This window comes from Eleutherodactylus coqui, chromosome 4 (assembly GCF_035609145.1).
Source record: "Eleutherodactylus coqui strain aEleCoq1 chromosome 4, aEleCoq1.hap1, whole genome shotgun sequence".
Classification (NCBI taxonomy): Eukaryota; Metazoa; Chordata; class Amphibia; order Anura; family Eleutherodactylidae; genus Eleutherodactylus; species Eleutherodactylus coqui.
Window position 1 is genome coordinate 240,709,525 of NC_089840.1, and position 121,896 is coordinate 240,831,420.

General features: G+C 44.9%; 2 protein-coding genes across 2 annotated transcripts; both read right to left on the reverse strand.

Annotated features, from left to right (window-relative positions):
- Positions 1-1,443: 1,443 nt before the first annotated feature.
- LOC136626659 (olfactory receptor 6C1-like) lies at positions 1,444-2,427 on the reverse strand. The gene has a single exon (XM_066601677.1). The coding sequence runs from the start codon at positions 2,425-2,427 to the stop codon at positions 1,444-1,446; it is 984 nt and encodes a 327-aa protein (XP_066457774.1).
- Positions 2,428-41,620: 39,193 nt separating this feature from the next.
- Positions 41,621-119,285, reverse strand: LOC136626151 (deleted in malignant brain tumors 1 protein-like). Its single transcript, XM_066600956.1, has 16 exons — positions 119,275-119,285; positions 105,443-105,566; positions 105,083-105,288; positions 98,877-99,003; positions 98,517-98,722; positions 91,763-91,889; positions 91,404-91,609; positions 78,854-78,868; positions 71,349-71,666; positions 59,426-59,743; positions 54,046-54,063; positions 51,871-52,012; positions 49,393-49,607; positions 46,733-46,908; positions 45,406-45,794; positions 41,621-42,070 (listed from the first exon to the last, which is right to left on the reverse strand). The coding sequence occupies exons 3-16, from the start codon at positions 105,207-105,209 to the stop codon at positions 41,815-41,817; spliced, it is 2,640 nt and encodes an 879-aa protein (XP_066457053.1). The 5' UTR covers positions 105,210-105,288; positions 105,443-105,566; positions 119,275-119,285; the 3' UTR covers positions 41,621-41,814.
- Positions 119,286-121,896: the final 2,611 nt, after the last annotated feature.

A 121,896-nucleotide genomic window follows, 5' to 3' on the forward strand; every position in this document is an offset into this window, starting at 1 on the left:
CAGACATTTAAGGGAGTGATGTAACCCCTACAATCAGGTGATCAAGACTCCTTACGGAGTGGAAACGTGTCCTGTGTAAACATCTGACTGCTTTTATGTAGCACTTCATTTAATAAAGGATTGTGGACACTATCTCCGTAAGGACAGCAGTTGCTTCATGATACTTACTTGGACAGAGCGGTGGAGCGGTCCGAACGGGATCCCAAGCAGGTGCATGATTTTTCGAATCTTTTAAATGCATATCGTAGAAACAACAAGTCATCTCGTAAAAAGCGAGCCTTTACACAACTCCCTCAATGAAACAGTTAAAAAAGGTCGTATTTTTTTTAAAGATACTGTATTTTTTAAAAATTAGTGCAACAAAAAAACAGTAAGTAGATTTGGTATCGCCATACTTTATTGACCCACTGAATAAAGTTGATATGCCATTTTGGCTGCAAACAAACTCCACAGACCCATAAAATGCCCAAGAAAAAAAACACCTAAGAAAAACAGGCGGTCTGTGGCACATCTCTTATTCCTTTGAAAAAATGCAACATTTTTCCTAAAATGCTGTGTTTAACCACCCTTTTTGAGGGTAAATGTGATTTTGGGATGGAACATTTGTTGATTATGTTAAAGAGGTTTTTCAGTTACAAACTATTGCTGGCCTTTCCCCATGACAGGTCATCAATAACAGATCGGCCGGGGTTTGTTGCCCAGTGCCTCTGCCAATCAGCTGTTCACCAAGTCAGCATGCTTGTGCACTGAGCTGATTTCTTTAGGAAACAGACATTTCTGTTCTTGCTGCAGTGGCCAGGCTTGGTTCTCATTCATTTAAATGGTAACCTAGCTAGCAATACCAAGCCTGGCTACTGCTATAAGAATGGAGCTGCCTGTTTCCTGCAGAAATCAGCTCAGTGCACAAGCGCGCTGACCGAGCAAACAGCTGATCCCAAGTCAGGGACCAGTGCCGTTCTAATGTTGATGATCTGTCCTGATGATAGGCTGCCAATAGTTTACAACTGGACACCTCCTTTAATATTCTCCTTGGATACACAGGAAATCTTTATACAATATCATATTTTAAGTCTTAGAGACAGTTATGGCCTCCCAGAAGGAACCATTTCATTATTAGTAGTGTTGAGCGGATAGAACCAATGTTTTATTTCTGTTTTGAATTGAACTTTGCTAAAAGTTCGATTTAGCACAAACCGCAACCAAGCTTTTAGCAAAGTTCTACCCAAAACAGAGTTCTGCTGGTTCTGGTTCGAATTGCTGTCTTGCAGGGCTTTTATGGCTCTTAGACAGTGTTATACACTAGTTTAAGGGGTTTTGGTGAACTTCTGGTTCAGTTTGAACTAATTCGGAATGAACAGATCATTTTGTAAAAGTTCGTCAAACCAGCTGAACCAAACTTTTCAAAAGTTCACTCATCACTAATAATTAGCTTAAATTATATTTTTATGTCTCGATTTGATTACTAGACTTGGGACAGAAAACAGGTCTTACAGGATCATTCATCATAATGACCTTTCTAACACATCTATGAAAAGCTTCTTTGACTTCATTATTTCTCAAGCTGTACAGCAAAGGATTTAGAATTGGGATCACAACTGTATTTAAAATAGAGACCATTTTTGTGCTATGAGGGTTATTTTTACTTGGCTTTTTCAAGTAGACCAAAATCAAACTCAAGTAGAGCATCGTAATAACAATGAGGTGGGATGAACATGTTGAAAAAGCCTTATATTTCCCCCTTGAAGATGGTATTTTTGAGATGACCCTGATTATAAAAATATAGGATATACATGTAAAAAATAAAGCTAGAATAAGCATACTTCCACCTTCCATTAGCATTACAGACTCCAAGAAAGAAGTATCACCACAGGCCAACTGCAACAAGGGTACGAGGTCACAGAACAGATGGTCAATAACATGAGATTTACAAAATGGAAATTGTGACATCATGTAAATAATAGGATATGGACCTAGAAGACTTATTAACCATGTCAAAGCCACGAGAAGAATACAATTTTTTCTATTTAAGACATAATTATAGCGAAAAGGATTACAGATTGCCACATAGCGATCATAGGACATCACTGTTATTATGAGAAATTCTGCTGATTGTAGAGTAATAAAGACAAATGCTTGTATCATACATTGCAGGAAGGATATTCTTCTTATGTTCACAAAAGTAGATAGCAATTTGGGAACAATTAGTGAGGTGAAGAAGATGTCTATAAAGGACAAGATACATAGGAAGAAATACATTGGTTTTTGTAAATGGGAATCCAAGTAAATGATGAGAATCAGGGTTATATTCTCCAAAACACTGAGGATGTAAGAAAGTAGAAAGATGAGAAATAGTAGAAATTGTAGGTTTGGATATTCAGAAAGACCCAAAAGGTTGAATCCATCATCTTCTGTTGTGTTAAACAACATTTTTATTATTGGAAAATACACACAATCAGATGGAGAATATACGTTGGATGTTACAGTGACTATCTTAAAAATGAAGTGTGGAACCAAGGTAGACAAGACTTGATAAAAGTGTACTATAATAAAATATGGGAAGTGACATAAATTGCATAATTATTAAGAAATTTATTTTAAAAAGTATCAATTAGTTAAGTTTAAGATTTACAATTTACTAAACCAGCATTCTCACTGAAAACAGGCAACATCATATTGAAATCACACTAAATATTCCTCAAAAAGCCTAATAACAATACATTTGATGTCTATTGGTATTTGAGAATAAAAAATGTATATAAACCTACAGCTTTACATTTCCTGTTGACTGCAATGTAGAAAAAAATGGATATGCCAAACATATGTTTTTATGTGGGACAGAAAATCATGGTATGCTGCACTTTTCTATCCTACAAAAAACATAATAAACATGTAGGACAAATGTAGTCAAAAGTATACACTTTTGAACTGCATTTGACCAATTATAGTCCTAGGGTATGTCAAACAATACTTTTTAACTAGAGATGAGCGAGTATACTCGCTAAAGGCAATTGCTCGAGCGAGCATTGCCTTTAGCGAGTATCTCCCCGCTCGAGACGGAAGGTTCGGTTGCCGACAGCGGGCACAAAGCTGTGGGGGAGAGCGGGGCAGAACGGAGGGGAGATCTCTCTCTCCCTCTCTCCCCCCCGCTCCCTCCTGCTGCCTGCCGCTACTCACCGCTCCCCCGCGCCGGCACCCGAACCTTCCGTCTCGAGCGGGGAGATACTTGCTAAAGGCAATGCTCGCTCGAGCAATTGCCTTTAGCGAGTATACTCGCTCATCTCTATTTTTAACCCACTGAAGTCAAAGGGCGCAAGTTTACATCCTGGCAGGGTGGTATTTGATGCAATATAATGTGAGCCTGCACCATCCTGTAGAGGGAGCCAGCTGTGACTTGTAGCCAGCCTGTCAGTCCCAACAGTGGGGATCATTTAGAACATCCCACTCCTAACCCCTTACATACTGTGATCAATATATATTGCGGCATCTAAAGAGTTCACAGAGGGAGCACATTATCTCTGTGACGTCACTCTGCAATGCAATCATGGAGGATTTGTGGGTTGCCATGGCAACCAGACACCATATTCTGGTGCCTGGTCCTGCCATGGCCTGTGATCGCTATTGTGTAAAATAATGCATTGCAGTACAGAAGTACTGCAATGCATTATCATAGCAATCAAAAATTAAATAACAATAGTGTAAAAAAAAGGCACAAAAAAATAACAAAATGCTTCCTTTTTTTTACGTATTTTTCCCTGCCTACATTAAAAAAAACTAAATTCTTTTTAAAAAACCTTACATATTTAGTATCATTGTATCAATAACAACTTGTATAATAAATTGAACATACTATTTATCCTGCTCAGCAAAAAAACTAGAAAAAAACATAAAAAAACAGGCCATAACTGTCCCACAAAAAGAAAAAAAGTGGAAAAAAAAAATAAAAGCCACCAAGTAGCAAGCAACATTAGTGATCAGTCTACACTTTTAAACTTCTGATGCCATTTTTACATATTTAACTATTAACATTCTTTTTAATCAATTATAGTTCTAGAAAAAAAACACAGGTGTTTTCTTAGAATGATTTCAGTATACATGAAAATAACATTCAGCTGATTAGCTAGCTAACAAGACCAGGGGTGCACAACCTTTTTCTGGTCTGAGGGCTGCATTGCCATATTGAACCACTTCATAGGGCAGCAAGGATATTTCCATCTGCTATGTATGCACATCTGGTATGTATCTGGACATTTATAATATATCCTAAGTATATGCCATAATAAATCAAGTAAATTCTATTTCCAGGACTCCCACCTAATGGGAGAATGGGGGTCACCTCCCCCTCAATCAGCACTTCAGAAAGGAGAAGACTATGGTTGTGGCTGTCTCCATTGTAGATGATGGGTGTCCTATAAACTACAATGGAGAGAGCCGCATGCATATACAATGTCTCTAACTGAAATACCAAATGCCAAACGGATCAAGAGACTTAATTCTCCTAATATATAGGGAACTCAGACATGGCTACACAGAGCTTCCTTAGTACTTGACCGTTCCTGTTACCCTGCTATATGCCACTCCTCGTCACCCTGACATGGAAACTGCACGTGAGCATAGATATTTCTGTGTCCAGATGATTGAGGCCATACAGAATGGCATTGCGGGCCGCATGTGGTGCACCCCTGGTCTAGACATTATGACACTTACCGTTACACATCTTACAGAATGCTTTTCATTCTTCTAAATAGATAATCACAGAGCGTTCTCCATAGTAGGAGTATATATAGGATGTAATGTAAGCTGGAGCTATGATTTCATTCATATTCTTATCCTCCAGGGGATGAAAAGTTCTCAGGTGCTGTTTCTATAATGAACCATTAAGTTTTTACAAGAGTTGTTAAGAAGTTACTTTCCTATTGCGTTTAGTTTAGGAAACAAAAACTGCAGAAACATTGTTCATGTTAATAACTTGACAATCAATGTTAAAAGGGTCACTCCACCAAAACACAAACATCTTTCCATGCATGTACCCCTCACCTGACTACCTGTCACACTCTGACGGTCTCTTCTGTGTATTGCAGCCACTTCCATACAGTGCAGCTTCTGTCTGATGCTTAACAGGCACCGTTCCTGGTGGTAAAAATGTTGCTCTTGCCTTCACATCTATCCCATGATGTATCAGCACAGCATGAGTTAGAAGCTATACCACTTCTACCTGCTGGATGGACAGTAATTACGATTAACTTCTATATTCACCTAAATAAGCTACAGGACTTGTTTTTTTGCAGGATGAGTTATATTTTTCAATGGTACTATTTAATGTACCATATAATGTACATAAAAACGTAAAAATATTCTAAGGCCTCCCTCACACAGGGCGTTTGCAGAAAAGCAGCGTTTTGCAACGCTGCGTTTGCTGCAGATTCCGCCCCGTTTCAGCAGCGCTGGCATACTTTATGCAAGCGTTTTGGCAGCGTTTTCAGCTCGGCTCAAAACGCAGCCAAGAATGCTGAAAAGAAAAAAAAAGTAATACTCACCTAGCCGCTGCAGTCCGGGTCGCGGCTGCTGCTCTCTGCCGCTGATCCGAGCTTCCTCGGCACTCCCAAGTCTATTGCCGGAGGCCAGGTTTGAGAACCCCGGCTCCGGCAATAGAGTGCTGTGATTGGTTGTCGGCGCTTGCTCGATGCCCAATCACAGCCCTTCATTGACTGTCTCAGCCAATCAGCGCCGGCAAGCTCTGATTGGCTGAGACAGTCAATGAAGGGATGTGATTGGGCATCGAGCAAGCGCCGACAACCAATCACAGCAGTCTATTGCCGGAGCCGGGGTTCTCAAACCTGGCCTCCGGCAATAGACTTGGGAGTGCCGAGGAAGCCCGGATCAGTGGCAGAGTCCAGCGGCCGCGACCCGGACTGCAGCGGCTAGGTAAGTATTAACTTTCTTTTTTTCTGTCTACCTAGCTGGGACTGATTTTCGGGGTGAGGGCTTCTATTGCAAGCCCTCACCCCGAAAATCGGCGAGCAGTTAACGCTGCCAAAAACGCGGCACCAAGTGTTGCCGCGTTTTCAGCAGTGCTAAAACCGCTGCCCATTCATTTCAATGGGCAACGCAGGGCTGAAAACGGCCAAAAATAGAACATGCATCGCTGTCAAAGCGCAGCGTTGGGAGGCGCTGCGTTTTCAGCCCTGTGTGAGCAGCCCCATTGAAATGAATGGGAGTGTTGTACAGCGTTTAGCGCTGGGCTGAAAAGGCAGCGCTAAACGCTGTATAAAACGCCCTGTGTGAGGGAGGCCTAAGTGGAGAGAAATGGAAAAAAATATAAATTCCATCATCGGTGTGTCTTGTATCTACAGTGCACAAACTGCAATAAAAATGGCATGATAACTTTAATTGATGTGTCAGTACAATTACTACAATACCAAACTAATATAGTTTTATTTTGCTGTACTACTTTTATTTTTTTTCAAATATATTGAATTTTTTTCAAATTATTTTCTGCCACCATCTTCTGCGCGCAATAACTTTTTATTTTTTTGTCGACATAGTTGTGCGAGTGTTCATTTTTTGCGGGATGTCCTGTAGTTTGCGTTGGTACTGTTTTGGAATACATACAACTTTTTGATCGCTTTTTATGGCATTTTTTCTTGGAGACAGGGCGACCAAAATTGAAAGCATATCTGGCATTCTTTCTTTTTTTCAGGCGATGTTTATTGTGCGGGATAAATAATGCATTACTTTGATAGATATGACTTTTACGCATGCAGCGATACAAAACATGTATTTTTTTATTATTTAAATTCCTTTACTATAAATATGGCAAAAGGTTTTTTTTAAACTTTTTATTCCTTTTTAAAAAATAATTAGTAAAACTTTATTGATCTTATTTTCACTTTTTTTTTTAGTCCAATGACATCACTGAATGGCTGTGGATGGCTCATCGAGCACCGGCTGTGATTTGCTGGAGCTCGATCCAATCTCAGAGCTCGCTGTACTGGAGACAGGGTATTCAAAGCTCTGTCACCAAGGAAGAAGCTGAGATGTCAGATCGGAAGACAGTACAGTTTGCTGCAGCGCCACCGGAGACCATTGCAAGGCATTGGGATGCTGCGGACCAGGAGAGTATTTTTTTTTTTTAATGCAGGTTAGCTAGGTCTTATTTTGAAGGGGCTTATATTTCAAGCCTCCCCCGAAAACTGGGGTAGGTGTTATTATCGGGGTAGGTCCTATTTTCGGGGAAATGCGGTACATAGCCCGCAGCTACAGGCCATCAAAAGATGCATTGGTGGTCGTTAAGGGATTAAGTTCGTGCAACATTAAAAAATGTAGGTTCTATTTATTTGTTCTGTTTTCATATTATGCCAAAGCTTGATCTGTCCCACAAAAGAGTAAAAAAAAATGAAATTAGAAAAAATGTATAATTAATGTATAATCTCTACTGAAGTAGGTATATGATGATGATATTTCACATATAGCTCCTGTTTGACTGAATCAGAGGGCCACAAACTTTTATACATTGTGAGCCACAATTAACTTTGAGCCATGGTATGGAGTGGTAGGTGATGGAAGAGGCTCCCAAAAGAATGACTGGCGTTAGCTGCTTCGATGATTGCTACCTGAAAAGCTCTACTCATTTTGCTAAACTCCATGGCTTTTGAGGATACTGTTGACATTATCATGGATGTGGATTTGACCCCCTGCAGTGCTAAGCAGGGAGGTCTGTATGGCAAGGCCCCACTATCCAAGGCAACCAAAGGTAAAGGCTCCAGGTGTAAATGCTTGTGCAGTAACTTCTGTACGGTTGAATATTGCCACTGGAACAACAAGGTTCCTACCTGTAGAATGTGCACCATGACTTTGGTGACCAAAGTATGGCCACTGACTGGCTACCATGTGGCCCAGAAGACCAGAGGCCACAAATGATGTGTGGATAGACAAGCATATCAATAGCACATGAGAGGAGAGGGAGACTTCTACCCTGGAGTTACAGTGAGAGACTGGGATGAGAAGGGTGAGACTTAGCGGTTGGAGAAAGAGCAGCACAGCAGACCATAGCATTGGTGGGAAACAGTGCAATCTGCCCCAGGGATACAAAAGTACTATAGCATACACTCTGCAGAGTGCTGTTTGCAACTGGAGGCAGAGAGCAAGGTCCAAGGTCTGACCCTGAGAGTGCATGCCTGATGGACAAAAAGCCACGTATACCATGATAGGCTGCAGATCTAACCAGAATAAAGGCTTGTGAGTTAAGGTCATTACCATCACTGCTGTATTAGGGAGGGTCCCCATGGGTCTTACAAACTGTAAGTGACTTTATCTTTGTGGGTGTTAGGCAATGTCATGTGTAAGCATCTGCCTGCTTACTGCTGCATCATTTCATAACACTCTGTCTGCTATCGAGGAGCACCATTTAGAAGTTAAAAAAGATAACATAGTAGATGTGGAGAAAATGCAAATGTGGAATTTGACCACTGCTATTACACTACACGAACATATGTTACTCTGTGCTCTTCATTTTGTTCTATGGAAGTGTAGTGTGATGACTAGTTGATCAGGTTGATTGCTCTAGGAATGGTAGGCTTAAAGGTGCATAACGTGTGATGGTGAGGTGCACTGGAGTTGGTATCTACTGCTTGTGGATGATGTTGGTGCAGTGCCTGCAGACGAGAAATAAGACATGCCGCGGTCAAACCGCGGCCGTCTGCATAGGAGTGCGTATTGTAATGCACTCCTATGCAGGCTTTCAGTAGCGGAAATCCCGCGGGATTTCCTCCCGTGTGCAGGCAGCCTAAGTTCTAACTTTAAACTTTATTTATTTTCATCATAAAGCCCAAGATTTTTTATAACCATGTTCTCTTCCTAGAACTGTTTATTGGAAATTGGAAAGGAGTTTGCTAGTGAAATGTGGGTAATGGGATCCCTGGTTGGGTGGCATTGATTGAAATCTGTGGTAATGACACACGTGCTTCATTTACCTGACATAAGGAAGATTTCAACACATTCTGCTTGAGATAATGCCGTCATTCCCATTGCCTGTAATGAAGGAAAATCACTGTGTTAAAATGAAAATAAATGAAGTTATGTTAAACACAGTATTGGTGAAATTCTCTGCCAATTTGATATACCACAAAGGTGAACAAGACCTCTATAGAGGTCTGTTAACCCCTTCCCTGCCGTGATCTATGTAGATTGTGGCATGAGAAGGGTTCACAGAGGGAGCACGCTCCCTCTGTGATGTAATCAGACTCTCGCAATATAATCTCGGAGAGCCCGACGGGATACCATGGCAACAGGATGCAAGATACCGGTGTCCTGTATTGCCAGTGCCTGTGATCACTGTAACAAGCGATAAGACATTGAAAGAACAGAAGTCCTGCAATGCCTTATCATAGCGATCATAAATGCTATGGTGTAAGTCCTCCACAGGGACAGAAAAAGTGTAAAAAGAAGATAAAAAAATAGTAATAAAAAAACCTTTTTTGTGCTTTTCCCCATATTAGTATAAAATCCCACATATTTGGTATTGTCGTATCCGTAACGATGCGTACAATAAGTTGAACATGCTTTATATCCTTCACAGCAAAAAGCATAAAGAAAAGAACCTAATAACTGAGGCAAAATGCTAATTTTTAATATTTTGCCTCCCAAAAGACGCAATAAAATGTGATTTAAAAAAGCCATATGTACCCCAAAATGGTACTAATAAGAACTACAGCTCATCTCACAAATAATAAGCCTCTATAGAGCTCTGTCCATGAAAAAATAAAAAAGTTAGAGGAGTTTGAATGCAGGGATTTAGGGAAAAAAAATGATTTCCAAAAAAGGGTTTTTATTGCGGAAAAGTGGAAAAACCTTAAAAAAAAAAGAATTTTTGTATCATTGTAATCATATTGACCCGAAGAAAAAATGTATCATGTCATTCATGCTGCATGATTAAGGCTGCCTGCAGACGAGCGGGTCGGATCCGGCAGCGAGAATTCTCGCCGCGGGACCCGACCCGAGAGCCTGCAGGGACGAGCGCGTACTCACCCACGCCTGGCGGCCCCGGCTCTTTCATGTGCCGGCTGCCGCGCAGCCGGCGCATGCGCAGACTGGAGCCGGCGGCCGGGTGAGTGCGAGCCCCGCACAAAAATAGGACAGGCCGCGGTTTGTTTGCCGCGCGAGATCTCGCGCGGCCAAACCGTGGCCGTCTGCATAGGAGTGCGTATTGTAATGCACTCCGCCGTGGGATTTCCGCCCGTGTGCAGGCGGCCTAACGCTGTAAAAAAAAAAAATTACGGCAGAATTGATGCATTTTCTTCCCCTGCTATAATGAAAAAAATTGATAAAAGTTTTACAACATAGTCTATGTACCCAAAAATGGCACCAATAAAAACTACAGTTCCCCATGCAAAAAAAAACAAGCCCTCATGCGGCTGCATCGACGGAAACATAAAAAAGTTATGGCTTTTGAAAAATGGAGATGAAAATCCACCAAAGGGGTTAAAGTCCATAGCAGTAAAAATCGGGGTGACTAATTTTCCACCAGAAGGACTTCAATACATCTAAAGCCCCCCAAATTGCATTTGAATACACAAATGCAGCTAAGGAGCACTGAGCTCCCCTCCAAAAAATGGTCAAAATGGTGTACAGTGGTATAGGGGTCAAACGTAGCACAGGGGTATCACTGAAAGCAAGAGAAGGCCACATAGTTTCTTCTAAATGAAAAATTGTGCCAAGGGGGAAGTGGAGGTCTGAAGTGAAAGGATGCACGGTGGATCAACTCCCGGGGATGTCCACAGTTTATCCCCCTTTCTGTGATCTGGAGACCCCCCATCTACCTCCAGTGACTGCCCGCTGCACTTGGCCAGGAGAGATATATGCAGGGTGTCTGCTGGTGCCCTGAGGCAGCCCCAAAATGCCACAGCCTATTCACCACCTGAAACCTCAGGCTTTCCTGAGTCGCCACTCCTAACACAGCTTTACTTCCGATCCCTGAGCACCCTGTCAGGATTAGGGGAATGCCGTGGATTTATTTTGGGGTCCATGGCGTAATCAATAGGAATGTTTGCACCCTTCCTGATTTATATTCAGAGATTGTGCGCACAATGGAAGAGATCACACGGAGACAAGACTGTCAGTGTAGAAAGTCTTCCTGACTCTGTTTATTAGTAGGCGTAAAGCATCTTTTATAGCATTAGGGGTTAATTGCCCTTTATGGGCAGCAGGAAGCAATACCTGGTTAGAAATCAAAGCACGGGATTGGGTGGTCCAAATATGGTCTTTTTGCATCCAGTCCTGCGTGAGTTGCTGTCGTCATGGACATCCGACATCACATGTTTTGAGATAAAGAGCCAGCGCTATCTTTCTGAGTTCGATGGAAGGGGTAAAGGCGGGAATGAGTCATGTGTCGTCAAATGACACCTGAGGGTTATGTGACGGTAAAAAGTGTGCCCTGAGGTTATGAGCATGTGTTTCTATCAAGCTGCATATTCTGATAACAGTCAGCAGTATGAGATGTGCCAGCACATTCCATTCTGTTCGACTGGCTCAGACATAAGGAGATATATATATATATATATATATATATATATATATATATATATATATATATATATATCCTCCACAGGACTATATATATCCTCCACAGGACTAGTGGCACATTTATTTTACGTCGGGGAGTCGGAGCGACCTATCAGGGACTCCAACACCAACTGGGGATACTCCGGAGTTCCAGCAGAGGGACCCAACGCTGCGGCCGTCACCATCTTGGTCATCTCTGGCAGCGGGGAAAGACTCACATTAGGGCTTCCTTGTTATAGGATCCAGCCTGGCGTACGGATGATTAAAGGCCTCCTAAGTTAACCCCCTCTGGCCTGGGTCTAGAAAATGCCACCTTATCCCTGGAAAAGCAGAGACTCCTCACACTCACAACCTGCAGTCCAAGGCTTCTTTACTATGATCACACAACTCACTTCTGCAGCAGCATATTTACAAGTGGGAGTCAGCACAACTATTAAAGTAGGATATTTGCCAGATAAAAGGACCTGAAATTAATGCTTAGTATCTAGAGATGAGCGAGCGCACTCGTCCGAGCTTGATGCTCGTTCGAGCATTAGGGTGTTCGAGATGCTCGTTACTCGAGACGAGCACCACGCGGCACTCGACTCCATTACATTTCCTTCCCTGAGAAATTTGCGCCCTTTTCTGGCCAATAGAAACACAGGGAAGGCATTACCACTTCCTCCTGTGACGTTCCAGCCCAATCCCACCCCCCTGCAGTGAGTGGCTGGCGAGATCAAGTGACCCCCGAGTATTTAAATCAGCCCCGCCCGCGGCTCGCCACAGACACACGCTGAGAGAGATCAGGGACAGTGCTGCTGCTGCTGCTATAGGGACAGTGTTAGCGTCTTCAAGAACCACAACGGTCCTTCTTAGGGCCACAGCTCACCTAGTGCATTACTGTTGTGGCTGCTGTGAGCAGTTTTGCACTTTTTTTTTAAATGTATATCGGGCGTGCAGGCTATAGCGTTCTCAGGCTGCAGTCTGTACTTGAGAATAGGGGCAGTATTGGTCAGGCAGGGACAGTGGTAGTGTAGAATCCTGTCTACAAGAACCCCAACGGTTCTTCTTAGGGCAACCTGTGACCGTGTGCATTTAACTCCATGGTTGCTGGGAGTTGTAGTACCTCTGTATTGCACAGCAGAGCCTGCGTGCAGCCTTCATTTAAACATTTTTCTGTCCGCACTTTGCGTTGCGTCAGTTCAGTCTGCCTCTAAGTGTACGCCAAGAAACCACACATTTTCTACTATGCTCTGTGTTATACGTGTGCTGTCTCACAAGTGCACGGTGTGCGCGACGCCCATAGTTTGAAAGTGCAATACACACTGCATAGCCTCAGCCTGCATTGCATAGAAAAATAGGGAGATTTAAAAAAAATTCCTTTTTACGGCTAGCGGTGACCCAGTGCATTTGCCTGCGTGGCCTGTGGGACTTCACGTCCATCCAAACTCAATAGTTCACAGCTAGGCCTAAGTGCAGCCTTCATTTAAATATTTTTCTGTCCGCACTTTGCTTTGCCTCAGTTCATAATTCACAAACATTTTTACACCGCTCTGTCTCTGATCGATTCTTAATCCAGCATGCTGAGGGGTAGGGGTAGGGGCAGAGGACGTGGACGCGGTCGCGGTCGAGGACGCGGAGTCCCAAATGAGGGTGTGGGCATAGGACGAGTTCCTGGTCCAGGTGAATCGCAGCCGGCTGCTGCGGGAGTAGGAGAGAGGACAGTTTCTGCGGTCCCCAGCTTCATATCGCAATTTTTGGGTCCACGTCGTAGACCTTTATTAAAAAATGAGCAGTGTGAGCAGGTCCTGTCGTGGATTGCAGAAAGTGCATCCAGCAATCTATCGACCACCCAGTCTTCTACGCCGTCCACTGCTGCAACTCTGAATCCTCTGGCTGCTGCTCCTCCTTCCTCCCAGCCTCCTCACTCCATGAAAATGACACATTCTGAAGAGCAGGCAGACTCCCAGGAACTGTTCTCGGGCCCCTGCCCAGATTGGGCAACAATGATTCCTCTCCCACCTGAGGAGTTTATCGTAACCGATGTCCAATCTTTGGAAAGTTCCCGGGGTCCGGGGGATGAGGCTGGGGACTTGCGGCAACTGTCTCAAGAGCTTTCAGTGGGTGAGAAGGACGATGACGATGAGACACAGTTGTCTATCAGTGAGGTAGTTGTAAGGGCAGTAAGTCCGAGGGAGGAGCGCACAGAGGATTCGGAGGAAGAGCCGCTGGACGATGAGGTGACTGACCCCACCTGGTGTGATAAGCCAACTGCGGACAGGTCTTCAGAGGGGGAGGCAATTGCAGCCGCAGGACAGGTTGGAAGAAGCAGTGCGGTGGCCAGGGGTAGAGGCAGGGCAAGAGCGAATAATCCACCAGCTGTTTCCCAAAGCACCCCCTCGTGCCATGCCACCGTGCAGAGGCCAAGGTGCTCTAAGGTGTGGCAGTTTTTCACTGAGACGGTGGACGACCGACGAACAGTGGTGTGCAACCTTTGTCGCGCCAAGATCAGCCGGGGAGCCACCACCAGCATGCGCAGGCATATGATGGCCAAGCACCCCACAAGGTGGGACGAAGGCCGTTCACCGCCTCCAGCTTGCGCCACTGCCTCTCCCCCTGGGCCCCAACCTGCCACTGAGATCCAACCAACCTCTCACGACACAGGCATGACCATCTCCTGGCCTAGACCCACACCCTAACCTCCGCTGTCCTCGGCCCCATCCAGCAATGTCTCTCAGCACAGCGTCCAGCTGTCGCTAAGACAATCGTTGGAGCGAAAGCGCAAATACCCCGCCACGCACCCGCACGCTCAAGCTTTAAATGTCCACACAGCCAAATTGATCAGCCTGGAGATGCTCCCCCACAGGCTGGTGGAAACTGAGGTGTTCAAAAACATGATGGCGGCGGCAGCCCCGTGCTACTCTGTCCCCAGTCGCCACTATTTTTCACGATGTGCCGTCCCAGCCCTGCACGACCACGTCTCACGCAACATCGTACGCGTCCTCACCAACTCGGTTACTGGCAAGGTCCACTTAACAACGGACACGTGGACAAGCACAGGCAGGCAGGGCCACTAAATCTCCCTGACGGCACATTGGGTGAATTTAGTGGAGGCTGGGACCGAGTCAGAGCCTGGGACCGCTCATGTACTACCCACCCCCAGAACTGTGGGCCCCAGATCGGTGCTGGTATCTGCGGCGGTGTATGCCACCTCCACTAAACCTTCCTTCTCCCCCAATGCAACCTCTACCTCGCAATCAAGACGTGTCAGCAGCAGCACGTCGCCAGCAGTCGGCGTCGCGCGGCGCTGCAGCACAGCGGTGGGCAAGTGTCAGCAGGCTGTGCTGAAACTACTCAGCTTAGGAGAGAAGAGGCACACGGCCCACGAACTGTTGCACGGTCTGACAGAGCAGACCGACCGCTGGCTTTCGCCACTGAGCCTCCAACCGGGCATGATCATGTGTGACAACGGCCGTAACCTGGTGGTGGCTCTGCAGCTCGGCAGCCTCACGCATGTGTCATGCCTGGCCCACGTCTTTAATTTGGTGGTTCAGCGGTTTCTGAAAGGCTACCCACACTTGTCAGACCTCCTCGGCAAGGTGCGCCCGGTCAGCGCACATTTCCGCAAGTCCAAAACGGACGCTGCCACCCTGCGCACCCTGCAACATCGGTTTAATCTGCCAGTGCACCGACTGCTTTGCGACATGCCCACACGGTGGAACTCTACGCTTCACATGTTGTCCCAGCTGTATGAGCAGCTATAGTGGAATACCAACTCCAACATGGGCGGCGAAGTTGGAGTCAGCCTCCTCAATTGTTTACAGTGGAGTTGGCCTGGATGGCAGATATCTGCCAGGTCCTTGGAAACTTTGAGGAGTCCACCCTGATGGTGAGCGGTGATGCTGAAATCATTAGCGTCACCATTCCCCTGCTATGCCTGTTGAGAAGTTCCCTGCAAAGCATAAAGGCTGATGCTTTGCGGGCGGAAACGGAGGCGGGGGAAGATAGTATGTCACTGGATATTCAGAGCACCCTCATGTCTATATCTCAGTGCGTGGAGGGGGAGGAGAAGGAGGAGGAGGAGGAAGAGACAGCTGGGCCGACTGCAGAGGGTACCCATGCTGCTTGCCTCTCATCCATTGATCGTGTATGGCCTAAGGAGAAGGAGGATACTCAAAGTGATCTTCCTAGTGAGGACAGCCATATGTTGCATACAGGTACCCTGGCACACATGGCTGACTTTATGTTAGCATGCCTTTCTCGTGACCCTCGCGTTAGACGGATTCTGGCCACTACGGGTTACTGGGTGTACACACTGCTTGACCCACGGTATAAGGAGAACCTTTCCACTCTCATTCCCAAAGAGGAAAGGGGTTTGAGAGTGATGCAATACCACAGGACCCTGGCGGACAAACTGATGGTAAAATTCCCATCTAACAGCGCTAGTGGCAGAAGGCACAGTTCCGAGGGCCACGTAGAAGGGGAGGCGCGGAGATCAGGCAGCATGTTAAGCGCAGGCAGGGGAACACTGTCCAAGGCCTTTGCCAGCTTTCTGGCTCCCCAGGAAGGCTGTCTCACACCTCACCAGTCCAGGCTGAGTCAGAGGGAGCACTGTAAGAAGATGGTGAGGGAGTACGCAGCCGATCGTACCACCGTCCTCCATGACGCCTCTGCTCCATACAACTACTGGGTGTCAAAGCTGGACACGTGGCCCGAGCTCGCGCTGTATGCCCTGGAGGTGTTGGCTTGCCCTGCGGCTAGCGTCTTTTCAGAGAGGGTGTTTAGTGCAGCTGGGGTAATCATAACGGACAAGCGTACCCGCCTGTCAACTGACAGCACCGACAGACTTACACTCATAAAGATGAACAAAGCCTGGATTTCCCCAGACTTCTCTTCTCCACCAGCGGACAGCAGCGCTACCTAAAGACCTTTGTCAATCTGTGTATGATATTCGTCCTTCTTCTCCGGCTCCTCCTCCTAAAACCTTACGTAATCACCGCGAACTGGCAATTTTTCTGTGGGCCAAAAGGCTCATATAACTTTTCTAAATAATATTTATCTGTTTCAATTCTCATTAAAGCATTGAAACGCCCACCTGAACCAATTGTTTTTTAGACTGGGCTGCCTCCAGGCCTAGTTAAAAATTAAGCCACAGTACACTAAGCGATTAATGGGTTTCACCTGCCCTCTGGGTTGGGCATGGGCAATTTTTCTGGGGTACATTTGTACTGTCGGTACACCAATTTTTCAGGCCCTCGCCTACAATGTAATCCAAGTAATTTTTATGCGCTTTGCCTGCACTCATGGTACACCACTGTGTCTGGGGTTGGCCTACACTTTTGCTACAGAAATGTAACTCTGTTCTACCTACCTATACTTCTGCCACAGTAATGCTACAGGGGTCTGACTATACTTCAGCAACAGAAATGTTACTTCGGTCTGCCGATACATCTGCTCCTGAAATGTTACCTTGGTTGGTGTATACTGTTACTACTGTAATTTTACTAATACTGGGCTCTGCCTATAATGCTTCAACGGAAATGTTACTGGGGCAGGTCTATACTGCTATAACAGAAATGTAACTAATAGTGGGCTCTGCCCATACTGCTTCTACGTTAATGTTACTGGGGTCTGTCTATACTGCTACTACTGAAATGTTACAAATACTTTGGTCTCCCTACACTGCTGCCAGGGAAATGTTTATCTGCTGCTTTGCCCATACTGCTTTTACGGTACCGTTACTGGGGTCTGACTATACTGCTACTACTGAAATGTTACAAATACTTTGCTCTCCCTACACTGCTGCCAGGGAAATGTTTATCTGCTGCTTTGCCCATACTGCTTCAACGTTACTGTTACTGGGGTCTGTCTGCACTGCTGGAACTGAAAAGTGACTGGGGCATGTCGCAACTGATGCTACTGAAATGTTACTGGGGTCTGTCAATACTGCTGGAACTGAAATGTTATTGGGGTCTGTCTAGACTTATACTACTGAATTGTTACTGGGGTCTGTCTAGACTTATACTACTGAATTGTTACTGGGGTCTGTCTATACAGATACTACTGAAATGTTACTGGGGTCTGTGTATACTGCTGCAAATGAAATGTTAGTGGGGTCTGTCGTCACTGCTGCCAATGAAATGTTACAGGAGTTTTGTGCATACTCTTACCGCTGAAATATTACTAATTCTCGGCTCTGTCTATTCTGCTGCTTCTGCAATGTTACAGGGTAGTGGAAACTGAGGCTTCCCAAAGACATGATGGTGGCGAAGCCGCGCTACTAGTTTCCCCAGGCGTGACAACTTTTCAGCGACGCGGTCACTGGGAAGGTGCATATAACCACGGACACGGGGACAGGACACGTACTGCCTCAAAAACGTCCCCGTCCTCCTCTCCAACAATGAAAACATTCTTGGCAAATGCTTTCGCAGTGGTCCGTCTGGCGGCAGTCCAAGAATTTAACCTTAAACGACACAATACAAAAGCCCCCCACCACGGCCCACTTAATCCTGGCTACATTCCGAAAACCAACGGAATAAAACCGCGCTAATAGGTCCACAGTCTCGACCACTATCCCACCAATGCGGTTACTGGTAAGGCGCATATAACCACGGACACGGGGACAGGACACGTACTGCCTCAAAAACATTCCCGTCCTCCTCCTCCAACAATGAAAACATTCTTGGCCGAAGCCCACCTGTATTTAATCTGACGTTAGCTCTGCTGTCCAGGGCACTGCAATGGGATCTATTTATGTACCGCCGGTGGGTTCCAGGGAGCTACCCATGCTGTCGGTCCACACGGACTTCACATTATTGAGTTGTACCTGTCTGTGTCTATGTATTAAAAACCCCGATCAGACTGGATCATGCAGTGTGGGCCGAAGCCCACCTGCATTTATTTTGACGTTACCTCAGCTATGCTGGGCAATGCAATGGGATTTATTTATGCACCGCCAGTAGCTTCCTGGGACCCACCCATGCTGTCGGTCCACACGGAGTTGTAACTGCATGTGTCTACTTATAAAGAACCCCAGTCTGACTGGGGCATGCAGTGTGGGCCAAAGCCCACCTGCATTTAATCTGACGTTACCTCAGCTGTGCTGGGCAATGCAATGGGATTTATTTATGTACCGCCGGTGGCTTCCTGGGACCCACCCATGCTGTGGGACCTCACAGAGTTGTAACTGCATGTGTCTACTTATAAAGAACCCCAGTCTGACTGGGGCATGCAGTGTGTGCCGAAGCCCACCTGTATTTAATCTGACGTTAGCTCTGCTGTCCAGGGCAATGCATTGGGATTTATTTATGTACCGCCGGTGGGTTCCTGGGACCCACCCATGCTGTGGGACCACACAGAGTTGTAACTGCATGTGTCTACTTATAAAGAACCCCAATCTGTCTGGGGCATGCAGTGTGGGCCGAAGCCCTCCTGTATTTAATCTAACGTTAGCTCTGCTGTCCAGGGCAATGCAATGGGGTTTATTTATGTACAGCCGGTGGGTTCCTGGGACCCACCCATGCTGTCGGTCCACACGGAGTTGTAACTGCATGTGTCTACTTATAAAGAACCCCAGTCTGACTGGGACATGCAGTGTGGGCCAAAGCCCACCTGCATTTAATCTGTCGTTACCTCAGCTGTGCTGGGCAACGCAATGGGATTTATTTATGTACCGCCGGTGGGTTCCAGGGAGCCACCCATGCTGTCGGTCCACAGGGACTTCACATAGGGGATTTGTACCTGCCTGTGTCTATGTATTAAAAACCACGGTCAGGCTGGGGCATGCAGTGTGGGCCGAAGCCCACCTGCATTTAATCGGACGTTAGCTCTGCTGTGCTGGGCAATGCAAAGGGATTTATTTATGTACCGCCGGTGGGTTCCAGGGAGCCACCCATGCTGTCGGTCCACACGGAGTTGTAACTGCATGTGTCTACTTATAAAGAACCCCAGTCTGACTGGGGCATACAGTGTGGGCCAAAGCCCACCTGTATTTAATCTGACGTTAGCTCTGCTGTCCAGGGCAATGCAATGGGATTTATTTATGTACCGCCGGTGGGATCCAGGGAGCCACCCATGCTGTGGGACAACACGGACTTCACATTAGAGAGTTGTACCTGCCTGTGTATACTTATAAAAAAAAACAGTCTGACTGGGGCATGCAGTGTGGGCCGAAGCCCACCTGTATTTAAGCTGACGTTAGCTCTACTATCCTGGGCACTGCATTGGGACAAACTACAGGAACAATACAGCGCTAATGAGACGTGCACAGCTACGCTAGCATTGGAGTCCGCTGTAGACCCGCGATTGCTGAGGGTTTGTGCAGAGCCCTATGTCCTGGGTGCAGTGAAAGTTCGCTTCCTGCCTAGGATTGCTGAATCTATGGGCCGAGGCCTATGCCGTGGGCGCGGTGCAAGTCTGCCATGTTTGGCCGCTCAGATCAATTTTTTGTTCATTTCTTGGGTTTCATAGGACCCACCTATGCTGTTGGTGCAAACTTAGTTCCCATTGCAGTGTTTGACCTGTCTGGCACAAAGACATTGACTGACTTGGGTAGGGGGCAGAGCGCAGACGGCTTTCCCCTTGCAGTGTCGATTGAGCTATGCGACACCTTGACAGAATAAATAGTGTGTGGCACATGGATTCCCCATTGCTATGCCCACGTTTCCAGCTCCTGACAGAGGTGGCACAGGATTGGATTTCTCATTGCTTCTGTACAGCATTGTGGGCTATCGCCCTGCCCCTTTTAAAGAGGATCGCTGCCTGTCCCTGCCAACCATCTGCAGTGTGTGCCTCCGGTTCCTCCTCATGGCAGACGCACTTATAAATAGACATGAGGGTGGTGTGGCTATGGGGCCAGCGTGTGGCATGAGGGCAGCTGAAGGCTGCGCAGGGACACTTTGGTGTGCGCTGTGGACACTGGGTCGTGCGGAGGGGTTGGGCAGCATGTAACCCAGGAGAAGAGGCAGGGGTGTGTCCCACAGGCAGTGATTGTGCTTGTTTGGAGGTAGTGTGGTGCTTAGCTAAGGTGTGACTTACTAATGAGCTTTTGTCTGAAGTAAAAATTGTTAGGGGTGGGGGGGCACTCTCGCCACTATTGTGGCTCAATAGTGGGACCTGGGAACCTGAAATGCAGCCCAGCATGTTGCCCCTCGCCTGCCCTATCCGTTTCTGTGTCGTTTCCATCACTTTCTTGGGTTTTGCAGATTTTCACCAATGAAAACCTTAGAGAGCATTGTCAATATACAAAAATGCTCGAGTTGCCCATTGACTTCAATGGGGTTCGTTACTCGAAACGAACGCTCGAGTTCGACTCGAGCAACGAGCACCCGAGCATTTTGGTGCTCGCTCATCTCTATTAGTATCGCTTTCCCTGATTTATCCAGTGGCAGCATATTAATAACATCTAACTAATGGATTCTAGTTCCATCTAGTGACTGAAAGTGAAAATTACAGCAATTCACTACACACTGATTTTACATGGAGCTTCTCTGCTGGTTAATCTTAACTTGCCATAAAAAGGAATTCCTGCGCTTACAAACAAGTCAAATTGTAAACTAATAACACTAAAGTGACTGCATTCCAGCTCACCTTATATTACAGTTTGCTCCTCCATGATTTTACTGCACTCCGAAAAATTACCCAAAAATAATAATTTACTAATGTGAACAAATAAGCCCTACCTTTCTACCAGCGTAGTGATATTGGAAAGCAGACACAAAGGAAAAAATGCCAAAATTGCCAACCCTGAGACAAACAAAAATGCTGAAACAGATCCCTGGAAAACGAAAAATCCTTTAAAAAAAAAAAACACGCCAGAAAATTCAAAACCTGTGGGAACAAGGAACATGGTAGATGACAAATCTTTATCTCTACTAGCTCTGCCCCGAGATTCAGATTCAGATAGCGATCTTGAAGAAGGTGTGCAAGCACAGGAGCTTTCGGAATTGAGAGATTCTATTAACCCCTTAACGCCACAGAGTGTAAGTGTACATCCTGGCTGTGGGATTACCTAATGCAACACGATATACAGTTACGCCCTGACGATAGCGCGAGATCCCACACTATCTGGCAGCGGGAGCTGGCTGTCACTGATAGCCGTCCTCCCACTGCAACAGCGGGTGCATTGGGACAGTGCCCCCTGCTGTTAACCCCTTACACGCCATAATCTATGTAGATGGCGGCGTGTAAAGGGTTCACAGATGGAGCGCGCTCCCTCTGTGACGTAATCAAACTCTCGCAATGTAATCATGGAGAGCACGACAGGTTGCCATGGCAGCAGCACGCCGTATACAGGCGTCCTGCATTGACAGTGCCTATAATCACTATAACAGATGATAAAGCATTGCAGGGCAGTAGTCCTGCAATGCTTTATCATAACGATCATAGGTTCTATTGTACAAGTCCCCACAGGGACACAAATAGTGTAAAAAAAGATCAAAGCAGTGTCAAAATACAAAAATATAAGAAAAAAGTTATAAAGAAACTTTTTTGTGTTTTTTCCCCTATCAGTAGAAAAAAAATTAAAAATTAAAATCCCAAATATTTGGCATCGTCATATCCGTAAGGACCCGGACAACAAATTGAACACACTTTCAACCTGCATGGCAAAAAGCGTACTAAATAAACCTCAAAAACTGAGGCAAAATGCTTATTTTTTCATTTTGCCTCCCAAAAAAGCAATTAAGCTGATGAAAAAAGTTGTATGTATCCCAAAATGATATCCATAAAAACGACAACTTTTTACACAAAAAACAAGCTCTTACAGAGCTCCGTCCATGGAAAAATAAAAGTTATGGGACTTTGAATGCAGCAATTTAGAAAAACAAATAATTTCCAAAAAAAGAGGTTTTATTGCGAAAAAGTGGAAAAACATTAAAAATTTTGGTATCATTGTAATCATACCGACCCACAGAAAAAAATTTTGTTTCATTAATGCTGCATGATTAAGGGTGGCTTCACACGAGCGTGTATGCACACACAAAACACACTTCTATTAGAAACAATACATTCCCTATGGTATGTGCACATGTCCGTGTTTTACAGGTGCATGGCTGTAAAGATAAGACATGCGTGCACTATAGGGAATGCACACGTACATGGGCGTGCACTAGAGATGAGCGAGCACCAAAATGCTCGGGTGCTCGTTACTCGAGACGAACTTTTCGCGATGCTCGAGGGTTCGTTTCGAATAACGAACCCCATTGAAGTCAATGGGCGACCTGAGCATTTTTGTATATCGCCGATGCTCGCTAAGGTTTTCATTTGTGAAAATCTGGGCAATTCAAGAAAGTGATGGGAACGACACAGCAACGGATAGGGCAGGCGAGGGGCTACATGTTGGGCTGCATCTCAAGTTCACAGGTCCCACTATTAAGCCACAATAGCGGCAAGAGTGCCCCCCCCCAACAACTTTTACATCTGAAAAGCCCTCATTAGCAATGCATACCTTAGCTAAGCACCACACTACCTCCAACAAAGCACAATCACTGCCTGCATGACACTCCGCTGCCACTTCTCCTGTGTTACATGCTGCCCAAACCCCCCCCCACGACCCAGTGTCCACAGCGCACACCAAACTGTCCCTGCCCAGCCTTCAGCTGCCCTCATGCCACGCCACCCTCATGTCTATTTATAAGTGCGTCTGCCAGAGGAAAAGCAGGCACACACTGCAGAGGGTTGGCACGGCTAGGCAGCGACCCTCTTTAAAAGGGGCGGGGCGATAGTCCACAATGCTGTACAGAAGCAATGAGAAATGCAATCCTGTGCCACCTCCATCTGGAGCTGCACACGTGGGCATAGCAATGGGGAACCTATGTGCCACGCACTATTTATTCTGTCAAGGTGTCTGCATGCACCAGTCAGACCGTGGTTTTTTATAAATAGTCACAGGCAGGTACAACTCCGCAATGGGAATTCTGTGTGCACCCACAGCATGGGTGGGTCCCTGGAACCCACCGGCTGTACATTAATATATCCCATTGCATTGCCCATCACAGCTGAGGTAATAATGTCATGTTTAATGCAGGTGGTCTTCGGCCCACACTGCATGCCCCAGTCAGACCGGAGTTCTTTAGAAGTGGACAGATGCATTTACAACTCCCTGTGGACCCACAGCATGGGTGGTTGCCAGGAAGCCACCGGCGGTACATTAATATATCCCATTGCATTGCCCATCACAGATGAGGTAATAATGTCATGTTTAATGCAGGTGGTCTTCGGCCCACACTGCATGCCCCAGTCAGACCGGGGTTCTTTAGAAGTGGACACATGCAGTTACAACTCCCTGTGGACCCACAGCATGGGTGGGTGCCAGGAAGCCACTGGCGGTACATTAATATATCCCATTGCATTGCCCATCACAGCTGAGGTAAGAATGTCATGTTTAATGCAGGTGGGCTTCGGCCCACACTGCATGCCCCAGTCAGAACAAGGTTCTTTAGAAGTGGACAGATGCATTTACAACTCCCTGTGGACCCACAGCATGGGTGGGTGCCAGGAAGCCACCGGCGGTACATTAATATATCCCATTGCATTGCCCATCACAGCTGAGGTAATAATGTCATGTTTAATGCAGGTGGGCTTCGGCCCACACTGCATGCCCCAGTCAGAACGGGGTTCTTTAGAAGTGGACAGATGCATTTACAACTCCCTGTGGACCCACAGCATGGGTGGCTCCCTGGAACCCACCGGCGGTACATAAATATATCCCATTGCATTGCCCATCACAGCTGAGGTAAGAATGTCATGTTTAATGCAGGTGGGCTTCGGCCCACACTGCATGCCCCAGTCAGACCGGGGTTCTTTAGAAGTGGACAGATGCATTTACAACTCCCTGTGGACCCACAGCATTGGTGGCTCCCTGGAACCCACCGGCGGTACATAAATATATCCCATTGCATTGCCCAACACAGCTGATGTAACGTCAGCTGTAATGCAGGTGGGCTAAAAATCAATTGGATTACACTGTAGGCGAGGGCCCACAAAAATTGGTGTACCAACAGTACTAATGTACCTGAGAAAAATTGCCCATGCCCAACCGAGAGGGCAGGTGAAACCCATTAATCGCTTTGGTTAATGTGGCTTAATTGGTAACTAGGCCTGGAGGCAGCCCAGTAAAAAATAAAAATTGGTTGAGGTGAAAGTTTCAACGCTTTAATGAGCATTGAAACGTATAAAAATTGTTTAGAAAAATTATATGACTGAGCCTTGTGGGCCTAAGAAAGATTGCCCGTTCAGCGTGATTATGTGAGGTTTCAGGAGGAGGAGCAGGAGGAGGAGGAGGAATATTATACACAGATTGATGAATCAAAAAGGTCCCCGCTTTTGATGGGGATAGAGAACGATGCTTCCATCCGCGGGTGCAGCCTACGTATTGCTTAGGTTTCGCTGCTGTCCGCTGGTGGAGAAGAGAAGTCTGGGGAAATCCAGGCTTTGTTCATCTTGATGAGTGTTAGCCTTTCGGCACTGTCGGTTGACAGGCGGGTACGCTTATCTGTGATGATTCCCCCAGCCGCACTAAACACCCTCTCTGACCAGACGCTAGCCGCAGGACAAGCAAGCACCTCCAGGGCATACAGCGCGAGTTCGGGCCACGTGTCCAGCTTCGACACCCAGTAGTTGTAGGGGGCAGAGGCATCACGGAGGACGGTCGTGCGATCGGCTACGTACTCCCTGACCATCCTTTTACAGTGCTCCCGCCGACTCAGCCGTGACTGGGGAGCGGTGACACAGTCTTGCTGGAGAGCCATAAAGCTGTCAAGGGCCTTAAAGAGTGTTGCCCTGCCTGTGCTGTACATGCTGCCTGATCTCCGCGCCTCCCCTGCTACCTGGCCCTCGGAACTGTGCCTTCGGGCCACTAGCGCTGTCGTATGGGAATTTCACCATCAGTTTGTCCGCCAGGGTCCTGTGGTATAGCAACACTCTCGAACCCCTTTCCTCTTCGGGTATGAGAGTGGAAAGGTTCTCCTTATACCGTGGGTCGAGCAGTGTGTACACCCAGTAATCCGTAGTGCCCAGAATGCGTGTAACGCGAGGGTCACGAGAAAGGCATCCTAACATGAAGTCAGCCATGTGTGCCAGGGTACCTGTACGCAACACATGGCTGTCCTCACTAGGAAGATCACTTTCAGGATCCTCCTCCTCCTCCTCAGGCCATACACGCTGAAAGGATGACAGGCAAGCAGCATGTGTACCCTCAGCAGTGGGCCAAGCTGTCTCTTCCCCCTCCTCCTCATCTTCCTCCTCCTCCTCCTCCTCAACGCGCTGAGATATAGACAGGAGGGTGCTCTGACTATCCAGCGACATACTGTCTTCCCCCGGCTCTGTTTCCGAGCGCAAAGCGTCTGCCTTTATGCTTTGCAGGGAACTTCTCAAGAGGCATAGCAGAGGAATGGTGACGCTAATGATTGCAGCATCGCCGCTCACCACCTGGGTAGACTCCTCAAACTTTCCAAGGACCTGGCAGATGTCTGCCAACCAGGCCCACTCTTCTGAAAAGAATTGAGGAGGCTGACTCCCACTGCGCCGCCCTTGTTGGAGTTGGTATTCCACTATAGCTCTACGCTGCTCATAGAGCCTGGCCAACATGTGGAGCGTAGAGTTCCACCGTGTGGGCACGTCGCACAGCAGTCGGTGCACTGGCAGATTAAACCGATGTTGCAGGGTGCGCAGGGTGGCAGCGTCCGTGTGGGACTTGCGGAACTGTGCGCAGAGCTGGCGCACCTTTCCGAGCAGGTATGACAAGTGGGGGTAGCTTTTCAGAAAGCGCTGAACCACCAAATTAAAGACATGGGCCAGGCATGGCACGTGCGTGAGGCTGCCGAGCTGCAGAGCCGCCACCAGGTTACGGCCGTTGTCACACATGACCATGCCCGGTTGGAGGCTCAGCGGCGCAAGCCAGCGGTCGGTCTGCTCTGTCAGACCCTGCAGCAGTTCGTGGGCCGTGTGCCTCTTATCTCCTAAGCTGAGTAGTTTCAGCACGGCCTGCTGACGCTTGCCCACCGCTGTGCTGCCACGCCGCGCGACACCGACTGCTGGCGACGTGCTGCTGCTGACACATCTTGATTGCGAGACAGAGGTTGCGTTGGAGGAGGAGGAGGGTGTTTTAGTGGAGGAAGCATATACCGCCGCAGATACCAGCACCGAGCTGGGGCCCGCAATTCTGGGGGTGGGTAGGACGTGAGCAGTCCCAGGCTCTGACTCTGTCCCAGCCTCCACTAAATTCACCCAATGTGCCGTCAGGGAGATATAGTGGTCCTGCCCGCCTGTGCTTGTCCACGTGTCCGTTGTTAAGTGGACCTTGGCAGTAACCGCGTTGGTGAGGGCGCGTACAATGTTGCGGGAGACGTGGTCGTGCAGGGCTGGGACGGCACATCGGGAAAAATAGTGGCGACTGGGAACTGAGTAGCGCGGGGCCGCCGCCATCATACTTTTGAAGGACTCCGTTTCCACAACCCTATACGGCAGCATCTCCAGGCTGATAAATTTGGCTACGTGCACGTTTAACGCTTGAGCGTGCGGGTGCGTGGCGGCGTACTTGCGCTTGCGCTCAAACACTTGCGCTAGCGACGGCTGGACGCTGCGCTGAGAGACATTGCTGGATGGGTCCGAGGACAGCGGAGATGAGGATGTGGGTGCAGGCCAGGAGACGGTAGTGCCTGTGTCCTCAGAGCGGGGTTGGATCTCAGTGGCAGGTTGGGGCACAGGGGGAGAGGCAGCGGTGCAAACCGGAGGCGGTGAACGGCCTTCGTCCCACTTTGTGGGGTGCTTGGCCATCATATGTCTGCGCATGCTGGTGGTGGTGGTTTCCCGGCTGATCTTGGCGCGACAAAGGTTGCACACCACAGTTCATCGGTCGTCTGCACTCTCAGTGAAAAACTGTCAGACCTTTGAGCACCTCGGCCTCTGCAGGGTGGCATGGCGCGAGGGGGCGCTTTGGGAAACAGTTGGTGGATTATTCGGTCTGGCCCTGCCTCTACCCCTGGACACCGCACTGCCTCTTGCAACCTGCCCTGCTGCTGCCTCCCCCTCTGAAGACCTGTCCTCAGTAGGCATAGCAAACCAGGTGGGGTCAGTCACCTCATTGTCCTGCTGCTCTTCCTCTGAATCCTCTGTGCGCTCCTCCCTCGGACTTACTGCCCTTACTACTACCTCACTGATAGACAACTGTGTCTCATCGTCATCGGCCTCCTCACCCACTGAAAGGTCTTGAGACAGTTGCCGGAAGTCCCCAGCCTCTTCCCCCGGACCCCGGGAACTTTCCAATGGTTGGGCATCAGTCACGATAAACTCCTCTGGTGGGAGAGGAACCACTGCTGCCCAATCTGAGCAGGGGCCCGACAACAGTTCCTGGGAGTCTGCCTGCTCCTCAGAATGTCTCATTTTCATGGAGTGAGGAGGCTGGGAGGAAGGAGGAGCAGCAGCCAGAGGATTCTGAGTTGCAGCAGTGGACGGCGCAGAACTGTGGGTGGACGATAGGTTGCTGGAAGCACTTTCTGCCATCCACGACAGGACCTGCTCACACTGCTCATTTTCTAATAAAGGTCTACCGCGTGGACCCATTAAATGTGCTCTGAATGTGGGGACGCCAGAAACGTGCCTCTCTCCTAATCCCGCAGCAGTCGGCTGCGATACACCTGGATCAGGAGCTCGGCCTGTGCCCACACCCGGACTAGGGCCTCCTCGGCCGCGCCCACGTCCTCTAGGCCTACCCCTACCCCTCTGCATGCTGTATTACCAGTAATGCAGAAACAGCACGCTGTAATTAAATGTGCCGCTTATTGGCCTGTCGTTGGAGGCTGACTTCGCTTACGGAACGCCAGGAAATAATTTGGCGCACGCCTGCTGTAACACTTAGCTGCCTGCGTATTTATTTGTAGAACTACTACACCCAGCACACACGGACCCAGAACACTGAGCACAGTGACAGGCAGACCAAATAGATTTTTTGCCCAATATTTTTTTGAAAAGGCCAACTGCGTATATTCAGTCAATAATATATGTCTTCTGGCCCTGCCTACACAATTCTGTCCCTGGAGTGTGTGACAGAACTAAAGAGTGTCGCACTGTTATTAACTGCAACAGAGCGGTGATTTCTGAGCCAGGAAATAATTTGGCGCACGCCTGCTATAACACTTAGCTGCCTGCGTATTTATTTGTAGAACTACTACACCCAGCACACACGGACCCAGAACACTGAGCACAGTGACAGGCAGGCCAAATAGATTTTTTGCCCAATATTTTTTTGAAAAGGACCACTGCGTATATTCAGTCAATAATATATGTCTTCTGGCCTTGCCTACACAATTCTGTCCCTGGAGTGTGTGACAGAACTGCAGAGTGCTGCACTGTTATTAACTGCAACAGAGCGGTGATTTCAGAGCCAGGAAATAATTTGGCGCACGCCTGCTGTAACACTTAGCTGCCTGCGTATTTATTTGTAGAACTACTACACCCAGCACACACGGACCCAGAACACTGAGCACAGTGACAGGCAGGCCAAATAGATTTTTTGCCCAATATTTTTTTGAAAAGGACCACTGCGTATATTCAGTCAATAATATATGTCTTCTGGCCCTGCCTACACAATTCTGTCCCTGGAGTGTGTGACAGAACTGCAGAGTGCTGCACTGTTATTAACTGCAACAGAGCGGTGATTTCAGAGCCAGGAAATAATTTGGCGCACGCCTGCTGTAACACTTAGCTGCCTGCGTATTTATTTGTAGAACTACTACACCCAGCACACACGGACCCAGAACACTGAGCACAGTGACAGGCAGGCCAAATAGATTTTTTGCCCAATATTTTTTTGAAAAGGACCACTGCGTATATTCAGTCAATAATATATGTCTTCTGGCCCTGCCTACACAATTCTGTCCCTGGAGTGTGTGACAGAACTGCAGAGTGCTGCACTGTTATTAACTGCCACAGAGCGGTGATTTCAGAGCCAGGAAATAATTTGGCGCACGCCTGCTGTAACACTTAGCTGCCTGCGTATTTATTTGTAGAACTACTACACCCAGCACACACGGACCCAGAACACTGAGCACAGTGACAGGCAGGCCAAATAGATTTTTTGCCCAATATTTTTTTGAAAAGGACCACTGCGTATATTCAGTCAATAATATATGTATTCTGGCCCTGCCTACACAATTCTGTCCCTGGAGTATTATTGCAGGGCGCAATGCTCTGCACGGCTGATATACCAAAAAAAAATAAAAATGTGCAACACTGCAAAAAGCAGCCTCCACAGTACTGCACACGGTTAGATGTGGCCCTAAGAAGGACCGTTGGGGTTCTTGAAGCCTACAATCACTCCAAACACTCTCCCTGCCTAACCACCACTTCTGTCCCTGTAGTATTACTGCAGGGCGCAATGCTCTGCACGGCCGATATAGCAAAAAAAAAAAAAAGTGCAACACTGCAAAAAGCAGCCTCCACAGTACTGCACACGGTTAGATGTGGCCCTAAGAAGGACCGTTGGGATTCTTGAAGCCTACACTAACTCCTAACACTCTCCCTATAGCAGCTCCGGCACCAACAGCACTGTCCCTCAGCTATGTCACAACGCATCTGAGGCGAGCCGCGGGAGGGGCCGATTTTTATACTCGGGTGACACCTGATCTCGCCAGCCACTCACTGCAGGGGGGTGGTATAGGGCTTGAACGTCGCAGGGGGAAGTTGTAATGCCTTCCCTGTCTTTCAATTGGCCAGAAAAGCGCGCTAACGTCTCAGAGATGAAAGTGAAAGTAACCCGAACATCGCGTGGTGCTCGTTACGAGTAACGAGCATCTCGAACACGCTAATACTCGAACGAGTATCAAGCTCGGACGAGTACGTTCGCTCATCTCTAGTTACAATAAAAATATATACCGGCGTATAAGGTGACGGGGCGTATAAGACGACTCCCCAACTGTCACCTTATACGCCGGCAAAACAGTGGAGCAAAGAATAAAAATCATTACTTACTTCTTCTGACGTTCTGCGGCGCTCCTGCAGGCTGTTGCTCCCTCCTGGTTCCCGGCAGAGCATTGATTTCTCTACGAAGGGCTTTAAATCCCCGCCTCCAGAAACACACGTGCCTTCAGCCAATCACAGCCAATGACAATGATGTCATTGAATGGCTGTGATTGGCTGTGTTTCTGGAGGCGGGGATTTCAAGCCCTGCGTCCAGAAAGCAATACTCTGCCGTGGACCAGGAGGGAGCAACAGCCTGCAGGAGCGCCGCAGAACGTCAGAAGAAGTAAGTAATGATTTTTATTTTTTGCTCCACTGTATTGCCGGCGTATAAGGTGACAGTTGGGGGGTCGTCTTATACGCCCCGTCGCCTTATACGCCGGTATATATTTTTATTGTAACACATTTTTGGATGAATTGCAGGGAACGGCTTATATATTTAACCCCTTCCCGACAATTCATCCTGCGATCGCTGGCAGCCCATTGCTTTCAGTGGAACCTGCTGTATTGCTGGCTCCATTGAATTCAATGGGCAAACATCGTTCTTCTCTGCCACAGCTGTTACAGCTATGGCAGAGGAGAACGATCTTTACGCTGACAGTGCGGGGGGGGGGGCCCACTCTTGCCGCTATTGTGGCTTAATAGTGGGACCTGGGAACTTGAGATGCAGCCCAACATGTAGCCCCTCACCTGCCCTATCCGTTGCTGTGTCGTTCCCATCACTTTGTTGAATTGCCCAGATTTTCACAAACGAAAACCTTAGCGAGCATCGGCGATATACAAAAATGCTCGGGTCGCCCATTGACTTCAATGGGGTTCGTTACTCGAAACGAACCCTCGAGCATTGCGAAAATTTCGTCCCGAGTAACGAGCACCCGAGCATTTTGGTGCTCGTTCATCTCTATTTAAGGGCGCCCACCCACTGGCGTTTTTTTTCACTGCGAAATTCGCAGGTTTTTTTTTTCTGCAGGGGGTCTATGGGACTTGTAATGTAAAAATCGCGATCGCGCAAAATCGCGATTTACCGCGATATCACGATTTTGCGCGATCGCGATTTTAGATTTGCATGTCCCATAGCCCAAAGACCCCTGCAGAAAAAAAAAAACGCTGCGAATTTCGCAGTAAAAAAACGCTAGTGGGTGGGCACCCTAATACATAAGTTGAAGAGTTGTTTTTTGTTTTGCTGTGAGAAAGCTTTTTTTGTTACAAGTTTCAATAAACTTAATCTGGTCAATGAGAGATGCAACTTCTTTCTTTTTCCTTTCTCTTCCTTGCACCCATTTCAATGAGTATGCCTCTTATTACAGCCTTATGGGCCTTCCACAGTATAGAGGGCTTACATGACTCCAGAGTGTTCACTCTGAAGTAATGCTGCAGACCCTTATGAATATATTCAATGTATTCATCTTTGTTTTTCAGTAAATTATTGTTTACTACCCAGTTGGATGCAGACCTCCTCTTGGGGGAGCTAGACAATCTCAAGAAAATAGGGGTGTGGTCTGAGTAAAGAATAGGGTCCTTAAATATTTTGCTAACTGTATACTACAGAGTTGCTGCCTGTGACTATCAGTCCTACCCTGCGTGTTTTTGCTGCAAGCAGCGATGGTCTTAAAAAGCTATGCCACATCTCTGTTACACTTCCCCTGTCACCCCCGGAGATCAAAGAGGATGGCCACCCAGTAATGATCTTATGTTTTGATGTGGGCTATGCAACAATCCTTTTGTAAGCAGTGCAGCATTAAAACACTCATACACCTCAAAGTCCCTATGGGTGATGAATCACATTCCCCAGGATCAGCCCTAAGAGTGTCCTCCAGCTGGTCCTGTCATCCACATAGAATAGCTGGGGTTAATTGATGGATGGTAAGAGCATTGTATAGCCCCCTTCCTCCTTTATACTTCTCTGATAGGTGAGAAATGTGTTGGAGAAGATACCTCCCAATCTTGCCCAAAGACACCCTCTCCGTGGTGATTAGTAATTGCGGACTGGCCAGACAATTGGGAGATTGAAATGTCTTCCTCCTCCTCCTGTGACAACAACACATCATTGTCCCTGAGGCCCTGTTGTATCTGTTCAAGTGGGCAGAAAACAGACATGGTCATAGTGATCAGTGCAACATCACAATTGACCATTTCGGTCAATTCCTCAAAACAGGCCAAAATGGCACACATCTTTGAACTGCAGCCACTCCACAGTCGTCAAGTGACCAACCTCCATACAGTGTCTACTAATGGTATACACCATTTGGTACTCTATGATCACCCTCTACTGCTGGTTTAGACTTTGCAACATATGTCATGTGGAATTCCACTGTGTAGGCACATCACAGATGAGACGGTTGAGTTGTAGCCTGAACTGTTGAACTATAGCCTGAACTGCACCTCTGCCAGACAAGAGGTGAGTGGGTTTAAACGCCAAAAGTGTGAGCCCAGTTTCTTGGCCTTTTTGAGCAAAGGATGTAAACCTGGGAAACAGTTTAGAGCCAGGTAAGGTACATATGTGAGATTGCTGAGGAGAAAGGCTGCAAGCAGGTTGGCCTCATTGTCATACATGACCTTAGCTAGCTTCAGATTTTGTGGGATCAGCTACCTGTCAGCCTTGGTCTGCCTAGCCATCAACAGCTCTCCAGCCATGTGGCTGTTCACCCCTAGATATATTAGTTCTAGGACAGCATTTTGATGTTTACCACTTTCACCTCTATATAGAGGTTGGATTTTGTCTTGTACGGATATATGTGCTAATGTGGAGGGTGTTGAAAGGTGGTATGAAGAGGTGCAAAAAGAGAAGGAGGAGAAGGGTGGGTGAGAGGCGGGCAGACAAGGCTGAATGTCCCATAATTTTTGAAGGTACCATGAAAAGTGGACCACCACCATTCATTGCTGGCATTCTCCTTCCTACAAAGAAAGCCAACGCCTATGCCGCTTATTTGCCGAGACTGCGCATGCGCGCTGTCTTGCAACAACAGTATATGAACACTCGCTGTGAGACAGCGCGCATGCATGAACTGCCAGTTTGTGTGATAAATGCTGCCAGATAAACTAAGTCTGAGATGAGCTTTTGTAGGATAGACTACATGAGGCTTTGTGCTAAAAGACCAACTCCCCCAACTAGTTTCATCAGAACTCTGGCGTCATCAGGGGTAGAGGAGCTTTCTCCACACGTCTGCTGCTTGTCTCAAATCCCTCTGAATCAGGATGAATATAGGAAGCTACAAAAGTATTTATTCTGTTTGCAAGTTTACATCAGACCTATATCTTTAATGAATAATGACATGAAATGACTTGTGTATATCTTTTGCTAATAAGTTGTGATGCCTTGAATGTTTTCATCTTTCTTTATATATCTTTTTCTGTGTTTTTGGCTTTGGGACGTAAAAAGCAACTCCAGGGAAACTTTTTGTCATTGCCCCAGGGTGCAATGGCCATACAGTGCATATTGGGACAGAAAATATATTTTCAGATGGCTACATTGATGAGATGTTAGCTCCAGTTTGGTTCCCCACTGCTTTATGTGACTTGCATTGTCAGGGTTTGTAGTCTGAACAGAATAGAGCTTTTCTATTCATTCTTATGAAAGACTCAATGTGAGTCAAATGAATATAATATTTTCTGGTCTGCTGGAGGGTCATGTGGCAAGATGGTGGAGTAGATCAGAGGCAATATCATATGAACATAGACATTGGTAAATATATTATATGCCTTAGTATGCTCTGTATGGCAATGGCAGCCTATATATATATATATATATATATATATATATATATATATATATATATATATATATATATATATATATATATATATATTTATATTTAAATATCTTAAAAAAAATACTTTCTGCCACTTGTGGTATGGCTTAATGGGCAGAAATACAATGGCCTCCTTAGTGGTCTTCACAATACTCCTGTGTGCAATGACACCTGAATGGCACCTCATTGTTGTGGGGCTGTTTGCATCTTGGAATCCAGTGTGAAATAATGGCTTTTTATATTGAATTGTTCCTAACAAACCTCCTTTGAGTTTGTTTCCATGTTGATTTTTGTGCACACCTATATCCATGTTTACCAATGCTTAACAAAATTATATATTTGTTGATGATCTGAAGAATAGATTGGACGTTTGTGAATATTTTTAGCAAAATTAGCTGTTTTTGTTTTAATTATCCAAATAGCTTATATTAATAAAAACCTCAAACATACAATTACGCAATTATGTAAAACACCTGGGAGAAAATCATGGGTTGTAAAAATGTCTAGTATTCCACATGGACTTGTTGCCATCCATGTTGAATTGAGTAGTGTCGGTAAATTAGTTTATTCTAAAAAAGTTTTTTACCTTATTTTAAATAATGAATACACTGTACTTGTTTTTTAGCACGTCTGGTTTCCATATTTGAGATTTTTTTCTGTGTCCTGATCTAAATATCAGTTGTAGCTTAAAGACAACCTGGTACCTCTCCTGACATGTCTGTTTTAGTAATTACTTGCATTCCCTATAAATGGCTGCAAATCCAAGTGGAAGAATTTCTCAAGAAACATAGTATATTAGGCTGAAAGAAGACAATGGTGGGATACCACAAGGCTCTGTCCTCGCCTAGTGTGGTTCAACATTTTTATAAATGATCTGGAGGGAATTGATGGGGAAACACATCAAATTTGCTTGTGACACAAAGCTAGGAGGGATAGCTAACACTGGAGAAGAGAGAGAGAGAGGATTCAAAAAGATCTAGAAAAGTTTTTATAGTGGTCGGGGGACTAACAGAGTAGACTTTACCAATAAAAAAATGTGAAGTTCTACATCTGGGTAAAATAAAAAGAAAAAAGCACATACAGAATGGGAGGAATTAGAGTAAGCAGCACATATGAAAAAGACTTGAGTATACTAATAGATCACTGAAGACTGAACATGAATCAGCAGCAAAAAGGCAAATACAATTCTGAGATGTATTAAGAGAAGCATAGAGTAGAGTCCCCCTCTATTCTTCCTTAGTCAGACCTCATCTATGTCCAGTTCTGGGCACCCGAATTTAAAAAAGACATAGACAAACAGGAGCAAATTCAGAGAAGAGCTACCAAGATGGTGAATGGTCTGCAAATTATGTCCTATGAGGAACGATTAAAGTATCTGGGAATGTTTAGCTTGAAAAGGGTAGGCTGAGAGGAGACTTAATACCTGCGTACAAATATCTGAAAGGCTGTCACAGTGCAGAGGGATCAGCTTTATCCTCATTTGCACAAGGAAAGATTAAAAGCAATGGGATGAAACTGAAAGGGAGGAGACACAGATTAGATATTAGAAAAAACTTTTTGACAGTGAGGGTGATCAATGAGTGGAGCAGGTTGTCATGGGAGGTGGTGAAATTTCCTTCAATGGAAGTCTTCAAACACAGGCTGGATAGACATCTATCTGATATTATTTAGTACATCTTGCAGTAGGAAGGGACTTGGAGCCGATGAGCCTGAAGGTTCCTTCCAACTCTACCATTCTATCATTCTATGAGTATTAGGGCCCATTTACACAGTTAGATGAATTGTCCAGATTCCCACATCCAGCAGTAATCTGAACGATTCTCATTCAATCTAAATGTATGCAGCAACTGAACGATGAGTGAGCATTGATTTGTTTCTCGTTGATCATTCAGTTTCTGCATGCAGAAAACTGAATGATGGATGGGCTTGCATAAACAATTAGTCATTTAACTATGATTGACTGCCTGTTTACTGCAAATGGAAGCAGCTGGGCAGGAACATTTCCCAGCTTGTTCCGTCTCCATTCACTCAGCGTTGCGCATACTTGTGTAAAAGCACAGGAATGATCATCACTGTGATAACCTGTCAGGCATATACGACCATCAGGTCATTACATATAAAAGAGCCCTTACACTGTGTGGGGGCACACCCATTTGTTAAAGGAGAGTGGTAAGAACAAGCTGTGAATTTACTTAGAAATATCCCAAATGGTTTCCCATACATATACTGTCTCAGACCTAGGCCACGTAGCTTCAAGTAGATACCAGGAACTAATATAACTAGGCCAAAACTATAAAGGGAATGGAAGGCATTTCCTGGTGGGGTTGCTGCCCCATCGGAGGTAGTGGGGGCACTGTTATCACTGGGGGCCACTATTACCACTGAGACCACTGTGGCCCACTATCAGCCCTGGGGGCCACTATTACTACTAGGACCGTTGGGGGCCACTATTATCACTGAGACCACTGGTGGCCACTATTACCACTGGGATCATTATTGCTACTAAGATGACTGGGGACACTATTATGACAAATATGCATTCGCTGGGTAGCAAAACTGAGGGCGCATTGCAAGCGAGCAAGAAATTACAGAGGATGATGGGGAGAAAATAAATCTATTAAATAGTTTTTTCTCGGTGTATTCGCAGAGCAAAATGAAATGTCAGATGAGATGCAGAGTGATAATGTAAACTCTCCACTAAATGTCACTAGTCAAGCCCAGGAAGAAGTGCAGAGTCATCTTAAAAAGATTAAAATAGACATATCGCCAGGTCCCATTGGTGTACACCCCCTGGGTCTTAAGGAAATTAAGTAATGTGATACACAGACCTTCGTTTCTTATATTTAAGGACTCCATAGTGATGAGGTCTGTTTCATTGGATTAATGCATAGCCAATGTGATGCCGATATTCAAAAATGGGGCAAAAAGTGAACCTGAAAATTACAGGCTGGTAATTCTTACTTCTATTGTGGGTAAAATGTTTGAAGGGTTTCTAAGAGATACTATCCTAGAGTACCTCAAGGAAAATAGCTGTATAACTCTGTAATAGCATGGGTTTGTGAGAAATCGCAAACCAACCTGATTAGCTTCTACAAGGAGATAAGTTCTAAACTGGACCAGGGAGATGAGATTTACTGGCTCCTGTGTATCTGGACAAAGGATTTGATACTGTGCCGCATAAAAAGTTGGTATATACAAAGAGAATGCTTGGTCTGGGTGAGAATGTGTAACTATTTCAGTGATAGAAAGCAGAGGGTGGTTATAACTTGTACATACTCTCATTGGGTCACTGTTACTAGTTGGGTACCACAGGAAGTGGTTTTGGGCCTTTTTTTGTTTTTTAATATATTTATTAATAACCTGGTAGAAGGATTGGATAGTAAAATATTAATATTTGCAGATGACAGAAAACTATGTAAAGAAATGAACACAAGAGAGTACGCAAGGAGATTGCAAGAGGATCTGGATAAGTTGGGGACTTGGGTGGAAAAATGGCAACTGAGGTTTAACACTGATAAATGTAAGCTTATGCATATGGGTTGAGGAAATATATGTCCCCATTACACACTAAATGGGAAACCCTTAGGAAACATTGACATGGAAAAGGACTTGGGGATTTCATTTAACTGTAAACTTAACTGGAGCAACCAAGGCAAATGGGATCATAGGGTGCATCAAAAAGGTGTAGGGGCACACTGTTCTTCCTCTTTACAAGTCACTTGTTATACGATACATGGAATATTGTGTACAATTTTGGGCACTGGTACTCAAGAGCTTGAGCTGGTACAAAGGCAAATGGGATCATAGGGTGCATCAAAAAGGTGTAGGGGCACACTGTTCTTCCTCTTTACAAGTCACTTGTTATACGATACATGGAATATTGTGTACGGTTTTGGGCACTGGTACTCAAGAACTTGAGCGGACTACAATGCTCAGAGAGGTTACTAAAATTGGGATTATTTTGTTTAGAAAAAAGATGGCTGGGAGGCAACCTAACAACTATGTATAAATATATTAGGGGACAATACAAACATCTATTCATCTACTTATACCCAGGACTGTGACAGTAACAAGGGGGCATCCTATACGTCTAGAGAAAAGAGGATTTCTACACTGACATAGAAGGGGGTTCTAGAGCAGTGATACTATGGAATGCTCTGCCTGTGGACATGGTGATGGCAAATTCAATAAAACAGTACACGAGGGGCCTGGATGTCTTTCTTGTGCAATATAATATTATGTGTTATAATCATTAATAACTTCAAAAGGGTTGTTGATCCAGGGATTATTCTGATTGCCTGATTGGAGCAAGAAAGGATTTTTTTTTCCTTAAATGAAGAAAATTGGCTTCTACCTCTTTGGGTTTTTTTGCCTTCATCTGGATCAACACTGGGGGGTAATAGACTAAACAAGGTGGACATATATATATATATTTTTTTTGGCCTCACATACTATGTTACTATGAGTGTTGGATGAGAGGCAACAAGTAAGGATGTTGCAGTAGTTTAGGTGGGAGTTGATGGAGACATGCAGTAGCAATTTAATTGATTTGAAATTAAGGAAAGAGTGAATTTGAAAAATATTTTTTAGTTGGAAGCAGCAGGAGGAGGTAAGGGTTTGGATTTGTTTGCAGGATAGGGCAAAATCAAAGGTTTCTCCAAGATAGTGGACTTGTGAAACTGAGAAAAGTGTGGACTCATTGACAGCGATTGTTAAATCTCGTGAGGGGATTGAGTGAGATAGGGAAGATAATAAACTCAGTTTTCCCCATGTTACATATTAGAAAGAGGGACGAGAAGGAGGATATAGATGGCATATTTATTTATCTATTTTTATCTATCCCTTTAATATTTAAAAAGAGGGGCCCAGGCATAGTTTTTGCTCGTTTGTTATCAGTGTCTTCCTTGGTACAAGTCCTATTGGTGTTATTGTCATTCTACTGTGCGACCTGTTAAATTTACACTATCTTTCTAATTGAAGAAGGATGATATATGAGAAGAAGGATTTATACTGCTGGGATTTTCTGAGTATTCAGATTCCCAAGTTGCACTCTTTTTTGGCTTTGCTTATTTCCTCTGTTTTGCATAATATAATTCTCATTGTTCTTGTTGGTCATAATTTCCAACTTCATACTCCTATTTCTTGATTTGTAACTTGTCCTTAGACATTTGCTTGGCCACCCTCATTGGCATAAAACCGAACTGAGCTTTTAGTAAATTTCTACCGGAAGCAGAGTTCTACTGGTTTGGCTTGCTCAAAACTAGTTCTGAACACTGGTATATAACACTGTCAAGAATTCATAAAAGCTCTGTTTAATACTCTCAAAGTGTTAGCTGGGGCTTTTATGGCTCATAGACAGTGTTTTACACCATTTTAGGAGTTTGGGTGAACCTTCAGTTCAGTTTAAACTTATTTGGACCAAACTAAACTTTTTGCAAAAGCTGTGAATTGGCTAAACCAAATTTTTCAGATGTTTGCTCATCACTCCTGTTGACCTTCCTGAATATGAGATCAATAAACCTCCATGAATGCATGGGCAGCTATATCTTTTCATTGCATTCCAAAGCTTGGAGTATCTTCCATTGACAGTCATATTCTATAATCAAAATATGGCAATCTATAATTCACTCTCTACTCCACTATAATATTATTTTAAATAAAAAGATCTTTATAATTCTGTCACTTGGCTGATCAGTTTAGTAAATCCAGCCCCATCACGTAATTGATAACCAAGTTGCCTTTCTGCAAGTCGCATACGATTAATTATTTATTTAGCGATTTTGTCCTATTATTGAAACTATTTTGTTGACGTATCACCAGAATAGGAATTGTTACACTTATTGAGTCTGTAGGTCTAGCATTGCCAGCCTTCTTATTTACATTTTATTCTTATAGATCAATTATTTCTATGATTATCAAGATCTAATCAGCTGAAGGAAAACCGAAGGTATTTGTCACCTGCTCCTCCATGTCAATGTTGTACTTATGCTCTATCTGACTTTAACCTAATTTTTCGTTCTTCTATCTAGTAATACTGTGAATAACTCTAAAAAACAGTCTTTCTTAAAGGGTTATTTCCATCTCGCCTTTTCATAGCCAAGATGGTAAACTGCTACTATAGTTATCAGACACATGCCCGGAGTCCAAAGAAACCGCTAAGCACTGCAGACCGGCCATGTTTCTGTAGCTCTCATTCAAGTGAATAGGAGCTGCAGAAACAGCATAGTGCAGTGTGCCGCTTCCCTAACTCCCCAAATTACCGAAACAGCGCAGTACGCTGTGCTACACTGTTTCACTTCAATGAAGGCAATGAAAACAATGCTGAGCGAAGCACTTGGCTGCTTCCCATAAGTGGTTGAAAACAGTCATGTTTTCCCATCTGAGGCCATGAAAAGCTGAGATGGAAATATTCTTCACTTCCCAATGCTGAATCCTCTTTTATACTGTCTCTAGAACATAGACGTGAAAAAAAGGACATCATCAACAAAGTACTGAACATCCAAAGGAAGATCAAATCTTTCTAAACCAAGAGAAAGTTTCTGTTTTATTGTTGTTTTCATCCTTGTTTTACGAGATCCATACTTTAACATCTTTTCATCAATATAGTTGTACGAGGGCCTGATTTTGCAGGAACAGTTGCATTTGTTAATCATCATTTACTGTATTGAGAAAATGCAAAACATTTTATTAAAGGGAATCACCCACAGCGACACAGCAGTGAAGTAAGAGCTGATTATAAAACTTATTTGGTCATGGTTCCTGAGTAGGGATGAGCGAGTATACTCGCTAAGGCACTACTCGCTCGAGTAATGTGCCTTAGCCGAGTATCTCCCTGCTCGTCCCGAAAGATTCGGGGGCCGCCGCAGCTGACAGGTGAGTTGCGGCAGGGAGCAGGGGAGAGTGGGCGGGAGAGAGAGAGATCTCCCCTCCGTTCCTCCCTGCTCTCCCCCGCAGCTCCCCGCCCCGCGGCGGCACCCGAATCTTCAGGGACGAGCAGGGAGATACTCGGCTAAGGCACATTCCTCGAGCGAGTAGTGCCTTAGCGAGTATACTCGCTCATCCCTATTCCTGAGGAGAGTATAACTTAAAAAAAAAGAGTTTTAAAATTTCCCACACCTCATGCCAATAATTGCCGACTGTATTTAATCATTTTACAATGTTATACCATTGCCTGCAGTTAAAAAATTATAACTTCGACAACCCCTTTAACAAGTCCTCCATTTTTGCATATAGAGAAGGTACTGTATTTAGGAGATGTAACAGGAGGTTTCTTGTAATTGTCTGCAATGGATGTTTCTATGGATGGACATGATGAAATGATATAGTTTATAGAACTTTTAAGGTGAATTACACTGCTAAAATAAAGCATATATACGCATAAATCATTGCGAAAGTGTAGTTTTATTTGGTTGTGCAGATCTTTTAATCATACAGACTTATTGTTTTTATATTTATTACTATTGATTTACAATATGATTAGATCCCATTTAAAGGTGCATCCAATTTATGGCAAATTATTCTGAAATATTAACATCCAGAGAATTTTCTGTACTAATTTGATTAGATTCCATACATTTTATTCGGGCTTCAGCTTTAGAGGCCCAGCCACCACATGAACCTCCTCCTCATGATAAGGATCAGCTGCTCTCTTGTGTCTTCGCACACAGCCTTGACTGCAGCGGGAGTTGGCACTGCCCTCCTTGCACACCGCAAGCTTGCACTGAATGTACACATTGGAATGCCTCTTTAGAAAGGAGAAGGCATTGAATCCAAAGCGGACCACATTGTTTGATGGGGACTGGTAGGTTCTATAATGAGGATCTTTGACACACCTGGAATAACAAGAAACAATGTTAATATTCATTATTATGAAAATATTATTAATATAAAACAAGGAATATACATTTTCTTTAGGCTACAAGCAGTGATACGTATCAAATCTGCAGTATGGATCATCCACATGAAAAGCAAATGTACGTTATAGGAGAGTTTGTGTCCCTTAGGGCTTATTCTGATGACTGTATACACAAAAATACTCACCATAATGCAACAAATTTGTGCATAGATGAGCTTGGATGAGGTTGATTTGTGTGCATGTTTGCGCATAGTACTGTACTTTTTGCACATGCAGGGCAAGTTTAATGAGGTCTAAATGTGCTCCTTTCCCTGCTATTTGGACTGTGTTTCATGCTTCCCCTTGCATATTTGCACACCTGCATAGACTTATATAGGCCTTTACTGCACAAAATGCATAAAGATAGACTACTTTTTCCCACGCACGCTAAATATATGTGTAAAACCCACTCGTAAGGTTGAACCTACTGAAATCAATGGGTTCTATTCTCTGTGCGAGAATAGAATTTGTGCCGGTATGCACAAATACCGGCACAAACACGGTAGTGTCAAGAAGTTCTTAAAGGCCATGGACTCTTTGTAGCTTTATTGCTGCAGTGTAAGGCCTTAGTCACACGGGCGTTTTTTCCCACGATTTGCGGATCGCATGACGGATGCGCATCCGCAAATCGCGTGACCAGGGCCGAAAAATCGCTCCTAGCCGCGTTTCAATAGAAACGGGCCGGAGCAGTGCAGAGCTGTCCAGCGCATTGAATTCAATGGAGCCGGCAATACAGCCGGCTCCATTGAAAGCAATGCGCTGCGGGCGATCTCACGATGAATTTTCGGGAAGGGCTTAAATATATAAGCCCTTCCCTTCAATTCATCCAGAAATGTGTAAAAATAAAAAAAATATATATACTCACCCGGTCCCGGCAGACGGAGTTCAGCCACGGCCGGCGGCAGTTCTCTGAACTGCTCTCTGTAGTATTCAGCAGCCGGGGATTTAAAATCCCCGCCTGCTGAATGAACTGCCTCTGATTGGTCACAGCCTGACCAATCAGAGGCAGCTCTCATCTCACTCACACCCATTCATGAATTCATGAATGGGTGTGAGTGAGAGCTGCCTCTGATTGGTCCCTGCGCTGAGCCAATCAGGGGGCAGGTCTGACTCACACCTCCTTCACACCCAATGCAGGCCGGCCGCGCTGAATTCCGGCTGCCGGGACAAGGTGAGTATATATATTTTTTTTATTTTAACACATTTCTGGATGAATTGCAGGGAAGGGCTTATATATTTAAGCCCTTCCCAACAATTCATCCCGCGCACGCCGGCAGCCCATTGCTTTCAATGGAGCCGGCTGTATTGCCGGCTCCATTGAATTCAATGGGCAAACATCGTTCTTCTCTGCCACAGCTGTTACAGCTGTGGAAGAGAAGAATGATTTGTCTTCTATATGTTCTCAATGAGCGCATACAGAGAAGAGAACAGGAATCGCAGATCGCAGATCGGTGCAATCTGCGATTTCTGTTCTATAATTTATCGGACGAGCGCATAAAAAGCGCTCATGTGTCTGATACCATTGCAAAGCAATGGTTTTATAAAATCGCCGGACGCATGCGCATGCGCAAATCGCACGAAAAAACACCCGTCTGACTGAACCCTAAAAGGTATTTCTCTATTTAGTTTTAACTAAACTTTTACCCATTTTGCTTCTGCAGATCGCATGTATTATAAGGGTTCAGTCACACAGGCGTTTTTCTGCATGTAAAAAAGATTGCACTAGATAGAACCAATGCTTTTCAATGGCAGCGGTCACGTGTGCGAATTTTACATGCGGAAAAACGCATGCGGCAAAAATAATAGATTCGCAAGGCGCAGGTAATTGCAGCAGCCAGTGTTTTTTGTATGTTTTTTTTTTGTATTTGTCCACAGGTGAAACCCCTGGATGTGACAGCACACAGGGGTTTCACATCAAAGGAATCCCCTGTTGCAGGTGTCACAGCCACAGCAGGGGATAGCTGGCAGCGCACTTTTTGAGCGGAAAAATGCTGCTAGATGTGTTTTTTGCTGCGTGCCGCCCACTTCAGTCACGCAAATTTTTTAACGCATTAGTTATTCGCACAAAAGTCCGCGCGTCAAAACGCCTGTGTGACTGAGCCCTTATACAATGCAAACTGACTGATGCATTTCAGCATTAAAGGAAACCTGTCATATCTCCACACCTCCATAAACGTAGTTATGGTACCATAGGGGGACATTATGGGGAGCTGGGTGATCTATTCATACTCATCCGCTCCATGGATCCAGTGGTGTCCTCTTCTGAAGTTCTGACGGTGCACGAAAATCTGTCTCTGTTCAGAGTCCCAGGCGCACTCTCTCATAGACTTGTATAGGACAGCACACGCATGGGATTCTGAAAAGATTCAGATTTCATCAGTTCGTTCACCGTCTTCAGAAGGGGCCACCGCTGGACCGAGGGAGCGGGTGAGTTTTCAAAAAAAGCATCATCCAGTACCCTGTCACATCCCCAAACCACCCCATAACATAGTTTATGGCATTGTGGGGACATGACAGTTTCCCTTTAAGCAGCTTGTAGTGTATTGTAATGCATGCAGAAACAATATCACTCTTGTACATGGGCTGTGTTTTGTATTGCAGTTCATTCCCATTCAAGTGAATTGGGCTTACCTGTTATACCAGACAAAACCCATGAAAATAAGGGGGCTGGTTCTGCATACAAAATAAGCCTTTTATTACAGATGTAGCAAAGTTAAACCCAATGCTGATAACTTGCTGCAACAAGTTACCTTATCTTAAAACAACAAAAGCCATTGAAAAGACAAGATAAAGTTTTGTCAAGTTTTAAGTTTCTGTTAAGTTTTAATGTCAAGTTAAACTTTGCTACATCTGTACCCTATTGATATCTCATGCAAATTACCTGGTGAACTGTGTAATTACATATATTTAAGGGTCTTTTCCTATTAAAGACATTTATCACTTATCCACAGGATAGGTGATAAATGTCTTAAACACTTGGGGTCCAATTGCTGGGATCCCCAGCGATCCCGAGACCAGATATTTATGCTCTATTATGTGGGATATTTGCTTAGCTTGCCATACTAATAGTAAATTTATAAGAACGGTATTCTATGCTATTTGTGGTGTGATACTTAAATGTAGTAGCATGCCACCTGTAGAGGTGGTGCTTCTACATTTATACTCTATTGCACAGTTATTTAGCGGGATCTCACAGTATTATCACCATGAAGCCCAGACGTAAAAGAAAATACTAACAATATGCATAGTTACAAAAAAGTAACACTACATTACCCATCGCGTATGATCTCAAAAGTATTTCTTGTGAAGTCAGACTCATCGGGGGATGCCACACAAGTATCTATGAATAGGACCAGGGAAGGGTCGGATGTATTTAATTTGGCTTGCAGGTATAAATGCTGATTGAGCTCCACGTAGTATGGATAGTCATACACTGGATTTACAAATCTCGATGAGTAGTAGAAAGTCAGGTCAGCAGAATAGAGGCCATACTGGATTATTGTGTTCTTTATGAAATCATCTGCAGAGTACATGCCTTCCACTACAGTGTCTCGGTAGAGCCGACATTTAAGACTCAGGCTTAATTTTCTTCGGTAAATCACAACTGTGTTGTCTGAATGGGTGAATAAAGTGTTTGTGTAGCTTATTGTGTCATTTTCAACCTGTAAGAGAAAAAGCAAAATGTGAAAACAGTGATTCCATAGAGGAAAGGGAATTCTGTAGTGCTGCCCTCTTATGATTGTACATAGGTAGCCAGACAAAACAGAACATTAGAAATATCTGGGTCTCATACAGAAAATGGTTAGGGACACTGAATACCTCAATATGTCCACCATCCTTTATCTTGTATTACATTACACTCATTTGGTTATACCAGAGAAAGGCTCTTGAACTCAAGCCCAGTAACTCAATGAAATGGAATAGAATGGACTTTATGCATTCTCTAAGACCAATTGAAATGGGTCATGGCTAAGGTGACCGAGTTGCAGATTATGCGATGGCGCAGCACTTGAAAGATGGTCGAAACACTTAATTAACTTGACTTGTGGTTTTTGCTTCACTCCGTAGTAGGGTGTGTGTTACTTAAATGTTACAGATTTAACAGGAATTTATACACCCTCTCCTTCCATTTGGTGCGTTGTTACCTTCTTCTATGCAGTGGGCGCCGTATGGAACTTTGTCCTGGCCTAGCCTCCACTGCTTCTGCTGCCTTACAGTTAGGAGCTGTGCCACAACAGCCCTCCAAGATGGCTGCTGCCTTTTATATTCCCCCTTCTCTTACTCTGACAAGCTGTTTCTATCAGTGCTCTTAACATTCAGAGCTCACTGCAGAGCCGCCGTAGTAAGAAGGGAGCAGGGCACTGCTCACCCCTCTTACATAATACATCTCATTTAGCAGGTCCATGAAAAAACTGAATGCTATTTGAGACCAACTAATTAAGGGTACTACATTAGTAACCCAGTTTTTGCATCACTGTCCAATAGGGTAGGTCGCTGACAGTACACAGGTGATATGTGGCCAGGTATTTGCCAAGACACTTGACAGCAGTACCCCTGTTACTACCATGAAAGCAGTCCTAAGTTAGATAGACTTTCCTACCTGTTTTACTGTCAGACATCCCTCATAAGGTATGCGAAACTCCAACCAGTCTGATACAAATTGAGGACGACACTGAGGATCATTCAACATTAAGTTATCTGGAGAATATTCCAGCGATTCAAGATAGCGCATCGAGACTCGAGCTTTCATATAATCTGAATGGCAGGACAGGCTGACTGTAAAGAGAAATTTACACAACCGTATTTAATGTAGAGCTGATATTCTGACATATTACTCTGAATTAGTTCAAGAATTCTTTCCATCTTCTATATTAATGGCAGATCTGCAGGATCTAATAAATATGCATCTTAGGGTACAAGCACATGGGCTTTTTTTTTCCGTCCAATTTTGAGACTGAAAAATGAGTCAGAAGATCATCTGAAAACAGCACTCAGACGAATAGTCAGAGTAAAAAAGATTGCAGCATGTTCTATTCTTCACTGATTTTTGGACAAAAATAGCACATCAATGTGCCCATAGCAAGCAATCACAGTGCAGCTCTCATTTCTTATATTGCTGAGGTAAGGTGAAAGCTGCGCTATGATTGGTTGCTATAAGCAACAAATTTTCTTTTAGACAGCTTTCATAAGAGCGTGGTACTGGGCTAATTTTCCATGACCCACTATGAACAACGATCCTCATTGTTGGAATGGAATGATGTTTGCTAGAAAATATTTTAATAAGATGCGCTAATAAATTAAAAGCCTGCCCACACCGACGGATAGAGGGAATTCAGGAGTCCACACAACTACAGATGGAGGGGATTCAGACTGAAGACCACAAACAGGACAATAACGATGTGTGTTCCTACCAATAGACGAAGAGGAAATATACGCAACAAGGCTCAGGTGTCCGCCTATCAATGGACATATAGGAAACATACAATAAGAACCAGGCATCTGACAACATTGAAACGGGTGGTAACACAGAGAGACTCAAACAAGAGCAAACTCAGACTTAGGCCGCCTGCAGACGGCCGGGTCGGATCCCGCTTTGAGAATTCTCGCATCAGGATGCGGACCCGTGCCCCTGCAGAGGCCCCCGGCTCACCCGCTCCTGGCGTCTTCCATCTCTGCTATGCGCTGGCTGCCGAACAGCCGGCGCATGTGCAGAGCGGAGCCGGCCCGGCACTGACATTTCTGTGCGGGCCTCTGTGAGACCCGCACAGAAATAGAACATGCTGCGATTTGTTTTCCGCGTGTGTTTTCACGCTGACAAATCGCGGCTGTGTGCATAGGATGGCATTTTGCAATGCAAGCCTATGCAGGAGGGCACAGGCGGAAATTCTGCGGGAAAACACGCTGCAGAATTTCCGCCTGTGTGCAGGGGGTCATAAACAGAGAGATGGACAATCAGACTGTATGACAAATTGACAGGGCTCAGCACAGCATAAATGCAACGACAATATGACAGACAGAACAAGATTAGGATAAACAGAGCTCTAGACCAAATGGACAGAACTGGAATCAGACAGAGCTCTGAAAGGCATGCATACAGCAGACATAAGCAAAATGACCAGCCCCCTTGACAGGCAGCAGCCGGACTATATGACATCACATAATCACTGATTGGCCAGCCAGTTGAACCGCCTCCCTGACAACCAATCAGAACATGCATTACAGGAAATGATGCAGCAGGAAAAAGAAGAGGGGAACCCCAAGGTATTCCCAATAGCTGACAAAAAGAACCTCTGCATTGACGGGACATGAATTATTGGTTGTGGCTGAATTCCTGACTATAATTATGTCCTGTAGAAATCAGCTCAGTGCCTGATCACGTTAGCCGGGGAACAGCTGATCAAAAGGGCCCCAGGTAGGGTTGCCACCCAGCTGGTAATCCACCGGCCTGGCTGTTCTTTTTTCTGCCAGGCCAGTGCCGGTATTTTTTTTTACCAGCCCTATTACAGGCCGGTATTTTCAGAGCCTGCACTGCTAAATAGTGCCGTTAACTCTCCTCCAGCAGGGGAAACACAGACCTGCAGAGCTGACAGCTTCCAGGGCCTCCAATGATGTCATGTCATGTGATACCCTGTGTGGGAGGAGTCCGGGATGAGCACAGGGGCTAAGTAAATGTAGGACTCTGCAGCGGTGTGTGCGTGTTATGTGTTATGTGTGGAAGTCAGAATGGATGTAGTGGAGCTGTGTGTGATATGTGTGGGGGTCAGGATGGATGTAGTGGAGCTGTGTGTGATGTGTGTGGGGGTCAGGAAAGATGTCCGTCCGGCACTGCAGTGACAGTGTCGGGACCCAATGAGGAGAGCAGAGGAGCAGTACATGCGGTACGAGGTATGCACTATTTACTGCATGTAACCTTGTATGTTTAGGTTGTATACGTTATACCAGCTGTACATATAACTATATGCAGGACATTTCCAGGTTACATCAGCATCACTATATACAGGGGAGGTACATCTCCGGTATATAGTGATATGGACCATGCTGGGGTGTCCTGGGAATCTCATATATATAATTATATATGTGTAGATTGTATGCGATGTGAGCGTCTGCAGACAAACATAACTTTACTGAGTTGCTGGTTTTTATGCAAATAAATTAATTTCCGCATTACACATAAATATGTTTTAGAATACACCATAACTACAAGTAAAGAAAACTTGACCAAAAAATAGAAATAAATTAACATCAATAAATATATATTACCATTTTTATTGCTGGAAAAGGTAGAATAATACGTTGCAGAGAAATCCATGACTGCTACTCTATCAGTCCGTGAGTACACAATACTGATGCTGTTTGAGGAGGAGATGAAATTTCTTGAACTTGTTCTGCACAGATCTCCAAATACAGCCGATTCAAGAGGAGTTCCATCATGAACTGTCAAAGATGCTGAACGACAGGACTCAGAATTCTCCATTCTGGTCATATAATAATAATAATTAGAAATATAATAATATTTTTATTATTAATAATAATCCTTGAGCCCACTGTGGTTCCGTTTAGTCTTAAACCTATTATCCAGCAGATTGAACAATACAAATTACGGATACAATATCAAGTACAACAAAACATCACAACATACATTATCACTAGGGATGAGCGAGCATACTCGGAAAAGCACTACTCGCTCGAGTAATGTGCTTTATCCGAGTATCGCAGTGCTCGTCCCTGAAGATTCGGGTGCCGGCACGGAGCGGGGAGCTGCAGGGGAGAGCGGGGAGGAACGGAGGGGAGATCTTTCTCTCCCTCTCTCCCGCCCGCTCTCCCCTGCTCCCCGCTGCGACTCACCTGTCAGCTGCAGCGGCACCCGAATCTTCAGGGACGAGCACAGCGATACTCGGATAAAGCACATTACTCGAGCGAGTAGTGCTTTTCCGAGTATGCTCGCTCATCCCTAATTATCACACCTCATGTACATGAACAACAAAAATCTATACAGTTCCACACAAGCACAACTAAATCACCTTTTAAATATCAGACACACATTTTCCAATGACATACATATGGAGAAAGGAATCATGACTCTACATCCAATGCATATCTTAAAAGTATAAAAGGTCCAAGGCCACCATATGTAGTGCAAGCATTAGCATCCGATTTGATGCATCCTTTATTTCTCCCAAACACAGAAACAACAATGTTTCGACCTTATGAATAAGGTCTTTATTAAGCTTATTTATAAGGTCGAAACGTTGTTGTTTCTGGGTTAGAGAGAATAAAGGATGCATCAAATCGGATACTAATGTTTGCATTATCAGACACTCATATCCCATACTGCAAATACACTCCACAGACAGTGCTAGAAAACAACACACAAAAATTGGACTATGACAGAGCATTAATTAGAGATAAAGCAATCGACCACAACAGACCGGACATCACACTCATTGACAGACGTAACAAAACCACATCCAACATAGACAACTCCATCCCAAACACTGACAACATTCAACATACATAGAGAAAATCAATAACTATACTGAACTCGCACAGGAGGTGGGGCGCCTTTGGGGAATGGATAAGGTACTTGTTGTGCCTGTCATCCTTTTTATCACCGGGGTTCGACCCCATACACTACACAAAAGTCTAGAAACTTTACATCTAAACAAAAACATATACATGTTGCTGTAAAAAACAGCTGTACTAAATACATGTCACATTGTCAGGGAGTTTGTAGACCTGGACAAAATGTGATTGTTCTCAGTTACAGAAACCAAGTAATCTTGTAGATATAATATCTTTTAATGGCTAACAAAAATACATGGTGCTATAGCAAGCTTTCAAACCTATGCAGGGTTCTTCCTCAGGCTTTAATAGAATAGATCAGAAGAGGCATATACACACACACGGACACACCTAGGTATAACAAGGCGCAGGTATTTTTTTTAAGTCTTTCACATCCCTTATCAGTGGACTAATTAAGTATTTATTCTTCTGCTCAATCTACAAGATTACTTGGTTTCTCTTACTAAGATCAATCACATTTTGCTCTACTGGCTAACACCGTACCAAACTATTTTCATTAGACCTGGACACACAAACACACATTTCAGCATTTCTTTGGTCGCTATGCCTTGACTATTGTCCAGCTTAGTATTTGGTACCGGTATTAACCAAGTTAAACATTAACAGACTATAATAATAATAAGTACTCTGAGTTTTTATATTTCGGTAAAATTCATCACAGTATCACTGATACTGCCAAGTAGAATCCAGTTATGTAGCTAGTTTTCTGCACTTTTCTTTGAGCCTCCAAATCACATGACCAGCACTCTGACAACACTCTGTGTCTTGCAGTTAATGAGGCAGATTTAAGTCAATTACCATAAAGAAAAACTGTGTCTCTTGCCCATTGCAACCAATCACAGCAGTTTTTTTTTCATTGTAGAGCAGAATGTGAAATCAGCTGTGATGTGATTGGCTGCTATGGACAAGAATGGCAGTTTTTCTTTATGGCAGTTGACATAAATCTGCAGGACAAAGAGTGTTGTCAGAGTGCTGGTCATATGACCTTGAAGCTGGAAGGAAAGTGCAGAAAACAACCTGGAGGGGACAAGCTATAGAACTGGATTCTTCACAGTAGAAAACTAATATTGCGATGAATTTCACAATTAAAAAAAAAAGAGTGCTTCTTTAATAAAAAGTACATCAACTTGTCAGGATTTTGTGTGTTCTACTTACCCTAATGTTTCAAAGTTGAGATGAATTTGATAATTGTTGGCAACAATAATGTACCAAATGCAAGAATCGGAGTCTGGAGAAGTATTTGAATCCATAGAAATGTTCCCATGTAAATTTGTCAAAATGCCCCCACATCTGACTGCTGAGAGGAAATATAAGAGGTTGTTCTTAACAAAATACATCATTTTTGTTTTTATGACTTTCACGATATTGCAAAAATGTTTTTTCTGTGGGTCAATATAATTACAGCGATACTAAATTTATAGTCTTTTTTAACCCTTTCCAATCCACTGTCTGACGTCTAAAGACATTATGATTTAAGGCTGTACAGCTCTGATGTTGAAAGACGTCCGTCGGGGTTCTCTTACTGTATATCGCCAGCCTCTCTGCTGTCAGAGCCTATCCAACGTGTCACCTCATGCAGTACTGGCTTTAGCCAGCATATAGCGCTGTTGTATAACAGCAGAAAAAGAGAAAGCCCCCTAGGAAAACCAGGATACAAATTGGATTGGAAAGGGTTAATGCAGCACTGCTAAATAAAATAAATTACCTTTCAAAAAATATGCTTTCTGCCTTATCTTTTGACCTCCCTAACTTTTTTGTTTTTCTGTTCATGGGGTTGTGTGAAGGCTCATCTTTTGCAAAGTGACCTACAGTTTTTATTGATACAATCTTGGAATACATAAAAGCTTTTCGTTGTTTTTTTATTCAACTTTTTCCTTGAGACGGAAGAAACCCCAAAAAGCGCAATTCTGGCACTGAGTACATGTTTTTCTGATAGCATTCACCATGTGGGATTGATAGTGTGATACGCAGCCATGCAGTCATTTTTTTAACTTTCTTATTTTATAATGTGAGGACTGGGATATTTTCTAATATGTAATTAAAATAAAAACGACTTTAATTTTCATGATTTTACATTTTTCTATCTTTGAACTTACATATATAAGTATAAGGAATGCTGTAATATTGCATTATACTTTATTCTGACCAACAATCTATCAACAAATGCCGAAGGTGATCATTCATGGCAGCCCTAGGTGTCTTTAGAAAGCCCAGCTTGCCATGGCACCCAAATGACTTCACACCATCTCATTGCGGGTGGGCCATTTTAGACCCTCGAGCACCAATCAGGACATCTATAAGCTGCTGTCAGAATTGACATTGCCAATTAAAGGGTTAAGAGCTAGCTTCATACACAAATGCCCGATGTATGCTGTATATGTACACGTCAGTAATGGGTTACGTGTCTTTTTCAAGACTAGTATACTGACGGGATCCGAACTAAAGCTGTAATGTGGATATGCTAATGTCATTTTTGTTCATCGGCATTACTGTGACTAGAGAGTAAGGATCTGCAGCATTGCTATTGAAGGATGAGTTGAGGAATAGCGGTTGCTGTTATCATGCTCTAATTTGTGGATCTACCCTTTCGACAGGCCATCTACATCAGATGAGTGGGGGTCCAACTCCTGGCACCCCTAACAATTAGTTATTTGAAGAGATGACTGTAACGTTCAGGCAAGCACTACAACCTCTTCTTTGGGCCTGTGATGTCCTGTTAATCACACCCATGCCCTTTCTGAACCTCTTTCCCATTCAAATGAATGGGATTGAGCAGCAATACCAGTCTAAGCAATCATTTGTGATGGTGTGGTTTAATGTATGCCACTTTCATAAAGCATTTCAAAACATGTTTTATAATGAATTATTAGGTAGCTTTTTCAAAATGGGTAAAATAGTAAAAATGTATTATTTTGTGCTACATGTGAAATTTCAAGTTTTATAGAATATTTGTATTTTGTGGATTTACATTTCACGAATTTATAGCTCAGGAGTCCCAATACATAGATTGTCTGGCATCCTAGACTCCCATTAAACAAGTAATGCAGTCATGTATAGCATTTAAATGTTTATCTGCAATTACAAAGTAAAGCAGAACATTGGGCTACACTGCTATCAACATCTGGTCCCCTTTTCAACCCTCCCCTTGTCCCTCCTAGGTGTCCTCTCATTATTACAGTATTAGAGATACCTAATTGACATATATAGTTCCATACATGAATGCATATTGTTCATTATGTTTATGTGTTAATTTACCCTTTAACAGGCCTACCTCTAAGAGCAGGTCTATGGTGCCTATAGGAAAGTAGGTTTGAAAGCATATTTACTTACTGTTGGTGTTCGGATGACCTGTAATGTCAGAAATAGAAAGATAGTTATTATATTAAGTTAGATATTGTACAGATATTTGTTTTCTAGATATTAAAGGGTTGGTACAGGATCTTTGAGACGTTTACTATTAATAAGCTATCCTTAGGACAGGTCATCAATAGCTGATCAGCGAAGATCTACCACTTAAGATCACTGCCTACCGCCGACCAGCTGATCACTGGGTCTGCTGTAAGCGCTGTCCAGGTGGCATTAGTCCAGATTGGTACTGCAAGCATAGCTCCCATTGAATACTTGTTGCACCAAACCAGGCCGCCGCTATGTTGACAGCGCTATCTGCTTCCAGCGCTGTTCGCACTGGCAATTGAGCTGGGGATCAGCTGATGGGCAGGGATCCTGTGTGACTGTCCCCGAGGACAGATCATCATTAGTAAAAGTCTCAAACATGCAAGACTACTCCTTTAGGGCTCAGTTTTTTCGCGCGATTTGCGTATGCGTATGCGATCCGCGTATATATAGACCCAATGCTTTGCCATGGGTGCGGTCACATGTCCGTTTTTTTATGTGGATGGGTGATAAATTATATGACACAACCATTCGCAGAACGCGCCTATCTGCGTTCTGCGTTTAATTGTGCACACAAAAGGCATGTACTGCAACTAGCTGCGATTTTTCGCTGGCGAGCACGCCGCACTGTACTCCCGTCATCTGCGCGAGTGCATAGTCTTCTAGGAAGTGATTACTTGAATGAAATGAAAGACTGACAAGGTGGTCGTAATACGGGGGCAACAAGCTATCTTATCAAATCTTTGCAATGTGTATTTTATAAATGAACAAAATGTTCGCGCACAATAGAAGATAAATAGCGTGTCACAACCCGGCCAAACGGGTTTTTTTTTGGGGGGTGGGGGGGTGGTGGGAGGGGGGTATTTCAGAAGTTGGCCTCATTAGCAGCTATTTATTACACCTTGTAATGGGCTGCAGCATCATTACATGCACGACGAAAAAGTTCCAAAAAAGTTCCGGCCGATCCAAGATTCATGCGCATTTTGATGCGCACGGCGATTTTACTCAGGTCAGACGGCCATTTTGCTGCAACGATAAACGCGGCTAGGTGCAGATTTTTCAGTGAATCGTCGGCCCCGGTCACGCGATTTGCGGATGTGCATCCGTTATGCGATCTGCAAATCGCGCGAAAAAACGCCCGTGTGACTGAGCCCTCAAACATTATGGTTTAGTATCAAACTAGAATTAGTAAAGAACAATACATAAAAGAAATGAAAAATGTTTTAGTCATGGATTATTTTGCATAATATTAAATTAGAATTAAAAATGAAGTAAATAGAATCCATTTTCCGGACTTCATCTATTTTTTTCAGTTAAATAATCAAGTATTAAAAGAACAGACTGAAATCAACAGAAAATCCTAACATTTTTCCTCAATAAAGAATTCTTTCTTAAAATGAGGATTATCTCTCATATGTTATCCTGCCTTCATAATACGTATGAGAACAAGGGAGATGCTTCAGTTTTCATGGTCTTTACGTTCCTCCATGACCTGACCATGTTTCTGTTTGAGTTCCTGGACTTGAGCTTCATGCACTTCAGCATTCTCAACTGGGTCACCTCTAACTCCTGGGCTCTCATTTGGATTCTGAGATTGTGCATCTTTTCGTGGGCCTTTAAAAGATATCTCTCATATTTCTTACTCATATGTCTTGCTTACACTGAGCGGTTTGCTCCTCTAGTAACAACCTGCCAATTGGCTTATAAGAACGCCATGTTGAGCCATAACGATTGACGATTGTCAGCTTTAAATTTTTCTCTTCTTCGACTAGCCGTAAAAAGTGTATCTCATCCCAACCAAGAGACACAACCACGGCCTGTTGATGAAATTGACAGCATTCATCTTCATTGAATAGCTGTACTATCTGTTCACTATGATGGGAACAATCTAGCTAGTTCCATTGAGCCAAACTTAAATACTCTGTCTCAAGTTGTATACGATATTAAACTTGAGAAGTATCGGGAATTCCTGATTTCCGGATACTGTGTAACTATACACTTTTTTCAAGGGTGGCTCATTGGCTGTTCTTTCCCCAGAAGTTGCTAGGGGTTAGACATTTTAACATTTTTTGTTTGTGTGTCTGTAAGCTAGGACTTTGACTAAACAGAATCCTTTTTATGTAAGACTGTAATTAAAAGTTACGTTTTAGAGATACCTGAGAACCCTCACTGTGACGAAATAAAGAATTATCCAGGTGTTCCCCCTGCTACTGCGAAACATCTAGTAACAACCTGTGATTAGCTTTAGCTAATCTTCTGAGGTGCCCATTCTCCTTTAATATGACTTCAGCTTCCGTCTTTAACTGTGCAACTTCATTGATGGCAGTTTCCTTTTTCAATTGCCCCTCATATATTTCACTGGCAGCTTGGCATGCTTCTTCTGCAATCATTTTGCCCTTTAACCCCTTCCCGTCCCATGACGTAGGGGTACGTCATGGGAGTGGGGTACTTCCCGCAAAATGACGTACCCTTACATCATAGGGATAGCACGAGATCATAGCAGATCTCGCGCTATCCCACAGCGGGAGCCGTCTAGTAGCTGGTCTCCGGCTGCGACAGCGGAGGGCATCGGAGATGTGCCCACCCGCTGTTAACCCCTTCCCTGCCGCGATCTAAGCGCGCTCCCTCTGTGACTTCAGCCAGCTCTTGCGATAACATTGCGAGAGCCCGGCTGGTTGCTATGGCAACAGGATGACAGATACCAGCGTCCTGTATTGCCATTGCCTAAGATCGCTTTAATAAGCGATAAGGCATGGTAGGAAAGAAGTCCTGCCATGCCTCATTGTAGCGATCTTCAGTCCTGCAGTGTAAGTCCCTCAGAGGGACACAGATTATGTAAAAAGAAGAGAAAGTACAAAGAAGTACAAAAAATAAAAATGTAAAAAAAAGTTTTAAAAAAATCTTTTTTTATGCTTTATCTAATATTAGCATAAAAAAAAATTAAAATCCCAGATATTTGTTATCGACGCTTCCGTAACAATGCATACAATAAATTGAACATGCTTTTTATCCTGCATGGCAAAAAGCGTTAAAAAAACCCCACTAAAAAACTGAGGCAAAATGCAAATTTTTAGCAATTTGCCTCCCAAAAAAACGCAATAAGGGCGCCCACCCACTGGCTTTTTTTTCCTGCGTTTGCGTTTTGCGTTTTTCCTGCACAGGCATAGAGATAACATGTACTCATGTCCACTGGCGTTTTTTTTTGCGTTGCGTTGCGTTTTTTAACATAGGAACTGTCAGTTGCATATGTGTCCTTATTTTTCTCCTAATGCACCCATGAAAGTCAATGGAAATTAATGGAAAAGCCGCGAAAACGCCGCGAAAACGCGGCAAAAAACGCGGGAAAAACGCCGCGAAAACGCTGCGTTCTTCACGCACGAAAATGCAAACGCCAGTGGGTGGGCGCCCTAAAAGTGATAAAAAAACGTATGTACCCCAAAATGGTACCAATAAAAACTACAGCTCATCTCGCAAAAAATAAGCCCTCACAGAGCTCCGTCCATGGCACTGCAGCTTTTCTAGACTTTGGACAGAGTTCACACTCGTAGACAGCAAGACTCCATCTGCAATCCTCTCAGAGATTTTTCTTGTCTCCTAAACACTTGGCAAACAAGTGCACACTTATCTGCAACTTTGCACCTCCATCAACAATCTCTCCAGTTGTGCCCTCAAAGCCATGTGGGCAACTTCCCACTGTGCCTGGAATTTATCATTATCCTCTTTCATTTGAGAATTCATCTGCACCATTTGCCAGAGGTGCTCCTCCATAGCTAACTCCCACAGCAGCAAAGTCGGTTCCACAATCTTTTACAAATGTTTGGGGCACAACAAGCCCTTTAAATTTCTGCAATCTGCAGCAACACACACATTTCACCTTTTTTAACTTTATCTTCAGCCACACTGGCTTTTTACTGTAATGTATCTTGTATCAGTGGATGAGCAACACTTCTCGACTCACCAAACCTCTAGCTGCTCAGGACAACAATGCTGGATAGCGTGCCATTTTCCATGCCCATATCCTCTGCCATATGTGACAATCAGGGAATTAGTCACCTCTCTGGATAGCAACTTTTCCAGCACCTAGTTGGGTGGCCGCACTACAAAGGTGACAAGTCTTCACACTGTTGTGTTGTCACAGTGCACACTTGCATTACCAATCGAAATCTTAGCCATCTGGCTATTAACTCACATAGTATTTTCTCCTATCTAACACAGGGACCTAGTGCCACTACATGTCACAGCAATGTCCAGCAGCATACCCAACTACGGCCTCACTCTAGGGACGTCCTCCCCTGTCAGAGTCATGACCATACCACAGCCTTGTCTATCACAGACTGAAGCCTTTCAGCCTCCTCCCAGCTTCTCTCCCAAGGAGTACCTCCAGCAGCCCCTTGTCTCAGTGTATATGTAGTTTTTTTCTCCTGCAAACACTCCCATACCGCTGTCCCTGCTGATTAGCACACAGAATGCCTGTTTTACAGCCCTCTGCAGGCCATTCTGTGTACTGCCTTTCCACACTGCGTTCTAATGTATTATGCCTGACAGTGAGTCACAGGTAGCCTACAGATTTGTGTGTCATAGGTAACCTACAGATTTCTGTGTACTGCCTTGCCATACTGTGTTCTAATGCATTATGCCTGACAGTGTGTCACAGGTAACCTACAGATTTGCCAGTTCTAATGCATCTCACATTTGCACTGTGCAGAAATTAACTCGAGTGGCTATCCTATTTTCTTTGTGCAGCCATCAATGAAACTGAATGACAATTGTTGTGCTACACAAATGGCGTAGTAGTGCTAGAAAGTCTACACAGGAAACATAGCATGTCAACCAGCAGGGTTGATGCTGCTACATCTGTATATGGTAAGGTCGATTGGGCTCACAGGAATGGCAGACTTAGGGACCATTTTTAGACTATTGGCAACCCATCTGCACCCATGGTATCATTGCAAGGGTTCCCATGGTCTTGCAGAGGGATCCTCCTCCCTCTGTAACTCCATTTAGCATCTTAGTGGTTCAACAAGTGGCAAGTTGTCTGAAATCTATTTTTTTTCAGCAGATGGTATTGGATTGCTCTACCCTGGTAGTGTGTGTGTGTGCTAGTGTTACAGTATGTGTTTATGCTGTATACTCTATCTGTAGTCTAGCATTTATGCAAAAACATGAAGTTACATGAAATTGAAGATAATAGAACTGAATTGCAGTAAATGGTAAATAAAATAATATTTTGCAGTTAATATAAACCGTATTACATAGATAGCCATAATTTAATAGACAATACCATTTGAAAAATGAGATTTCATCCACCAGACTGTACCTGAGCAGACGACTCCAGCATCTTCATAGTGTCCACAGTTATGATTTGTAAAATTTAAGTGTTGACAGCCCCACAAGAATTCTTCAGTGCCACTACAACGCACATCATCCAATACAATCATTCCTTGTCCGTGGCCAAAAGCAGCACTGCCGTTAGCTGCAAGAGCATTACCGCAATCCATCTGACGGCACACAACTTGTGCATCCGCCATATCCCAATAGTCATCACACACAGTTCCCCATTCTCCATTGTAGAGCATTTCTACACGACCTTCACATTGATGTTTACCATTAACCAGCCTCAAAGCCATGATCGGAGCTAGAGAAAAAAACAGAATAGGGAAAACGATGAAAAAAAGAAACAATGTACACGGTCTTTGTGGACAGAAAGGTGAGACTAATCTCTAGGCATTAACCCCTCAGTGATCAGCCTATTTGGCACCTTAATGACCTGGCAATTTTTTTTCCCATTTTTACATTGTTATGTTTCAAGAGCCATAACATTTTATTTCTTTTTTCATTGACTTAGCCATGTGAGGCCTTGTTTTTTGTAGGATGATTTTTATCTAATAATGGTACAACAGCCTCCAGCTGCAATAGGAACCCATTGGTTCCCCATGGTCACATTGTGGGTTGTCAATAGATGACAGAGGGAGCTCTCTCCTCCCGTCAGTTGCTTACATTCAGGACATCAGTGCAAGAACCCGATTCTCAGTAGACATGGAAAATTAGCACAAGGACCCTTTGTAGCCGCTGTCAAAACATGTATGGCTGGTCACTAAATGGTTAGGCTGGGTTCACGGATTTGCCGTGAAAATTCCGTCTGGAATTTCGCCGCGGCAAATCCGCATGTGGCCGCTAATCCCGGGATTAGCCAGCCATGTGGATGAGATTTCACAGAAATCTCGTCCACACGGGACGGCTAATCCGCTGCTGCGGCGCGGATTTGCCGACCGCAGGGTGTTCTTTTTTTTCTCTCAACTATGGGAGCGCTGGCTGCAGCGGAAGAGCGATCGGCCGGGCCGCTTCAAAACCACTGTGGGTTTTGAAGCAGCGGTTCTCCCGGCGGAAATCTTGCGGTTTTTCGCTGCGGCCAAACCGCGAGATTTCCGTCGAGAATCCGCCCCGTGTGAACCCAGCCTCACAGTCCAAAATGAAGATAAAGAGGTTCATACTTAACGATGAGAACAAAATTGAGGTTTTGGGCCATAAAAACAACATTATACTTATTGATAAATCAAAGTCCACCCATCACAAAAACACTTGGTCTCCTATATGGAACTGCCACAGATATTATGTGGAAGTGTTGCCACTGACAACCAATCTCATAAGTTTTTCAGACTTGCTTTGACATTAAAGTTAACTAGCAACCTTCAGGTCATGAGTGGGAGCTTAGGACTGCATTTCTGCTGCCTTAACACTCTGTGCCACATGTTGTAAACCTTCTCCCATGAGGCTTTTGTGTCAGTATCGTTACAACATTTTCTGATCAATACACTTTTCAGACAGGTTTTCATTAAACGCTAATGCACATTGTGCAGCCTACACTGCACCATCCTGCAAAGCAAACATAATATGCACAGCACATGCCCTTACATTGGCATTATCATATTCTCTTTCTGTGTTATTTTCAGCATCCATTTTTCCATCAAACAATTTTGTTTATCAGTCTTCTTAAGGGCCAATGCCCATGGACAGATAATCACTGCAGGATTCGCTGTCAGACATCTGCTATAGTCATCCATAGACTGCGATTTTCCGCTCACAGGGGAGAATCACAGCATGTTCTATTCATCACAAAAATCACACCGTGATACTCCGTGCTCCGGAAATATTGCGGTAATCTGCGTCACAGCCCAGCGCAAATACGGAAAGGTGGGTATGGGGTTTATTGGGGGGCGCCGGGTCTAATTCCACTGCAATATTTCGCATTCGAAATCCAACTTGGCCGTGGGCATGAGCCCTAAGTCCATACTGCACCCTTGCACAAGTCCCTGGAATGATGTTCCCTTTCCTCAGACTTGACATGCAGCACAACAGCTTTTCCAGACTGAGAACACAGTTCATACCCGTGGACAGAGAAACCCCATCTGCATTCCATTTAGGGACTTTTCCTTGTCTCCTAAACACTTTGCAAACAAATGCACACTAATCTACAGCTTCGCACATCCAACAACAATCTCTCGGCTTGCTGGCGACAGCCACTTGCCATTGACATCAGTCACCAACAGCACCCGTGACAGTCCATTGTAACCCACTTGACAGAACTCTCTTCCACTTTTCCTCCCAAGGAACAGCATCTTGGACCTTTATCACAGTCCCTTGGCAGAGACACCTCCTGTTGTGCCCTCAAAGCCACACAATTAGCTTCTTACCGTGCCTGGAATTTATCATTATCCTCTTTCATTTGAGCATTTATCTGCACCATCTGCCTGAGGTGCTCCTCCATAGCTCACTCCCACAGCAACAAAGTTGGTCCCACAGTCTTTTAAAATTTTAGGGGGGCCAATCGGCCCTTTAAATTTCTGCAGCAACGAACACATTTCATCTTTTGTAACTTTATCTTCGGCCACACTGGCTTGTTACTGCAACATATCTTGTATCAGTGGATGACCAACACTTCTCGACTCACTGAGCCTCTGGCTGCTCAGGACAAAAACAATGGGTATTGCGCGATTTTCCATGCCCATATCCGCTGCCATTTGTGACAATTAGGGTATTAGTCACCTCTCTGAATAGCCACCTTTCTAGCACATATTTGGGTGACCACACGTCAATGACCCATGACCAGACCAGAGGAGGTGGTAAAATTCAGGAAGTCTATTTTATTTTGTCAGCAAATAATAAATTAAAAGGTGACAAGTAGAGATGAGCGAACGCGTTCGTCCGAGCTTGATATTCGTGCGAATATTAGGGTGTTCGGGATGTTCGTTATTCGTAACGAACACCATGCGGTGTTCTGGTTACTTTCACTTCCTTCCCTGAGACGTTTGCGCGCTTTTCTGGCCAATTGAAAGACAGGGAAGGCATTACAACTTCCCCTTGCGTCGTTTAAGCCCTATACCACCCCCCTGCTGTGAGTGTCTGGCGAGATCAGGTGTTCGCCTAATATAAAAGTCGGCCCCTCCCGCGGTTCGCCTCAGATGCCGTGTGAGTTAGATGAGGGACAGTGCTGTTTGTACCGGAGCTGCTGTAGGGAAAGAATTGGTAGTTAGTGTAGGCTTCAAGACCCCCAAAGGTCCTTATTAGGGCCACTGATAGCTGTGTGTTGGCTGCTGTTAGCAGTGGCAATTTTTTTTTTTCTCAAAATCGCCTCTGCAGAGCGTTGCACCCGGCATTAGGGACAGAAGTGTTGCATAGGCAGGGAGAGTGTTAGGAGTGAGTGTAGCCTTCAAGAACCTCAACGGTCCTTTCTAGGGCCATATTTAACCGTGTGCAGTACAGTGCTGGCTGCTGTTAGCTGTGCTGCATATTTTTTTTCTTCTCAAAATCGCCTCTGCAGAGCATTGCACCCTCCATTGATACTGCAGGGAAAGAATTGTATAGGCAGGGCCACAACACAGTTATTATTCATTGAATATACGCAGTGCGGCCTTTTGCTTGTAAAACAACTGAAAAAAATAGTATTTGTCCAGCCTCTGTCCGTCCTAAGGGCTGTGGACACGTGTGAGCTGCGTGTACAACGTTAAAAAATCAGACGCACCCAGCTACGCTTTACTGCTGGCTTCGCCATTTGCTTTCCTTAATTGGGAAAAAAATACCTGCTCTGCCAGAGTTATAATAACTCTGCTACCCTCACGTTCTGTGACACATTAGCAGGGACACAGCACAGTTATTAAACTTAGATTATTCATTCACTAGAGGCAGTGGGGCCTTTCGTTTTCAAAAAGGGAAAAAATTATATTTGGCCTGCAGTCTTGCGCCAATTTATTTCCTGCCTGTGAAATCAAATCACTGGTAATACAGCATGCTGAGGGGTAGGGGTAGGCCTAGAGGACGTGGACGCGGCCGAGGACGCGGAGGGCCAAGTCAGGGTGTGGGCACAGGCCGAGCTCCTGATCCCGGTGTGTCGCAGCCGACTGCTGCGCGATTAGGAGAGAGGCACGTTTCTGGCGTCCCACATTCATCGCCCAATTAATGGGTCCACGCGGGAGACGGTTATTAGAAAATGAGCAGTGTGAGCAGGTCCTGTCCTGGATGGCAGAAAGTGCTTCGAGCAACCTATCGTCAACACGCAGTTCTGCGCCGTCCACTGCTGCAAATCCGAATCCTCTGTCTGCTGCTCCTCCTTCCTCCCAGCCTCCTCACTCCACTACAATGACACCTGCTCAGGAGCGGGAACACTCCCAGGAACTGTTCTCGGGCCCCTGCTTAGATTGGGCAGCAGCGGTTCCTCTCCCACCAGAGGAGTTTATCGTCACTGATGCCCAACCATTCGAAAGTTCCCGGGGTCCGGGGGAAGAGGCTGGGGACTTCCGCCAACTGTCTCAACAACTTTCTGTGGGTGAGGAGGACGATGACGATCAGACACAGTTGTCTTGCAGTGAGGTAGTAGTAAGGGCAGTAAGTCCGAGGGAGCAGCGCACAGAGGATTCGGAGGAAGAGCAGCAGGACGATGAGGTGACTGACCCCACCTGGTGTGCAACGCTTACTCAGGAGGACAGGTCTTCAGAGGGGGAGTCAAGGGCATCAGCAGGGCAGGTTGCAAGAGGCAGTGCGGTGGCCAGGGGTAGAGGCAGGGCCAGACCGAATAATCCACCAAGTGTTTCCCAAAGCGCCCCCTCGCGCCTTGCCACCCTGCAGAGGCCGAGGTGCTCTAAGGTCTGGCAGTTTTTCACAGAGACGCCTGACGACAGACGAACAGTGGTGTTCAACCTTTGTTGCGCAAAGCTCAGCCGGGGAGCCAACACCAACAGCCTCACCACCACCACCATGCGCAGACATATGATGGCCAAGCACCCCACAAGGTGGGACGAAGGCCGTTCAGCGCCTCCGGTTTGCACCCCTGCCTCTCCCCCTGTGCCCCAACCTGCCACTGAGATGCAACCCCCCTCTCAGGACACAGGCACTACCGCCTCATGGCCTGCACCCACACCCTCATTTCCGCTGTCCTCGGCCCCATCCAGCAGTGTAGTTCAGCGCACCGTCCAGCCGTCGCTTGCGCAAGTGTTCGAGCGCAATCGCAAGTACGCCGCCACGCACCCGCACGCTCAAACGTTAACCGTCCGCATAGCAAAATTCATCAGCCTTGAGATGCTGCCGTATAGGGTTGTGGAAACTGAGTCCTTCAAAAGTATCATGGAGGCGGCGGCCCCGCGCTACTCAGTTCCCAGTCGCCACTACTTTTCCCGATGTGCCGTCCCAGCCCTGCACGACCACGTCTCCCGCAACATTGTACGCGCCCTCACCAACGCGGTTACTGCCACGGTCCACTTAACTACGGACACGTGGACAAGCACAGGCGGGCAGGGCCACTACATCTCCCTGACGGCACATTGGGTGAATTTAGTGGAGGCTGGGACAGAGTCAGAGCCTGGGACCGCTCACGTCCTACCCACCCCCAGAATTGCGGGCCCCAGCTCGGTGCTGGTATCTGCGGAGGTGTATGCTTCCTCCACTAAAGCACCCTCCTCCTCCTCCTCTGTCTCGCAATCAAGATGTGTTAGCAGCAGCATGTCGCCAGCAGTCGGTGTCGCGCGGTGTGGCAGCACAGCGGTGGGCAAGCGTCAGCAGGCCGTGCTGAAACTACTCAGCTTAGGCAATAAGAGGCACACGGCCCACGAACTGCTGCAGGGTTTGACACAGCAGACCGACCGCTGGCTTGCGCCGCTGAGCCTCCAACCGGGCATGGTCGTGTGTGTCAACGGCCGTAACCTGGTGGCGGCTCTGCAGCTCGGCAGCCTCACGCACGTGCCATGCCTGGCCCACGTCTTTAATTTGGTGGTTCAGCGCTTTCTGAAAAGCTACCCACGCTTGTCAGACCTGCTCGTAAAGGCGCGCCGGCTCTGCGCACATTTCCGCAAGTCCCACACGGACGCTGCCACCCTGTGCACCCTGCAACATCACTTTAAGCTGCCAGTGCACCGACTGCTGTGCGACGTGCCCACACGGTGGAACTCTACGCTCCACATGTTGGCCAGGCTCTATGAACAACGTAGAGCTATAGTCGAATACCAACTCCAACATGGGCGGCGCAGTGGGAGTCAGCCTCCTCAATTCCTTTCAGAAGAGTGGGCCTGGTTGGCAGACATCTGCCATGTCCTTGGTAATTTTGAGGAGTCTACCCAGGTGGTGAGCGGCGATGCTACAATCATTAGCGTCACCATTCCTCTGCTATGCATCTTGAGAAATTCCCTGCAAACCATAAAGGCAGCTGCTTTGCGCTCGGAAACAGGGGCGGGGGAAGACAGTATGCCGCTGGATAGTCAGGGCACCCTCCTGTCTATTTCTCAGCACGTACAGGAGGAGGAGGAGGAGCATGAGGAGGATGAGGAGGAGGGGGAAGAGACAGCTTGGCCCGCTGCTGACGGTACACCGGCTGATTGCCTGTCATCCTTTCAGCGTGTATGGCCTGAGGAGGAGGAGGAGGATCCTGAAAGTGATCTTCCTAGTGAAGACAGCCATGTGTTGCGTACTGGTACCCTGGCACACATGGCTCACTTCATGTTAGGATGCCTTTCTCGTGACCCTCGCGTTGCACGCATTCTGGCCACAACGGATTACTGGGTGTACACACTGCTCGACCCACGCTATAAGGAGAACCTGCCCACTCTCATTCCCGAAGAGGAAAGGGGTTCGAGAGTGTTGCTATACCACAGGACCCTTGCGGACAAGCTGATGGTAAAATTCCCATCCGACAGCGCTAGTGGCGGAAGGCGCAGTACCAAGGGCAAGGTAGCAGGGGAGGTGCGGAGATCGAGCAGCATGTACATCCCAGGCAGTGCAACAGTCTTTAAGGGCCTGGCCAGCTTTATGGCTCCCCACCAAGACTGTGTCACCGCTCCCCAGTCAAGGCTGAGTCGGCGGGAGCACTGTAAAAGGATGGTGAGGGAGTACGTAGCCGATCGCACGACCGTCCTCCGTGACGCCTCTGCCACCTACAACTACTGGGTGTCGAAGCTGGACACGTGGCCTGAACTAGCGCTGTATGCCCTGGAGGTGCTTGCTTGTCCTGCGGCTAGCGTCTTGTCGGAGAGGGTGTTTAGTGCGGCTGGGGGAATCATCACAGATAAGCGTAGCCGCTTGTCAACCGACAGTGCCGACAGGCTTACACTCATCAAGATGAACAAAGGCTGGATTTCCCCAGACTTCTGTTCTCCACCAGCGGACAGCAGCGATACGTAAGCAATACGTAGGCTGCACCCGCGGATGGAAGCTACGTTCTCTCTCACCATCCAAAACGGGGACATTTCTGCTTCATCAATCTGTGTCTAATATTCCTCCTCCTCCTCCTCCTGCTACTCCTCCTGAAACCTCACGTAATCACGCTGAACGGGCAATTTTTCTTAGGGCCACAAGGCTCACTCAAATAATTTTTCTAAACAATTTTTAAAAGTTTCAATGCTCTTAAAAGCGTTGGAACTGTAACTTGAACCAATTTTTCGTTACACTGGGCTGCCTCCAGGCCTAGTTACCACTTAAGCCACATTAACCAAAGCAATTAATGGGTTTCACCTGCCCTCTTGGCTGGCCATGGCCAATTTTTGGGATGTACATTAGTACTGTTGATACAGCAATTTTTGTGGGCCCTCGCCTACAGTGTAATCAAATACATTTTTAGCCCACCTGCATTAAGCACGACATTACTACCTCAGCTGTGTTGGGCAATGCAATGGGATATTTCTATGTACCGCCGGTGGGTTCCAGGGAGCCACCCATGCTGTAGGTGCACACGGAGTGTAACCTACATGTGTCCACTTGTAAAGAACCCCAGTCTGACTGGGGCATGCAGTGTGGGCCGAAGCCCACCTGTATTACGCACGACATTACTACCTCAGCTGTGTTGGGCAATGCAATGGGATATTTCTATGTACCGCCGGTGGGTTCCAGGGAGCCACCCATGCTGTAGGTGCACACGGAGTATAACCTACATGTGTCCACTTGTAAAGAACCCCAGTCTGACTGTGGCATGCAGTGTGGGCCGAAGCCCACCTGTATTACGCACGACATTACTACCTCAGCTGTGTTGGGCAATGCAATGGGATATTTCTATGTACTGCCGGTGGCTTCCTGGCACCCACCCAGGCAGTGGGTCCACAGGGAGTGTAACCTACATGTGTCCACTTCTAAAGAACCCCAGTCAGACTGGGGCATGCAGTGTGGGCCGAAGCCCACCTGTATTACGCACGACATTACTACCTCAGCTGTGTTGGGCAATGCAATGGGATATTTCTATGTACCGCCGGTGGGTTCCAGGGAGCCACCCATGCTGTAGGTGCACACAGAGTGTAACCTACATGTGTCCACTTGTAAAGAACCCCAGTCTGACTGGGGCATGCAGTGTGGGCCGAAGCCCAACTGTATTACGCACGACATTACTACCTCAGCTGTGTTGGGCAATGCAATGGGATATTTCTATGTACCGCCGGTGGGTTCCAGGGAGCCACCCATGCTGTAGGTGCACACGGAGTATAACCTACATGTGTCCACTTGTAAAGAACCCCAGTCTGACTGTGGCATGCAGTGTGGGCCGAAGCCCACCTGTATTACGCACGACATTACTACCTCAGCTGTGTTGGGCAATGCAATGGGATATTTCTATGTACTGCCGGTGGCTTCCTGGCACCCACCCAGGCAGTGGGTCCACAGGGAGTGTAACCTACATGTGTCCACTTCTAAAGAACCCCAGTCAGACTGGGGCATGCAGTGTGGGCCGAAGCCCACCTGTATTACGCACGACATTACTACCTCAGCTGTGTTGGGCAATGCAATGGGATATTTCTATGTACCGCCGGTGGGTTCCAGGGAGCCACCCATGCTGTAGGTGCACACGGAGTGTAACCTACATGTGTCCACTTGTAAAGAACCCCAGTCTGACTGGGGCATGCAGTGTGGGCCGAAGCCCACCTGTATTACGCACGACATTACTACCTCAGCTGTGTTGGGCAATGCAATGGGATATTTCTATGTACCGCCGGTGGGTTCCAGGGAGCCACCCATGCTGTAGGTGCACACGGAGTGTAACCTACATGTGTCCACTTGTAAAGAACCCCAGTCTGACTGGGGCATGCAGTGTGGGCCGAAGCCCACCTGTATTACGCACGACATTACTACCTCAGCTGTGTTGGGCAATGCAATGGGATATTTCTATGTACTGCCGGTGGCTTCCTGGCACCCACCCAGGCAGTGGGTCCACAGGGTGTGTAACCTACATGTGTCCACTTCTAAAGAACCCCAGTCAGACTGGGGCATGCAGTGTGGGCCGAAGCCCACCTGTATTACGCACGACATTACTACCTCAGCTGTGTTGGGCAATGCAATGGGATATTTCTATGTACCGCCGGTGGGTTCCAGGGAGCCACCCATGCTGTAGGTGCACACGGAGTGTAACCTACATGTGTCCACTTGTAAAGAACCCCAGTCTGACTGGGGCATGCAGTGTGGGCCGAAGCCCACCTGTATTACGCACGACATTACTACCTCAGCTGTGTTGGGCAATGCAATGGGATATTTCTATGTACCGCCGGTGGCTTCCTGGCACCCACCCAGGCAGTGGGTCCACAGGGAGTGTAACCTACATGTGTCCACTTCTAAAGAACCCCAGTCAGACTGGGGCATGCAGTGTGGGCCGAAGCCCACCTCTATTACGCACGACATTACTACCTCAGCTGTGTTGGGCAATGCAATGGGATATTTTTGTGTACCGCCGGTGGGTTCCAGGGAGCCACCCATGCTGTCGGTCGACAGGGACTTCACAATAGGGAGTTGTACCTGCCTGTGTCTATGAATTAAAAAGCCCGGTCTGACTGGGGCCTGCAGACACCTTGACAGAATGAATAGTGTGTGGCACATAGGTTCCCCATTGCTATGCCCACGTGTGCAGCTCCTGATGGCGGTGGCACAGGATTCTATTTCTCATTGCTTCTGTACAGCATTGTGGGCTATCGCCCCACCCCTTTTAAAGAGGGTCGCTGTCTAGCCGTGCCAACCCCTCTGCAGTGTGTGCCTGCGGTTCCTCCTCATGGCAGACGCACTTATAAATAGACATGAGGGTGGTGTGGCAGGAGGGCAGCTGAAGGCTGCGCAGGGACACTTTGGTGTGCGCTGTGGGGGGAGGGGGGGGGGGGCGGTTGGGCAGCATGTAACCCAGGAGAAGTGTCAGTGGAGTGTCATGCAGGCAGTGATTGTGCTTTGTTGGAGGTAGTGTGGTGCTTAGCAAAGGTATGCCATGCTAATGAGGGCTTTTCAGAAGTAAAAGTTGTTGGGAGGGGGGGGGGCCCACTCTTGCCGCTATTGTGGCTTAATAGTGGGACCTGTGAACTTGAGATGCAGCCCAACATGTAGCCCCTCGCCTGCCCTATCCGTTGCTGTGTCGTTCCCATCACTTTCTTGAATTGCCCAGATTTTCACACATGAAAACCTTAGCGAGCATCGGCGAAATACAAAAATGTTCTGGTCGCCCATTGACTTCAATGGGGTTCGTTGTTCGAAACGAACCCTCGAACATCGCGGGAAGTTCGTTCCGAATAACGAACACCCGAACATTTTGGTGTTCGCTCATCTCTAGTGACAAGTCTTCGCACTGTAGTCACAGTGCACACATGCATTAACAACCGAAATCTTAGACGTCTGGCTACTAACGCACATAGGATTCTCTCCTATCTAACACAGTGACCTAGTGCCACTACATGTCACAGCAATGTCCAGCAGCATACCCAACCAGGTCATCAGTCTAGGGACATCTTTCCCTGTCAGCCTCCTCCCAGCTTCTCTCCCAGGAAGTAGCTGAAGGAGCCTTCTGGCTCAATGTGTTTTATCTTCTGCAAACACTCCCATACAGCTATCCCTGCTGATTAGCACACAGAATACCTGTTTTGAAGCCCATTCTGTGTATTGCCTTGCCACACTATGTCCTAATGTATTCTGCCCGATTCTGAACGCTGCACTGAAGGGGCGGATGACTCTCTGCACCGCCGTCAGAAAGAACACATGGCCGGCTATGCAGAGAGTCGTCCGCATGCAGTGCGTCTGTCTTATCGGGCAGAAACACGGGCGGATCGGTGCCCGAGTGACTGAGCCCTGACAGTGCGTCACAGGCAACCTACAGATTTGCCAGTGTGAATGCACCCCAAGTTTGCACTGTGCAGAGATTAACTGGAGTGGCTACACTATTTGCTTAGTTTGGCCATCATTCAAACTGAATGGCAATCACCATGCTACAGAAATAGCGTAGTGATGCTGGACAGTCTACACAGGAAACATAGCATGTCAACCAGTAGGGTTGGTGCTGCTACATCTGTATAAGGGAAGGTCTATTAGGCTCACAAGAATGGCAGACTTGGGGACCAACCTTTAGGCTGTTAGCAGCAATAGCAACCCATCTGCACCCATGCTATCATTGCAAGGGTTCCCATGGTCTTGCAGAGGGATCCTCCTCCCTCTGTAACACTATTTACCATCTTAGTGGTTCATGTGGCATACTAGTTACCTGAAATCCATTTTTTTCAGCAGATGGCATTAGATTGCTCTACGCTGGTAGTGTGTGCGTGTGCTAGTGTTACAGTATGTGTCTATGCTGTATACTCTACCTGTAGTCTAGCATTTATGCAAAAATATGAAATGACATCAAATTGAAGAAAATAGAACTGAATTGCAATAAATGGTAAATTAAATAATATTGTGCAGCTAATATAAACTGTATTACATATCCATAAATGAATAGAAAATACCATTTGAAAAAATAGATTTCATCCACCAGACTGTACCTGAGCAGACGACTCCAGCATCTTCATGGTGTCCACAGTTATGTGATGCAGGCCCTCTGTTTGGACAGTCCCATAAGACACGTTCATTGCCATTACAATTCATATCATCCAATACAATCATTCCTTGTCCTTGGCCAAAAGCAGCACTGCCGTTAGCTGCAAGAGCATTACCACAATCCATCTGACGGCACACAACTTCTGCATCCGCCATATCCCAACCGTCATCACACACAGTTCCCCATTCTCCATTGTAGAGCATTTCTATACGGCCTTCACATTGATGTGTACCATTAACCAGCCTCAAAGGCACGGTCGGAGCTAGAAAAAAAGAATAGGGAAAATGGTGAAGAACAGAAACAATGTACATTGTCTTTGTGGACAGGAAGGGGAGACCACTTTATAGACATTAGCCCCTCAGTGATCGGCCTATTTGCACCTTAATGACCTGGCAATTTTTTTCTTCTTTTTTACATTGTTATGTTCCAAGAGCCATAACATTTTTATTTTTTTCAATGACATAGCCATATGAGGCCTTGTTTTTTGTGAGACGAATTGTATCAAATAATGGTACCACAGCCTCCAGCTGCAATAGGAGCCCATTGGTTTCCCATGGTCAGATTGTGGGTTGTCAATGAATGATAGAGGGAGCCCTCTCCTCTGTTGATTGCTTACATTCAGGACATCAGCGCAGGAACCCGCCTGTCAGTAGACATGGCAAATAAGCACAAGAACCCTTAGTGGCCACTGTCAAAACATGTATGGCTGATCACTAAAGGCTTAAAGTCCAAAATGAAGATAAATAGGGTCAATCTTAATGATAAGAACAAAATTGAGGTTTTGGGCCATTAAAACAACACTATAGTTAGTGGTAAGTCAAATTTCACACATCACAAAAACACTTGGCCTCATGTATGAAACTGCCACTGATATTATGTGGAAGTGATGCCAACCAATCTCATCACTTTTTCAGACTTGCTTTGACATTAAAGGGGTTGTCCCGCGGCAGCAAGTGGGTCTATACACTTCTGTATGGCCATAATAATGCACTTTGTAATGTACATTGTGCATTAATTATGAGCCATACAGAAGTTATCAAAAGTTTTATACTTACCTGCTCCGTTGCTGGCGTCCTCGTTCCCATGGAGCCGACTAATTTTCGCCCTCCGATGGCCAAATTAGCCGCGCTTGCGCAGTCCGGGTCTTCTTATCTTCTCAATGGGGCTCCGTGTAGCTCCGCCCCGTCACGTGCCGATTCCAGCCAATCAGGAGGCTGGAATCGGCAATGGACCGCACAGAAGCCCTGCGGTCCACGGAGACAGAGGATCCCGGCGGCCATCTTCAGCAGGTAAGTATGAAGACGCCGGACCGCCGGGATTCAGGTAAGCGCTGTGCGGGTTGTTTTTTTAACCCCTGCATCGGGGTTGTCTCGCGCCGAACGGGGGGGGGGGGGGGGGGGGTTAAAAAAAAAAAAAACCCCGTTTCGGCGCGGGACAACCCCTTTAAGGTTAAAGTCTAATAGGTTGCAATAAGCAATAATTCTAGCTCTAGTATTCCCACATGACAGCAGCTATATCTAAGAAAAACTGGCTGCAGTCCACAGGAAAAATGTGAACTGAGAGATTTATTGGCACTACAAAAGGAATATCCATGGGGCAGATTTACAAAGGTTGTTTAACATAGGAAGGTAAAGTCCCCTGATGCAGCACCGAATCATGACTGACTCCTTGAGTGACGTCACAACATGATGTTTTCTTGGTAGACTGTTTTTGCTGGGTGGTTTGCCATTGCCTTACCCAGTCATCTTTTACCCCCTGCAAGCTGTGTACTCATTTTACCGACCTTGAAAGGATGGAAGGCTGAGTCAACTTTGAGCTGGCTGCATGAACCATGTGGTGATTGAACCAGCAACCTTCAGGTCATGAGCGAGAGCTTAGGACTGCTTTTCTGCTGCCTTAACACTCTGCAGCACACAAGGCCCTAATATAAAACTAGCACACAATTAGTGAGGCAGTCCGAAGATGCATTAAACCAATCACGGTGTTGCACACTATTTGATAGATGACTGTTTTGCATAAGTTAGGCTGGCTTCACACGGGCACATTTGTGAGTGCCATACACATTGATTAGAATCCGTAGATTTAAATTGGTTCGTTCCTTGCGCATTTTGGACACGCAAAAAGTTGCAGCGTGCTCCATTATTTGTGCACCAAAAAACTCCTGTGAAAGTTAATGTGGATGTGCAAATTTGTGCAAAATACACTAGGAGATGCATGAAACACTGTGTAATTGTGCAGGAGAAAGAATACATCTGGAACTCATTAAAATAATTCACATTAATGACTTGCGGGCACAAAATATACAGTAAAATACGCTGATGAGTGTGTAAAAAAACATGTTTCAGTCCACAAATATGCTGCACGGGGGCGCGCACAAGTATACATGCACTTGTCTGAAGGGGGACTTAGAATGAGTTTCCTTCTTTACACCAACTCTTGGATGGTATATTTTAGATCAGTTTTTTGCACCTAAAATCCAGCATATGTCAGTACTGAATCTGGGAAATTTTACAACTTGGCAAACTTGTGCCCCCTTTCTTAAACCTTTTTGAAAAGTGTTTAGCAAGGAGCAAACATCTGTTAATTTTGGTACAAGTTAATAATAAATTTGTCTTAAATTGTTTGCGCCAAAGTTTTAGTGCAACTAATGTCAGAATTCTGGCATGGCAACAATATTAAAACTGAACAAATGTTCCATTCTGTTTATTTAGATTAAAGTCTGCCATCCAATTAAAAAATATGTGCCAATACAGTACATGGCGGATGGCTCGCTGTTTGTATAAATAAATGGGGAAAACTGCTGAGCCCATATATATATAGATGTATTCATACAGACTCTAGGCTGTAAATGTTCCAAAAAACACAGAATATTGACTAGAAGGGCTCTATCAGACGGGTGTGTTTATGCACGTTTTTGCTGACGCAAATTCTGCATGCGCAAAACACAGAGCATAGAGCCCATTGATTTCAATGAGTTCATTCTCATAAGTGCCTTTTTTAGGACCTGCCCTATTTTCCTGTGTTTTGCGCAGTGAAACTGCCATAGAAGTCTATAGCGGGGGAGAAATTACGCAAGAGGAAGGTTGTGCCACTGCACAAAATACATGAAAGCAAGACAGCTAGACCTCATTAGGCTTTAATAGCCAATCGATATCACGGAGAGGGAGTTTCACGCTGGTATGTCAGCTGGCCCTGCGCTCGCAAAAAGTACAGTAATAAGCACTGATACGTGTGCAACACCCTGATTACGTGACTTTTCAAAATTGTTCATGCACAAATATACTGCGCTGCGGTGAGTCTATTTGTGTTAAAGCTTGTGGCAAGGGGTTAATAGTTGTGCACTAATTTTGTACGGATTTCTTACCACTTTGATATTTATCCATTTCTGCAATGGAAAATCCCACGGCAAAATCCACAGCATTTCTGCAAAAGAATCAGAGTCAAAATTGGCAGCTGATTTCAGCGCTCCCCATCAACTCACAATTCTTTATGCTGTCAGTATACCTCTTCACCTGGCATCTGGTAGCCTTTAGCAAGCACTGTGCTGCTGATCCGGTGAGGCTACTTTCGCAATACTTGACCAGCAGCGCTGCATCCACTATAGGCCGGGTGAAGGGGTGCGCTGATAGCACGAAGATTTGTGAGGTGATGGGGAGTGCTGCGGCTGCTGGTGGTGCAGAATTTGACTTTCGTTTGCGGAAATGCTGCAAATTTTGCAGTGAGATTTTCTGCTGTGGCAAGGGCTTGAAATACTGTATAAGCCCTTCCCTGAAAAACAAGGCAAAGCAGTGTTAAAAAAAAAAATACTCACCTTCCTTTAGCTGCCGGGCTCAGCCGCATCCTCTCAGCGCTGTCCCCGCTTTGCAATGCAGTTCTTTGAGCAGGTGGGGATTTTAAATCCCCGCCTGCTGAAAGAGTTGCTTCTGATTGGCTGAGGCGCTTAATCACAGACAGTTCTCGCCTGTCATTCATTTAGTGAGAGCTGCCTGTGATTGACTGAGGTGCTCAGCCAATCACAGACAGCTGCTTCTGATTGGTGGATAGGTAGGTAATTTTTTTTTACACTAAATTTGTTGTTTTTCAGAGAAGAGCTTATATTTAAAGCTCTTCCCTGAAAAACAATTACGGGGTGCCGGCAGACTATTGTCTTCAATGGAGCTGCCGGCAGCAGCCGCGGCTTCATTGAAGACAATGCATACCTGCATACACGTGTGTTTTTGCGTGTACAGGGGTGTGCACTTATGTACGCACCTATGTATGCACACGCATACGCTCGTGTGAAGCCATCCTAAGTGCAGCGAATGGCCTATAATATTAAACCATCCAGCACCCGTTAAATGTCCTGCTGATCCACTATGGCCTATTGGTTCCCAGCTACTCCGGTCCCGGAAGCTCCTGTGCCATTTATCACTCATGGGCCACAGTTGTCAATCACTGGCTTCATTTCTGATGCTGCCATCTACGGCACATGACTGCAGTGGTCAAGTGAATGATGGAAGACAAGTGACCCCTGCAGGAGATACCGGAGCAACAGTAACTGTTTGCCCTCAAGCACATACTTCGTAAGTTCTGTGATCTCCAAACGGCAACTTGAGGAACTTCTACAAGTCTTATTAGTAGTTAGGAGAAAAGTAATAAAGCTTCTGAGCCACAATCTAGAATCCATAAGGCCGGTGACACACGAGCATAATCCCATTTACATGTGCATTTGCGCTGCACATTTGCGCAATGGCTGTTGCATAGCTGCACCCACAAATGCATGTTTTACTGTACTTTTTGGCTGAGCAAATCATGTGCTTTTGCGAGCGCAAAAGAACACGCAACCATGTTTGCATTCATTGAAATGGGAAATTATGTTAAATAGTTCAATATTTTCATGCACAAATGCACAGAAAAATAGAGCATGCTGCGTATTTTTTTGCACAAAGAAGATGCACATACAGGACGCCCATTGAGTTCTATTTATTGCATATTGCATGCACAACTTTTGCTTGCGCAAACCTCTGACAATAGAACCCATTTATTTTAATGGGTTCCGTTCACATTCTGCCTTTCTGTCAAGTGAAAAAAATATGCAACATGCTTTATTTTGTGCGCATTTGCGCACCCAAGGCACTATAGGAGTCTATGGAGGTGTAAAATTGATAACACCAGAGACTAAATAGGATGATCAGCTGGTTCATTAATAGCATGGGTGGCACTGTGATGTGATGCTATGTGGGAAACAAATTGCGCCATGTCCTATCTTGTGCGGGCTCTCATATCGCATTCCCATTGTTTTCAATGGGGTTGGTGGCAGCATCACATCATGGAACTCTGCGAACCTTCACCATAGCTTACAGCTGCAGCAAAGGATTCCTTCATCCTCGAAGTAATGTGGGTCTGTTTTCACATGAAAATGCCATGCATCCCTGGGGAATTCAAATGGATGGTGAGCTCTATACAGGGGTGGGATTCACGGACCCATATTGCACTCGCCCATGTGAAGTTAGCCTTACAGGAAACTAAACATTTCAATGGTTTCGTCTCCACTATCTGGATTCTTTGGCGTTAATAGTACACCCGAGAAAAGATGGGATTCGCCCTATCTATCTCACACATCGTATGTTCTGTCCTATCTTCCCGCTTTTTTTTTTCAAACTCGCGTGGAATAGCACAGAGTTTGAAACGTAAAACGATATTTACCTAGTTCATGTGCAACTACTTTCTGTAGCGGCAAACGTAGAGCGGGGGAGGAAACACTGTAATTTACATTATTGTTCTAAAAAGGAAAATATAAACAAACAAAAAAAATCGCTTGTAGCAGTATATCAGTAAGTGTATGGTCGCTTTCTGTGATTTATTTTTGTCTGTTTATATTTTCCTTTTCTGTGATTTTGATTGATGTTAATGTAGGGACTGAGGAAATGAGGACCCTTGACGTTGGGTTGTGAGCTTGTGTATTTTGGCTAAAATATTAACCAATACCTCACATTTATAAGTAACATGCAGTGCAGCTTTGAATGCTGGGGAGGCCCAGGGTGCCAGTGCCATGTGGTTCACTTATGAAGTGCGGCCCCCTGTATTGAACTATGGTATCATTAATAGGTTGTAAGCCTGCATAGTGCACTACATGTACCATGTGACCTGACACCCTGTATGTGCCCTTTTTTATGCAAGAATAGTACTAAGCAGCCACCCCCTAATATAAGGGCTTTTTTACATCAGCACTGTTTTGGCGCAGTAGAGGCACTTGAAAAGATTGTGGCTATACTGCACTAGAGATCACGTGAACGGGTGATTTCCAGCTCTTTTAATTAGCCCATTTAAACGATTGGTGGTGCGTGTTATTCAGCTCCCATAGAAGTCTATGGAAAGCTCGCACCAAAGATAGGTCAGGTCCTATCTTATCTCACACCACAGACCTTAGATGCGACCTGCAGTCGCATGTCGTATTTTTGATTGGTGTGAGTATTTAGTGCGTCTAAAATTCCTTCTTGTGAACAATTCGGTAGGAAACCATTGGTTCTAATAGAAGCACTCTTTGCACTCCAATATGCTAAAATAGAGCTTGTGTGAAGGAGGTCTAAAGGTGTATGAGTGGCTGTTCATCAGTACCTAGCACCTATGCAATGGTCCTTCATTTAGCAGTTTGTCTGTCTGCATGCCTGGGATGTGACGTTTTTACCTGCCCTCTTGTATCAGTATATCAGTAAGTATATGACCACTTTTTATTTTTGAACATTATTGTTCAGACTTAAATGCAGCATTAAGTGCCAACATTGGCACAAAAATCTGGTGCAAACTAAGGCCCAATGTCCACAGGTGGACTTAAACTGCAGAATCTGCACGGGGCACCCGTGCGGACGATGTGCAGTTCAAGCTGGCCATAGAGAAACATGGGCGTTCGCAGCTGAATTAAAGCATGCAGATTTGTTTTGCAGACCTTTGGTCCGGAAAACAAATCGCAGCAGACCGCAATTCCCGCACAGACCGCTTTCATTGAGAACAATAGAAGCCGTCCGATCTGTGGCCCATCTGCAATTGGCATTGGCATTCTGCGGGAAAGGTGGAGTTTAAAAAAACAAACCAAAGAAAAACTGTACTGCGCATGTGCGGCGGCGAGCCGGACAGATGCTTTGGCACACATCTGCAGTGAAGACCCTAACAGGTACGGATGGTCTTCGGCCACGGGCAGGGTCGGATTCCGCTACGGGCTCCTGCATGCAGAATCTGACCCGCCCGTGGACATGAGGCCTAAGTCTAGTAGATGGTATAAATGTAAACAAAAGTGTCTAAATATACATCAGCTTTATCATCCAGTTTGAGCTATTGTGATACATTTGGCACATAGACTGTCTGTCTACCTATTTGATAAGATTAGTAAACCTGCCCCAGTATATTGTATAAATGCTTTATTATAACTGTAGTAAGATATTTCAGTAAGATCATTTTATGTGTTATACTTACCAACGGTAGTATATGCTAGATACACGAAATAGAAGACAAAAGAATAAAAGAAAAAGGAAAACGTTATTTTGAGTTTTGGAAAGCAGAATATTGACTGCAAGATCATACAGTATATTATCACTATACACACTGAGGATAATGCTTTGGGATATTCAGATACGTTACTCTATATCTCAATGCCATATATTAGGAAATAACTGAATCATTAATATCATTGCTCCTCGGAGAACACACCGGCCAAAATACAATACCATATAGTAGAGAAAATGTGACAACATCTTGTTTCAAAGTAATGAATTGACTTCCCTTACACAGTAATTTCTATAACCCAGGAAGAAACGCATTATGTGGCATTATGGTTCATATTTAAAGACAAATTTGCATCCAGAAATGATAATTTAATGTTGGGTTTATCTGGAATCAGATTAAAGGGGTTTTCTAGGAGTAAAAAAAAATTAAAAGGGGTTAAAAAAATCTATAAAAAATGAATACTCACCTATCACTGTTGCTCCCCATCCAGTACTGCAGGACTGCTGCATGAAACAAGAAAGGCATGGTGGACGATCATGTGCCATTTACTGTGCATGTAACCGCTGAGCTACTCACAGGTTTCAGCAGTGATTTTTCTATGGCCGCTGCAGCCTGTGAGTGGCTGAGCGGTCATGTGCACAATGTCCGGCACGTAACCGCTCGCTGCGTCTTCCAGGTTCTTTGCAGTGGGCATCGGGGCTGCAGAGATGGACACGAAGCAGTTAGAATAGGGGAGTATTCATTTTTTAATTGCAAACTCTTTTAACTTTTTTTTAACTCTCAGAAAGGTCATTATTTCTTCAAAGTTTTCTCTGTAGAAATTTGTCCCGGAATGTAGCTGGGGCTGCAGGTAGGGGCAACCAGGCACAGCTAGAATTGGGGGAAAGTTGGTGCCATATACTTTCACCATTGATCTGGTCTGATTTGTAGAAGATAACTGAAGGAACTGTGATGTTACACCATGTGATCAGTTTCGTGAGTGGGCGACTGAAGGACCTGTTATGTTGATCATGTAACATAAGACAGTGGAGCTCAGCAATGTAAGGACTTCTGTGATATGTGGTTTGTAAAGAAAATAAAGTGGAAAAGTGATGGAGTCAGTGTTTTCCCTTCATCTATAGGTTGTCAGCAGTTGTGAGAGAGCTAGTAGCCGGGAAAATATACTAGGGATCGTAGTTCTAGCCTCACATACCCCCCTTCTTGTAATATCTTCTGATAGTGTAGTGCCCCAGAGTCCCACTGCATGACTATCACTGGTTCAGATTTATTGTGCATACTGATGAGAAAATATTAAAAAAATAAGCTGTGATATATTGTGAAATGACAATAATGTCTGGTTTATTAAGGGTTAATTTCTGATGTTCACATTAGCTAACTCTGCATGATTCAGCAGAATATTAACTAATCCCCTCTCACTTCTGTCAATCATCCTTAGGTCACTTGAGTATTGGACAGTGAATTGGGCATTCGCTCAGGATTGGGTGATGCGGAGAGTATAAAAGTTAGAGAGAGGGGGGAGATAGGGAATTAGGCCTGGAGAGTCAGTCTTAGTTGGAGTAGGAATAGGAGTAGAAGATGAAGAAGAGAAAGGAGAGAATAGTCTGGAGTTAGAGTTGCAGAGAAATCTGAGTTCTGAGTTTGCAGGAGAAGGTGGTGATCTACCCTAAAACCAGAGGAAAAGAATAATGCAAAGTGTAAGGAAAAGACAGCGAGGCAAAGGCAAGGAATGGAAGAAGCAGAAATGGAGTACAGTGAAAGAGGGATCAGAGGAGAGAGAGGTTGAGAGAAAAACAGGAGACAGATGAATCAAGCGACTGGGATGGAGACTGAGATGTGTTCACTAAACTTTAATCAAAGCCAGGGGATGAAAGCTGGAAGTGTTTTACTGCAAGTTGTCACAGCCACCCAGAGCCATGCTTCAAATGTGATGTCAAATGGTGTGATTTGTCCCATGACCTTATTACTGCAAATCAATGTGATGCAATGGTTACTACAAGTGAATCTGAACTGTGATTCATCTACTGCCAAGTGAGCCTATTTTCTTCATTCTCCTGTAAGGCCTTGTTCACACAAGCATTGTTTTACATATGTGCGTACAAAACAGCGCTGTATGGATGTACAAAAGAAGCGAGTGAAAGAAGCTGCTTGGTCATTGCTTTCAATGGGGCTGCCGCTGCTGCCGTCGGCCCCATTGAAAGCAATGGAATGCCGGCAACCCCTGCAGTGATTTTCGGGAAACGGCTTTAATTATAAACCCTTCCCTGAAAATCATCCCTAACTTGTGTAAAAAAAATATATATATTCACCTCTCCGGTGCTGTCGGGGCTCAGGTGCGTCTAGTCGCCTGGCTCCCTTGCACTGCACTAAAGCTTTTTCAGCAGGCAGGCATTTAAAATCCCCACCTCCTGAAAGTGCTGTGTCTGATTGGCTTAGCGCTCAGCCAATCACAGGCAGCGCTCAACTGTCATTCAATGAATGAATAAAAGAGCTTCAGAGCAGTGCAGGGGAGCCAAGTGGCTAGATGAGCCGATCCCTGACAGGGCCGAGGAGGTGAGTATATATATTTTTTATTTTTTGACACAATCTAGGGATGATTTTCAGGGAAGGGCTTAAAGGGGTTGTCCCGCGCCGAAACGGGTTTTTTTTTTTTTCAACCCCCCCCCCGTTCGGCGCGAGACAACCCCGATGCAGGGAGGTAAAGAAAGCTCACCGGAGCGCTTACCTGAATCCCCGCGCTCCGGTGACTTCTCTACTCACCGCTGAAGATGGCCTCTTCCTCCGTGGACCGCAGCTCTTCTGTGCGGTCCATTGCCGATTCCAGCCTCCTGATTGGCTGGAATCGGCACGTGACGGGGCGGAGCTACACGGAGCTACACGGAGCCCCATAGAAGACTGCAGAAGACCCGGACTGCGCAAGCGCGGCTAATTTGGCCATCGGAGGGCGAAAATTAGTCGGCACCATGGAGACGAGGACGCCAGCAACGGAACAGGTAAGTATAAAACTTTTTATAACTTCTGCATGGCTCATAATTAATGCACAATGTACATTACAAAGTGCATTATTATGGCCATGCAGAAGTGTACAGACCCACTTGCTGCCTCGGGACAACCCCTTTAAATTTAATGCCCTGTTCCGAAAAGGGCTGTAGTGCTTGCCTGCATCTCATTGCTTTCAATAGGGCTGCCAGCAGCTTTATTTAAAGCAATGGGTGAACATCGCGATCATCTGCCACAGCTGTGGCAGGGGATTCTTTACTCCCCCTGGGAAGTCTCCTTGTCACTGAACACTGATGTCCTATCTTTTGCAGGTGCGTGAATTTGCACACCTGTAAAAGACGGACATGTGAACAAACCATTGGAAAACAATGGTTCTAATAGACACGTCGTTTTGTCTGCATATAAGAATCCACAAATACACACTCTTGTGAATGAGGCCTAATAAAGTGTTGGAAGTTACTTTTATTCAAAGACTGTCTCCTGGATTACTTCCCGACAGTCTACAACCACTGATCAGAGGTACCACACCATTTTCTAGAAACATAAGGATTATTACCCCCATTTTCTGGTGTTTTGCTTATTTTGATTTGTTTTCTTTTCTTTTTCTTTTTTTTTCTGTTTGTGATGGGTCACGACTAGAGATGAGCGAGCACCAAAATGCTCGGGTGCTCGTTGCTCGAGTCGAGCTTTTCGCGATGCTCGAGAGCTCGTTTCGAGTAACGAACTCCATTGAAGTCAGGCTTGGTCCCAGCAAACACCTTGTGTGGCCCAAGGTGCTGCAAGTGACATAGCAATGGGGAATCCATGTGTCCACACACTACTCATTCTGTTTGGGTGTCAGATACCTCATCGACAACGCAAGGGGAAAGCCATCTGCACTCTGCACCCTACCCAAGTCAGTCAGTGTATTTGTGTCAGACAGGTAAAACACCGCTATGGGAAGTCTGTGTGCACCCACAGCATGGGTGGGTCCAAGGAACCCAAAGACAGTACACATAAGTAAATCAGACTGCCCAAAGATGGCATACTTTCACTGCGCCGAGGATATAGGCCTCTGCACAAACCCTCAGGAATCACGGGCATAGAGCAGACTCCAATGCTAGCACAGCTGTGAATGTCTCATTAGCGTTGTATTGCTCCTCTTGTTTGTCCCAAAGCAGTGCCCTGGATAGCTGTGGTAACACGAGAGAAAATACATATTGGCCTCGACCCACAATCCATGCCCTAGTCAGTCAGTGTTTTTGTGCCAGACAAGTTAAACACCGCTATGGGAAGACTAAGTGCAACCATAGTATACACAGACCCCTGTAATATTCCTGTAACAAAAGTATAAGCAGACCCCAGTAACATTTCTGTTGCAGAAGTATAGGCAGACCCCTGTAACGATTATGTGGCAGAAGTATAGGCGGACCCCTGTAACACTTATGTTGCAGAAGTCTAGGCAGACCCCAGTAACATTTCTGTAGTAACAGTATAGTCAGACCCCAGTAACATTTCAGTAGCAGAAGTATAGGCAGACCCCTGTAACATTTCTGTAGCAGAAGTATAGGCAGACCGCTGTAACATTTCTGTAGCAGCAGTATAGGCAGACCCCTGTAACATTTCTGTAGCAGCAATATAGGCAGACCCCTGTAACATTTCTGTAGCAGCAGTATAGGCAGACCACTGAAACATTTCTGTAGCAGAAGGTATAGGCAGAGCCCTGTAACATTTATGTAGCAGCAGTACAGGCAGACCCCTGTAACATTTTTGTAGCAACAGTATAGGCAGACCCCTGTACCATTTCTGTAGCAGCAGTATAGGCAGACACCAGTACCATTTCTGTAGGAGAAGTATAGGCAGACTCCAGTAACATTTCTGTAGCAGGAGTATACGCAGACCCCTGAAACATTTCTGTATCAGCAGTGGAGGCAGACCCCTGTAACATTTCTGTAGCAGAAATATAGGCAGACCCCTGTAACATTTCTGTAGCAAAAGTATAGGCAGACCCCTGTAACATTTATGTGGCAGAAGTATAGGCAGACCCCAGTACCATTGATGTAGTAGAAGTATAGGCAGACCCCAGTAACATTTCAGTAGCAGCAGTATAGGCAGACCCCAGTACCATTTCTGTAGTAGAAGTATAGGCAGACCCCTGTAACATTTCTGTAGCAGCAGTATAGGCAGACCCCTGTAACATTTCAGTTGCAGAAGTATAGGCAGACCCCTGTAACATTTCTGTAGCAGCAGTATAGGCAGACCCCTGTAACATTTCAGTTGCAGAAGTATAGGCAGACTCCTGTAACATTTATGTGGCAGAAGTATAGGCAGACTCCAGTAACATTTTTGTAGCAGAAGTATAGGCAGACCCCTGTAATATTTCTGTAGCAGCAGTATAGGTAGACCCGTGTAACATTTCTGTAGCAGAAGTATAGGCAGACCCCTGTAACATTTCTGTAGCAGAAGTATAGGCAGACCCCAGTAACATTTCAGTTGCAGAAGTATAGGCAGACCCCTGTAACATTAATGTGGCAGAAGTATAGGCAGGCAGACCCCAGTAAAATTTCTGTAGCAAGAGTATAGGTGAACCCCTGAAACATTGGGGTACTAAGAGTGTAGGCGAAGGCCAGAAAAATTAGTTGGATAAGAGTATAAGCGAGGGCCAGAAAAATTAGTGTACTAACAGTACAAATGTACCCTGAAAAATTGCTCAACCGAGAGGGCAGGTGAAACCCATACATATTTTTTGAAAAATACAGCTCGCTGCTGCTTATTTTGTATCAGAGCCTGGAGGCAGCCCTGTTAAAAAAATTGGTTCATGTTAAAGTATCAATATTGAAACTTTGGAAAATTGAAAAAAAATTGTTAGATGAGCCTTTTGGGATGCAGAAAAATTGGCAGTTTAGCGTGATGACATGATCTTTCAGGAGGAGGAGTAGGAGGAGGACTAATATCAGAGAAAGATTGACAAAGCTAAATGCCCTATTTTTTCCGGTGATAGAGAAGAATGCTTTTATCTGCGGTTGCAATGAAAAGAATCTTTAGGTTCCGCTGCTCTCGGCTGGTGGAGAAGAGAAGTCTGGGGAAATCCAGGCTTTGTTCATCTTTATGAGTGTAAGCATGTCGGCACTGGCAGTTGACAGGCAGGTACGCTTATCGGTGATGATTCCCCCAGCTGCACTAAACACCCTTTCTGACAAGATGCTAGCGGCAGCGCAAGCCAGCACCTCCAGGGCATACAGCGCGAGTTCAGGCCACATGTACAGCTTTGACACCCAATAGTTGTATGGAGCAGAGGCATCACGGAGGATGGTGGTACGATTGGCTACGTACTCCCTCACCATCTTTTTACAGTGCTTCCTCCGACTCAGCTTTGACTAGGGAGTGGTGATGCAGTCTTGCTGGGGAGCCATAAAGCTGGCAAAGGCCTTGGGGAGTGCTCCCTTGGCTGCGCTGAACATGCTGCATGATCTCCGCGCCTCCCCTGCTACTTGGCCCTCGGAACTGCGCCTTCTGCCACTAGCGCTGTCAGATGGAAAGTTTAGCATCACTTTGTCCACCAGGGCCCTGTGGTATTGCATCTCTCTCGTACCCCTTTCTTCTTCGGGAATGAGAGTGGAAAGGTTCTCCTTGTACCGTGGGTCGAGAAGGGTGTACACCCGGTGATCCGTAGTGGCCAGAATGCATCTAACGCAAGGGTCACGAGAAAGGCAGCCTAACTTGAAGTCAGCCATGTGTGCCAGGCTACCAGTACGCAAGACATGGCTGTCCTCACTAGGAAGATGACTTTCAGGATCCTACTCCTCCTCCGCCTCCAAAGGTTGGGCATTGGTCACGGCAAACTCCTCAGTTGAGAGAGGAACCGTTTTTCCCACTCATGGCAGGGACCTGAGAACAGTACCGGGAGTCTGCCTGCTCAGAATTTGTCATTTTCCTGGAGTGACGAGGCTGGGAGGAAGGAGCAGCAGCCAGAGGTTTCAGAGGTACAGTCCCTAGGTCGGGAGTAGTGGACTGCGTAGAAGGGGGTTTGATACATTGCTGGAAGCATTTTCTGCCATCCACAACAGGACCTGCTCGCACTGCTCTGTTTGTAATAAAGGTCTACCACGCTGACCCGCAAATTGTGATAGGAAGCTGGGGAGCATAGGGACTTGGCGCTCTCCTAATCCCTCAGCAGCCGGCTGTGATGCACCCTGTCCTGGACCTCGGCCTGCACTCACACCCTCACTTGGACGCCCTTGGACGCATCCACGTCCTCGATCCATACCCCTACTCCTCATCATGTTGGATTAAGGATATAACAGGGCCAAAATAAATTACCCCACCGTATAGCACTGAGAACTGTGGCTAATTTACCACACACAGAGACTTGTAGATATCGGAGGCTCTATGCTGTGACCGGAAAAAATTAAACCGCTGTCTTGCGCTGATACGGAGGGTTCATTTACTGCTCACAGAGACTTGTATATAATAGAGAGGCTGTATGAAGTGGGAGAAAAATAGAAAGCCAGTGGATAGTTCTGGTAACTGCGGCAACTTCACCGTACCCATGGAAAGGGTATTGTGCGACGCTCTGCCCAGGGGCAGAAAGCTATACAGCCAGTGAACAGTGCTAATAACAGGGGCAACTTCACCGCATCCAAGGAAAGGGTATTGTGCGACGGTCTGCCCAGGGGCAGAAAGCTATAGAGCCAGTGAACAGTGCTAATAACTGCGGCAACTTCACCGCACCCAAGAAATGGGTATTGTGCGACGGTCTGCACAGGGGCAGAAAACTATACAGCCAGTGGATTGTGCTGATAACTGCAGCAACTTCACCCAATACATAGAATGGTATCTGTGAAATGCTGTTCTGCAGTGGACCAGGAAATATTCGCGTACTATTTAGCGATGAGAGTGAGCTACTATAGCTGTAATGCTCTGCAGAGGGATAGATGTTCAAAAAAAAATAAAAACTGGTGCACTACTGCTCCCAGCCAGCCACAACTGTAATGCACGGTATTAGGAGTAGCCCTAAGAAGGACCGTTGGGGTTCTTGAAGACAGGATCCTACTCAAACACCTTCCCTATATAAGCAGCTCTTTCCCTCAACTCTGCCTAATGCACTGCAGACTAAGAATGCTATAGCTGCAATGCTCTGCAGAGGGATCGATGTTTTAAAAAAACTAAATTGGTGCACTACTGCTCCCAGCCAGCCACAACAGTAATGCACACGGTCAGATGTAGCCCTAAGAAGGACCGTTGTGGTTCTTTCAAGACAGGATCCTACTCTTAACACTTCCCCTATAAAAGCAGTTTTTTCCCTCAACTCTGTCTACGGCACTGGACACACAGAACAGTATAGGTGTAATGGCCTGCAAAGGCCTAGATGTTTAAAAAAAATGGTGCACTACTGCTACCAGCCAGCCACAACAGTAATGCACACGGTCAGATGTAGCCCTAAGAAGGACCGTTGGGGTTCTTGAAGACAGGATTCTACTCTAACACTTTCCTTGTATAAGGTTCAGCACTCTCCCTAACCACTGCCAGCGTGTGTCTGAAGCGAGCCCCGGGCGGGACCAGTTTAAGTACTCGGCGGTCACCTGATCGGTCCAGCCACTCACTGCTGTTGGCAGGCAGATTGCTGGCAAGTCATATCAGGAAGTGGTAATGCCTTCCCCGCATGTTTATTGGCTAGAAAATAGCGCTAAACATGCAGGGAAGGGAAATGCAATTGACTCAAGTACCGCGTGGTGTTCGTCCCGAGTAACGAGCATCTCGAGCACCCTAATACTCGAACGAGCATCAAGCTGGGATGAGTGTGCTCGCTCATCTCTAGTTATCACGCTAAATATTGATTTCTGTAAAATTGTATCTTTGTGAGGTGGGGGGCATCATTTCACTCTTTGCCTCAGTCTGCTTAAAGGCTCAGGGCACCACTATAGATAGGACATCCATTCTGTTCCCACACAGGGGTTATATTCCAACAGTGATGTCACTGTCATATTTAAAGGCCATGGAAACCTTTGTGCTCAAACATCCTTGCACACCTATCTTCCCGAGTCCCTGCAGAAAAAAAAGTGCTGCACTTATGTTTTTTTTGCATTGAGTTTTCTTGCATTTAGAAAGCCTCATATTTGGTTTACATGCTCTCCCACATTCAAGTTTCTTGTTCAGGGACATTCCCAGCACTGATCAGCTGGTCTCTCTCATGAATGCACACAAGCACAGCCTTCTCTCACCTCTCCTCTTTTAGAGGCTGTGTAGAATAGCTACACCCACTCAATACTACACAAATACCTTTCATCTTATCTCTAAATGGGTGCTGGTCCCATTCCCCCTCACTACTGATAAGTGAAGAAAATTCACCATAGGTGAATTACAGCCATCTGTAATAGCTCAGTGGAAAGGCAGTGAATGTGCATTCACAACAGGGCAGCAGGCTAGGAGTAAGTAAGTTTACTCTGACAGAATTTGCTAAGATTTCAGTCCTTTCTGCAGTGCCTGGAAAAACAATACAAAGATAGAAAACAGACAAGTAGACATTTTAAATGAAAACCAATTACATAAAGTTTTCATTTCCAAAAACAAAAAAAATAGAGCAAATGTTAACATAATCTTTAGAATAGCAGCACTACCCCCTTATAAACTAGCCTTCTGTCATTTAAGAAAGTAGCTGAGTACCTATCTGCCTGGCCTGGCATATGGTGGAGGGAGGCAAACAATTTTTGCCCCGAGTGTGTGAGGGATAATAGGACTTGATGTATAAGTTCCTTAAAAATGCACCTCTTCAGAGAGGCATACCAAATCCCCTAAGCCAAACCCCTCTGAACTACACCTGATAACATGCTCCCTGTCATACCGGCTGCAGCTCCTGGTAATCGACCAGCATCTGCAGACATACCGACTCCGCCACTATATGGCCTGACCATTGTCTGTGTGCATAGTATCCCTCACTCTCCACATTGCCATACTGTGCCCATCTCTAGCCCCTTTACCTTCTGTATCACCCCACTATTTGTAGTATGTAAGCTCATTGGAGCAGGACCCTCACCCCTATTGTTTCCATCAATTGATTACTTCATGTAACCGTGGTCTTGTTTTATTTCCTCTGTATTCTAAGCGCTGCAGAATATATTGGTGATATATAAAAAAAGATTATTATTATTACTATTATTTATATATATCTATATATATATAAAGACAAAAGCCCTCACTGACTCACTGACTGACTGACTGACTGACTGACTCACTCACTCACTGACTCGCAACTAATTCTTCAACTTCCCGATGTCGTAGAAACATGAAATGTGGCACAAGCATAGATTGTGTCAAAATTGGAAAAGTAAAGGGGTCCCAACTTGATTATTCAATTCTAGCACAAAAGAATTAGCGTCCAAATTCTATGTACGTAATCTAATTCTCTTACTAATTTTTTCTTATTCCCGATGTCATAGAAGCTTGGAATTTGGCACAAACATTGATTATGTCATAAATAGGAAAAGTTAATGGGTCCCAACTCGATTATTCAATTCTAGCGCAAAAGAATTAGCTTGAAAAGAAGAAACTTGAAATTTGGCTCGAGTATTCATAATGTTATAAATAGGAAAAGCTAATGGGTCTCAACTTAATTATTGAATTCTAAGCGCAAAAGAATTAGCGCCCAAATTTTATGTATGAAATCTAATTCTCTCACTTCCTGCTGTCATTTTATATAAAGGAAACATTGCATGGTTACCTCCATGTGGTGTCTCCTGGGTAACGCAAAGAACCATGCAAAATGGTGAACATATTTTTTTCCTCAGTATCTCTAAATTAACGACGACTTCATAAGATTTTCTGTGTGAAAACCAGATAAACACCAGTACCAAATTAACTGGGGCGAAGCCGAGTATATCAGCTAGTCTATATATATAAAGAAGAAAGCCCTCACTGACTGAGTCACTGACTCACTGACTGACTCGCCACTAATTCTCTCACTTCCCGATGTCGTAGAAACATGAAATATGGCACAAACATGAATAATGTTCAAAATGGGAAAAGTAAAGGGGTCCCAACTTGATTATTCAATTCTAGCTCAATTAAACTAGCATTCAAATTTTAAGTACGGAATCTAATTCTCTCACTTCCAGATGTCATAGAAGCTTGAAATTTGGCATGAGCATTGATTATGTCATAAATAGGAAAACCCAATGGGTTCCAACTCGATTATTCAATTCTAAGCGCAAAAGAATTAGCATCCAAATTTTACGTACGTAATCTAATTCTCTCAATTTCTGATGTCATTTTATATAAAGGAAACGTTGCATGGTTACCTCCACTTGGTGTTTCCTGGGTAACGCAGAGAACTATGCAAAATGGTGAACATATTTTTGTCCTCGGTATCTCTAAAGTAACCACGACTTCATAAGATTTTCCATGTGAACACCAGATAATCACCAGTATCAAATTAACTTGGGCGAAGCCGAGTATATCAGCTAGTCTATATATATATACATATAAATGTGTATATATATATATATATATATATATATATATATATATATATATCCTCCTGCTAGAATAAGCAGCAGGTGAATAACAGCAGCTAAATAGTTAACTTGTTCAATATTATACCCTTGTATGCCCAAGAGTCTTGTATTTACCTCCTGCGTCCCTTTCTCATGGGAAAGAGGGCTAAATTCTGATAAGAAGCTGTTCTGACCCCCACCTTTGGATTTTTTTAGACTAGCCACAATTTTGTATAAGTTTCACTGTTTTGGCTAAGTTTTATTTCTTCTTTCTCTTAGAAATCACTTGTTTTCATAGTAACACACACTTTAAGGTGTAAATATATGTTTGTCATTAGATTTGTAACCTACAAAAAATATTAAGGGTGTATATTTCCGTTAGGTCCTTTTGGGTATATAATCACTTTGTTACTAGGAATAAATTGGAGAATCATGTGATACCACAAGAGATTGGTGACTGTCTGCTTCTCTTTGCGAGCTCTCAACAACCTAAGGCTGCATTCAGATGAACGCATATCGGCTCGGTTTTCACGCCGAGCTGATATACGTCCTCCTCATGTGCAGGGGGGGGAGGATGGATGAGCCAGGAGCAGGAACTGAGCTCCCGCCCCCTCTCTGCCTTCTCTCTGCCCCTCTGCACCATGTGCAATGGGGAGAGGCGGGGCAGGGGTGGGGCTAATTCTTGGAACTTAGCCCCACCCCCACCCCGCCTCCTATCATTGCAAATAGTGCAGAGGGGCGGAGAGGAGGCAGAGAGGGGGCGGGAGCTCAGTTCCTGCTCCTGGCTCTTCCATCCCCCCCCCCGGCACATAAGAACGACGTATATCGGCTCGGCGTGAAAACCGAGCTGATATACGTTCGTCGGAATGCAGCATACTATAAAATCAATTTGCAATTAGATACCAGAGGGTTAAGGATTAATTAGTCCTCATATAACAGGTAAGGGAAGCACTAGGTATGCCTAAATTGTTTCACATGTGATGTTAAAGTGCCTGAATTATTAACAGTATAGGTAACTAGTAGTGTGTTATGTCAATGTATTATTTACACATTACCTGTAGTAGGTAGATAAGAGGAATTATAATAAGCTGAAAAATGTACGTATAAGTCTTGATTAACTAATTTCAAGCTCATGACATTGGATCTAGATCTAAAAATATCACTTGTAGAAAAGCAACGCATGCCAAGTGATGAGCTCCCAGGAAATCCATCATATATTTCCACATACCCAAATCCACATCTTTCAGTATCATAATCCACACTGTAAAAGAACAGAAATCCTATTAAATTATATAATAAATGATTAATTATAAAATAAGTGGAATTTTAAAACCTTGTGTTGAGGAAAAGGGTAAAGTGAGGCATAGGTGAAGTTTGGAAGGTAAAATTTAGTGACTACATAAATACTACTCACTTTATATAATTGAAGTAGAGCTCAACAATATGACCAGATGGAGCCTCAATTGTCCAGGTACAGAGAGGGGATTCTGTACTATTTATAAAACCTGAAGGCTCAAACAGTGTATAATGACAAGTAGGTCCTAGAACAGAAGGAGATAGACGCAGTCAGCAAAACATTTCAAAGCTTCTGCTACAAATTAGCAATTACAAACTATTAATCCAATCACATCTATCTGGTGTCAGCGTGAGGAGTGCTCCACTAGATGCTGCCCTTCAAAATGAGGTCAGTATGTATTGGGCATTTGTTTATGCACTAACCTTGATCCCTCCCTTGATAGAGCAGTATATAAGTAAAAGTTTAAAACTGAAAATATTGCCCTTTCAAATTCACAAGTTTACAAGCTCAGTAGAGCGATCACAGCTGGAAAAAGTCATGTAACAAGAAATGAATGTGGCAACAGTTCTATTCAGATTTCAAAGTCGGGATGCTGCTTGTGTTTTCAAATTTCCTGCTTTATTGATAAAATGTACATTTCACAAATATGGAGAACGCGTTTTGGTTTTTGTTAAACCTTGTTCACCTCTACATTACATTCCAACAAACTTCCTTAAAAACTAAATCTTTTCTTGGTTAATTAAAATCAAATGTGAGTTAACCCCTAATTAATATACAACATTGACTGCCTTTCCACTTATTACTTCCCGCAAGCTCCGACGCTCAAGGCATAATACATATGTTACAATCACATATTGCATCAATTACATTATTTTACATACACAAATGTATTAATTATATCTGGTTTAGTAAAATTATTAAACAAACATTAATTCTATTAGGAATTCATTAATTAAATGTCTCAATTGAAATAATTTAGCACAGATTTTACCTTACTAGCAAGAGCCGACATTTTCACACACCCGCTTATATTCCACCCGATCCTTACTCATATCAGTTTCAATTGTATTATAACATGATAAAAAACGTCATTAAACATCAATTTTGCTTCAAATACATTACTTGCCTATTTTAATAAATTGTTAAGGTGGCTTACCTTCATCCTTCGTTATAGAAGTCAGCCTTTAAAACACAGCTATTTATCCTGCCCCACCTGTTCAATCCTTGCACATATAAATTATGTTTGTATAATAACTAGAGACGTACTCGTTCGAGTATTAGCGTGTTCGAGATGCTCGTTACTCGTAACGAGTACCACGCGATGTTCGGGTTACTTTCACTTTCCTCTCTGAGACGTTAGCGCGCTTTTCTGGCCAATTGAAAGACAGGGAAGGCATTACAACTTCCCCCTGCGATGTTTAAGCCCTATACCACCCCCCTGCAGTGAGTGGCTGGGGAGATCAAGTGTCACCCGAGTATAAAAATCGGCCCCTCCCGCGGCTCGCCTCAGATGCGTTGTGAGATACCTGAGGGACAGTGGTATCATGTTGGAGCTGCTGTAGGGAGAGTGTTAGGAGTTAGTGTAGGCTTCAAGAACCCCAACGGTCCTTCTTAGGGCCACATCTAACAGTGTGCAGTAGTGTGGAGGCTGCTTTTAGCAGTGTTGCACTTTTTTTTTTGGTATATCGGCCGTGCAGAGCATTGCGCCCTGCAGTAATAGTCCAGGGACAGAAGTGTGGAGGCAGGGAGAGCGTTAGGAGTTATTGTAGGCTTCAAGAATCATAACGGTCCTTCTTAGGGCCACATCTAACCGTGTGCAGTACTGTGGAGGCTGCTTTTAGCAGTGTTGCACTTTTTTTTTTTTTTTGGTATATCGGCCGTGCAGAGCATTGCGCCTTGCAGTAATACTCCAGGGAGAGAATTGTGTAGGCAGGGCCAGAAGACATATATTATAGATTGAATATACGCAGTGGTCCTTTGGAAAAAAATCTTGAAAAAAAATCTGTTTGGCCTGCCTGTCACTGTGCTCAGTGTTCTGGGTCCGTGTGTGCTGGGGGTAGTAGTTCTCCAAATAAATACGCAGCCAGCTAAGTGTAACAGCAGGCTTGCGCCAAATTATTTCCTGGCTCTGAAATCACCGGTCTGTTGCAGTTAATAAGAGTGCAACACTGCAGTTCCGTCACACAGTCCAGGGACAGAATTGTGTAGGCAGGGCCAGAAGACATATATTATAGATTGAATATACGCAGTGGTCCTTTTGAAAAAACTATTTGGGAAAAATCTATTTGGCCTGCCTGTCACTGTGCTCAGTGTTCTGGGTCTGTGCCTGCTGGGGGTAGTAGTTCTCCAAATAAATAAGCAGCCAGCTAAGTGTTACAGCAGGCTTGCGCCAAATTATTTCCTGGCTCTGAAATCACCGGTCTGTTGCAGTTAATAAGAGTGCAACACTGCAGTTCCGTCACACAGTCCAGGGACAGAATTGTGTAGGCAGGGCCAGAAGACATATATTATAGATTGAATATACGCAGTGGTCCTTTTGAAAAAAATCTTGAAAAAAAATCTATTTGGCCTGCCTGTCACTGTGCTCAGTGTTCTGGGTCTGTGTCTGCTGGGGGTAGTAGTTCTCCAAATAAATACGCAGCCAGCTAAGTGTTACAGCAGGCTTGCGCCAAATTATTTCCTGGGGTTCCGTAAATGAAGTCAGCCTCCAACCACAGGACAATAAGCGGCACATTTAATTACAGCGTTCTGTTTCTGCACTACTAGTAACACACCATGCTGAGGGGTAGGGGTAGGCCTATAGGACGTGGACGCGGGCGAGGACGCGAACGCCCAAGTCAGGGTGTGGGCACAGGCCAAGCCACTGCGGTGGCCAGGGGTAGAGGCAGGGCCAGACCGAATAATCCACCAACTGGTTCCCAAAGCGCCCCCTCGCACCATGCCACCCTGCAGAGGTCAAGGTGCTCTACGGTGTGGCAGTTTTTCACAGAGACGCCTGACGACCGACGAACAGTGGTGTGCAACCTTTGTCGCGCCAAGATCAGCTGGGGAGGCACCACCACCAGCATATGATGGCCAAGCACCCCACAAGGTGGGACGATGCCTGTTCACCGCCTCCGGTTTGCACCACTGCCTCTCCCCCTGTGCCCCAACCTGCCACTGAGATCCAACCCCCCTCTGAGGACACAGGCAGTACCGTCTCCTGGCCTGCACCCACACCCTCACCTACGCTGTCCTCGGCCCCATCCAGCAATGTCTCTCAGCGTAGCGTCCAGACGTCGCTAGCGCCACAGTTTGATCGCAAGCGCAAGTACGACGCCACGCACCCGCACGCTCAAGCGTTAAACGTGCATATTGCAAAATTGATCAGCCTAGAGATGCTGCCGTATAGGCTTGTGGAAACGGAGGCTTTCAAAAGCATGATGGCAGCGGCGGCCCCGCGCTACTCGGTTCCCAGTTGCCACTACTTTTCCCGATGTGCCGTCCCAGCCCTGCACGACCACGTCTCCTGCAACATTGTACGCGCCCTCACTAACGCGGTTACTGCCAAGGTCCACTTAACAACAGACACGTGGACAAGCACAGGCGGGCAGGGCCACTATATATCCCTGACGGCACATTGGGTGAATTTAGTGGAGGCTGGGACAGAGTCAGAGCCTGGGACCACTCACGCGTCATCGCGTAGCTCCGCCCCCGTCACGTGCCGATTCCAGCCAATCAGGAGGCTGGAACCAGCACACGTCATGGGGCGGAGCTACGTGATGACGCGTACAAGGGGGCGGAGCCAAAACGCTGATGCTTCCGAGCCAAGCCGAAGGGAGAAGATCCATCTGCGCAAGCGCGTCTAAAAAAGCAAGAAGACACCGAAATTAGACGGAACCATGGCGACGGGGACGCTAGCAACGGAGCAGCTAAGTGAATAACTTCTGTATGGCTCATATTTAATGCACGATGTATATTACAAAGTGCATTAATATGGCCATACAGAAGTGTATAACCCCACTTGATTTCGTGAGACAACCCCTTTAAGTTCCTTAAAAACGCACCTCTTCGGGGAGGCATACCAAATCCCCTAAGCCAAACCCCTCTGAACTCCACCTGATAACATGCTCCCTGTCATATCGGCTGCAGCTCCTGGTAATCGACCAGCATCTGCAGACATACCGACTCCGCCACTATACGGCCTGACCATTGTCTGTGTGCATAGCATCCCCCACTCTCCACCTTGCCATACTGTGCCCATCTCTAGCCCCTTTACCTCCTGTATCACCTCACTATTTATAGTATGTAAGCACATTGGAGCAGGACCCTCACCCCCATTGTTTCCATCAATTGATTACTTCACGTAACCGTGGTCTTGTTTTATTTCCCCTGTATTCTAAGCGCTGCAGAATATATTGGTGATATATAAAAAAAGATTATTATTATTACTAATATATATATATATATATATATATATATATATATATATATATATGAAAGCCCTCACTGACTGACTCACTGACTCACTGACTGACTCACTCACTCACTCACTCACTCACTCACTGACTCGCCACTAATTCTCCAACTTCCCGATGTCGTAGAAACATGAAATTTGGCACAAGCATAGATTGTGTCAAAATAGGAAAAGTAAAGGGGTCCTAACTCGATTATTCAATTCTAGCGCAAAAGAATTAGCGTCCAAATTTTATGTACATAATCTAATTCTCTCACTAATTTTTTCATTTCCCGATGTCATAGAAGCTTGAAATTTGGCACAAACATTGATTATGTCATAAATAGGAAAAGTTAATGGGTCCCAACTCGATTATTCAATTCTAGCGCAAAACAATTAGCTTGAAAAGAAGAAACTTGAAATTTGGCTCGAGTATTCATAATGTCATAAATAGGAAAAGCTAATGGGTCTCAAATTGATTATTCAATTCTAAGTGCAAAAGAATTAGCGCCCAAATTTTATGTATGGAATCTAATTCTCTCACTTCCTGCTGTCATTTTATATAAAGGAAACATTGCATGGTTACCTCTATGTGGTGTCTCCTAGGTAACGCAAAGAAGCATGCAAAATGGTGAACATATTTTTGTTCTCGGTATCTCTAAAGTAACCACGACTTCATAAGATTTTCCATGTGAACACCAGGTAATCACCAGTATCAAATTAACTTGGGCGAAGCCGAGTATATCAGCTAGTCTATATATATATATATATACCCTGTTTCCCTGAAAATAAGGCATACCCTGAAAATAAGACATAGCGTGATTTTCCTGAATTTTTGAGGATGCAAAATGATTTTTCAGGCTTTTTGAGGATGCTTGAAATATAAGCCCTACTCCAAAATTAAGCCCTGCTAACAGTTAATTTAAAAAGACAATTTAAATAGTGTCCAAGCAGCTATACATGTAGAAAAGTTAAACCTTTTTGAACAAAAATTAATATAAGACACTGTCTTATTTTTGGGGAAACACGGTATATATAGCCTCCTGCTAGAATAAGCAGCAGGTGACTAACAGCAGCTAAATGGTTAACTTGTTCAATATTATACCATTGTATGCCCAAGACCTCCTGCGTCCCTTTCTCATGGGAAAGAGGGCTAAATTCTGATAAGAAGCTGTTCTGACCCCCACCTTTGGATTTTTTTAGACTAGCCACAATTTTGTATAAGTTTCACTGTCTCGGCTAAGTTTCATTTCTTCTTTCTCTTAGAAGTCACTTGTTTTCATAGTAATACACACCTTAAGGTGTAAATATATGTTAATCATTAGATTTGTAACCTTTAAAAAATATTAAGGCTGCATTCCCACGAACGTATATCGGCTCGGTTTTTTTCACGCTGAGCCGATATACGTCATCCTCATGTGCGGGGATGGGGGGGGGAGGATGGAAGAGCCAGGAGCAGGAACTGAGCTTCCGCCCCCTCTCTGCCTCCTCTCCGCCCCTCTGCACTATTTGCAATGAAAGGAGGTGGGGCGGGGGCGGGGCTGAGTTCTGAGAATTAGCCCGGCCCCTGTTCTGCCTCTCCCCATTGCAAATAGTGCAGAGGGGCGGAGAGGAGGCAGAGAGGGGGCGGGAGCTCAGTTCCTGCTCCTGGCTCTTCCATCCCCCCCCCTGCACATGAGGACGACGTATATCTGCTCAGCGTGAAAACCGAGCTAATATACGTTCGTGGGAATGCAGCCTAAGGGTGAAGTCACACGAACGTATATCGGCTCGGTTTTCACGCCGAGCCGATATACGTTGTCCTCCTGTGCAGAGGGGGGAGGCTGGAAGAGCCCAGGACCAGGAACTGAGCTCCCGCCCCCTCTCTGCCTCCTCTCCGCCCCTCTGCACTATTTGCAATGAAAGGAGGCGGAACGGGGGCGTGGCTAATTCCCGGAATTTAGCCCCGCCCCCGTTCCGCCTCCTCTCATTGCAAATAGTGCAGAGGGGCGGAGAGGAGGCAGAGAGGGGGCGGGAGCTCAGTTCCTGGTCCTGGGCTCTTCCAGCCTCCCCCCCTGCACACGAGGAGGACGTATATCGGCTTGGCGTGAAAACCGAGCCGATATACGTTCGTGTGAATGCACCCTTAGGCTGTATATTTCCGTTAGGTCATTTTGGGTATATAATCACTTTGTTACTAGGAATAAATTGGAGAATCATGTGATACCACAAGAGATTGGTGTCTGTCTGCTTCTCTCTGCGAGCTCTCAACAACCTAATATACAACCAATTTGGAATCAGATACCAGAGGGTTAAGGATTAATTAGTCCTGCTATAACAGGTAAGGGAAGCACTTGGTATACCTAAATTGTTTCACATGTGATGTTAAAGTGCCTGAATTATTAACAGTATAGGTAACTAGTAGTGTGTTATGTCAATGTATTATTTACACATTACCTGTAGTAGGTAGAGCAGAGGAATAATAATAAGCTGAAAAATGTACGTAGAAGAGTGGATTAACTAATTTCAAGATCATGACATTGGATCTAGATCTAAAAATATCACTTGTAGAAAAGCAATGACTGTAAAGTGATGGGCTCCCAGGAAATTCATCATATATTTCCACATACCCATATCCACATCTTTCAGTAAAATTATCCACACTGTAAAAGAACAGAAATCCTATTAAATTATATAATAAATGATTAATTATAAAAATAAGGGGAATTTTAAAACCTTGTGTTTAGGAAAAGGGTAAAGTGAGGCATAGGTGAAGTTTGGAAGGTAAAATTTAGTGACTACATAAATACTACTCACGTTATATAATTGAAGTAGAGCTCAACAATATGACCAGATGGGGCCTTAATTGTCCAGGTACAGAGACGGGATTCTGTACTATTTATAAAACCTGAAGGCTCAAACAGTGTATAATGACAAGTAGGTTCTAGAACAGAAGGAGATAGTCAGCAAAACATTTCAAAGCTTCTGCTACAAATTAACAATCTAAAAACTATTAATCCAATCACATCTATCTGGTGTCAGCGTGAGGAGTGCTCCACTAGATGCTGCCCTTCAAAATGAGGTCAGTATGTATTGGGCATTTGTTTATGCACTAACCTTGATCCCTCCCTTGATAGAGCAGTATATAAGTAAAAGTTTAAAACTGAAAATATTGCCCTTTCAAATTCACAAGTTTACAAGCTCAGTAGAGCGATCACAGCTGGAAAAAGTCATGTAACAAGAAATGAATGTGGCAACAGTTCTATTCAGATTTCAAAGTCGAGATGCTGCTTGTGTTTTCAAATTTCCTGCTTTATTGATAAAATGTACATTTCACAAATATGGAGAACGCGTTTCGGATTTTGTAAAACCTTGTTCACCTCTACATTACATTCCAACAAACTTCCTTAAAAACTAAATCTTTTCTTGGTTAATTAAAATCAAATGTGAGTTAACCCCTAATTAATATACAACATTGAATGCCTTTCCACTTATTACTTCCCGCAAGCTCCGACGCTAAAGGCATAATACATATGTTACAATCGCATATTGCATCAATTACATTATTTTACATACACAAATGTATTAATTATATCTGGTTTAGTAAAATTATTAACAAACATTAATTCTATTAGGAATTCATTAATTAAATGTCTCAATTGAAATAATTTAGCACAGATTTTACCTTACTAGCAAGAGCCGACATTTTCACACACCCGCTTATATTCCACCCGATCCTTACTCATATCAGTTTCAATTGTATTATAACATGATAAAAAACGTCATTAAACATCAATTTTGCTTCAAATAAATTACTTGCCTATTTTAATAAATTGTTAAGGTGGCTTACCTTCATCCTTCATTATAGAAGTCAACCTTTAAAGCACAGCTATTTATCCTGCCCCACCTGTTCAATCCTTGTACATATAAATTATGATTGTATTATAACACAATATAACATTAGAGATGATTGAGCACCCAAATGCTCGGGTCCGCGTTATTCGAGTTGAGCTTTTCGTAAAATTCAAGAGCTCTACTCGAGTAACGAACCCCATTGACTACAATGGGAGACTCGGGCATTTTTGTATGGGGTCCCAAGCACCATTGAATACGCTAATGCTCGCCAGAGTACGTTCGCTCAACTCTAGAGATGAGCAAGTATACTCGCTAAGGCACTTTACTCGAGCGAGTAGTGCCTTAGCCGAGTATCTCCCCGCTCGTCTCTAAAGATTCGGAGGCCGCCGCCGGTGACAGGTGAGTTGGGGCGGGGAGCAGGGGGGAGCGGAGGGGAGAGAGGGAGAGCGATATCTGCCCTCCGTTCCTGCCCGCTCTCCCCCTCCGGCCCCAGAATCTTTAGAGGCGAGCGGGGAGATACTTGGCTAAGGCACTACTCGCTCGAGTAAAGTGCTTTAGCGAGTATACTCGCTCATCTTTACTCAACTCTATAAAAAATGCCAATAAATATCAAATTCTATTTTAAACAAATAGATTAATTAAGTTTCTTATTGGACTGGCAAGGTGATTGATCTTCATTCACCGTTTTAACCCCTTGAGTGGCACGCCCGGAAATTTTCCGGGACGAGCTCCACTGCTCATAGTGACATAGCCCGGAAGATTTCCGGGCTATGTATCACTATGGGAGCTGCAGAGCACAATGCCACAAGCTGTGACATTGTGCTCTGCCTGCACAGACCCCCACAGAGCAGTGCAAGGGCTTTGAAAAACCAGCAGAAGATATTGCCGGCATATCGGCAACCTCCTGCTTTGTTTACAAGTTGCCATAGAGACCATCGGCTTGTCAGAAGCAAGCCGATGGTCTCTGTGGCAGGGGGAGCTGGTTGTTAGCTGTCAGAGAACAGCTAGGTACCAGCTCTTACAGCAGAGATCAGAGAAAACCTCCGATCTCTGCTGTGTTAGCCCTTTACATGCTGCAGTCTATGTGACTGCAGCATGTAAAGGGTTGTCACTGCAGCATGTAAAGGGCTGTCACCATCGGACCCCCGGAATGTGATCAGGGGTCCTGATGGGTCCCTGTGGAAGTCCCCTAAAGGGACAAAAAAAAAAAATTAAAAAAAAAATTAAAAAAAAAAAAAAAGTAAAAAAATTATTAAAAAAATAAAAAAAACACTTGTCTCCCTTTACTTTGTAAAAAAATCAAAAATACAATCACACATGTGGTATCCATGCGTCGTAATGACCCAGAGAAGGAAGTTAATACATTATTTAACCCCTTAATGACATGGCCCCTTTTTTTCTTTTTTCCCCATTTCTTTTTTTCCTCCCCCCTGTTTAAAAAATCCCAACTTGTCCCGCAAAAAACAAGCCCTCATATGGCCATGTCAATGGAAAAATGAAAAAGTTATGGCTCTTGAGACGCAACTGCAAAACTAGTTGAAATTCAATGATTAGACCATTTTAAAAAACCTGCCCTGGTGGGCACGACAGGGTGGTAGGAAACCTGCCACTCAAGGGGTTAATAGTATATAGTACCAAATAATATAGGACTAAATTTATAGTTAATAAATAGAGAATAAATCGAATCTTTGATTCATCCCTTTGGGAAACCTTGTATCAAGTGTCAGTATCCAATATGCTTCTCTCCTGAGCACTTGTTCCTGGCTAACCACACCATCTTTTTACTAGACACTCTTTCTATACCATAAAAAAACAACTCTTTAAACCTCAGTGTTCTTGCAAAAAGTGTTTTACCGCACCTGAACTATTGATGTTACCATTTTTGATGTGTCTCACATGTTCCGCAATCCTCGTTCTTGGGGTTCAGTCACACGGGCGTTTTTACGCGTGACCATATCCATTGCCACACATGTTCTATCTTTTGTAGGTGCGTTTTTCTTTTTTTTTTACGAACACAGTACAAACGTTTTTACGCACGTATATACGCGCGTAAAAACACCCGTGTGACTGAGCCCTTATTTTTCGGATTGTGCACCCAATGTAGTTTTTACTGCACTCCGTACACGATATAATATAAATGGCATTGGTTGTGTCACAATTAATGTAACTCGTTATTTTATACTCTTTAGGTTTTTCACTATCTAAGGGTGCCTTTCCACTATCCTTTTTTTATTGCTGCATTTTTTTTCACACGATTACAAGTCTCATAGACCCCTATTTAGCGATGAGATTGAGCTGCTATAGTTGTAATGCTCTGCAGAGGGATAGATGTTCAAAAAAAAAAACTGGTGCACTACTGCTCCCAGCCAGCCACAACTGTAATGCACAGCATGAGAAGTATCCCCAAGAAGGACTGTTGGGGTTCTTGAAGACAGGATCCTACTCAAACACTTTCCCTATATAAGCAGCTCTATCCCTCAACTCTGCCTAATGCACTGCAGACTGAGAACGCTATAGCTGTAATGCTCTGCAGAGGGATCGATGTTTTAAAAAAACTAAATTGGTGCACTACTGCTCCCAACCAGCCACAACTGTAATGCACACGATGAGGAGTAGCCCTTAGAAGTACCATTGGGGTTCTTGAAGAGAGGATCCTATTTTTAAAGGGGTTGTCCAGCGGCAGCAAGTGGGGTTATACACTTCTGTATGGCCATATTAATGCACTTTGTAATATACATCGTGCATTAAATATGAGCCATACAGAAGTTATTCACTTACCTGCTCCGTTGCTAGCGTCCCCGTCGCCATGGTGCCGTCTAACTTCAGCGTCTAATCGCCCGATTAGACGCGCTTGCGCAGATGGGTCTTTTCCCTTCGGGTCTGTCCGGCAGCAGCGGCGTTCTGGCTCCGCCCCCTGTACGCGTCATTGCATAGCTCCGCCCCATCACATGTGCCGATTCCAGCCTCCTAATTGGCTGGAATCGGCACATGTGACGGGGGCAGAGCTACGCGATTATTATTATTACTATTATTTATATATATATAAGACGAAAGCCCTCACTAACTCGCTGACTGACTCACTGACTGACTCACTGACTGACTCACTCACTCACTCACTGACTCGCCACTAATTCTCCAACTTCCCGATGTCGTAGAAACATGAAATTTGGCACAAGCATAGATTGTGTCAAAATTGGAAAAGTAAAGGGGTCCTAACTCGATTATTCAATTCTAGCGCAAAAAAATTAGCGTCCAAATTTTATGTACGTAATCTAATTCTCTCACTAATTTTTTCATTTCCCGATGTCATAGAAGCTTGAAATTTGGCACAAACATTGATTATGTCATAAATAGGAAAAGTTAATGGGTCCCAACTCGATTATTCAATTCTAGCGCAAAATAATTAGCTTGAAAAGAAGAAACTTGAAATTTGGCTCGAGTATTCATAATGTCATAAATAGGAAAAACTAATGGGTCTCAAATTGATTATTCAATTCTAAGTGCAAAAGAATTAGCGCCCAAATTTTATGTACGGAATCTAATTCTCTTACTTCCTGCTGTCATTTTATATAAAGGAAACATTGCATGGTTACCTCTATGTGGTGTCTCCTAGGTAACGCAGAGAACTATGCAAAATGGTGAACATATGTTTTTCCTCAGTATCTCTAAAGTAACCACGACTTCATAAGATTTTCCATGTCAACACCAGGTAATCACCAGTATCAAATTAACTTGGGCGAAGTCGAGTATATCAGCTAGTCTATATATATATATATATAGCCTCCTGCTAGAATAAGCAGCAGGTGACTAACAGCAGCTAAATGGTTAGCTTGTTCAATATTATACCATTGTATGCCCAAGACTCTTGTATTTACCTCCTGCGTCCCTTTCTCATGGGAAAGAGGGCTAAATTCTGATAAGAAGCTGTTCTGACCCCCACCTTTGGATTTTCTTTAGACTAGCCAAAATTTTGTATTAGTTTCACTGTCTCAGATAAGTTTCATTTCTTCTTACTCTTAGAAGTCACTTGTTTTCATAGTAACACACACCTTAAGGTGTAAATATATGTTAATCATTAGATTTGTAACCTTTAAAAAATATTAAGGCTGCATTCCCACGAACGTATATCGGCTCGGTTTTCACACCGAGCCGATATACGTTGTCCTCATGTGCAGGGGGGGGGGGATGGAAGAGCCAGGAGCAAGAACTGAGCTCCCGCCCCCTCTCTACCTCCTGTCCGCCCCTCTGCACTATTTGCAATAAAAGGAGGTGGGGCGGGGCCAAGTTCTGAGAATAAGCCCCGCCCCTGTTCTGCCTCTCCCCATTGCAAATAGTGCAGAGGGACGGAGAGGAGGCAGAGAGGGGGCGGGAGCTCAGTTCCTGCTCCTGGCTCTTCCATCCCCCCCCCCCGGCACATAAGAACAATGTATATCGGCTCGGCGTGAAAACCGAGCTGATATACGTTCGTGGGAATGCAGCCTGAGGGTGCATTCACACGAACGTATATCGGCTCGGTTTTCACGCCGAGCCAATATACGTTGTTCTCATGTGCAGGGGGGGGGGGAGGCTGGAAGAGCCCAGGAGCAGGAACTGAGCTCCCGCCCCCTCTCTGCCCCTCTGCACTATTTGCAATGAGAGGAGGCGGGACGGGGGCAGGGCTAAGTGGCGCGAATTAGCCCCGCCCCCATTCCGCCTCTTCCTATTGCAAATAGTGCAGAGGGGTGGAGAGGAGGCAGAGAGGGGGTGGGAGCTCAGTTCCTGCTCCTGGCTCTTCCAGCCTCCCCCCTGCACATGAAGACAACGTATATCGGCTCGGCGTGAAAACCGAGCCGATATACGTTCGTGTGAATGCACCCTCAGGCTGTATATTTCCGTTAGGTCATTTTGGGTATATAATCACTTTTGTTACTAGGAATAAATTGGAGAATCATGTGATACCTCAAGGGATTGGTGTCTGTCTGCTTCTCTCTGCGAGCTCTCAACAACCTAATATACAACCAATTTGGAATCAGATACCAGAGGGTTAAGGATTAATTAGTCCTCATATAACAGGTAAGGGAAGCACTAGGTATGTCTAAATTGTTTCACATGTGATGTTAAAGTGCCTGAATTATTAACAGTATAGGTAACTAGTAGTGTGTTATGTCAATGTATTATTTACACATTACCTGTAGTAGGTAGATAAGAGGAATAATAATAAGCTGAAAAATGTATGTATAAGTCTTGATTAACTAATTTCAAGCTCATGACATTGGATGTAGATCTAAAAATATCACTTGTATTATAGCAATGCATGCCAAGTGATGGGCTCCCAGGAAATCCATCATATATTTCCACATACCCATATCCACATCTTTCAGTAAAATAATCCACACTGTAAAAGAACAGAAATCCTATTAAATTATATAATAAATGATTAATTATAAAAATAAGTGGAATTTTAAAACCTTGTGTTTAGGAAAAGGGTAAAGTGAGGCATAGGTGAAGTTTGGAAGGTAAAATTTAGTGACTACATAAATACTACTCACTTTATATTGAAGTGGAGCTCAACAATATGACGAGATGGGGCCTCAATTGTCCAGGTACAGAGACGGGATTCTCTACTATTTATAAAACCTGAAGGCTCATACAGTATATAATTACAACTAGGTCCTAGAACAGAAGGAGATAGACGCAGTCAGCAAAACATTTCAAAGCTTCTGCTATACATTAACAATTTAAAAACTATTAATCCAATCACATCTATCTGGTGTCAGCGTGAGGAGTGCTCCACTAGATGCTGCCCTTCAAAATGAGGTCAGTATGTATTGGGCATTTGTTTATGCACTAACCTTGATCCTTCCCTTGATAGAGCAGTATATAAGTAAAAGTTTAAAACTGAAAATATTGCCCTTTCAAATTCACAAGTTTACAAGCTCAGTAGAGCGATCACAGCTGGAAAAAGTCATGTAACAAGAAATGAATGTGGCAACAGTTCTATTCAGATTTCAAAGTCGGGATGCTGCTTGTGTTTTCAAATTTCCTCCTTTATTGATAAAATGTACATTTCACAAATATGGAGAACGCGTTTTGGATTTTGTAAAACCTTGTTCACCTCTACATTACATTCCAACAAACTTTGTTAAAAACTAAATCTTTGCTTGGTTAATTAAAATCAAATGTGAGTTAACCCCTAATTAATATACAAGCGATTTCACAGTAGCAGGATAAACACCTGGATGTCTATAATACTTGTCACAGAAAGGGTTTAGAGTGTCCCGCTTAAAACATAACTTTTATTAATAAAAATGTATATAAAAAGGATTTTTTATGAATCCTAAAACAGACACAGATACAGACAACAAAAATTAGTCTAACATGACCAGCGTCATCCCCCGAAAAAAATGTAAGCCAAACTTAGGTAACTGGGGAGAAGTTTTTAAGTAAAAAAAACTCCCTTAGCGGATAAGTGAATCCTATTAACCCGTACCTAAAAGGTAGTTATTGGCTGGGAATGCTTGAGGGGTCAATTTTGGAAAATCAAGTTCCTGACTTGTAGATAATTCAATCAACACGCGTACTGTTGAAGGAGACGGTTTGTGCTTAAATGAACAGTGCACGGTTATATCTTATAGAGGTCGCTGTCTGATAAAACACCTATCTTGGACATACATCAACGCATAAAGAACATGAATGTCCCAAATCAAGATGCATGTACCAAGAGAAAAAGGATGATGGATATAACGTGGTCAATGCCACGTAAGTCCCTGGGCAACAAGAAGGGAAATTGAAAAAGACCCAACCAAATTTGATCAGGTACTAAATTTCCAAAGTACAGAGGTTCTACGCGTTTCCACTACTTATCACGTAGTTTCATCAGGAACCCAAACAAACAGGTACCAATAATCAAATTGAAAAATTGGTGTGGTAGACTCCCAAAATGTAGAGAGTACCACCAGAGGCTGGTGCTGCTGCTGTTTTTTATTTTCGTTCCTGCATTGTCTTGGGGGGATTACTGGGCTTTTTGAGCTTGCTAGACCCGGTTAGAGGATCGACTACCTCCTCATCTAGGTGGTACTCTCTATATTTTGGGAGTCTACCACACCAATTTTTGGTGTGGTAGACTCCCAAAATGTTAGATACCTAACTTTGGCTTACATTTTTTCGGGGGATGACGCTGGTCACGTTATACTAATTTTTGTTGTCTGTATCTGTGTCTGTTTTAGGATTCATAAAAAATCCTTTCTATATACATTTTTATTAATAAAAGTTATGTTTTAAGAGGGACACTCAAAACCCTTTCTGTGATAACTAATTCATATACAACATTGAATGCCTTTCCACTCATTACTTCCCGCAAGCTCCGACGCTCAAGGCATAATACATATGTTACAATCGCATATTGCATCAATTACATTATTTTACATACACAAATGTATTAATTATATCTGGTTTAGTAAAATTATTAAACAAACATTAATTCTATTAGGAATTCATTACCGTAATTAAATGTCTCAATTGAAATAATTTAGCACAGATTTTACCTTACTAGCAAGAGCCGACATTTCCACACACCCGCTTATATTCCACCCGATCCTTACGCATATCAGTTTCAATTGTATTATAACATGATAAAAAACGTCATTAATAGAGATGAGCGAACGTACTCGGTAAGGGCGATTTCGCAATCGAGCACCGCGATTTTCGAGTACTTCACTACTCTGGTGAAAAGTACTCGGGTGCGCTGTGGGTGAGCGGGGGGTTGCAGCGGGGAGTGGGGGGGAGAGGGAGAGAGAGAGGGCTCCGCCCTGTTCCCCGCTGCTACCCGGCACTCCCCTCTGCAACCCCCCGCCCCACAGCGCACCCGAGTACTTTTCACCCGAGTAGTGAAGTACTCGAAAATACCCCTAGGTATCATCGCAAGACAGCAGGTTAATTTTTTCAAGTCACAGCATAGAGCCTCTGCTATCTACAAGTCTCTGTGTGCGGTGAATTAAGCCACAGTTGTCAGTGCGGTACAGTGGGGTAATTTATTTGGGCCCTGCTCTATTCTTAATCCACCATGATGAGGAGTAGGGGTAAGGGTCGAGGTAGCGGACGTCCAAGTGAGGGTGTGGGCACAAGCCGAGTTCCTAGTCAAGGGGAATCGCAGACGGCTGCTGTGGGATTAGGAGAGAGGTAAGCTTCTGGGGTCCCCAGCTTCATATCACAATTTATGCGTCCACGTGGTAAACCTTTATTACAAACAGAGCAGTGTGAGCAGGTCTTGTCGTGGATGGCAGAAGATGCGTCCAGCAATGTATCGACCATCCAGTCTTCTACGCAGTCCACTACTCCCGGCCTAGGGACTGCAACTCTGAATCCTCTGGCTACTGCTCCTCCGTCCTTACAGCCTCTTTGCTCCATGAAAATGACATATTCTGATGAGCAGGCAGACTCCCAGGAACTGTTCTCGGGTCCCTGTCATGAGTGGGAAAAACTGACTCCTCTCTCACCTGAGGAGTTTTTCATGACCGATGCCCAACCTTTGGAAAGTTCCCGGAGTCTGGTTGATGAGGCTGGGGACTTCCGGCAACTGTCTCAAGAACTTTTTGTGGGTGAGGATGATGATGAGACACAGTTGTCTGTCAGTGAGGTAGTAGTAAGGGCAGTAAGTCCGAGGGAGGAGCGCACAGAGGATTCGGAGGAAGAGCAGCTGGACGATGAAGTAACTGACCCCACCTAGTTTGCTAAGCCTACTGAGGACAGGGCTTCAGAGGGAGAGGCAAGTGCCGCAGCAGGACAGGTTAGAAGAGGCAATGGAGTGGCCAGGGGTAGAGGCAGGGCTAGAGCGAAGAATCCCCCAACTGTTTCCCAAAGCACCCCCTCACGCCAAGCCTCTGTGCAGAGGGCTAGGTGTTCAAAGGTGTGGATGTTTTTTAGTGAGAGCGCAGACGACCGACGAACAGTGGTGTGCAACCTGTGTCGCACCAAGATTAGCCGGGGAGCCACCACTACTAGACTCACCACCACCAGCATGCGCAGGCATATGATGGCCAAGCACCGCACAAGGTGGGACGAAGGCCATTCACCACCTCCGGGTCACACCACTGCCTCTTCCCCTGTGCCCCAACCTGCAACACAGATCCAATCCCCCTCCCAGGACACAGGCTCGAGCGTCTCCCGGCCTGCACCCACACCCTCACCTCCGCTGTCCTCCACTCCATCCAGCAATGTCTCTCAGCACAGCGTTCAGCTGTCACTAACACAAGCGTTGGAGCGAAAGCGCAAATACGCCAGCCACCCGCACGCACAAGCTTTAAACGTGCACATTGCCAAATTAATCAGCCTGGAGATGCTGCTGTACAGGCTTGTGGAAATGGAGGCTTTCAAAAACATGATGGTGGCGGCGGTCCTTTGCTACTTGGTCCCCAGGTGCCAATATTTTTCACGGTGCGCCGTCCCAGCCCTACACCAGCACGTCTCCCGCAACATATATTGTGCCCTCACCAATGTGGTTACTGGGAAGGTCCACTTAACCACGGACACGTGGACAAGTACTGGCAGGCAGGGCCACTGTATCTCCCTGACAGCACATTGGGTGAATTTTTTGGAGGCTGGGACCGAGTCAGAGCCTAGGACCGCTCACGTCCTACCCACACCCAGAAGAGCGGGTCCTACCTCGGTGCTGGTATCCACCTCCTCCAAACCCTCGCCCTCCTCCACCACCTCTACTTTTCAATTAAGAAGTGTGAGCACGTCGCCAGCAGTCGGTAGCACGTGGTGCAGCAGCACAGCGGTGTGCAAGCATCAGCAAGCCGTGCTGAAACTAATCAGCTTAGGTGACAAGAAGCACACAGCCCCCGAGCTGTTGCAGGGTTTGACAGAGCAGACCAACCTCTGGCTTTTGCCGCTGAGCCTCCGACCAGGCATGGTCGTGTGTGACAACGGCCATAACCTGGGGGTGGCTCTGCAGCTCAGCAGCCTCACACACGTGCCATGCCTGGACCACGTCTTCAATCTGGTGGTTCAGTGGTTTCCGAACAACTACCCCCACTTGTCTGACCTGCTTGGCAAGGTGCGCGGCATCTGCGCACATTTCCACAAATCCACAACGGACGCTGCCACCCTGGGGACCCTGCAACATTGGTTTCAGCTGCCAGAGCATCAACTGCTGTGCGACGTGCCCACACGCTGGAATTCTATGCTGCACATGTTGGCCAGGCTGTATGAGCAGTGTAGAGCAATAGTGGAATATCAGCTGCAACATGGGCGGCGGAGTGGTAGTCAGCCTGCGCAATTCTTTACTGAGGAGTGGGCCTGGATGGCAGATATCTGCCAGTTCCTCAGAAACTTTGAGGAGTCTACCCAGATGGTGAGCGGCGATGCAGCAATCATTAGCATTACCATCTCACTGCTTTGCCTGCTGAGGAGTACGCTGCAAAGCATAAGGGTCGACGCTTTGCCAGACCACCCTCATTTCTATATCTCAGCGCATTTTGGAGGAGATAGGGGAGGAGCAGGAGGAGGATGGGGAAAAGATAGCTGGGCACACTGCAGAGGGTACCCATGCTACTTGCCTCTCATCTGTTCAGCGTGTATGGGCTGTAGAGGAGGAGGATCCTGAAAGTCATCTCCCAAGTGAGGACAGCCATGTGTTGCGTACTGGTACCCTGGCACACATGGCTGACTTCATGTTAGGCTGCCTTTCTTGTCAGCCTCGCGTTAGATACATTCAGGCCAATACGGATTACTGGGTGTACACCCTTCTTGACCCACAGTAAAAGAAAAACCTTTCCACTCTCATTCTTGAAGAGGAAAGGGGTACGAGACTGATGCAATACCACAGGGCCCTAGTGGAAAAAGTGATGCAAAACTTCCCATCTGACAGCGCTAGTAGCAGAAGATGCATTTCCGAGGGCCAAGTAGCAGGGGAGGCGCGGGGATCAGGCAGCATGTCCAGCGCAGGCAGGGGAACACCAAGGCCTTTGCCAGCTTTATGGCTCCCCAGCAAGACTGTGTCACCACTCCCCAGTCAAGGCTGAGTCGGAAGAAGCACTGTAAAAACATGGTGAGGGAGTACGTAGCTGATCGTACCACCATCTTCTGTGATGCCTCTGCTCCATACAACTATTGGGTGTCAAAGCTGGACATGTGGCACGAACTTGCGCTGTATGCCCTTGAGGTGCTGGCCTGCCCTGCCGCTAGCATCTTGTCAGAGAGGGTATTTAGTGCAGCTAGGGGAATCATCACGGATAAGCGTACCCGCCTGTCAACTGCCAGTGCTGACATGCTTACACTCATAAAGATGAACAAAGGCTGGATTTCCACAGACTTTTCATCTCCACCGCCAGAGAGCAGCGGAAGCTAATGATTCTTTTCACTGCAACCGGAAAAAAAAGCATTCTCTATTACTGGGAAAAAAAGGGGAATTAGCTTTGTCAAACACTCTCGGATATTATTACTCCTCCTACTCCTGCCTCCTAAAACAGCATGACATCATGCTGAACTGCCAATTTTTCTGTAGTCCAAAAGGTTCTGCTTACAATTTTTTTTACAATTTTTCAAAGTTTCAGAAGTATTGTATTGATAATTTAACAGTCAGAAACCAAATTTATTCACAGAGCAGCCTCCAGGCTCTGTAAAAAACTAAGCAACAGTGAGCTGTATCTTTAAAAAATGTTTATGGGTTTCACCTGCCCTCACGGTTGAGCAATTTTTCAGGGGTACACTTGTTCTCTTGGTACACAAATTTTTCTGGCCCTCGCCTAAACTGTTATCTAACTACTTTTTCCGGCCTTCGCCTACAATCATGGTGAACCAATGTTTCAGGGGTTTGCCTATACTCTTGCTACAGAAATGTTACTGGGGTCGGCCTATACTTTTGCTAGAGAAATGTTACTGGTGTCTGCCTATACCTTTGCTACAGGAATGTTACAGCAGTCTGCCTATACTTCTGCTACAGAAATGTTACAGGGGTCTGCCTATATTTTTACTACAGAAATGTTACAAGGGGCTGCCTATACTTCTGCTACAGAAATGTTACAGAGGTCTGCCTATACTTTTACTACTGAAATGTTACTGGGGTCTGCCTTAACTTCTGCTACTGAAATGTTACTGGAGTCTGCCTATACCTTTGCTACAGAAATGTTACACAGGTCTGCCTATACTTTTACTACTGAAATATTACTGGGGTCTGCCTATACTTCTGCTTCAGAAATGTCACAGGGGTCCGTCTATACTTTTACTACAGAAATGTTACTTGGGTCTGCCTATACCTTTGCTACAGGAATGTTACAGGGGTCTGCCTATACTTTTACTACTGAAATGTTACTGGGGTCTGTCTATACTTCTGCTACAGAAATGTTACAGGGGTCTGCCTATACTTTTACTACAGAAATGTTACTGACGTCCGTCTATACTTTTACTACAGAAATGTTACTGACGTCCGTCTATACTTTTACTACAGAAATGTTACTGAGGTCCGCCTATACTTCTGCTACAGAAATGTTACTGGGGACTGCCTATACCTTTGCTACAGGAATGTTACAGGGGTCTGCCTATACTTTTACTACAGAAATGTTACTGACGTCCGTCTATACTTTTACTACAGAAATGTTACTGAGGTCCGCCTATACTTCTGCTACAGAAATGTTACTGGGGTCTGCCTATACCTTTGCTACAGGAATGTTACTGGAGTCTGCCTATACTTCAGCTACAGAAATGTTACAGGGGTCCGTCTATACTTTTACTACTGAAATGTTACAGGGGTCTGCCTATACTTCTGCTACAGAAATGTTAGAGGGGTCTGCCTATACCTTTGCTACAGAAATGTTACTGGGGTCCGTCTATACCTTTGCTACAGGAACGTTACAGTGGTCTGCCTATACTTTTACTACTGAGATGTTACTGGGGTCTGTCTATACTTCTGCTACAGAAATGTTACAGGGGTCTGCCTATACTTCTGCTACAGAAATGTTACTGGGGTCTGCCTATACCTTTGCTACAGGAATGTTACTGGGGTCTGCCTATACATTTACTACTGAAATGTTACTGACGTCCGTCTATACTTTTACTACAGAAATGTTACTGAGGTCCGCCTATACTACTGCTACAGAAATGTTACTCGGGTCTGCCTATATCTTTGCTACAGGAATGTTACAGGGGTCTGTCTATACTTCTGCTACAGGAATGTTACTGGAGTCTGCCTATACTTCAGCTACAGAAATGTTACAGGGGTCCGTCTATACTTTTACTACTGAAATGTTACAGGGGTCTGCCTATACTTCTGCTACAGAAATGTTACTGGGGTCTGCCTATACCTTTGCTACAGGAATGTTACAGGGGTCTGCCTATACTTTTACTACTGAAATGTTACTGGGGTCTGTCTATACTTCTGCTACAGAAATGTTACAGGGGTCTGCCTATACTTTTACTACAGAAATGTTACTGACGTCCGTCTATACTTTTACTACAGAAATGTTACTGACGTCCGTCTATACTTTTACTACAGAAATGTTACTGAGGTCCGCCTATACTTCTGCTACAGAAATGTTACTGAGGACTGCCTATACCTTTGCTACAGGAATGTTGCAGGGGTCTGCCTATACTTTTACTACAGAAATGTTACTGACGTCCGTCTATACTTTTACTACAGAAATGTTACTGAGGTCCGCCTATACTTCTGCTACAGAAATGTTACTGGGGTCTGCCTATACCTTTGCTACAGGAATGTTACTGGAGTCTGCCTATACTTCAGCTACAGAAATGTTACAGGGGTCCGTCTATACTTTTACTACTGAAATGTTACAGGGGTCTGCCTATACTTCTGCTACAGAAATGTTAGAGGGGTCTGCCTATACCTTTGCTACAGAAATGTTACTGGGGTCCGTCTATACCTTTGCTACAGGAATGTTACAGTGGTCTGCCTATACTTTTACTACTGAGATGTTACTGGGGTCTGTCTATACTTCTGCTACAGAAATGTTACAGGGGTCTGCCTATACTTTTACTACAGAAATGTTACTGGGGTCTGGCTATACTTCTGCTACACAAATGTTTCAGGGGTCTGCCTATACCTTTGCTACTGGAATGTTACAGGGCTCTGCCTATACTTCTGCTACAGGAATGTTACAGGGGTCTGCCTATACTTCTGCTACTACAGAAATGTTACAGGGGTCTGCCTATACTTTTACTACTGAAATGTTACAGGGGTCTTCCTATACCTTTGCTACAGGAATGTTACTGGGGTCAGCCAATACTTTTACTACAGAAATGTTACTGGGTCCGTCTATACTTTTGCTACAGAAATGTTACAGGGGTCTGCCTATACCTTTGCTACAGAAATGTTACTGGGGTCTGCCTATACCTTTGCTACGGAAATGTTACTGGGGTCCGCTTATACCTTTGTTACAGGAATGTTACAGGGGTCTGCTTATACTTCTGCTACAGGAATGTTACAGGGGTCTGCCTATACTTCTGCTACAGAAATGTTACAGGGGTCTGCCTATACTTTTACTACAGAAATGTTACAGGGGTCTGCCTATACTTCTGCTACAGAAATGTTACACGGGTCTGCCTATACCTTTGCTACAGAAATGTTACTGGGGTCCATCTATACCTTTGCTACAGAAATGTTACTGGGGCCTGCCTATACCTTTGCTACAGGAATGTTACAGGGGTCTGCCTATACTTTTACTACTGAAATGTTACTGAGGTCTGTCTATACTTCTGCTACAGAAATGTTACAGGGATCTGCCTAAACCTTTGCTACAGAAATGTTACTGGGGTCTGCCTATACATTTGCTACAGAAATGTTACTGGGGTCTGCCTATACCTTTGCTACAGAAATGTTACTGGGGTCCATTTATACCTTTACTACAGAAATGTTACTATGGTCTGCCTATACCTTTGCTACAGAAATGTTACTGTGGTCTGCCTATACCTTTGTTACAGTAATGTTACAGGGGTCTTCCTATACTTCTGCTACAGAAATATTACAGGGGTCTGCCTATACTTTTGCTACAGAAATGTTACTGGGGTCCGCCTATATATTTACTACAGAAATGCTACAGGGGTGTGCCTATTCCTCTGCTATAGGAATGTTACTGGGGTCTGCCTATATTATGGGTGCACAAAGACTTCCCATTGCGGTGCTTTACCTGTCTGGCACATATACACTGACTGACTTGGGTAGGGTGCAGACTGCAGATGGCTTTCCCCTTGCAGTGTTGATTGAGCGATCTGACACCTACACAGAATGAATTGTGTGGGGACACATGGATTTCCCATTGCTATGTAACTCATGGCACCTTGTGTCACACAAGTGGAGGCTGGGACTGAGCCTCATATACTATAGTGGGTCCTGGTCGTGGTTTCTTGGCCTTGTAATGTCACCTCCTCCACCTGCTTGGGGTCAAGGGCTCAGGACTGGGCAACATGCATTTTCTCTCGTGTTACCACAGCTATATGAGGCACTGGTTTGGGCCAAACAAAAGGAGCGTTACTGCATTAATGAGACCTTCACAGCTGTACTAGCATTGGAGTCCGCTTTATGCCCACGATTGCTGAGGGTGTGGGCAGAGGACAAAGTCAGGGGGGAAATGCAACTGCGCCACGGTTGGCCCGTGGAACTTCTTCCCTGTTAATCCAGTCTCTGAAGCGGTGAAAACAACCGTAACTGATTTAATGAGACGTACGCAGCTGTACTAGCATCGGAGTCTGCTTTATGCCCACGATTGCTGAGTGTGTGGGCAGAGGCCTATTTCCTGGGGGAAATGCAACTGCGCCAGGTTTGGCCCGTGGAATGTCTTCCTGGTTAATCCAGTCTTTGGAGCGATGAAAGCAACCGTAACTGATTTGATTAGACTTTCACAGCTATACTAGCATCGCAGTCCGCTTTATGCCCACGATTGCTGAGGGTGTGGGCAGAGGACGAAGTCCTGGGGGAAATGCAACTGCGCCAGGTTTGGCCGGTGTAACTTCTTCCTGGTTAATCCAGTCTCTGAAGCTGTAAAAACAACCGTAACTGATTTAATGAGACGTACGCAGCTGTACTTGCATCGGAGTCTGCTTTATGCCCACGATTGCTGAGTGTGTGGGTAGAGGCCTATTTCCTGGGGGAAATGCAACTGCGCCAGGTTTGGCCCGTGGAACTTCTTCCTGGTTCATGCAATTTTTGGATCGATGAAAGCAACCATTACTGATTTAATGAGACATTCACAGCTGTACTAGCATCGGAGTCCGCTTTATGTGCATAATTGCTGAGGGTGGGGGCAGAGGCCTATGTCCTGGGGGAAATGCAACTGCAACGGGTTTGGCCCATGGAACTTCTTTCTGGTTCATGCAGGTTTGGGAGCAATGAAAGCAACCGTAACTGATTTCATGAGACTTTCACAGCTGTACTAGCATCAGAGTCCGCTTTATGCCCACGATTGCTGAGGGTGTGGGCAGAGGCCTATGTCCTGGGGGAAATGCAATTGCTCCGGGTTTGGCCCGTGGAACTTCTTCCTGGTTCATGCAGTCTTTGGAGCGATGAAAGCAACCGTAACTGATTTAATGAGACGTTCACAGCTGTACTAGCATCAGAGTCCACTTTATGCCCATGATTGCTGAGGGTGTGGGCAGAGGCCTATGTCCTGGGGAAAATTCAACTGCGCCAGGTTTGGCCCGTGGAACTTCTTCCTGGTTCATGCAGTCTTTGGAGCGATGAAAGCAACCGTGACTGATTTAATGAGACGTTTACAGCTGTACTAGCATTGGAGTCCGCTTTATGCCGGTGGGTAGCAGGGAGCGGTGCGGGAGAGCGAGGAGGAACAACAGAAACATTGGCTTTATATACTGGGGCCCATTTATTAGGCGTTTTATGCCACTTTCTGGTGTAACAAAGTTGCACATGTCTGCGCAAGCAGGTTTTTGCACCAAAAAAATGTGAGTTTCTTGCTTTTTGCTCCAGTCTATCTACTTTTCTGAAAAGTTAGCAGTGCTTATTGGGATGGGGCATGGCTTCCCTAACTGACAGATTTAGGTATAACTAGCTTGTTACCTGCAACTTCGTTCACGTGGAATTTGTATTTTTTTTTTTAATCTAATCTGTGTTTTGCTATATATTGTAACACAAAATGTTGAAATAGTGAATAAGGAATTTAACTGCAATGTGCTGTCTGCACAGTTCTGTACACTATGTTTTTTTGTCCTGTCATCTATTGCTAGGATATAAAGGTTTTGTGGGCTGTATACATGTGAGACACCACATACCGTTGCACATGATAAAAACCTGTTTTTTCTAAATGTACACCTGCTACCTTTAGTGTTTGCCCTTGATCCTTATTGATTGTTATCGCAAATGTTATTTTTAGAGGGAAATGCAGCCTTTTGCATTGAAAAAGCAAATCCATCAGCATTATTGGAATGAGTGGAAATAAAACACTTTCTCCTTTTGCTATTCCAGTCCTAATAATGGCTCTTACAATATTTCACCCCGGGTATGTAATTTGTAATCCTGTGGCGTTGCACAGTTTTGGCGCATCAAGATTACACAATAATAGGACCAGAATACCAACTTTTGACCTCAGCTTATGGGAAGGCACCTGTAGATAGGCACCCATTTAGCTAACTTTAATTGGAGAAGACCAGGCAGGATTTATGATAGGTCGCCAAGCTCCAGATAACACAAAAAGGCTATTGAATATCACACATTTTATAGAGTCTAAGAAGCTTTCTGCATTGTTATTATTTTTATGTGCGAAAAAAAGAATTTGATTATATAAACTGGATCATATCTTTTATAATGGGGCTTTATGAACAGAATTTTTTACTAACTAAGAAAGCTTGTCCGTTATCCCCATTAATTTTCATATTATCACTAGAACTTTTAGCTCAAACTCTTAAGGCCCATTTACACTGGACGATTATTGCTAAAATTTTGCTCATCTGCGATCGTTTTAGCAACAATCGATGTGTGTAAATAGGAGCGGGGCACCCCCATGTCGGGCACTTTTCACTGATCGTTAAAATCAAGCTCACTTGATTTTAGAGATCAGTTTTATCAGTCGTTCTCCATGGGGGAGTACTAATTGCATTGTTTCCCCTGTGGAGAACAATGGATCTGAGCGCAGCTAATAGCTATTAACTATTAGCTGCGTTCAGTGAAGGCTTCATTAACGTACATAATTGGTATTTATACCAATTATATTTTAAGCTAAATAATCGCTCAAAGCTGTCGCTCAAACTGCCAGTTGAGCGATCTTTGAACGATTATCTACTCGTGTAAATGGGCCTTTAGAGAAACTCCTCATTTAAAGGGGTTCAAATCAGAGGCCACACACACTTAATATCCTTGTATGCAGATGACCTCTGTCTGGAAATACATCACATTATTTTCAAAATAAATATTTATTTGACTGGCAATATGAAGGTATCCAATATCTGGGAACTAAAATAAGTTCTTTATGCAAAAACCTATATCATTGTAATTGCGAACCCATGCTAAAGGTATGAAAAGGATCCCTAAGACTAATTTTACATGGACGAGCACTATATCAAGCTTGGGAACGTGCAATGTCCCCATGGATGCAAGACGTTTTAGTGTGAAAAACGCCTCCCATCATGTCAGGGAAGCAGCAATCCTCTGGCAAGTGTTTTCTATTTCAATGGGAAACTTCACCTTGCACTCACGTGCACCTTGCACACCATGCAATGTTTTTTCCAAACCCATTGTACACAATGGGCGAGGTGTTCCGAGGAACCGCACAAAGATAGGACATGTTCTGATTTTTTTCAACACTGCAATTCGGTGTGGGAAAAAAGTCGCTCATCTATATGACCCCATTCAAAAGAATGGGGATTCATATTCGTGCAAGATTTGTGCCTCTTGTAACTCACAAATCTTGCATGATTGTCTCAGCCATCGGACAGCAGTCTAAGATTCTCTAAATTTGAAATATCATGGCTGTGAAGCATAGCTTCTTTTAAAATGTTTGTGATACCTAAATTACTATACTTGTTTCACACGCTCCTCATTATCCTGCCAAAACACTTTTTTGCGACTATAAACTGACTATTGTCACTATTTATCTGGGCACAATGGAAACCATATCTAGCTAACAAAATGCTTACTAAGGATAGATGGTAGGAGTCCAACAACATCTTTAATTTGCTCATACCTCCATACATGCTGTTCTTAGCCACTAGCCAGTCCAAATAAGGAATACATGCAAACTTTTGGCTGCTTAAATATAAAAGACATAGCTAAACTGTTGAAGGTTCAAGTAAATTGTCTTGTTTAGAAAATAAAAAAAAGGAGTTTAAAATTCAGGAAGTTGCCATTTCTATATGAATTCTAGCTTATTTAGCTTAGTAAACCTTCCCGAGTATATTGTATAAATGAATCATTATTACTTACCAGCGGGAGGTAGTTCTAGATGAAACAATCATGAGAAAAGAAAGAAGAAAAGTTTATGACTTTGAATGTTGGAAATCACAATATTGAGCTAATAAAATTTTGTATATTATAAAGACAACCGTCATTACACATTCTGAGGATGAGGCATTGGGGTATTTATGTATGTTACTCAACATGTCCATACTGGTTATAAGGAACCATAACTGAAACATTGTCATCTCTACTCTTTGGAGAACACATTAATCATCCTTTGTATTGTATATAAAAATCAAGGTGTATGTGAGATGGTTCACTTCTTAAAAAATGTGTCCCCTGAAAACTATGGGCCCCCAAAAGAAAAGCCTGTGCTTCCCAATCAAGATCCATAACCAAGGAAACAAATATGTTAAGAACACTTGATGATGAACGCTCATGAGGCTATGTGTTTCGCAGTCACATAGTATCCTTGGTGATGTCCAGCAAGGGCCCTCAATGAGATACCGAGGGCGGGTAAACTAGATCCACAAAGAGGTACAGACTTTTGGTGCAAATCACTTTAGGCAATTTAATTCATGCACAAAAAGACTCCCAGATGTTTCCGATCTGCTAGACACAATCCATAGGTTTGAATTTATGGGGCTATAAAATACACCAAATTTAATTATGGCGTGTCTAAGGTATACTACCCTAGATGGAAACAGAGACAAACTAGCGCCAAATCTACCAAACACCCTGCAATACTATGTTGGGTTTTGGCACTTTTTTGAACTCTACAATGGCAAATCAGCATTTTCACAAAAGGATATATTCTCCTGTAAAATGCATGCTATATTGAGTGACATGTTAAAAACACAATAAGTGCATATCCATAAAGCCAAACCACTTAGACAAAATTCTCTTATGCTGTGTGAGATGCAGCAGAGGAATTCTTTAATTCTCAACCGCAGCTGTCACACATGACAGCTGCGGTAGAGAATCCTGCTGCCGGGATCCCCGTCAATGGCTTTTCAGGGAAGGCCTTCATAAGCCCTTTCCTGAAAAGCCATTTAGAATAGTGTACAAAAAAAAAAAAAACTCACCTGCCGGGGGTCAGCCGCGACTTCTGCCACTGTCCCCGTCTCTGTAGTTCTAAACTATCAGCAGCCGGGGATTTAAAATCCCCGGCTGCTGGTAGCTACCAGCAGGCAGGAATTTCAAACCCCCGGCTGCTGATAGCTGAGCCCCAGCAGCCGTCAATGGCTTTTCAGGGAAGGGCTTCATAAGCCCTTCCATGAAAAGCCTTTTAAAATAGTGTACAAAATAAAAATACTCACCTGCCGGGTTTCAGCCACAACTTTTGCCGCTGTCCCCAACTCAGTAGTTCTGAGCTATCAGCAGCCAGGGATTTAAAATCCCCACCTGCTGGTAGCGCTGATTGTGATTGGCTGAAGTGCTCAGCCAATCACAATCAGAGCTACCAGCAGGTGGGGATTTTAAATCCCCGTCTGCTGATAGCTGAAAACTACAGAGCCCGGGCAGCGCTAGAAGAAGCGCTGGAAGAACACTATTTTGGGGGGATTTTCAGGGAAGGGCTTATGTTTAAAGCCCTTACCTGAAATCCAATGACGGGGATGCCGTAGCAGGATTCTCTACCGCAGCTGTCATGTGTGACAGCTGCAGTTGAGAATTGAAGAATTCCTCTTCTGCATCTGGCACAGATGTGGCAGATGTAGCAGCAAGGAATTCTGTTAACTAGCGGGGGTGAAGGAAACATCTGCCGCATGCCCACGGGGGTCCCGGCAGCGGCGGAGAGGTTTTTTGTTTTTTTTACACTAAAATGTTTCTTTTTCAGGGAAGGGCTTATATGTAAAGCCCTTCCCTCAAAAGAATGCAGGGGTGCCGGCAGACCATTGTTTTCAATAGAGCCGCCGGCAGCAGCCGTGGTTCCATTGAAAACAATGCGTGCCTTCCCAATGGTGCACGCATGTCCTATCTTTGCAGGCATGCACCTGCAAAGTACGGACATGTGCACACACCATAGGGAATGCATTGTTGTAAATACAAGCGTGTAAAAACACGCTCGTGTGACCCCACCCTCACACTGTTTCCTGTATGTATTACAGCCTTAATAAATCTGCCCCATATATCTATCTATCTATAATAGGTGTGTGTATATACCTTTCAATGATGATGACTGATTTATAAATTAATATAAACAAAGAAATAAACAAAACAAATAAATAAAGCAATTAAAAAGTTATAAAACTATGCAAATGTAAAGCCCATTGCACTACACATGGAAAATGCTTTTGCAATTTGTATTTTACAGCGAGCCCACCCCCCAGCCTAGACAAACAAAGAAGGTCGCACCGCTTCTCTGACTAACCTAAAGCACTTGCACATTAGTATACTTAGGTACTCTAATCATGGTTTTACACGGAACAATTATCGTTTGGATCCAGCGAGAATCTGAACTATGATCGCTCAGTGTAACATGCAATGACTGAATGATGAACGACAACTCAGTTGCTTCTTGTTCGTTGTTCAAATTACTGCATGCAGAAAACTGAATGACATAGCATTCTGTGCAGAAAGGTAGTCGTTCACTTATAAACGACTGCCTGCTTATTGTGAATGGAGGTGGGTGGTCCGGAACAGTCCTCA

What these genes read in the sequence shown, in the direction of transcription:
- LOC136626151 (XM_066600956.1), bottom strand. Translation starts at nt 105,209, where the DNA reads ATGCATTGCTATAATACAAGTGATATTTTTAGATCTACATCCAATGTC. An exon ending in CTCAACTTTGAAACATTAGG is followed by an intron (nt 49,608 to 51,870) that starts GTAAGTAGAACA and finishes TTATATGACCAG; the next exon opens with AATGGAGAATTCTGAGTCCT. An exon ending in GATGTCTGACAGTAAAACAG is followed by an intron (nt 45,795 to 46,732) that starts GTAGGAAAGTCT and finishes TTTCTCTTACAG; the next exon opens with GTTGAAAATGACACAATAAG.
- LOC136626659 (XM_066601677.1), bottom strand. Translation starts at nt 2,427, where the DNA reads ATGTTGTTTAACACAACAGAAGATGATGGATTCAACCTTTTGGGTCTT.